The 118,250-nt window shown below is 38.8% G+C and overlaps 3 protein-coding genes and 2 long non-coding RNA genes across 8 annotated transcripts; 3 read left to right on the top strand and 2 right to left on the bottom strand.

Moving 5' to 3' along the window:
* The first annotated feature begins 3,094 nt into the window (after positions 1 to 3,094).
* On the top strand, positions 3,095 to 18,749 carry LOC131526624 (adhesion G protein-coupled receptor E1-like). Its single transcript, XM_058754970.1, has 8 exons — positions 3,095 to 3,346; positions 6,234 to 6,340; positions 6,731 to 6,840; positions 7,113 to 7,161; positions 7,663 to 7,809; positions 9,284 to 9,430; positions 18,301 to 18,447; positions 18,733 to 18,749. The coding sequence occupies exons 2-8, from the start codon at positions 6,319 to 6,321 to the stop codon at positions 18,747 to 18,749; spliced, it is 639 nt and encodes a 212-aa protein (XP_058610953.1). The 5' UTR covers positions 3,095 to 3,346; positions 6,234 to 6,318.
* Positions 18,750 to 37,186: 18,437 nt separating this feature from the next.
* On the top strand, positions 37,187 to 73,640 carry LOC131527358 (adhesion G-protein coupled receptor F1-like). 3 transcript variants are annotated; one of them, XM_058756397.1, is made up of 20 exons: positions 37,187 to 37,289; positions 38,125 to 38,271; positions 39,933 to 40,007; positions 40,276 to 40,341; positions 50,561 to 50,707; positions 52,367 to 52,438; positions 52,696 to 52,767; positions 67,830 to 67,930; positions 68,319 to 68,386; positions 68,477 to 68,613; positions 68,737 to 68,931; positions 69,272 to 69,472; positions 69,592 to 69,735; positions 70,043 to 70,218; positions 70,305 to 70,475; positions 70,749 to 72,098; positions 72,269 to 72,310; positions 72,746 to 72,805; positions 72,913 to 72,976; positions 73,137 to 73,640. In XM_058756397.1, exons 1-20 carry the CDS (start codon positions 37,205 to 37,207, stop codon positions 73,214 to 73,216), a joined length of 3,453 nt encoding a protein of 1,150 aa, XP_058612380.1. In that variant the 5' UTR covers positions 37,187 to 37,204; the 3' UTR covers positions 73,217 to 73,640. The 3 variants fall into 3 exon arrangements, with proteins under 3 accessions (XP_058612380.1, XP_058612379.1, XP_058612381.1); XM_058756396.1 differs by having other exon boundaries at positions 52,364 to 52,438; XM_058756398.1 differs by lacking the exons at positions 70,305 to 70,475; positions 70,749 to 72,098 and having other exon boundaries at positions 52,364 to 52,438.
* Positions 73,641 to 91,217: 17,577 nt separating this feature from the next.
* On the bottom strand, positions 91,218 to 93,433 carry LOC131527284 (uncharacterized). The gene is made up of 4 exons (XR_009267625.1): positions 92,994 to 93,433; positions 92,412 to 92,529; positions 92,169 to 92,237; positions 91,218 to 91,914 (listed from the first exon to the last, which is right to left on the bottom strand). It is a non-coding gene; the product is annotated as an uncharacterized LOC131527284 (long non-coding RNA).
* Positions 93,434 to 94,078: 645 nt separating this feature from the next.
* On the top strand, positions 94,079 to 96,155 carry LOC131527249 (uncharacterized). 2 transcript variants are annotated; one of them, XR_009267618.1, is made up of 4 exons: positions 94,079 to 94,360; positions 95,173 to 95,211; positions 95,308 to 95,402; positions 95,615 to 96,155. It is a non-coding gene; the product is annotated as an uncharacterized LOC131527249 (long non-coding RNA). The 2 variants fall into 2 exon arrangements; XR_009267617.1 differs by having other exon boundaries at positions 94,079 to 94,930.
* Positions 96,156 to 97,807: 1,652 nt separating this feature from the next.
* On the bottom strand, positions 97,808 to 100,175 carry LOC131527641 (uncharacterized). Its single transcript, XM_058756878.1, has 2 exons — positions 100,042 to 100,175; positions 97,808 to 98,921 (listed from the first exon to the last, which is right to left on the bottom strand). Exons 1-2 carry the CDS (start codon positions 100,172 to 100,174, stop codon positions 98,188 to 98,190), a joined length of 867 nt encoding a protein of 288 aa, XP_058612861.1. The 5' UTR covers position 100,175; the 3' UTR covers positions 97,808 to 98,187.
* Between the last annotated feature and the right edge of the window lie 18,075 nt (positions 100,176 to 118,250).

Raw genomic sequence — 118,250 nt, 5'->3', positions numbered from 1 at the left:
CATTTATATACCACATTACAGTATTGTTTAAATTCGTTGATAAAATTAAAAAAAAATTGGTTTACCACCCGACCACTTCATTTTGTGTAGGCTATATGAAACTTCCCCATTACAACCAATAATTGAATAATATACGCTTTATCCTTTTCTATCCCATAATCATCAACATATATCATTATATCAGACCCACCCAGTTTAACAGCTGTATTAAGTTTTCTTGATGAAAATGAAATTCTCAACATCAACCCAAAATATCTTTGTATAGATGCAATGAAAAAATAAATGAAAAATTGTTTATTTTTCATTACTACAAAATTCACAGGAGTAGTCAATATTCAATTTAAAACGTTCCAATACATGTTTCACTGGATAAATTCTACGCAATATTTTATACGAAACTTCCTTTACTTGGTTATTAACAAAGAATTTATCAACCATTCTCCAAGCCTTACACCAATTTAAGTCTCCAAATATTGATGACCAGAAAAATCTAGCTGGAGGATATGTAACATAATTTACTAAATTTCTTATGTATTTATTTGCTATGTTGTTTTTGTAAAATATTAATATTTCCAATAAAAATTGAATTAGTTATATAATCCAGATTAGGTTTTTCATTACATTCATTTTTAAGAAGACATAATACCTTACTGGGTATTGTCAGAGAGTCACTGTCTCCGTCATCACCAGGAATCACGAGATCGCAATCACCTGCGTTCTAATCACCAGCACCTGCGCACCCTCATCAGCACTCCCATAAAGCACTCACACTCTCTGGCATTCATCGTCCGGTCTACGGTTCACACCCTGAACACTGACCAGGCTCCTCTTTTCCCTAAATGCTCTTGTGCTTACTCCTCAGATCTCCCCTGTGTTACTCCACCGTTACTCCAGCGAATTCCTACGACTCCTTCCATTGCTCCCCGGATACTCACTCCCAAGGACATTATTCTTTACCCCATCCCTAGACCCTCATCGACTCCCTTACTTCCTCTGTTTATTCATTCATTTAAATAAAGTCACATTGCACCTCTCACCCTTGGTTATCGGCTCAGTTTGTGACAGGTATAGCGTCCATTACTTCATTCAGCACGACCCTCAAGAAGACCCTTTTCACAATGACGTCAGCTAACTTCCGCTTTCCCGCAAAGCAGTGTATCTGTACTTCCGGTATACCTTTACATCAAAGACTAATCGGGAAAATGTGGAAAAAACTTGAAATATGAAAGGCATATGAAAGGAGTTAAAACTAATAATATTAATGCACTTACAGTCGGGTTCTTTTGCGAACGTTTCTCTGCATCTGCCTTAGATGGGAGGCTTGCTTGCTTTCAGATTTGTATGACGATTATGTGCACACAAAATACATACTTGAAACCTTTTCACTTGTTATTTCGGTTTATGTCATTCCTTGGATAATTTATTTGTGATTACACTTTGTAAATTAAATTCTCTGTATAGTTCGGCAATAAAAGACAAACAACGTGATTTTGTTTTTATTTACTAAGGGAATTTTTTTTTTAATATTAAATCTTTTTACTACATGGAAAGTTTCACATCCATAAATGCAAGTGGTCTGAAAAGAAACCCATTATCCAGTTCAAGAATAAAATGGCTTGAAACAATGCAAAAAGGACCGCCGTGTAGTGCTACAGAACTTTGGACTTCTGACATCTCCATTCAGATGTAGTATTTTAGTGTTCAAATTGCAGGTGATAATATGTGGTACAGAGAGAATGTCTCTGTTAAATTAAGCCACTATGGTGCTAGATTTGCAACTATGGGGTAAATTGCAATAATATTGGTAAATTTTATCCCAGTAACAGGGTGCTTATGGGTATTTGACTGCTGAAACTAAAAGAAATGTGGGTTAAGATGAGATATTATATTGACTCTCCAGAAACTTGGGAAGAGTGTCAGGTCAGCTATGTGGAAACAATGACAGAATCATGGAGTGGAAAACTAATATATATTTTAATGGCTGTTTTAAAGTGTAACACATGTAATCAAGACATTTATTATTACTGTTAATTACCATGCTATTATTAATATTATAATTTTAGTTCATAATTTGCAGTTTTCACATGGTGTTCTTACTGTACAAATAATTCATTCATGTCTTAATTTTTGCTATGTCCATGAGCTGCACTCATTTTGGAGTCACATGAAAATAGGAACATATCAGTTAATGTAGTGGCTAATTTTCAACATTCATAGTACACTCTTAAAAGTAAAGGTGCTTCACGATGCTACAGAAGAACCTTTTATATAAATGATTCCATAAAGAACCTTTAACATCTGAAGAACCTTTCTGTTTCACAAACTGTTCTTTGTGGTGAAAGAAGGTTCTTATAAAAAGGTAAGAAAGAAATAGTTCTTTAAAGAATGTTTGACTGAATGGTCCTTTGCGGAACCAAAAATGGTTCTTCTATGGCATCGCTGTGTAAGTCATTTTATCCACTAATCTCATAACAAGTTTTTCTGGTAATTTTAGGCACATTTCTCCCTTATCACAAGGAGAGGAGATAGTGTTAGGATTGTCATGATAATGGCTGTCTGATATGTGCAAGCCTTGTTGCTGATATGTTGCATGTCCTTTTAATTCTTATTTTAATTTAATCTGAAAAAGACATTTTAAAAAAAAAATTATTTCCCACTTGTTTTTTTTTTTCTTCAAAAAAAAAAAAAAGTGTATGCTCAAGCTCACAGCAGTGCAAAAAATAAAAAAATAAAAAAATAATTAAAATAAACAATTTTTTCCAAGATATTTTATTACTCCTAATTACGATGGTTATACGCTACATATTATTACACATACTGTAGCTGATATGATATTGTGTGTAACAGGTATAAAGTAGCTATCCTAAATATATTCATGTAAAAACCAGGAAAATTTTGAGCTTAAAAAAACAAAAAAAACCTGTCTGGAGTATCAGATTCTTGAACTTGAACTTGTAACCTTAACAACCCTGGAAACACACACACGCACGCACACACGCACACACGCACACACGCACACACGCACACACGCACGCACACACACAGGAATGCAATCAGTCAAGAACTGAATCAATTGTCAGTTTTCTTCACTTGGCACTTGTCTTTCTCATGTTACATTTGCAGTCATCTTCTTATCAAAACACACTGTACTTTTTAATTAGGTATTAAGCAGTATGAAATCTTAGCAGAAAGAATACTTGCAATTGTATTATTCCAATCAGGCATGTGTTCTGTAGGAGGATCATTTCTGTAGGAGGATCAAGGAAACAAACACTCTTCTTCAGACAGATTGCTTGATAGTTCAGGGCATCATATCAGCATTTTTTTTCTCTCTCCCAGAAGCAAGGTAAGAATACTAAATTTGTTTAGAATGTCACATGTGTGTTTATATACACACTATTGCTCAAAAGTAAGAAATCAGTAAGATGTTTTTTAAAGAAGTCTCTTATTGCTTATCAAAGCTGCATGTGTGTGTGTAGGGATATACAGGTGCATCTCAATATATTAGAATGTCGTGGAAAAGTTCATTTATTTCAGTAATTCAACTCAAATTGTGAAACTCGTATTAAATAAATTCAATGCACACAGACTGAAGTAGTTTAAGTCTTTGGTTCTTTTAATTGTGATGATTTTGGCTCACATTTAACAAAAACCCACCAATTCACTATCTCAACAAATTAGAATGCTTCATAAGACCAATAAAAAAAACATTTTTAGTGAATTGTTGGCCCTCTGGAAAGTATATTCATTTACTGTATATGTACTCAATACTTGGTAGGGGCTCCTTTTGCTTTAATTACTGCCTCAATTCAGCATGGCATGGAGGTGATCAGTTAAAAGAACCAATTAAAAGAACCAAAGACTTAAACTACTTCAGTCTGTGTGCATTGAATTTATTTAATACACGAGTTTCACAACTTGAGTTGAATTACTGAAATAAATGAACTTTTTCACGACATTCTAATTTATTGAAATGCACCTGTATATATATATATATATATATATACTGTATATATATCACTATTTAGGCCATATGTATGTGTGTATACTGTATATATAGAAGATAACATATGTACAAAACAGTTTTCTTCAAACTATATTCTTTTATTTTCCTCAAAAGAAAGATTACAGGTTTTAAACACCATAAGGGTGAGCAAATAATGACAGAATTTTTATTGTCCCTTTAATGCTTTTTTTTTTTTTTTTTAATAATATGGAATATTCTTTCTTTTTTTTTTTTTTTTTAGATGCAACATATAACTTTGTAAGGTTAAAAATGAACAAAAATGAGACATCAGTGTAACGTCACGTCTATAAACAGCTACTATGGGCTGTGTGGGTGTAACGCTTGTAGCTTGTTCTTACAATGCTTGAATTTAAACTTGTCATCAAGATGGCTGTGTTCATCAGTAAAGTTCTAAACGGCAATCATTGTTAACATTTGAGGAATCGCCTGCTGTCAAAACCAGATAACCTATAGTTGCAGAGAGCCCGCAGTCAAAAAGGGACAGTGACAGAACCCGTGCTAGTAAATATCGCATGGCTTTTAAAGTGGCGAAATAAGTTTAAGTGATAATAATTACTACAAGATCCGATGGAATAAAGACTTCTTGTTGTTTTTTCCCCATTTTTATTTTCTATATCTGATCTTACTGAGCAATCTTTAAAAATAAACATTAGTAGCGTGATTTATTTTAAAACATTTAAGTTTTATTTGGCCAGAACAAATGCGACAGTTATGTTACTCAGATATAGGACGTAGCCTATGTGAATGTAAAATGACAGATCCGCTCTGTGGTGATCCCACGTAGGCCTATTAAAAATAAAATAAAATAAAATAACCTCACAAGTAACTTGCATTTTTATGTTTCAACTGAAAACGCGATAGAGATGCAAAAGGTACGTAGGATCTGCTGCAGCATACCTCTGCGCACTTTTTGTGCGACACCGTTTTACGTACCTTGCTGCACATTTCGCCGCAGTTTCAAATAGAAATGTCCACTGAGTGGCGCTAAAACACAGGTTCAATATGTGAACCCTGGCACGTTTTTATTACGTAGATATTGGTACGTATTGCTGGTTTTTTATTACGTTGCTTCAGATATGTATTGCGGCGGTTCAGAATTCAAATATCTGGGGACTGTCGCTAAAGGTTAATGCTCTATCATGTTGGAAATATGCCCTACACCAAATCCAGCCCTAAACCTACCCGATAGTGTTAACAAATGCAAAACTGATATAAAAACGTATTAGCTGATGAAACTGTGCCATTTGAACTTCCTTTTACACAGATTTGCTTTGTTACACGGTATTCGAACCGGTGCTTCTCGTCTCCTAAGTCCGTCTCCGTACTCCGTGAGCTACCGAACAAACTTGTCATCTATGAAAACCCATAGATATGAAGCTGGATGTGTGTGATGCTAACGTTCAAAAGCATCAGTTTTCAAATCTCCCAGCATATTAATATTGTTTTGAAGTCATAGCATGATATTCTTCATGTAATTGTGCGAAAATTACGCTTTATTAATCGCAACTCTATAAATTTGTGTGAAAGTGTTCATTTATTTTGGAAACTGCTGTGATATGTACTTATTGGTACGTATTTCATGTCACGCTAAAAAGTGCACCCAGGTACGTAAATGCCATGAGACCAGGTAGGAAATGACACTCTAAATAAGAAACTAAAACTGCCAGTAGGTGGCGGCAAATGTCTTAACGAGTCATTAATTCCTTCAAATCATTCAATACAATTCTACTGTTGCTTTAGGCTATAGGTAATATTTTTTGTTGGCAAATTGAGCAAAAATATACAATTTTGTGTCTAAAATATAAGATAATATTAACTTCTTATTTATTGAACTGTTGTATAAAATCAATATAATATTTGCACTTGTGCTATTCGGGACAAGCACTTGTGTGATACTGCACTCTTTGCTCATGTGAAAATACTTAACTATATCATATATTATATAAATATGAGACAAAAACTCATACCAGGGGCATTTTTGCACCGATACCTTGATTTTTAGGTGCATATATAATTACGCAGCGAGTTGTACAACCTGCGCGGGTGCTTTAAATGCATTAATAATTTTAACCCAATATTTTTTTCCCCATAACGAATTAAATTAACTCGTTAATACTTATATATGTATATGTGTAACAGTATCATGCCTGTGTATGACCTTTGGTTATATATTGGTTATTATATGACATAATTTTATGTTTTACAGAGAAATCCAGGATGTCTGGATAAATAAAAGAAAATCCACGTTCTGAACAAATAAGCTAAAGTGAATTTGAAGAAATTTACCTTGAATGCGAAACATGGCCAGTGAAGGTACAAAAAATACACATACTTTTGTTAGAAATCCTGCAGTATAAGCATAATCAATACAATATATTTGATATGATATTTTACTGCGTTTTTTGTTGGCAGTTGATAAGCATCAAAAGATTGCTTTACCTGTTTAATGAATTATTAGCTAATGATTTGCAAAAATTTCATTTTGTTACAATTTTGTTGAGGCACACAACTAAGTATTTTTAAGTAGTATGTCATTATAGTTATGGTTTTTGACATCCATACTAACATTTGAGGTCTGTGAGACAGTGGCACAGTGAATGTAATCTCAGAAAATGTGTTTGATGGTTGGGTAAATTAGGCTGATGAGACAGATTTGGTTTGTCTAACAATGAGTACAATTTAGGAAAATTTATTATTTCTCAGTTTCAGGGAAAATGTTAAAATACCTATTAGGAATTGCCATGGCTATCCTACTGACCCATGTATGTGTTGTGGAAATTATCGATTTTTCAGGAATAAGTATGGATTCGCAGGTAAGGAAAGGATGTTTTATCAATTTTATCATACAGCAATGAAAATCGTAAAATAATTGAATGATGAACATTTTCTACGACTTTTTCAAAAGACTTTTGTTACATATAAGATATACAGTACGCAACATTGATCCCATAACCATATGTCATGGCATACATATTTTTATGTAAATAAATACTTTTGGAATTGGTGACGTTCTTTAAGTGTGAGAAGACATGAGAAACTTTGCTAAGTCTGAAATTAATTTTTTTTTCTTTTTATATTAATCCAGTTTAGCTTCACAGATGGGTCAGCACATCATATAAGACGAAGAAGTGCAGGTCTGATTCACAGTTTTGTCCTCTAAATAAAATGTCCTAATAAAAGATTTATGTTATCTGTATAAAAATAAAGGATCAGTTATTTTACATAATAGGCCATTTGTTTGGAGAGAGTGGCTTGTTATTGTTTATTTAAAGAGTAAAGGCCTATACTCTTGCATAGATGATTATTAAAGTCATATTATGTCTTCACAGATCCAGAGAAATACATCATGTTGTTGAAGTGAATGTATCCAAAACTGTAGCGATCAGCAAAATCAGATCTTGTGCAAAAACAATGCTCCTATTACATATGCATACGCTGACCTTCAATAATATATACTGTGTATATATATATATATATATATATATATATATATAGTCTTTTTGTTATAATCTGAATATCTGAACAGTCAGTTTGTATTTGTCCTACATGATTTAAAGCTGACATGGTTTATGGATACTGTCAGCCTGGACATTTTAATTTTGTCAGCAGCCATGTTATCATTTGTTTTATTTCAGATGCTAATGCATGTGGCAACTCCTCGTTGGAGTGTGGGCTGAATGCTAACTGTTCCATTTACAACGGAAACTACTCATGCTCTTGTTGGGAAGGATATAACATTACAAACACAAATGAAACTGTTAATAGCAGCAAATCATGCACAGGTGTGATTCATTTATTTGCATTATGCTTTTCATTTAATTTGTTAAAAACTTAAAAACATCTTTTTTTTTTTCAAATGACATTTTTCTTCAAACTAGAACATCATTTAAATATTGAGATATTGTTCCAAAATGTGTTATTGTAACGGAGCTGACGAGATGTGAGGCGTACGGATCCATGTGCAAGTTTTTATTTAGAAACAGTCAAACACAGGCAGGGTCAAACATCAGCAAACAGGTATGGCACAGGCAAGACAAAAGAGCAATCCCAAACAGGCTTGAGTCAGACGACAGCAAACGTAATCCAGAGGGCTTGACAAAAGGGGTAATCCATAAATTTGAGCATAAATCCAGGTGAGGAGCAAACACAGTCCGAAACAGCAAGCAAAGCGTTAATCCAAGATACGTGGCAAGAATCAGGAACCAAGAACCAGGAACCATGAAAACAGGCAAGGCCAGACTATGGCTGTATCCGAAATCGCCCCCTATACCCTCAAATAGTGCACTATTTGAGTGGACAGCCATTTTAAGTGGTGTTCGAAACCATAGTGGATGTTCTCGAGTGCACTCATTCAATCCCACAATGCACCGCAAAAACGAGTGTATAACCGATGTACACTCAACGGCTAGAGAATCCCCATAATGCACTGTGAGAGTCGCGCGCTGAATGAATTCTCGCGTCTCGCCAGAAGATGGCGCCCGCAGCTGAATCATCCATTCATTAATTTTAGAAGCGCTCGTCCACGGCGTAATACAACAAATGTACAAATTAATTGTAAATTGACTATTAGGGTTTATACATAATTTCCATGACAGAGTTCAAGATAAATCCTTCAATCTTATTACTGGAGCTGCCTGTTTCAAATGATTATTAAACAGCAAACAAACTATGCAAAAGCAGCAGTCCTTCCGGTGCACCGAGTGTCCGAATTCACTCACTCGTTTTCATTCACTCCTTCAAGTGAACTGTATGAGTGGACTAATGTAGGGAATAGTGAATGAGGGTATAGGGGGCGATTTCGGATACAGCCTATGAAAACTAGAGCAGGCGCCATAAAGTAGCTATCAGCTATCACAGTGATAAACACTAAACAATAATCGGCCAAGAGGAAGAGGAAAGTCCATGGCTTAAGTAAGGCGTGTGATGGGAATCAGTTGTGTGATTAGTGCAATCAGCTGTGTATTTGTCATCAGTGCAATGGATGATGGGAATTGTAGTCCAGGTTGATATGTTGTGAAAGTCAATGTAACTAAATGTAACTATTCATGTTCTTGTTGGGAAGGATGAATGAAACATGAATGAAACTATTAATAGCAGCAACCTATGCATAGGTGTGATTAATTTATTTGCATAATTATGTTTTTCATTTAATTTGTTAATTTTAAAAACATCTTTTTTTGAATAACATTTTTCTTATAATTAGAAAATTATTTAAATATTGAGATATTGTTCTAAAATGTGTTATTTCCTTTCCAGATATAAATGAATGTCTGTTCAGTCCATCTGTATGTGGTCCAAATTCCAACTGCACAAATGAAATGGGAAGTTACAATTGCTCATGTCTGGATGGATTCACTGCAACAAACTCAAGTCTCTCCATCAGCATCAATAACACATGTACAGGTATATTTTATTTAGACATTTGTATATCATGAAATGTTGCTTTACTGTACTCTCTCTCCCTCTCAATTCAATTAAATTCAGTTCAGCTTTATTAGCATGACTGTGTAACACAATGTGGCCAAAGCATTAACATATACAGTATATAACAACAACAACATAAATAACAACCTAAATAATAATAAATAAAATCCATCTAAATAAATGAAAAGATAAAGTAAGTCAGTTTAGAGTTAATCATTTTTAACCTCTAACATTGTGAATGGTTAATACATATTTAGCAGCTAGTGCAGCTGTGTTATCACCTTCTCCAAGTAAGAAGGGCATTTTCTCAGTATCACTAAGTTCAGTAAATGATGCGATCAGGGCTTCAAATCTGGGGAGAAATGTTTCCCTCACATTGTGATATTTAGGACAAATCAGCAGGAAGTGTTTCTCGTTCTCTATTTGCTGTAGATCACAGTGTCTACAGATCCTCTGCTCTTGCTCTGTCCATGTTTGTCTATGTCTTCCTCTCTCTATTTCTAAATCATGGTTGCTTAATCTGTATTTGGAGAGGATTTGTCTTTCTTTAAATGATCTAATCAATAAATAATTGGCAAATTTAGTGGTTCTGTTTAGGGTTGAGTAGCATTGGAGTTTATTTGGAAGGTCAAAGTGTATTTTTAGAGATTCATCATCGTCTTTCAGATTTTTGTCAATTTCTTTAATAATGGCTTTGGGGTTGTAGCTGTAGTCAGTGAGGAGCTGGGTTTTATGGACTAGCTGAAGAGCGAGCGTGTTTAGAGCATGAGCTTCTGCTGAGGTTTCATTGGCGAGGAGGGCTTTATATTGGACTGAATCAGGATCAGATTGATGGAGGTGATGCCAGAACTGAACACATCTCTTCTGGATCTCAGTCTTCAGTGGGTATAAGCCTAATTCAGCTCTGCAGGCATCATTGGACGTACCTCTATGGACCCCTAAAATGTTTTTGATAATTTCTAGTTAAAATGTATTATTGGTCCCCAAATTTCACTCCCGTACAGTAGCATTTGTTTAATGATTGCGTGATATAATTTGATCCATGTTTTAATTGATCATTTTAATTGGCCAAACCGTGATTTGATGGCATAAAATGCCCTCCGGGCCTTCTCATTCAAGGCCTTCACAGCCAGACTGAAGCCCCCTGTTGCAGAGATCTCGATGCCCAGGTAAGTGTAGCTGGTGCTGTGCTCGAGGACTTCTCCTCTGTAACTGAACTGGTATCTGCTTACCTGAGACCTGGCCTTCTTCTGGAACACCATGACTCTGGTTTTGTCCAGGTTGAACGTCAGACCCCATTCCTCACAGTGTTCCAGCAGGGCCAGGCTGTGCTGGAGACCCTCGGCTGTGGGGGACAGCAGAACCAGATCGTCCGCATACAGCAGACATTTGACTTCAGAGTCGTGCAGAGCGAGCGGTCCAGAGCTTCTGCCAGCTCGTTGATGTCGATGTTAAACAGGGTTGGGCTCAGACTGCATCCCTGCCTCACTCCATGACCCTGCTGGAAGAACGCACTTCTGAGATTCCCAATTTTGACCGCACATTTACTGTTTTTATACATGGATTGTATAACATCAAATGTTTTTCCACCAATGCCAATTTGTAATAATTTGTATAGTAAACCATCATGCCAAATAGAGTCGAAAGCTTTTTTAAAATCAACAAAACATGTAAATATTTTTCTTTGTTTGCCCTTTAGATTTTTGTTAATTAGAGTGTGGAGAGAATAGATGTGGTCGGATGTACGTTGTTTTGGTAAAAAGCCAATTTATTGTGATTTATTTAGGATATTGCGTCTTGTAAGGAATGTCACTATGCGGTTGTTTATTATATTGCAGAAAAACTTTGCTAGGTTACTGCCCACACAAATACCACGGTAATTACTGGGATCGAATTTATCTCCTTTTTTATATACAGGTGCTGGTCATATAATTAGAATATCATCAAAAAGTTGATTTATTTCACTAATTCCATTGAAAAAGTGAAACTTGTATATTATATTCATTCATTACACACAGACTGATATATTTCAAATGTTTATTTCTTTTAATTTTGATGATTAGAGCTTACAGCTCATGAAAGTCAAAAATCAGTATCTCAAAATATTAGAATATTACTTAAGACCAATACAAAGAAAGGATTTTTAGAAATCTCGGCCAACTGAAAAGTATGAAAATGAAAAGTATGAGCATGTACAGCACTCAATACTTAGTTGGGGCTCATTTTGCCTGCATTACTGCAGCAATGTGGCATGGCATGGAGTCGATCAGTCTGTGGCACTGCTCAGGTGTTATGAGAGCCCAGGTTGCTCTGATAGTGGCCTTCAGCTCTTCTGCATTGTTGGGTCTGGTGTCTCTCATCTTCCTCTTGACAATAAACCACAGATTCTCTATGAGGTTCAGGTCTGGTGAGTTTGCTGGCCAATCAAGCACACTATGGTCATTGAACCAGCTTTTGGTACCTTTGGCAGTGTGGGCAGGTGCCAAGTCCTGCTGGAAAATGAAATCAGCATCTCCATAAAGCTTGTCAACAGAAGGAAGCATGAAGTGCTCTAAAATTTCCTGGTAGATGGCTGCGTTGACTGTGGTGTTGCAACCTGATCTCACGGAATTTTCGGCGATTCCGTGATGCCACCACAGATTCGGAGGTTAATTAAATCCGTGAACATTACACGGAATTCTGTGAGATCATGTTGGGACATCAGAAAACACAGTGGACCAACACCAACAGATGACATGGCAGCCCAAATCATCACAGACTGTGGAAACTTCACACTGGACTTCAAGCAACATGGATTCTGTGCCTCTCCACTCTTCCTTCAGACTCTGGGACCTTGATTTCCAAATTAAATGTAAAATTTACTTTCATCTGAAAAGAGGACTTTGGACCACTGAGCAACATTCCAGTTCTTTTTCTCCACAGCCCAGGTAAGATGCTTCTGACGTTGTCTCTGGTTCAGAAGTGGCTTGGTAGCCCTTTTCCTGAAGACGTCTGAGCGTGGTGACTCTTGATGCACTGACTCCAGCTTCAGTTCTCTCCTTGTGAAACTCTCCCAAGTGTTTGAATCGGCTTTGCTTGACTGTATTCTCAAGCTTGCGGTCATCCCTGTTGCTTGTGCACCTTTTCCTACCCAAATTCTTCCTTCCAGTCAACTTTGCATTTAATATGCTTTGATACAGCACTCTGTAAACAGCCACACCTTTCAGTAATGACCTTCTGTGACTTACCCTCTTTGTGGAGGGTGTCAATGTTCGTCTTCTGGATCATTGCCAAGTCAGCAGTCTTCCCCATTATTGTGGTTTCAAAGAACAAGAGATACCCAGAATTTATACTGTAGGGATGGTCATTTATTCAAACTCAAATGTAAATATTCTAATATTTTGAGATACAGATTTTTGACTTTCATGAGCTGTAAGCTCTAATCATCAAAATTAAAAGAAATAAACATTTGAAATATATCAGTCTGTGTGTAATGAATGAATATAATATACAAGTTTCACTTTTTCAATGGAATTAGTGAAATAAATCAACTTTTTGATGATATTCTAATTATATGACCAGCACCTGTATAGGAGTGATCAATCCTTCAGATCAGGTCTTAGGGAAGTTAACTCGTGACGTATTGTCAAGTATGGTGACCCATACTCAAAATGGTGCTCTGCATTTAACCCATCCAAGTGCACACACACAGCAGTGAGTAGTGAACAAGTGCACTAAAAATGCTGGACGGCCTTATTTCCACAGATTTCACTCCAGATACTAATGGAATAAACTCAGCAAAATCCAATCTTAATTATATATTTCAAACTTTGGCCACTATATCTAGCAAGTTGCTCAATGGCACCTTAGTCATGGTATCGAAGTTGGAGAGAGTGCTGTTCATTCACAATTCCCACCGGTGCGAGAATCGAACCAGCAACCTTCAGGTTACAAGCCCGACTCCCTAACCATTAGGCCACGACTACCCCTAGGCACCAGAGGATAAGATCTGATTGAATAATTTTGCCAGAGCTTGAATTATGTAAGGGCTGCTGAGTTTGAGCATTTCATTACTGATGTTGTCTTGTCCACATGCTTTCTTTAATTTGAGATTTTTAATGTGCTCTGTTATTTCTGATGTTATAATCATGTTCAATGGGTTTTGGTCATTTTTAATTTTTTTTCTTTAAATCTTCTAGTTTTCTCTTGTTTTTGTTTGGGGCTGGTTGAGGTCTGGTTCAAGTTTTTGGTAAAGAGTTTTAAAGTAAGACCTCCAGACTGTGCTGCACTGGAGTAATATGTTTGATTTGGGGCTTTCAAATTTTTTAAAGAGATTCCAGAAATAGTTTTGGTCTATTGATTCATCGATTTAATCAATTTTAGCTTCATAATATTGATCTCTTTTGTTGCAAATTAGCTTTTTATAATTTTTCAAGCAGTTGGAGTAGGTGAGCCGTAGCGTCTGATTGGCCGGTTCTTTATGCTTTTTGTTAGCAAGTCGTCGAAGGTCTTTTCTGAGACAGTTGCATTCATTATTAAACCACATATTCTTTTTTATTTTTTGTTTGTTTATTCTGTTTGTTTGGTTGTTTAGTGTTAGATATAGTGGCCAAAGTTTGAAATATATAATTAAGATTGGATTTTGCTGAGTTTATTCCATTAGTATCTGGAGTGAAATCTGTGGACATAAGGCCGTCCAGCATTTTTAGTATAACAGTGCTGCTCATGTTTTCTTTGAATTTTTCAGCTTTGAGTTTGAGTTTTGGTTTTAAAGGGAACAGTTTTTCATGTCTGAGGTGAGGAGTACTGACCCGGTCACATGACTATTTCAGGTAAAGGACTGTTTGGCAGTGGTCAGAAATGGGAAGTTGAGGTCTAACTATAAAGTTTATATTAATAAAATTTGGGTCAATGTCTGTAATTGAATAATCAACTGCACTGGCTCCTAATCTGGAGCAATAGGTGAATCTGCCTAAACGATCTCCTCTGGTTCTGCCATTAATGATGTACAGCCCTAAACCTTTACAAAGTTTTAGCACTTGTTTTCCATTGGTGTTGACTAAACTATCATAGCTGTTTCTTGGTGTGATAATTAATGAAGAATGAAACGTGGTGTCGTTGGATATGTGATTATTATCTACAATATTCACATAATCAATTTCTCTTCCGGTCCTGGCATTTAAGTCTCCACATATGAGAATATGTCCTCTTGACTGAAAGTGCAAGATGTCAGTCTGTAGCTTTAGAAAGCTTTGCTCGTTGTAATAGGGAGAGTCGTGAGGTGGAATATAGAGCGCACAGAGGTAAAGATTATGCTGTGATATGACTGATTTCACTTCAAGCCAAATAGATGTATTTTCAATTTTAACAATTTTTATCAAGTGCTTCAAATTGTCTTTGTGCCAAATAAGTATTCCACCTGAGTCACGGCCATATTTAATTTTAGAATTTTTAAATTATTAAATTATTGGACAATGTAAAGCCTCATTACTGCGACACCACGTTTCATGAAAGATACAAATGTCCATATCTGTTACACTGCTGAGTAAGTCTTGGTCTGCAGACTTGTTACCGAAAGTAGAAGAGTGCAGACCCTGTATATTCGAACAACTGATTTTAAGAGACTTCATGAATAGGTTTGTCTGTAAAGTGTGTGCGTGTATATGTAAATATGTGTGAGTTATATCATGAGTCTGGAGCAGACGGTGTTCAGCAGACGTCTTATCTGGTTGAGTTCAGCAGCTGCAGGGTTTTGTGGTCATTGAACTGCTGCTGCGTAGCTCTTGTGTTGTGATGGCGGTCCGGCGGCTGCTCTGGGCTCTGTTGGAGGATGAGGGGTTCTTGTTGGCTGACAGCTTCTCTTGTTGTTGGAGTTTGTGCTGTTTTCTGGTGCGTTTCCAAGGGCTGTGCTTTTCATCACTCTGGCGAAGACTTTCACTCCTTGCTTGTTGAGATGCACATGGTCATACATATGATGTGGTTGTATATCAATGTGATGGGCGAGATGAACATTAGGAATAAGCGCACAGCTTCTGGAGAGTTCCACATTATTTCCATGAATCACGTGGAATGGTACATCAGTGCGTGGTAGTAATGCGGACAGAGTTATTTTTGCGTCTGGGAAACGTTGAGTGGCTCTGATTGCCAGCTCTCTGATCACAGGAGCCACATGGCCCTTCATGGCCCTTAAATCATTTGTCCCTGTGTGAATTATGATGTGTTTATAGTTTTCATTCAGGTTTCTATCAGACAGGACCTGAAAAGCACTTTTTGTGTTTGGGCACCAGATTTTCTTGGCCTTGGAGTCGATCAGGATAAGAGCCTGTGTTTCTCTCGGGTCCTCTGCAGCGGAGATATCAATCTGATTTGCTGGATCAGTCGAGCTGTGAGACTCTCTCTTCATTGCTAGTTGTTCAGCTTGAGGATTTTTCATGAGGATCTCTGGGCACATTGATGGTTCAGTAGAAGTCTCTTTAAGTGCTGGAACAGAATTGAGTTTTTCTTACAAACTGTTAATGAGTTTATCCTTGCTGTGGAGTATCGACTTCAAGGCAGAGAGCTCCTCTTGCATTTCTGCTCTGACTTCTGTTAGCTGCTCACTTCATCTTTAGTTTGTTGAAGCTCCTTTGACATTTCTTCTCTGTCTCTTTGCAGATATTTAATCTCTTGTCTCAAATTCAATATGTCATTTGTAAGTTGTTCCATATTGTTGTTGCTTAGGTGGGAGAATTCTTTTAGCTCTACTACCTCTACCTCCAGGAGTGAAAAACTGTCTTTCATTCTTGACATTGAAGTTATAGTTGTTGGAGTCATTGCGATGTTTTGGTCTGATTTTCCAGGGGAGGTATCAGTGTTTGGATCCTTGTTGTTAACTTGTGGGGGATGATCATCATCATCATCAGACAGTGCAAGTGTTTTTATTTCTTCAAGTTCTTCAATGAAGACTTTGAGAGCAGACTCTGATCCTTGTATCATGACAGTGCCATTTTGATACAAGTTTAAGGTCAAATATCTTATTTAGTTGTTGTTTTTAGTATCTTCAAATACTAGGATTTGTCTGCCTTTTCAGATGCCTCTTTTCTTGGTGAAGGGAAAATGCTGACAGAAAGCAGTGTGCCATAAAAGGCTGTGTTCAGTGTAGAAGAGCAGGTTAGTCAGGGCACTCTGGTCTTGGTCAGCAAACAGTCAGTACGTTTACATGGACATCAATACTCCGATTTTAAGACGAGTAAATAGACACAGTGAGTACGTTTACATGGACAACAATATTCCGATTAAGAGTCTACCATGTAAACAGAGATTTTTGATCACCTTAATCCGGCTAAAATCATAACCTAAGTAAACACAAATCGAATTAAGACATGTGGAGTATTCCTATTTTAGTCGCATTATTGAAGGGCAGTACAGACATGTAAACACTTTAATCAAACTATTACCGTCGTGTAGGATTTTTCGCCGCATTTTGCGACAGGATACACACACGGCAGCGATCAACCGTTTGACAGCAAATAAAAGAGCTTCAACACCTGCCTGTACGCACGTACAAATAATTAACTGCACTTGAAGCGTTCATAAAATTAAAAATGAAATACCCAAAACTGTATATGGCATCATAACGAAGACGAAACTATATGTTTATACTATATGAAATTCTGGAGGGGACGTCAGATGTCGTCGTGTGGTGATGTAATGACGCATTCCATTAATCGATCTATGTACTATAACATGTAAAACGGGAACATGAAAGGATTATTCTAAAAGCAACTCATGTAAACACCTTAATCATAATATTGTCTTATTCAGAATAAGGTAAATAATTAGATTACTGATGTCCATGTAAACGTAATCACTGTTTCCGGTGTTTCCTTCAACTGCTTCTGTCTGACGAGTTGCTTGGATTTCTCGGAACTCTTCTGAGGGTAGATGAAGGGGCGGGGCCAATATGCTGCACTGGCCATGGTTGATTTAGAATGTAAACAATCATCTGAATTAACTGTCAGTGGTTTGTTTATTTTCTCTTGGTCAGGATACAAAGTTGTTAAAAATGAAAAATAAGTCAAAACGTCTCTCTCTCTCTCGCTCTCTCTCTCTCTCACTCTCTTTAACACACCTGCTCCCCATTCACACCTGATACCTTGTAGCACTAACGAGTCACATGACACCGGGGAGAGAAAATGGCTAATTGGGCACAATTTGGACATTTTCAATTAGGGGTGTACTCACTTTTGTGGCCAGCAGTTTAGACATTAATGGCTGTGTTGAGTTATTTTAAGGGGACAGCAAATTTACACTATTATACAAGCTGTACACTCACTACTTTACATTGTAGCAAAGTGACATTTCTTCAGTTTTGTCACATGAAAAGATATAATAAAATATTTACAAAAATGTGAGGGGTGTACTCACTTCTGTGAAATACTGTACTTGGCGTGCTGTCCGAGGGATGGGCTCCGAGCTCGGAATATAGCCCGAACCCAGAGAACTCACACACTGTGTGTGTGTGTGTGTGTGTGTGTGTGTGTGTGTGTAATTCTTATTAAGTAACCTGTGCTGAATTAGTTGATTATATGAACGTGCTCCTCCCGAACTTTGTTAATAAAACATTTATTAAATATATACATGAAACAAACACTGAAAACTATTCGGAAACTATTCACGCTCTTGTCGGGAAGGATATAACGTTACAAAAATGAATGTAACTGTTAATAGCATTAACCCATGCAAAGGTGCGATTCATTTATTTGCATTATCATGATTTTCAGATTTATTTGCATTTTAAACATTTTTTCCTAATTATATATTTTTCTGTAATTAAAAAATGATTATAAATATTCAAGATATTGTTCATAAATGTGTTATTCCCTTTCCAGATATAAATAAATGTCTGTTCAGTCCATCTGTATGTGGTCCAAATTCCAACTGCACAACTGAAATGGGAAGTTACAATTGCTCATGTCTGGATGGATTCACTGCAACAAACTCAAGTCTCCCCATCAGCATCAATAACACATGTAGAGGTAAATTTTATTGAGACATTTGTATATCATGAAATTTTGCTCACATGCCAGTTACTGTACTCTCTCTCTCTCTCTCTCTCTCTCTCTGACTCTCTTTAACACACCTGCTCCCCATTCACACCTGAGACCTTGTAACACTAACGAGTCACATGACACCAGGGAGAGAAAATGGCTAATTGGGCCCAATTTGGACATTTTCACTTAGGGGTGTACTCACTTTTGTGGCCAGCGGTTTAGACATTAATGGCTGTGTTGAGTTATTTTGTTTAATTTACACTGTTATAGACCTTTTTCCTGAATAACCGATGAGCGGCGCCATGATGGATTCTAACTTCCGTTTGGGTGCTCTCGTGTTCCATAGAAATCCATTAAAACGGGGTAAAAAAAAGATAGATTGAATTGAAACTTTTTCAATATAAATATATATAAAAATGTGCGGAGGGTTGCTGTGCTGTTGTTGGCTGCCACAGTAAGGGCAGTATAAGCTAAGGAATTCCTTTAAAGTACTTGTTTTGCGTATCAGAAAATCTGTCTTGTCAGGCACTGTATATGGCTTGAAGCGCTTAAGTTAAAATACTGAGTGTGAAATAATAATATATGTTAAAATAATGTTTGTTCTTATCATTCTGTGTACAAAATCCCATGAACTTCACCCCGATTGGGAGCTGTATGTGCACTCATTTGTTTTCAATGCAATAACCTCTCGTCGCTTCATGTCATCTTCCCACTGATTGAACTATGACTGGTCCTTTACTGCAAAAACACGGTCATTGCGACACTGTAAAGCAGGGGTTCCCAAACTCATTCCTGGAGCCTCCCCAACACTGCACATTTTGCATGTCTCCTTTATCAATCACACCTGATTCAACTCATCAGCTCATTAGTAGCAACTCCAAGACCAGAAATGGGTGTTTCAGACAAAGGAGACATGCAAAATGTGCAGTGTTGGGGAGGCTCCAGGAACGTGTTTGGGAACCCCTGCTGTAAAGTGATGAAACAATGGCTCCACATAATTTTTTTAAATGACTTTAATAGGTTTCACATTATATTATCGGCTCTGAAAATATAAATGTGACTAGAAACCGGAAATGTAAAGCACCGTTCTAATCGGGGGAGACTTCCGCGTTCAGAAAAAGGTCTATACAAGCTGTACACTCACTACTTTACATTGTAGCAAAGTGACATTTCTTCAGTGTTGTCACATGAAAAGATATAATGAAATATTTACAAAAATGTGAGGGGTGTACTCACTTCTGTGAGATACTGTATTTGGCGTGCTGTCCGAGGGAAGGGCTCCGAGCTCGGAATATAGCCCGAACTCAGAGAACTCACACACTGTGTGTGTGTGTGTGTGTGTGTGTGTGTGTAATTCTACTTAAGTAACCTGTGCTGAATTAGTTGATTATATGAGCGTGCTCCTCCGAACTTTGTTAATAAAACATTTATTAAATATATACTTGAAACAAACACTGAAAACTATTCGGAAACTATTCACGCTCTTGTCGGGAAGGATATAACGTTACAAAAATGAATGAAACTGTTAATAGCATTAACCCATGCAAAGGTGCGATTCATTTATTTGCATTATCATGATTTTCAGATTTATTTGCATTTTAAATTTTTTTTCCTAATTATATATTTTTCTGTAATTAAAAAATTATTATAAATATTCGAGATATTGTTCATAAATGTGTTATTCCCTTTCCAGATATAAATGAATGTCTGTTCAGTCCATCTGTTTGTGGTCCAAATTCCAACTGCACAACTGAAATGGGAAGTTACAATTGCTCATGTCTGGATGGATTCACTGCAACAAACTCAAGTCTCTCCATCAGCATCAATAACACATGTAGAGGTAAATTTTATTGAGACATTTGTATATCATGAAATTTTGCTCACATGCCAGTTACTGTACTCTCTCTCTCTCTCTCGCTCTCTCTCTCTTTAACACACCTGCTCCCCATTCACACCTGAGACCTTGTAACACTAACGAGTCACATGACACCAGGAGAGAAAATGGCTAATTGGGCCCAATTTGGACATTTTCACTTAGGGGTGTACTCACTTTGTGGCCAGTGGTTTAGACATTAATGGCTGTGTTGAGTTATTTTGAGGGGACAGCAAATTTACACTGTTATACAAGCTGTACACTCACTACTTTACATTGTAGCAAAGTGTCATTTCTTCAGTGTTGTCACATGAAAAGATATAATAAAATATTTACAAAAATGTGAGGGGTGTACTCACTTCTGTGAGATACTGTATTTGGCTTGCTGTCCGAGGGAAGGGCTCCGAGCTCGGAATATAGCCCGAACCCAGAGAACTCACACACTGTGTGTGTGTGTGTGTGTGTGTGTGTGTGTAATTCTACTTAAGTAACCTGTGCTGAATTAGTTGATTATATGAACGTGCTCCTCCCGCACTTTGTTAATAAAACATTTATTAAATATATACATGAAACAAACACCGAAAACTATTCGGAAACTATTCACGCTCTTGTCGGGAAGGATATAACGTTACAAAAATGAATGAAACTGTTAATAGCAGTAACCCATGCAAAGGTGCGATTCATTTATTTGCATTATCATGATTTTCAGATTTATTTGCATTTTAAACATTTTTTCCTAATTATATATTTTTCTGTAATTAAAAAATTATTATAAATATTCGAGATATTGTTCATAAATGTGTTATTCCCTTTCCAGATATAAATGAATGTCTGTTCAGTCCATCTGTATGTGGTCCAAATTCCAACTGCACAAATGAAATGGGAAGTTACAGCTGCTCATGTCTGGATGGATTCATTGCAACAAACTCAAGTCTCTCCATCAGCATCAATAACACATGTAGAGGTAAATTTTATTGAGACATTTGTATATCATGAAATTTTGCTCACATGCCAGTTACTGTACTCTCTCTCTCTCTCTCTCTCTCTCACTCACTCTCTTTAACACACCTGCTCCCCATTCACACCTGAGACCTTGTAACACTAACGAGTCACATGACACCAGGGAGAGAAAATGGCTAATTGGGCCCAATTTGGACATTTTCACTTAGGGGTGTACTCACTTTTGTGGCCAGCGGTTTAGACATTAATGGTTGTGTTGAGTTATTTTGTTTAATTTACACTGTTATAGACCTTTTTCCTGAATAACCGATGAGCGGCGCCATGATGGATTCTAACTTCCGTTTGGTTGCTCTCGTGTTCTGGTCTCCATAGAAATCCATTAAAACGGGGTAAAAAAAAGATAGATTGAATTGAAACTTTTTCAATATAAATATATATAAAAATGTGCGGAGGGTTGCTGTGCTGTTGTTGGCTGCCACAGTAAGGGCAGTATAAGCTAAGGAATTCCTTTAAAGTACTTGTTTTGCGTATCAGAAAATCTGTCTTGTCAGGCACTGTATATGGCTTGAAGCGCTTAAGTTAAAATACTGAGTGTGAAATAATAATATATGTTAAAATAATGTTTGTTCTTATCATTCTGTGTACAAAATCCCATGAACTTCACCCCGATTGGGAGCTGTATGTGCACTCATTTGTTTTCAATGCAATAACCTCTGGTCGCTTCATGTCATCTTCCCACTGATTGAACTATGACTGGTCCTTTACTGCAAAAACACGGTCATTGCGACACTGTAAAGTGATGAAACAATGGCTCCACATAATTTTTTTAAATGACTTTAATAGGTTTCACATTATATTATCGGCTCTGAAAATATAAATGTGACTAGAAACCGGAAATGTAAAGCACCGTTCTAATCGGGGGAGACTTCCGCGTTCAGAAAAAGGTCTATACAAGCTGTACACTCACTACTTTACATTGTAGCAAAGTGACATTTCTTCAGTATTGTCACATGAAAAGATATAATAAAATATTTACAAAAATGTGAGGGGTGTACTCACTTCTGTGAGATACTGTATTTGGCGTGCTGTCCGAGGGAAGGGCTCCGAGCTCGGAATATAGCCCGAACCCAGAGAACTCACACACTAGGTGCGTTTACATGGAGCATTGTAATCGGTTTAAAAGTCCAATCCGAATGAAAATGCTCCATATAAACACCTCAATCGGAATAAAAATGCCCAAACCGAATGAAATTGTAATCGGTTTGAGAGGGGTGGGATAAACCTTTCTATAAACCGAACAAAATTAAAATCCTGCCATGTAAACACTTTAAACCGATTACTTTGCGTCTACGTCATCACGTCCAGAGGTCGGGTCGTCAGAACGTGAACGTGAAGTCGGCAACGGTACATTCTGTGATTTGGGGACACCGACACTACAGTAGAGACTGGTTAATAGTGGAGGTATAAAGTTAAAATTTCCATTATACAGTTAAAAACACATTAGAAAGGAGAACGCTTGCTGTGTGACGGACTATCTGCTCTCATGTCCGGAGTGAAAAACAGATCTGAAATGAAGCGCAATTTTCTGCTTTTCAGCTTAGAAACAACACAGTGATGATAGTGAAAGTAGCTCAATGAAAATAAACAACTTGACCAAAAGTTGCCTTTGTCATTTGTATTTGTATAGATGACAGATTCATAATTTCCGATCTGCTTGAATTTATACGTGCTCACGCCATGAATGTTGTACGAAACACGATTGTGATAAAGCAATGCTCCTTTGATTAATTGTTCAGCAACTCTTGGTAAGAAATCGTGTATTTGTTCCATTTAAGTACAGTACAACTTTGTAGTATCAGAGTACAATTAATCTCAGCTGTATTACAGAGGGGCATATGATTTCTATGATCGCGTTCTGGTCATATGACTGAGCGCTCGAATGAACGCAAGGGATTCAAATATTAACCGTTTATTCTAAGCAAGTGCAAACAGATATTAAAAATATTAACGTAAATATGGGCGTTTTTTCCTCTGGTGACTTGTTTTTGTTGTCACTGTAGGCTATTAGCATATCCTAAAATCGAAAGCACAGGCACATGTAAACACCATATCGGATTAGATAACGTCTCATGTAAACAGTTCATCGAATCTTTCAATCGGAATGATTTTAATCGGAATGACAAAAAAGTGTACATGTAAACGCACCTACTGTGTGTGTGTGTGTGTGTGTGTGTGTGTGTGTAATTCTACTTAAGTAACCTGTGCTGAATTAGTTGATTATATGAACGTGCTCCTCCCGCACTTTGTTAATAAAACATTTATTAAATATATACTTGAAACAAACACTGAAAACTATTCGGAAACTATTCATGCTCTTGTCGGGAAGGATATAACGTTACAAAAATGAATGAAACTGTTAATAGCATTAACCCATGCAAAGGTGCGATTCATTTATTTGCATTATCATGGTTTTCAGATTTATTTGAATTTTAAACATTTTTTCCTAATTATATATTTTTCTGTAATTTAAAAATTATTATAAATATCCGAGATATTGTTCATAAATGTGTTATTCCCTTTCCAGATATAAATGAATGTCTGTTCAGTCCATCTGTATGTGGTCCAAATTCCAACTGCACAACTGAAATGGGAAGTTACAATTGCTCATGTCTGGATGGATTCACTGCAACAAACTCAAGTCTCCCCATCAGCGTCAATAACACATGTAGAGGTAAATTTTATTGTCTCAATAAAATTATTGTCTCATTTGTATATCATGAAATTTTGCTCACATGCCAGTTACTGCACTCTCTCTCTCGCTCTCTCTCTCTCTCACTCTCTTTAACACACCTGCTCCCCATTCACACCTGAGACCGTGTAACACTAACGAGTCACATGACACCGGGGAGAGAAAATGGCTAATTGGGCCCAATTTGGACATTTTCACTTAGTGTACTCACTTTTGTGGCCAGTGGTTTAGACATTAATGGCTGTGTTGAGTTATTTTAAGGGGACAGCAAATTTACACTGTTATACAAGCTGTACACTCACTACTTTACATTGTAGCAAAGTGTCATTTCTTCAGTGTTGTCACATGAAAAGATATAATAAAATATTTACAAAAATGTGAGGGGTGTACTCACTTCTGTGAAATACTGTACTTGGCGTGCTGTCCGAGGGAAGGGCTCCGAGCTCGGAATATAGCCCGAACCCAGAGAACTCACACATTGTGTGTGTGTGTGTGTGTGTAATTCTACTTAAGTAACCTGTGCTGAATTAGTTGATTATATGAACGTGCTCCTCCCGCACTTTGTTAATAAAACATTTATTAAATATATACTTGAAACAAACACTGAAAACTATTCGGAAACTATTCATGCTCTTGTCGGGAAGGATATAACATTACAAAAATTAATGAAACTGTTAATAGCAGTAACCCATGCAAAGGTGCGATTCATTTATTTGCATTATCATGGTTTTCAGATTTATTTGCATTTTAAACATTTTTTCCTAATTATATATTTTTCTGTATTTAAAAAATGATTATAAATATTCGAGATATTGTTCATAAATGTGTTATTCCCTTTCCAGATATAAATGAATGTCTGTTCAGTTTATCTGTTTGTGGTCCAAATTCCAACTGCACAACTGAAATGGGAAGTTACAATTGCTCATGTCTGGATGGATTCACTGCAACAAACTCAAGTCTCTCCATCAGCATCAATAACACATGTAGAGGTAAATTTTATTGAGACATTTGTATATCATGAAATTTTGCTCACATGCCAGTTACTGCACTCTCTCTCTCGCTCTCTCTCTCTCTCACTCTCTTTAACACACCTGCTCCCCATTCACACCTGAGACCGTGTAACACTAACGAGTCACATGACACCGGGGAGAGAAAATGGCTAATTGGGCCCAATTTGGACATTTTCACTTAGGGGTGTACTCACTTTTGTGGCCAGTGGTTTAGACATTAATGGCTGTGTTGAGTTATTTTAAGGGGACAGCAAATTTACACTGTTATACAAGCTGTACACTCACTACTTTACATTGTAGCAAAGTGTCATTTCTTCAGTGTTGTCACATGAAAAGATATAATAAAATATTTACAAAAATGTGAGGGGTGTACTCACTTCTGTGAAATACTGTACTTGGCGTGCTGTCCGAGGGAAGGGCTCCGAGCTCGGAATATAGCCCGAACCCAGAGAACTCACACATTGTGTGTGTGTGTGTGTGTAATTCTACTTAAGTAACCTGTGCTGAATTAGTTGATTATATGAACGTGTGCTCCTCCCGCACTTTGTTAATAAAACATTTATTAAATATATACTTGAAACAAACACTGAAAACTATTCGGAAACTATTCATGCTCTTGTCGGGAAGGATATAACATTACAAAAATGAATGAAACTGTTAATAGCAGTAACCCATGCAAAGGTGCGATTCATTTATTTGCATTATCATGGTTTTCAGATTTATTTGCATTTTAAACATTTTTTCCTAATTATATATTTTTCTGTATTTAAAAAATGATTATAAATATTCGAGATATTGTTCATAAATGTGTTATTCCCTTTCCAGATATAAATGAATGTCTGTTCAGTTTATCTGTTTGTGGTCCAAATTCCAACTGCACAACTGAAATGGGAAGTTACAATTGCTCATGTCTGGATGGATTCACTGCAACAAACTCAAGTCTCTCCATCAGCATCAATAACACATGTAGAGGTAAATTTTATTGAGAAATTTGTATATCATGAAATTTTGCTTACATGCCAGTTACTGTACTCTCTCTCTCTCTCTCTCTCTCTCTCTCTTTAACACACCTGCTCCCCATTCACACCTGAGACCTTGTAACACTAACGAGTCACATGACACCAGGGAGAGAAAATGGCTAATTGGGCCCAATTTGGACATTTTCACTTAGGGGCAGTGTTGGGCACATTACTTTAAAAAAGTAATTAGTTATAGTTACTAGTTACTTCTCACAAATAGTAACTGAGTTAGTAACTGAGTAACATCATTATAAAAGTAACTAATTACCAGGGAAAGTAACTATTTCGTTACTTTTAAAAAAAAATGTTCAAATGTCAAATAACTTTGGATGCCCCCAATATTAAATATGTTAAATTAATTCAATGGACACTAAAAGAATAAATTATTATTATAAAACATTGTACATTAATCTACACTATTTATCTACTGACACTTAGTATCAGTCAGTCAAGCATTATAATATAATATTATGATAATTGAATATTATATGATGATAGAACTTTAGTAATTAGAATAACCAAGTATAAATGCATATTTGTTATCAATATAAAACGCCCTAAGGATTAATGAGCTGCTGGGTTCATGAATATTAATCACGTTGTCTGCATTCGCTCAAATTGATTTGCTGAAATCAAAACAGGGACGATAATAGGTGGCGCCAGCCAATGAGATTGTGGTTTGCGCATTAGTTCCGCCCACTACCAGAGAAACCGGCAGTTCTTAAAAGCTGAAGAATTCCAAAGGAACTCCGTTATTTTGACAGGAAAATACAACAAAGAATAGCGTTTACATGTAGCGCGTCAATTCTGCATGTTATGAAAGACTCTCTTGCTCTGTCTCTTTCTTTGCCTGCGTGTATGTGAGAGAAAGCGAAGGCGAGTCGTGCGCTTCACACTAGAGTTTATGGTACGTCAAATACAGCTACACTGCGCATCCATTCAGATGAACTGAAAAAAATAATTCTAATAATATAATATTGTAACGCCACATTTTATTGTCAGTAACGGTAACGGCGTTGTAACGGGGGAAACAGTAATTCGTTTGATTACTCCTTACTGAAAAAAAATAACGCCGTTAGTAACGCCGTTTATTTATAACGCCGCTATTCCCATCACTGCTTAGGGGTGTACTCACTTTTGTGGCCAGCGGTTTAGACATTAATGGCTGTGTTGAGTTATTTTGAGGGGACAGCAAATTTACACTGTTATACAAGCTGTACACTCACTACTTTACATTGTAGCAAAGTGTCATTTCTTCAGTGTTGTCACATGAAAAGATATAATAAAATATTTACAAAAATGTGAGGGGTGTACTCACTTCTGTGAGATACTGTATTTGGCGTGCTGTCCGAGGGAAGGGCTCCGAGCTCGGAATATAGCCCGAACCCAGAGAACTCACACACTGTGTGTGTGTGTGTGTAATTCTACTTAAGTAACCTGTGCTGAATTAGTTGATTATATGAACGTGCTCCTCCCGAACTTTGTTAATAAAACATTTATTAAATATATACATGAAACAAACACTGAAAACTATTCGGAAACTATTCACGCTCTTGTCGGGAAGGATATAATGTTACAAAAATGAATGAAACTGTTAATAGCATTAACCCATGCAAAGGTGCAATTCATTTATTTGCATTATCATGATTTTCAGATTTATTTGCATTTTAAACATTTTTCCTAATTATATATTTTTCTGTAGTTAAAAATAATTATAAATATTCGAGATATTGTTCATAAATGTGTTATTCCTTTCCAGATATAAATGAATGTCTGTTCAGTCCATCTGTATGTGGTCCAAATTCCAACTGCACAAATGAAATGGGAAGTTACAGCTGCTCATGTCTGGATGGATTCACTGCAACAAACTCAAGTCTCTCCATCAGCATCAATAACACATGTAGAGGTAAATTTTATTGAGACATTTGTATATCATGAAATTTTGCTCACATGCCAGTTACTGTACTCTCTCTCTCTCTCTCTCTCTCTCTCTCTCTGACTCTCTTTAACACACCTGCTCCCCATTCACACCTGAGACCTTGTAACACTAACGAGTCACATGACACCAGGGAGAGAAAATGGCTAATTGGGCCCAATTTGGACATTTTCACTTAGTGTACTCACTTTTGTGGCCAGTGGTTTAGACATTAATGGCTGTGTTGAGTTATTTTGTTTAATTTACACTGTTATAGACCTTTTTCCTGAATAACCGATGAGCGGCGCCATGATGGATTCTAACTTCCGTTTGGTTGCTCTCGTGTTCTGGTCTCCATAGAAATCCATTAAAACGGGGTAAAAAAAAGATAGATTGAATTGAAACTTTTTCAATATAAATATATATAAAAATGTGCGGAGGGTTGCTGTGCTGTTGTTGGCTGCCACAGTAAGGGCAGTATAAGCTAAGGAATTCCTTTAAAGTACTTGTTTTGCGTATCAGAAAATCTGTCTTGTCAGGCACTGTATATGGCTTGAAGCGCTTAAGTTAAAATACTGAGTGTGAAATAATAATATATGTTAAAATAATGTTTGTTCTTATCATTCTGTGTACAAAATCCCATGAACTTCACCCCGATTGGGAGCTGTATGTGCACTCATTTGTTTTCAATGCAATAACCTCTGGTCGCTTCATGTCATCTTCCCACTGATTGAACTATGACTGGTCCTTTACTGCAAAAACACGGTCATTGCGACACTGTAAAGTGATGAAACAATGGCTCCACATAATTTTTTTAAATGACTTTAATAGGTTTCACATTATATTATCGGCTCTGAAAATATAAATGTGACGAGAAACCGGAAATGTAAAGCACCGTTCTAATCGGGGGAGACTTCCGCGTTCAGAAAAAGGTCTATACAAGCTGTACACTCACTACTTTACATTGTAGCAAAGTGACATTTCTTCAGTATTGTCACATGAAAAGATATAATAAAATATTTACAAAAATGTGAGGGGTGTACTCACTTCTGTGAGATACTGTATTTGGCGTGCTGTCCGAGGGATGGGCTCGAGCTCGAATATAGCCCGAACTCAGAGAACTCACACACTGTGTGTGTGTGTGTGTGTGTGTGTGTGTGTGTGTAATTCTACTTAAGTAACCTGTGCTGAATTAGTTGATTATATGAACGTGCTCCTCCCGAACTTTGTTAATAAAACATTTATTAAATATATACTAGAAACAAACACTGAAAACTATTCGGAAACTATTCATGCTCTTGTCGGGAAGGATATAACGTTACAAAAATGAATGAAACTGTTAATAGCATTAACCCATGCAAAGGTGCGATTCATTTATTTGCATTATCATGGTTTTCAGATTTATTTGCATTTTAAAATTTTTTTCCTAATTATATATTTTTCTGTAATTAAAAAATTATTATAAATATCCGAGATATTGTTCATAAATGTGTTATTCCCTTTCCAGATATAAATGAATGTCTGTTCAGTCCATCTGTATGTGGTCCAAATTCCAACTGCACAACTGAAATGGGAAGTTACAATTGCTCATGTCTGGATGGATTCACTGCAACAAACTCAAGTCTCCCCATCAGCGTCAATAACACATGTAGAGGTAAATTTTATTGTCTCAATAAAATTATTGTCTCATTTGTATATCATGAAATTTTGCTCACATGCCAGTTACTGCACTCTCTCTCTCGCTCTCTCTCTCTCTCACTCTCTTTAACACACCTGCTCCCCATTCACACCTGAGACCGTGTAACACTAACGAGTCACATGACACCGGGGAGAGAAAATGGCTAATTGGGCCCAATTTGGACATTTTCACTTAGGGGTGTACTCACTTTTGTGGCCAGTGGTTTAGACATTAATGGCTGTGTTGAGTTATTTTAAGGGGACAGCAAATTTACACTGTTATACAAGCTGTACACTCACTACTTTACATTGTAGCAAAGTGTCATTTCTTCAGTGTTGTCACATGAAAAGATATAATAAAATATTTACAAAAATGTGAGGGGTGTACTCACTTCTGTGAAATACTGTACTTGGCGTGCTGTCCGAGGGAAGGGCTCCGAGCTCGGAATATAGCCCGAACCCAGAGAACTCACACATTGTGTGTGTGTGTGTGTGTAATTCTACTTAAGTAACCTGTGCTGAATTAGTTGATTATATGAACGTGCTCCTCCGCACTTTGTTAATAAAACATTTATTAAATATATACTTGAAACAAACACTGAAAACTATTCGAAACTATTCATGCTCTTGTCGGAAGGATATAACATTACAAAAATGAATGAAACTGTTAATAGCAGTAACCCATGCAAAGGTGCGATTCATTTATTTGCATTATCATGGTTTTCAGATTTATTTGCATTTTAAACATTTTTTCCTAATTATATATTTTTCTGTATTTAAAAAATGATTATAAATATTCGAGATATTGTTCATAAATGTGTTATTCCCTTTCCAGATATAAATGAATGTCTGTTCAGTTTATCTGTTTGTGGTCCAAATTCCAACTGCACAACTGAAATGGGAAGTTACAATTGCTCATGTCTGGATGGATTCACTGCAACAAACTCAAGTCTCTCCATCAGCATCAATAACACATGTAGAGGTAAATTTTATTGAGAAATTTGTATATCATGAAATTTTGCTTACATGCCAGTTACTGTACTCTCTCTCTCTCTCTCTCGCTCTCTCTCTCTTTAACACACCTGCTCCCCATTCACACCTGAGACCTTGTAACACTAACGAGTCACATGACACCAGGGAGAGAAAATGGCTAATTGGGCCCAATTTGGACATTTTCACTTAGGGGCAGTGTTGGGCACATTACTTTAAAAAAGTAATTAGTTATAGTTACTAGTTACTTCTCACAAATAGTAACTGAGTTAGTAACTGAGTAACATCATTATAAAAGTAACTAATTACCAGGGAAAGTAACTATTTCGTTACTTTTAAAAAAAAATGTTCAAATGTCAAATAACTTTGGATGCCCCCAATATTAAATATGTTAAATTAATTCAATGGACACTAAAAAGAATAAATTATTATTATAAAACATTGTACATTAATCTACACTATTTATCTACTGACACTTAGTATCAGTCAGTCAAGCATTATAATATAATATTATGATAATTGAATATTATATGATGATAGAACTTTAGTAATTAGAATAACCAAGTATAAATGCATATTTGTTATCAATATAAAACGCCCTAAGGATTAATGAGCTGCTGGGTTCATGAATATTAATCACGTTGTCTGCATTCGCTCAAATTGATTTGCTGAAATCAAAACAGGGACGATAATAGGTGAGCGCCAGCCAATGAGATTGTGGTTTGCGCATTAGTTCCGCCCACTACCAGAGAAACCGGCAGTTCTTAAAAGCTGAAGAATTCCAAAGGAACTCCGTTATTTTGACAGGAAAATACAACAAAGAATAGCGTTTACATGTAGCGCGTCAATTCTGCATGTTATGAAAGACTCTCTTGCTCTGTCTCTTTCTTTGCCTGCGTGTATGTGAGAGAAAGCGAAGGCGAGTCGTGCGCTTCACACTAGAGTTTATGGTACGTCAAATACAGCTACACTGCGCATCCATTCAGATGAACTGAAAAAAATAATTCTAATAATATAATATTGTAACGCCACATTTTATTGTCAGTAACGGTAACGGCGTTGTAACGGGGGAAACAGTAATTCGTTTGATTACTCCTTACTGAAAAAAAATAACGCCGTTAGTAACGCCGTTTATTTATAACGCCGCTATTCCCATCACTGCTTAGGGGTGTACTCACTTTTGTGGCCAGTGGTTTAGACATTAATGGCTGTGTTGAGTTATTTTGAGGGGACAGCAAATTTACACTGTTATACAAGCTGTACACTCACTACTTTACATTGTAGCAAAGTGTCATTTCTTCAGTGTTGTCACATGAAAAGATATAATAAAATATTTACAAAAATGTGAGGGGTGTACTCACTTCTGTGAGATACTGTATTTGGCGTGCTGTCCGAGGGAAGGGCTCCGAGCTCGGAATATAGCCCGAACCCAGAGAACTCACACACTGTGTGTGTGTGTGTGTGTGTGTAATTCTACTTAAGTAACCTGTGCTGAATTAGTTGATTATATGAACGTGCTCCTCCCGAACTTTGTTAATAAAACATTTATTAAATATATACATGAAACAAACACTGAAAACTATTCGGAAACTATTCACGCTCTTGTCGGGAAGGATATAATGTTACAAAAATGAATGAAACTGTTAATAGCAGTAACCCATGCAAAGGTGCAATTCATTTATTTGCATTATCATGATTTTCAGATTTATTTGCATTTTAAACATTTTTTCCTAATTATATATTTTTCTGTAGTTAAAAAATAATTATAAATATTCGAGATATTGTTCATAAATGTGTTATTCCCTTTCCAGATATAAATGAATGTCTGTTCAGTCCATCTGTATGTGGTCCAAATTCCAACTGCACAAATGAAATGGGAAGTTACAGCTGCTCATGTCTGGATGGATTCACTGCAACAAACTCAAGTCTCTCCATCAGCATCAATAACACATGTAGAGGTAAATTTTATTGAGACATTTGTATATCATGAAATTTTGCTCACATGCCAGTTACTGTACTCTCTCTCTCTCTCTCTCTCTCTCTGACTCTCTTTAACACACCTGCTCCCCATTCACACCTGAGACCTTGTAACACTAACGAGTCACATGACACCAGGGAGAGAAAATGGCTAATTGGGCCCAATTTGGACATTTTCACTTAGGGGTGTACTCACTTTTGTGGCCAGCGGTTTAGACATTAATGGCTGTGTTGAGTTATTTTGTTTAATTTACACTGTTATAGACCTTTTTCCTGAATAACCGATGAGCGGCGCCATGATGGATTCTAACTTCCGTTTGGTTGCTCTCGTGTTCTGGTCTCCATAGAAATCCATTAAAACGGGTTAAAAAAAAGATAGATTGAATTGAAACTTTTTCAATATAAATATATATAAAAATGTGCGGAGGGTTGCTGTGCTGTTGTTGGCTGCCACAGTAAGGGCAGTATAAGCTAAGGAATTCCTTTAAAGTACTTGTTTTGCGTATCAGAAAATCTGTCTTGTCAGGCACTGTATATGGCTTGAAGCGCTTAAGTTAAAATACTGAGTGTGAAATAATAATATATGTTAAAATAATGTTTGTTCTTATCATTCTGTGTACAAAATCCCATGAACTTCACCCCGATTGGGAGCTGTATGTGCACTCATTTGTTTTCAATGCAATAACCTCTGGTCGCTTCATGTCATCTTCCCACTGATTGAACTATGACTGGTCCTTTACTGCAAAAACACGGTCATTGCGACACTGTAAAGTGATGAAACAATGGCTCCACATAATTTTTTTAAATGACTTTAATAGGTTTCACATTATATTATCGGCTCTGAAAATATAAATGTGACGAGAAACCGGAAATGTAAAGCACCGTTCTAATCGGGGGAGACTTCCGCGTTCAGAAAAAGGTCTATACAAGCTGTACACTCACTACTTTACATTGTAGCAAAGTGACATTTCTTCAGTATTGTCACATGAAAAGATATAATAAAATATTTACAAAAATGTGAGGGGTGTACTCACTTCTGTGAGATACTGTATTTGGCGTGCTGTCCGAGGGATGGGCTCCGAGCTCGGAATATAGCCCGAACCCAGAGAACTCACACATTGTGTGTGTGTGTGTGTGTGTGTGTGTGTGTGTGTAATTCTACTTAAGTAACCTGTGCTGAATTAGTTGATTATATGAACGTGCTCCTCCCGAACTTTGTTAATAAAACATTTATTAAATATATACTAGAAACAAACACTGAAAACTATTCGGAAACTATTCATGCTCTTGTCGGGAAGGATATAACGTTACAAAAATGAATGAAACTGTTAATAGCATTAACCCATGCAAAGGTGCGATTCATTTATTTGCATTATCATGGTTTTCAGATTTATTTGCATTTTAAAATTTTTTCCTAATTATATATTTTTCTGTAATTAAAAATTATTATAAATATTCGAGATATTGTTCATAAATGTGTTATTCCCTTTCCAGATATAAATGAATGTCTGTTCAGTCCATCTGTATGTGGTCCAAATTCCAACTGCACAACTGAAATGGGAAGTTACAATTGTTCATGTCTGGATGGATTCACTGCAACAAACTCAAGTCTCTCCATCAGCATCAATAACACATGTAGAGGTAAATTTTATTGTCTCAATAAAATTATTGTCTCATTTGTATATCATGAAATTTTGCTCACATGCCAGTTACTGTACTCTCTCTCTCTCTCTCTCTCTCTCACTCTCTTTAACACACCTGCTCCCCATTCACACCTGAGACCTTGTAACACTAACGAGTCACATGACACCGGGGAGAGAAAATGGCTAATTGGGCCCAATTTGGACATTTTCACTTAGGGGTGTACTCACTTTTGTGGCCAGTGGTTTAGACATTAATGGCTGTGTTGAGTTATTTTGAGGGGACAGCAAATTTACACTGTTATACAAGCTGTACACTCACTACTTTACATTGTAGCAAAGTGTCATTTCTTCAGTGTTGTCACATGAAAAGATATAATAAAATATTTACAAAAATGTGAGGGGTGTACTCACTTCTGTGAGATACTGTATTTGGCGTGCTGTCCGAGGGAAGGGCTCCGAGCTCGGAATATAGCCCGAACCCAGAGAACTCACACATTGTGTGTGTGTGTGTGTGTGTGTGTGTGTGTAATTCTACTTAAGTAACCTGTGCTGAATTAGTTGATTATATGAACGTGCTCCTCCGAACTTTGTTAATAAAACATTTATTAAATATATACTTGAAACAAACACTGAAAACTATTCGAAACTATTCATGCTCTTGTCGGGAAGGATATAACGTTACAAAAATGAATGAAACTGTTAATAGCATTAACCCATGCAAAGGTGCAATTCATTTATTTGCATTATCATGGTTTTCAGATTTATTTGCATTTTAAACATTTTTTCCTAATTATATATTTTTCTGTATTTAAAAAATGATTATAAATATTCAAGATATTGTTCATAAATGTGTTATTCCCTTTCCAGATATAAATGAATGTCTGTTCAGTTTATCTGTTTGTGGTCCAAATTCCAACTGCACAACTGAAATGGGAAGTTACAATTGCTCATGTCTGGATGGATTCACTGCAACAAACTCAAGTCTCTCCATCAGCATCAATAACACATGTAGAGGTAAATTTTATTGTCTCAATAAAATTATTGTCTCATTTGTATATCATGAAATTTTGCTCACATGCCAGTTACTGTACTCTCTCTCTCTCTGTCTCTCTCACTCTCTTTAACACACCTGCTCCCCATTCACACCTGAGACCTTGTAACACTAACGAGTCACATGACACCAGGGAGAGAAAATGGCTAATTGAGCCTAATTTGGACATTTTCACTTAGGGGTGTACTCACTTTTGTGGCCAGTGGTTTAGACATTAATGGCTGTGTGTTGAGTTATTTTGAGGGGACAGCAAATTTACACTGTTATACAAGCTGTACACTCACTACTTTACATTGTAGCAAAGTGTCATTTCTTCAGTGTTGTCTCATGAAAAGATATAATAAAATATTTACAAAAACGTGAGGGGTGTACTCACTTCTGTGAGATACTGTATTTGGCATGCTGTCCGAGGGAAGGGCTCCGAGCTCGGAATATAGCCCGAACCCAGAGAACTCACACACTGTGTGTGTGTGTGTGTAATTCTACTTAAGTAACCTGTGCTGAATTAGTTGATTATATGAACGTGCTCCTCCCGAACTTTGTTAATAAAACATTTATTAAATATATACATGAAACAAACACTGAAAACTATTCGGAAACTATTCATGCTCTTGTCGGGAAGGATATAATGTTACAAAAATGAATCAAACTGTTAATAGCAGTAACCCATGCAAAGGTGCGATTCATTTATTTGCATTATCATGGTTTTCAGATTTATTTGCATTTTAAACATTTTTTCCTAATTATATATTTTTCTGTAATTAAAAAATGATTATAAATATTCGAGATATTGTTCATAAATGTGTTATTCCCTTTCCAGATATAAATGAATGTCTGTTCAGTCCATCTGTATGTGGTCCAAATTCCAACTGCAGAAATGAAATGGGAAGTTACAGTTGCTCATGTCTGGATGGATTCACTGCAACAAACTCAAGTCTCTCCATCAGCATCAATAACACATGTAGAGGTAAATTTTATTGTCTCAATAAAATTATTGTCTCATTTGTATATCATGAAATTTTGCTCACATGCCAGTTACTGTACTCTCTCTCTCGCTCTCTCTCTCTCACTCTCTTTAACACACCTGCTCCCCATTCACACCTGAGACCGTGTAACACTAACGAGTCACATGACACCGGGGAGAGAAAATGGCTAATTGGGCCCAATTTGGACATTTTCACTTAGGGGTGTACTCACTTTTGTGGCCAGCGGTTTAGACATTAATGGCTGTGTTGAGTTATTTTGAGGGGACAGCAAATTTACACTGTTATACAAGCTGTACACTCACTACTTTACATTGTAGCAAAGTGTCATTTCTTCAGTGTTGTCACATGAAAAGATATAATAAAATATTTACAAAAATGTGAGGGGTGTACTCACTTCTGTGAGATACTGTATTTGGCGTGCTGTCCGAGGGAAGGGCTCCGAGCTCGGAATATAGCCCGAACCCAGAGAACTCACACACTGTGTGTGTAATTCTAATTAAGTAACCTATGCTGAATTAGTTGATTATATGAACGTGCTCCTCCCGAACTTTGTTAGTAAAACATTTATTAAATGTATACATGAAACAAACACTGAAAACTATTCGGAAACTATTCATGCTCTTGTCGGGAAGGATATAACATTACAAAAATGAATGAAACTGTTAATAGCAGTAACCCATGCAAAGGTGCGATTCATTTATTTGCATTTTCATGATTTTCAGATTTATTTGCATTTTAAACATTTTTTCCTAATTATATATTTTTCTGTAATTAAAAAATGATTATAAATATTCGAGATATTGTTCATAAATGTGTTATTCCCTTTCCAGATATAAATGAATGTCTGTTCAGTCCATCTGTATGTGGTCCAAATTCCAACTGCAGAAATAAAATGGGAAGTTACAATTGCTCATGTCTGGATGGATTCACTGCAACAAACTCAAGTCTCTCCATCAGCATCAATAACACATGTAGAGGTAAATTTTATTGAGACATTTGTATATCATGAAATTTTGCTCACATGCCAGTTACTGTACTCTTTCTCTCTCTCTCTCTCTCTCTCTCTCTCACTCACTCTCTTTAACACACCTGCTCCCCATTCACACCTGAGACCTTGTAACACTAACGAGTCACATGACACCAGGGAGAGAAAATGGCTAATTGGGCCCAATTTGGACATTTTCACTTAGGGGTGTACTCACTTTTGTGGCCAGCGGTTTAGACATTAATGGCTGTGTTGAGTTATTTTGAGGGGACAGCAAATTTACACTGTTATACAAGCTGTACACTCACTACTTTACATTGTAGCAAAGTGTCATTTCTTCAGTGTTGTCTCATGAAAAGATATAATAAAATATTTACAAAAATGTGAGGGGTGTACTCACTTCTGTGAGATACTGTATTTGGCGTGCTGTCCGAGGGAAGTGCTCCGAGCTCGGAATATAGCCCGAACCCAGAGAACTCACACACTGTGTGTGTGTGTGTGTGTGTGTGTGTAATTCTAATTAAGTAACCTATGCTGAATTAGTTGATTATATGAACGTGCTCCTCCCGAACTTTGTTAATAAAACATTTATTAAATATATACATGAAACAAACACTGAAAACTATTCGGAAACTATTCATGCTCTTGTCGGGAAGGATATAATGTTACAAAAATGAATGAAACTGTTAATAGCAGTAACCCATGCAAAGGTGCAATTCATTTATTTGAATTTTAATTTTTTTTTCCTAATTATATATTTTTCTGTAATTAAAAAATGATTATAAATATTCAAGATATTGTTCATAAATGTGTTATTCCCTTTCCAGATATAAAGGAATGTCTGTTCAGCTCATCTGTATGTGGTCCAAATTCCAACTGCACAAATGAAATGGGAAGTTACAATTGCTCATGTCTGGATGGATTCACTGCAACAAACTCAAGTCTCCCCATCAGCATCAATAACACATGTAGAGGTATATTTTATTTAGACATTTGTATATCATGAAATTTTGCTCACATGCCAGTTACTGTACTCTCTTTCTCTCTCTCTCTCTCTCTCTCTCTCTCTCACTCACTCTCTCTCTCTCAAATTTTTCATCAATTACACAATGTGTCAGTTAATTACCGTAATCTAATTAACTGCTCATCAGATTTGGCTGAGCATGAAATACATATTAGATAGATCGTTGCTCGTGTGATATTGCTTAACTATATCATATGATATAAATTAGACAAAAACTCATACAGAGGCATTCTCCCCAATATCTTGAATTTAAGGGCCCTGCATCATGTTCGGCACCAATCAACTGTATAGTGTATACAGGGCCGTGCACAGACATTTTGAGGGGCACTTAGGGGGTGGGTGCTTGTTAATACACATTATCCGGTTGTTACAAATACTACTAGTCAAAAGTTTTTGAAGATTTTTATGATTTTTAAAGAAGCCTTTTCTGCTCACCAAGGCTGCATTTTTTAGATCCAAAGTACAGCAAAAACAGTTAAATACTCATAATGGGGTATATAATATTTTTACTATTTCAAATAACTGATTTTTATTTGAATATATTTTAAAATGTAATTTATTTTGGTGATCAAAGCTACATTTTCAGCATCATTACTCTTCAGCGTCACATTCTGATTTGCTGCTCAAGAAACATTTATTATTATTATTATTATCATCAATATTTAAAACAGTTGAGTAGATTTTTTTCAGGATTCTTTGATGAATAGAAATATCCAAAGAGCAGCATTTATACACTATAACCATTCAAAAGCTTGGAGTCAGTATATTGGAAAGAAATGATAGAAATTAATACTATTATTTAGCAAGGATGCTTTAAATTGATGATAAAGACTTTATAATGAATGTAGAATTTATAGTAACTAGTAACTAAGACAAGTGATTATAATGGGAAATATACTTAATAGCAAGAATTAAAGTGTGACAAACTGCTAAATATTCTATATGATGATTTGCCTGCTGGCTTGCTGGAGCTTTGAATTCATGTTTGCGATGTTGAACTGCCTTAAGCAGCCTCCCTTTGCTCTTTCTCTCTCTTTCTCTTTCTCCTTTTTTGTGAAGGCATTTTTTTTTCTACAAAATGTGCCAACAACAGCAAATTTGGTGTTATTTATATTAGATCTGATCGGGTAGGCCTACAATAATTTGATTAGACATTCTAAGAATGTGGATATTCTATACAAGTTGTTATGACTTTTAGAAGACCCAGAGCAAATCATTACCGATAGAAATACAAAAACAAGCTACCAAATGACTAATTCAGCAGATCAACCACTGACTGTAATGTGGATTGCAATGCATCTAGCTGTTAATGCATCGACTTTCCGGAAGAACTGCCATCTCCACCGAGCGGGCACACAGATTGTGAGTGATGCCGCTGAGTGGCGGAAAAACACGGAGCCAATTCACGGAATCAGTGGATCTATAGCGGAGCGGTAACAGAATGCTTTGAGCTGGGGTGATAGCGGGGGTGGGTTTGGTGAGAGAGGGGCACCTCAGCTGATGAGGGCAGAGGGCAGTGGCACTAGCCACCGGGCCACCCCCCTGTGCACGGCCCTGAGTGTATAACTGTAAAGTCCATTTCAAAGTCATGTCAATTTTCTTCAATTCCAGCAGTACCATCATCAACACCACCACCAATAACAATACCATCAACACCTCCAACGACAAGAAGAAACACAACAACAGGTATGGCCAGTAAAACACAAGTTGGGAAGTAGGGTTAGTTGTAGGGAGGGTGTTCTTGTCTCAATAAAGCGCCATCCACATAATAATTTCATTGTTGGTGTGTGGACCGCATATTAACTGTGGACCGAATATTAACTGTTCCAATTAAAACAGAAACTATTCATGTGCTTGTTGGGAAGGATATAACGTCACAAAAATGAATACAAATATTATCCATGCATAGGATACAGTCAATTTTCATGTCAAAGTTAAAGTCAGTTTTCTTCAGTTCCAACAGTACCATCATCATCACCACCACCAATAACACCAACATCAACACCTCCAACAACAACAGGTATGCCCAGTAAAACAAAATCTGAGATACAGCACAACAACTGTATGTGAAGATGCTGAAGATTATTAGTATTGAGAACCCATCTATTCAATGCACACTTAAGTCTCTGTTATTGCCACAAAGAGAGCGTTGAGATGAGGATCTAAACGCAGCTGTCCTTTTATTAAAAATATATACATGAAACAAACACTGGAATAAAAAAAAAAGTAAAGGCATTACGTCGCATACAGCGGTGTCTCTGTCATTAGCAATTCCCCTGGGCGCTTCAACTAAAAGAGCAGTTTCTCTAAAGGAGCAAATCACGGACGGCTCGTGTCTTTTTAAAGATGCCGCTCCATCCGTGTCCTCTTGGTTGCGATCGTTACCTATCTTCTGTCAGCGGCCACGATCGTTGTCTTCAGTGTCTGGGCATCCAGCGCACTGAAGCTACATTCGTAGATGGTTCATGCGCTCACTGTGAGCGTATGGCAGCGCTGCGATCTTGCCTCTCTCTCCTCACGGGGATGAGAGCTGCATCCTCTGTCATAAGCAGAGGATTGCTGGCTAGTGCTCTGGGAGATCTGAGGATTACAGTGAGAGCTTCTCCCTCTCACTCCCCTTGCAGCGGCTGTCTCGTGCGTCTCGTGTTTCACTGGCCCGGCTCGTGTCGGTCCCAGCATTGTGGGTCGTGTCGGTCCCGACCCGAGGTTGATGCAGGAGCTGTGCTTGGCGACTGACCTCGCCCCCTGGGTGATGAAAGTCACGACGTAGTCCCTCGGGGAGGCGATGTCCACATTAGTGGTCCAAGAGCGCCGTCTTTGGCTCAACCTGGTCAAGATGAGAGACGTCAACAAAGTACACTTTCTTGACTCTCCCGTCTCCCATGCTGGCCTGCTCAGCGACGCTGTCGAGGACTGTGCCCAGCAGTCCTCAGCAGCACAGAAGCAGACCGAGGCCATCCAGCATATCCTGCCCCGACATGATTCTCTACCTGCCACCATTCCGTTCCATTCCATGCCCAAGTCTGCTCATCACCATGTGCGCCCTCCTGCGTCCTCCTAAGTGAGCCTCCCGCAGGAGTGCGGCGCCTCCCGTGTTTCAGCCGGCCCCTAAGTCCTCTAAAAACACGACGTGGCGGCCCTGACAAGGGCAACCCCCGGGACATGGTAAGCTGCTCTTTCAGAGGACATGGTGAGTATAGCACCATTCCTTCCCCTGGAGGAGGGCCGGGCAGAGAATCCTGGATCTGTTCAGCCATAGTTTCAAGGTAGAGCAGTTTCCTCCGGGTAACCAGGCTCGTGGGTTGACAGTGGGCGATGTGCGTCCTCCTCACTCTCGCCCACAACGCCCCTTATCGCCAGCGGCCAAGAGATTGCAGCTCGGGGACGCAATGCCTCTCCAAGCATCTCTGGCCAGTCCCTCCGGGGACACGGGGAGTCCTGCTGTGATGAGCCAGGACGCGATGCCTTCTGTGCCATCCAGCATGACTTCCCTCCACTGCACCACCGCAGGTGCATCGATCGAGCCTGCCCCTCCAGCCGTGATGAGGCAGGGGATTACATCCCTTGCTTCATCGTACCCAAGAAAGACGGTGGCCTTCGGCCAGTCCTAGATCTGCAAGTCTTGAATCGGGCCCTTTACAAGCTTCCATTCAAGATGTTGACACAGATGTATCTAGCCCCAGGATTGGTTTGCAGTGGTCGACTTGAAGGAAGCTTACTTTCATGTCTTGATTTTTCCTCAGTGCAGCCGTTCTTTCGGTTTGCGTTTGAGGGTCGGGCATGGCAGTACAGGGTCCTCCCCTTCAGGCTGTCCCTGTCCCCTCGTGTCTTTATGAAGATCGCAGAGGGTGCCCTTACCCCATTATGAGAAGTGGGCATAAGGATCCTCAACTATCTCGAGCATGGCTCGTTCTCAAGAACAGTTGTGTGATCACAGGGACCTGGTGCTCCGGCACCTCAGCCAGTTGGGGCTTCTGGTCAACTGGGAAAAGAGCAAGCTTTCCCCCGTGCAAAGAATCTTTATTCTTGTTATGGAGTTAGACTTGGTGAGACGCCGCTCATTCAGCCCCTGGGCAGACCTTGTCTTTCTAAAGGCTGGCGTGCCCTCAGAACAAGTGTCTCGGCATGTCGTTGTCACGACAGATGCCCCCATTGTGGGCTGGGGCGCTACATGCAATGGGCAGGCAGCCTCGGGGTTCTGGACAGGGCCTCGACTGCTTTAGCAAATCAACTGCCTTAAGTTGCTGGCAGTGCTACTAGCCTTGCGGCGGTTTTGGCCACTGCTGCATGGCAAGCACGTGTTCATCCACACGGATAACAATGTGACTGTTTTGTACATCAGCTGGCAGGGTTGTCTACGATCACGTCACATCTCATAACTCACCCGCCATCTTCTCCTCTGGAGTCAGACGCAGAGCAAGTCGCTGCGTGCCATCCACATCTCAGGGGAGCTTGATCGTGCAGCCAATACGCTCTCATGACAGCTCACGTTCCCCAGAGAATGACGACTCCATCCCGTTTTCGGAACTCATGCCCCTCCCTGGCACATCCCACTGAGGAAGGACCTCCTTTCTCAGGGGCTCGGCACCATACGGCACCCATGTCCAGATCTCTGGGACCTCCACGTGTGGCTCCTCGACGGGACGTGGCAGACTTAAGTGACTGCACTGTGACTGCACTGAAGTAAAGTCTATTAGTGAACTGGTGTTCTTCTTGCCGAGAAGACCCCCGAAGATGCACGATTCGAGTAGTGCTTTCCTTCCTGCAAGAGAGGTTGGAGCGTAGACTGTCACCCTCCACCTTGAAAGTGTATGTGGCTGCTATCACAGCCCATCACGATGCAGTGGATGGCCGATCAGTGGGAAAACACAGAGTGCAGCGAGAATCTCATCGTCAGGTTCCTGAGTGGTGCCAAAATGTTACATCCTCCTAGGTCACCCCTGGTGCCACCCTGGGATCTCTCCAATGGTGGGCCATCAGGGACAGCAGGGCTTTCTCTGCTGGCCCTATAAAAAATACAATTGTGTGAAAAATGTTTTTATTGATTATTTAGGTATCATTTTCATTTGTGTCATGTCCATGAAATTGCCTATGATTAGTTTAGTTGAGGTTGAACTGGAATATCCTACATAAAAAAAGTCTGAGGCCAGCACTACAGATAGTGCTACCCTTTTGTTGAAAGACGTCACATCTGATTTGTTACGAGGATTAGTGACAGAATCATCAGCCAATCAAATTTTGACGTTCAATGACATGAAATTCAATGAAAAGAAAATGACAGCCGCAGTCATCGGCGCCTACTCTTGTTGCTGATCTACTAAAAAAGCCTTTTCAAGGCGCTCTTTTGCAGACAAAAGAGAATAACTGAGAAAGGAAGACCTAAAATGAATTCGCTAACAAAGGCCAGCAAAGTTTTTATGCGCCATTTCAAAGACTGCAACTATGAGTGCTATGAGTGGCTAACAGCTAACACCAAGCACAAGTTATTTTGTTGGCCGTGTTTACTTTTTAAACCGAGTAAAGGGACATGGAATGACAGACCCATGGACTTTATTTAAAAGTGACAGGTGAGTGCTTTATTATTTGATGAGTATTGTAGCATGCACATTGTTATGGAGGTGTATGTGGTGTGTTGTTAATACTGTGGTGTGGTGTGTGGATGTCCAGCGTTTGTACAGTTTTGCTGCTTTTGTCGCATCGTCATTTTAGAGTGACGTGAATGTGCATAGTGAACCGTGTATTGGTGGATTACTTTTACTGACCATGTAGGGAAATTTACTCTGCATTTACCCCACCCTAATCTAGCCTACTGTTGAAATTGTTGATCAGCGTCATTGTTGTTGAGAGCCTGTGTGCGGCATAATATGTGTATTATATGCATATGGCTGCGTTAGCTGTAACAAAGATGTGTAAGATGTGTACATGTAGTTTACAGTTGCTTACTGAAGACCCTGACTGAAACCCCACGGTACGCTAATGGATCTCTCTATCGTTCTGGCTGGACTTCAGAGCGGTCCCTTTGAGCCGCTGGATTCAGTAGAGCTTAAATTCCAGTCTGCTAAGACAACACTCCTTCCATCAAGAGGGCCGGGGATCACCAAGCATTTTCGGTTAGCGAAGAGTACCTTGTGTTCGGGTCGGCCTACTCTCATGTTGTCCTGAGACCCCGGCCTGGATACGTGCCCAAGGTTCCCACCATGCCTTTTCGCGATCAGGTGGTGAACTTGTGGTGTCATGCTTGCTGCACCATTCCCTCTCACCCGGGTATGCGAGCGCCTTTTTTCCTCCTCCAGTAAGTTCCCCGAACGGCGAACCCTGGTAGAGTATTCTCCAGCATCCCCGGCAGTCAGACTGGGCAGAGCAGTCTGACGCCAGGCCCAGTATCGGTGTTAGCTTGCCCAGGTCTCCGGTCAGCCCCTGTACTGGGCTAGGTGTCCATATGGCTTGATTCCCTTCGGGTGATCCCATATGTGTATTCTTCCACGGTCTTCCCTTGACAGATCATTCTGTCAGTCTCTGCTGGCAGTCGCTCCATCCCTACTCACAGGTAGGACCTGCCTCAGAGACCCATTCCATATGTAGTACTGCCCCAGGCCTGGGTCAGTCCATATCTGTCTCCACATGTTACCTCCCTACGAGTGGGATGTGGTCTCTATAGTGCCCTTCTCCAGAAGGCTTGCTTCCCCATTGTTACTGCCAAGCTGTAACAACTAACAGGAAAAACTTGAAGCAATCTTTCATTTGGGTTGAAGGTTGAAATTCCTTCTATTAAGAAATTTCTGTGGTGAAAGGAACAGCGGCTTGGCTGTCACCAGCAGTGATATGCTCACCTTTGGTCCCTGCGGGTACCAAGGTCAGCGAATTTGCGCTGGGGCGGTGGGAAGGTTATGACCTTTTCATAGCATTTGTCTGACACGCGGCTGCTTGTCAGCATTTGCAATGCCACAGGGTTGTGACGGGGTTCAGGTTGTGGCGCTTTCCATGGACCCCTAATGTCGTCATCAACATAACTTCTCCGTTCCCTCCATCAGGGAACGAGGGTTACGTACGCAACCGAGACGTTTCTTTTCAACAGTCCAAAAGTAGTAAAATAAAGTGCGCACATCCATAATAAAACATGCCTCGCTCGATTCCGGGGGGTGAATAAAGACCTCCTGTAGCGAATTGATGCGTTTTTTTTTAGAAAAATATCCATATTTAAAATGTTATAAATCCGTTCTGGCGGATGATGTAAGATGTACGCGTCAAACACGCGTCTCTGAGATATGGTAGTCACGCGAGTTTGTTTACAGGAGCAAAGAAAGCAAAGTGTGCTTACTTTACCAAAGGATATATATTTACTAGGACTAGATGTTAAAAATCCCTCGATATTCAGCAAGCACTGTTGTTGGAGATGTCCTCTTGGGTGGGGTTGGCTTGGGAGATGACCGCCTGGTGCCTCCAATATGACACATCATCAGTTGTGCACCTCGGCCTCATTGGGTGTTTCGGCCTTTTAATCACAATACACCCTCACCCGAGGCTGGCCCACCACAGGCTGATCAGACCTGGGTGTGTGTCGCACCAGAGGCTCCATGAGGTCACTTGGGCGCCCATACAGTCTCCTTCCACTTCAGCCACAGCCAGTGACTGCTTCTTTCGGTAGCAGTTGCAAGGTCTTTGATGGTCTTCCGCTGAGCCTGTCCTCTGATTCCCACCTCCTTTAGCAGCCTTATGGTCTCCAGTCTCCTCTTGGCTTATATCAAAATCATCACACATTTTTATTTACAAATCCCCATTTTGTGCTTCAAATTCGTGACTTTTTGTTTTGCTGTCTCTCCTCCGTGCTTCTGCATTCGTCACGAATCACCGGCGCATGCACGACGCGTACGTCCTATGCATGGATTGCGGAACGAACCAAAAGAAAGAAGCGGGTGGGGGTTGATATTTACATAGTTCATGAACATACATAGTAACATGTAATAGGCTATAAACAGTACTAAAGATGTCGGATATGTTAGCCTATGTATTTATGCTATGATTCTCCCACGATTCTGAAAACAAACATTAGACAACCAAACAAAAAATGTAATTTGAGTTTCTGACAAATGTTTTATTTAATGTTGTGAATGAGTCTATTTATAAATGTCTAAAATGTTTTAAATGAGTCTATTTGTTAATTTAAATGAATTCATTATGTAGGGGGCCTCACTAAAAAAAATTATAAATAAAAACTGAGGATTTGTTTAGTCCAGAGTTTTTGAATGAATCTCTTGAATGATTCAGAAATCAAATACATTTAACAGTCACTGTTTGCCACTGTGACGGTTCCCGTTGTTGGAAATTGGGCGCTTTGTGATTGGTGGCTCCGCCTATGACTCACTCCAATCTGCAATTCATTGAGTATACCTGCCACTGTGGTAGGCAAAGGAGGCTGGGGCTTGGACTTGGAACACTGGGTTGTGTTTGGTTTGATTTGTATTGTTTTGAGCACTTTGCTACTACAGCACATTACACCAGCAGCCAGGCACCCCGCTTTACACACTGATGATGCTGACGTTTTCGAAAATATGGTTATCTTTTCTGTTGTGTTTTTGTTTCATTATATTGATTTACTTTTGAGCTTAATAAAGCCTTTTCTTATTGAGCCTTATGTTTGCGTGTGTCCCTCCTTGTGTTGCTTGCCTTTGAGCCAAGGGTTGTAACAGCCACCTACTGGCATAATGTAACATACAGTATCTCACAGAAGTGAGTACACCCAGGGCCGTTTCTAGCCAATTTGACGCCCTAGGCGAAATCCCTATTGGCGCCCCCCCAAATTATATATATATATATATATATATATATATATATATATATAGATACATATATATTCTTTTCAGACACCAGTTTCTTGTTACATTTAAATTGGTTGTCATAGTAACGATACTAATTTGTGGAGATTGAGTTCCACAAATCTGAATGCATTATTTGTAAATTGACTTAAAATAAACATTTTGCACAATTTATTATCTGTAATATCATTGTATTGCCACTAGATGCCTGTATAGCCCTATTTAACAATCCCTAGTAGCTAAAACATAGCACATAATTTACACATAAATCACACATAAATTAATTTTATTACATTTGGATTTGGATACATGTTTATATACTATCAATAGCTACTTTTTGTCTTTATCTGTTTTTTGTTCAATTGTTTTGTTGTTGTTGCTTGAAACATTGATTTAAAGTGTCAGTTATTGCATTATTATTTCAGTCAAACCTATAAAACCCTTTGTTGCCCCAAACTACATATAAAAGCCTGATCAGTGGCATAAAAGTAATCAATACAGCAACTTAATCCTTTGCTACTCATTAAAGCATGAACTTCCCCTTTAAATAACGTGACGCTCTGCCCTCTATGTGTATGACGCTTCTCCCATTAAGTGCTGTTAGAAGTGAATGAATTGATCAGGATTTCGACACCTCCATAAGGATGTATTAAACTCGACAAAGCAGTTTGATAAAGGATGCATTGATCTCGTGAATTAGCGAATTTTACTATACTTTACTATTTTTTTAATTGGCTGTTGAAGTTTATATGGGAATATTACATGACACGCAGAGCCTTTAACAATGCATTGGCGCAAAAACGCACACCTTTTGGACAAATCTCGCAACACGATTTATCCACTGCCACAAATACTGCCTAAACAAAATACTGATTTTGTGCACTTTATTTACTGTACCAATATTTTAAATTGGCCTTTGAACTTAGCTTTATTGCATGGCAAAAAAAAACAAAAAAAGCGTTACCTTGCCAAAACACTGACAGAGCCCATTCATCTAATGGCGTTGATGAGCGCTCCAAATGCAAGCATGCAACGATCAGGCACCAATTGAGAGCACTCTGATCCAATGGCATACAGGCATCGTCAGATTGACAGTACTCTAGCCCAATGATGTTGGAAATCCAGTGGGGGCGGCAGTCATATTTCAGGGTGACTGTGCCACTCTTTATCACAGCCCTGTTAAAATGTAGCGGCAGTACGTGCACTCATTGGCGCCCCTTCAGCTGGTGGCGCCCTAGGCGACCGCCTAGCTCGCCTATGCCTAGAAACGGTACTGAGTACACCCCTCGCATTTTTGTAAATATTTTATTATATCTTTTCATGTGACAACACTGAAGAAATGACACTTTGCTACAATGTAAAGTAGTGAGTGTACGGCTTGTATAACAGTGTAAATTTGCTGTTCCCTCAAAATAACTCAACACAAAAGTAAGTACACCCCTAAGTGAAAATGTCCAAATTGGGCCCAATTAGCCATTTTCTCTCCCCGGTGTCATGTGACTCGTTAGTGTTTCACTAACAACTTTCTGAGGATCTGAAAACAATAATTGTTGCTCTACATAAAGATGGCGTAGGCTATAAGAAGATTGCCAAGACCATACAGCGGTTTAACAGGACAGGTTTCACTCAGAACAGGCCTCGCCATGGTTGAGCAAAGAAGTTGAGTGCACGTGCTCAGCGTCATATCCAGAGGTTGTGTTTCGGAAATAGACATATGAGTGCTGCCAGCATTGCTGCAGAGGTTGAAGGGGTGGGGGGGTCAGCCTGTCAGTGCTCAGACCATACGCCGCACACTGCATCAAATTGGTCTGCATGGCTGTCGTCCCAGAAGGAAGCCTCTTCTAAAGATGATGCACAAGAAAGCCCTCAAACGGTTTGCTGAAGACAAGCAGACTAAGGTCATGGATTACTGGAACCATGTCCTGTGGTCTGATGAGACCAAGATAAACTTATTTGGTTCAGATGGTGTCAAGCGTGTGTGGCGGCAACCAGGTGAGGAGTACAAAGACAAGTGTGTCTTGCCTACAGTCAAGCGTGGTGGTGGGAGTGTCATGGTCTGGGGCTGCATGAGTGCTGCCGGCACTGGGGAGCTACAGTTCATTGAGGGAACCATGAATGCCAACATGTACTGTGACATACTGAAGCAGAGCATGATACCCTCCCTTCTATTCCAACATGAAGACGACCCCAAACACACTTCCAAGACGACCACTGCCTTGCTAAAGAAGCTGAGGGTAAAGGTGATGGACTGGCCAAGCATATCTCCAGACCTAAACCCTATTGAGCATCAGTGGGGCATTCTCAAACGGAAGGTGGAGAAGCGCAAGGTATCTAACATCCACCAGCTCCGTGATGTCGTCATGGAGGAGTGGAAGAGGACTCCAATGGCAACCTGTGAAGCTCTGGTGAACTCCTTGCCAAAGAGGGTTAAGGCAGTGCTGGAGAATAATGGTGGCCACACAAAATATTGACACTTTGGGCCCAATTTGGACATTTTCACTTTGGGGTGTACTCACTTTTGTGGCCAGCGGTTTAGACATTAATGGCTGTGTTTTGAGGGGAATTTAGACAGTTATACAAGCTGTACACTCACTACTTTACATTGTAGCAAAGTGTCATTTCATGTCACATGAAAAGATATAATAAAATATTTACAAAAATGTGAGGGGTGTACTGTGAGATACTGTATTTGGCGTGCTGTCTGAGGGAAGGGCTCCGAGCTCGGAATATAGCCCGAACCCAGAGAACTCACACACTGTGTGTGTGTGTGTGTGTGTGTGTGTGTGTGTGTGTGTGATTCTTATTAAGTAACCTGTGCTGAATTAGTTGATTATATGAACGTGCTCCTCCCGAACTTTGTTAGTAAAACATTTATTAAATATATACATGAAACAAACACTGAAAACTATTCGTAAACTATTCACGCTCTTGTCGGGAAGGATATAACGTTACAAAAATGAATGAAACTGTTAATAGCAGTAACCCATGCAAAGGTGCGATTCATTTATTTGCATTATCATGATTTTCAGATTTATTTGCATTTTAAACATTTTTTTCTAATTATATATTTTTTCTGTAATTAAGTCAAGTCAAGTTCAAGTTGAGCTTTATTGTCATTCCGCTACATGCAGGGGCATACAGTGGAACGAAATGTCATGCCCCACAGGACCACGGTGCTACATAAATACAGGCATACAACAATGGAGTAAAACAATATAAACCTGTACACAATTATCCTACTGATAGATTTTGACTATAAATATACTATATATAATTTTTTTTTTCTTTACCTATACATAAACTAGAAAATACAAACTATACGTATACTTCAGATAAATACTGTACTTCAGATAAATACTGTAGATTGTAGAAAAATGATTATAAATATTGAAGATATTGTTCATAAATGTGTTATTCTCTTTCCAGATATAAATGAATGTCTGTTCAGTCCATTTGTATGTGGTCCAAATTCCAACTGCACAAATGAAATGGGAAGTTACAATTGCTCATGTCTGGATGGATTCACTGCAACAAACTCAAGTCTCTCCATCAGCATCAATAACACATGTAGAGGTATATTTTATTTAGACATTTGTATATCATGAAATTTTGCTCACATGCCAGTCACTGTACTCTTTCTCTTTCTCAAATTTTTAATCAATTACACAATGTGTCAGGTAATTAATCTAATTAACTGCTCATCAGATTTGGCTGAGCATGAAATACATATTAGATAGATCGTTGCTCGTGTGATATTGCTTAACTATATCATATGATATAAATGAGACAAAAACTCATACAGAGGCATTCTCCCCAATATCTTGAATTTAAGGGCCCTGCATCATGTTCGGCACCAATCAACTGTATAGTGTATACAGGGCCGTGCACAGACATTTTGAGGGGCACTTAGGGGGTGGGTGCTTGTCAATACACATTATCCGGTTGTTACAAATACTACCAGTCAAAAGTTTTTTATGATTTTTTATGATTTTTAAAGAAGCTTTTTCTGCTCACCAAGGCTGCATTTTTTTTTATCCAAAGTACAGCAAAAACAGTTAAATGTTTTAATATTTTTACTATTTCAAATAACTGATTTTTATTTGAATATATTTTAAAATGTAATTTATTTCGGTGATCAAAGCTACATTTTCAGCATCATTACTCTTCAGTGTCACATGATCCTTCAGAAATCATTCTAATATTCTGATTTGCTGCTCAAGAAACATTTATTATTATTATTATTATTATTAATAATATTATCATCAATATTTAAAAGAGTTGAGTAGATTTTTTTCAGGATTCTTTGATGAATAGAAATATCCAAAGATCAGCATTTATACACTATAACCATTCAAAAGCTTGGAGTCAGTATATTGGAAAGAAATGATAGAAATTAATACTATTATTTAGCAAGGATGCTTTAAATGGATCAAAAGTGATGATAAAGACTTTATAATGAATGTAGAATTTATAGTAACTAGTAACTAAGACAAGTGATTATAATGGGAAATATACTTAATAGCAAGAATTAAAGTGTGACAAACTGCTAAATATTCTATATGATGATTTACCTGCTGGCTTGCTGTAGCTTTGAATTCATGTTTGCGATGTTGAACTGCCTTAAGCAGCCTCCCTTTGCTCTTTCTCACTCTTTCTCTTTCTCCTTTTTTGTGAAGGCATTTTTTTTTCTACAAAATGTGCCAACAACAGCAAATTTGGTGTTATTTATATTAGATCTAATCGGGTAGGCCTACAATAATTTGATTAGACATTCTAAGAATGTGGATATTCTATACAAGTTGTTACGAATTTTAGAAGACCCAGAGCAAATCATTACCGATAGAAATACAAAAACAAGCTACCAAATGACTAATTCAACAGATCAACCACTGACTGTAATGTGGATTGCAATGCATCTAGCTGTTAATGCATCGACTTTCGGGAAGAACTGCCATCTCCAGCGAGCGGGCACACAGATTGTGAGTGATGCCGCAGAGTGGCGGAAAAACACGGAGCCAATTCACGGAATCAGTGGATCTATAGCGGAGCGGTAACAGAATGCTTTGAGCTGGGGTGATAGCGGGGGTGGGTTTGGTGAGAGAGGGGCACCTCAGCTGATGAGGGCAGAGGGGCAGTGGCACTAGCCACCGGGCCACCCCCCTGTGCACGGCCCTGAGTGTATAACTGTAAAGTCCATTTCAAAGTCATGTCAATTTTCTTCAATTCCAGCAGTACCATCATCAACACCACCACCAATAACAATACCATCAACACCTCCAACAACAAGAAGAAACACAACAACAGGTATGGCCAGTAAAACACAAGTTGGGAAGTAGGGTTAGTTGTAGGGAGGGTGTTCTTGTCCCAATAAAGCACCACCCGCATAATAATTTCATTGTTGATGTGTGGACCGAATATTAACTGTGGACCGAATATTAACTGTTCCAATTAAAACAGAAACTATTCATGTGCTTGTTGGGAAGGATATAACAAAAATGAATACAAATATTATCCATGCATAGGATACAGTCAATTTTCATGTCAAAGTCAGTTTTCTTCAGTTCCAACAGTACCATCATCATCACCATCACCACCACCAATAACACCAACATCAACACTTCCAACAACAACAGGTATGCCCAGTAAAACAAAATCTGAGATACAGCACAACAACTGTATGTGAAGATGCTGAAGATTATTAGTATTGAGAACCCATCTATTCAGTGCACACTTAAGTCTATGTTATTGCCACAAAGAGAGCGTTGAGATGAGGATCTAAACGCAGCTGTCCTTTTATTAAAAATATATACTTGAAACAAACACTGGAATAACAAAAGAAAAAAAAAAAAACAAGCAAACCATGGGTCTGTTTTTCATACCTTGCTTAAGACATCGGAGATGATTTGACAAATGCTAGATGTTTTAATCATGATAACAGATCTCTTGCTAATTTGGTTCTTCAAACAAGTTAGCAAATTTGATTAAAATATATAGATTACATTATCTGAGATTACTGCGTGTTGACATGTTCATTGGAAAGGGCAGATACATCGATACTCGAAACCATGATGAGCAGTGCAGTGACTGGCTGAAGGCAAGACAGCAATGTAATGACATCATATAATTAAGATCAAGGAAAGCCTAGAGAGTAAAATGGCATTAAAGATCTAATAGGTAAATAAAATGTGTAACCGTTTCTTTAAATGATTCCCAATTATTCTTCACTTTTTCTAGTGTTTGTAGACAATTGTTCATTGTCAAAAGTATTGTAATTAATTTAATTTTGATGCAAATTTGTTATACATGACAACATTAATGAAAGTTTCTTAATCCATAAAATCCATCTTAAAGGGATAGTTCACTCAAAAATGAAAATTAGCCCATGTTTTTCTTACCCTCAAAGCATCCTATAGGTGTATATAACTTTATTCTTTCAGATGAATCCAATCAGAGTTATATTAACGTTTTTCCTTGCTCTTCCAAGCGTTTCAATGGGAGTAAACAGGTGTTCCCTATCTGTCGGTCACTTCGAGTTACATATGACGATGACCCAATCATCTCAAACGCTAGTGAAACTTGGCTAGTGGACTTTGCATACCTGAGCCACTCCCCATGCATACGGGTATAAAGAGGCAACAGGTGCATCCACTCATCAGATTTTTGCTTCGGAGCCGAGTGAGTGAATGAATTTCAACTCCACAAAGCCAATCGTTTCTGAGAGCTGGAAAGAGAAGAGGCTGTTTTGGTGGGCATTACGTCGCATACATTACGTCCCTGTCATTAGCGATTCCCCTGGGCGCTTCAACTAAAAGAGCAGTTTCTCTAAAAGAGCAAATCACGGACGGCTCGGGTCTTTTTAAAGATGCCGCTCCATCCATGTCCTCTTGGTTGCGATCGTTACCTGTCTTCTGTCAACGGCCATGATCGTTGTCTTCAGTGTCTGGGCATCCAGCGTGCTGAAGCTACATTCGTAGATGGTTCATGCGCTCGCCGTCTAGTGCTCTGGGAGATCTGAGGATTACAGTGAGAGCTTCTCCCTCTCACTCCTCTTGCAGCGGCTGTCTCGTGTGGCTCCCGAGTTGTTTCACTGGCCCGGCTCGTGTCGGTCCCAGCATTGTGGGTCGTGTCGGTCCCGACCCGAGGTTGATGCAGGAGCTGTGCTTGGCGACTGACCTCGACCCCTAGGCGATGAAAGTCACGACGTAGTCCCTCGGGGAGGCAATGTCCACGTTAGTGGTCCAAGAGCGCCATCTTTGGCTCAATCTGGTCAAGATGAGAGACGTCAACAAAGTACACTTTCTTGACTCTCCCGTCTCCCAGGCTGGCCTGCTCAGCGACGCTGTCGAGGACTGTGCCCAACAGTCCTCAGCAGCACAGAAGCAGACCGAGGCCATCCAGCATATCCTGCCCCAACATGATTCTCTACCTGCCACCATTCCGTTCCATTCCATGCCCAAGTCTGCTCATCGCCATGGGCACCCTTCTACGTCCTCCGAAGTGAGCCTCCCGCAGGAGTGCGGCGCCTCCTGTGTTTCAGCCGGCCCCTAAGTCCTCTAAAAAGACGACGTGGCGGCCCTGACAAGGGTAACCCCGGGACATGGTAAGCTGCTCTTTCAGAGGACATGGTGAGTATAGCACCACTCCTTCCCCTGGAGAAGGGCCGGGCAGAGAATCCTGGATCTGTTCCGCCATAGTTTCAAGGTAGAGCAGTTTCCTCCGGGTAACCAGGCTCGTGGGTTGACAGTGGGCGATGTGCGTCCTCCTCACTCTCGCCCACAACGCCCCCTATTGCCAGCAGCCAAGAGATTGCAGCTCGGGGACCTCTCCATGCATCTCTGGCCAGTCCCTCCGGGGACACGGGGAGTCCTGCTGTGATGAGCCAGGACGTGATGCCTTCTGTGCCATCCAGCATGACTTCCCACCGCTGCACCACCGCAGGTGCATTGATCGAGCCTGCTCCTCCAGCCGAGATGAGGCAGGGGTAGAGTACATCCCTTGCTTCATCGTACCCAAGAAAGACGGTGGCCTTCGGCCAGTCCTGGATCTGCAAGTCTTGAATCGGGCCCTTTACAACCTTCCATTCAAGATGTTGATGCAGATGTATCTAGCCCCAGGATTGGTTTGCAGCATTCGACTTGAAGGACGCTTACTTTCATGTCTTGATTTTTCCTCAGCGCAGCCCGTTCTTTCGGTTTGAGGGTCGGGCATGGCAGTACAGGGTCCTCCCCTTCGGGCTGTCCCTGTCCCCTCGTGTCTTTACGAAGATCGCAGAGGGTGCCCTTACCCCATTATGAGAAGTGGGCATAAGGATCCTCAACTATCTCAAGCATGGCCCGTTCTCAAGAACAGTTGTGTGATCACAGGGACCTGGTGCTCCGGCACCTCAGCCAGTTGGGGCTTCTGGTCAACTGGGAAAAGAGCAAGCTCTCCCCTGTGCAAAGAATCTCTTTTCTTGGTATGGAGTTAGACTTGGTGAGTATGACGGCGCGTCTCAACAACGAGTTCTTTCAGAGGCAGGACAGTGGTACCACTGAAACACTTTCAGAGGCTCCTAGGGCATATGGCATCCGCAGCCGCATTTGCGCCACATGGATTGCTTCATATGAGACAACTTCAGCACTGGTTACACTCCCGAGTCCCGAGATGGGCATGGCACTGCGGTACAGTTTGCGTGACCATCACGCCGACGTGATGCCGCTCATTCAGTCCCTGGGCAGACCTTGTCTTTCTAAAGGCTGGCATGCCCTTAGAACAAGTGTCTCGGCATGTCGTTGTCACGACAGATGCCCCCATTGTGGGCTGGGGCGCTACATGCAATGGGCAGGCAGCCTCTGGGTTCTGGACAGGGCCTCGACTGCTTTGGCAAATCAACTGCCTTAAGTTGCTGGCAGTGCTACTAGCCTTGCAGCGGTTTCGGCCACTGCTGTATGGCAAGCACGTGTTCGTCCACATGGATAACAATGTGACTGTTTTGTACATCAGCTGGCAGGGTTGTCTACGATCACGTCACATCTCATAACTCAACCGCCATCTCCTCCTCTGGACTCAGACACGGCGCAAGTCGCTGCGTGCCATCCACATCCCAGGGGAGCTTGATCATGCAGCCAATGCGCTCTCATGACAGCTCACGTTCCCCGGAGAATGACGACTCCATCCCGAGACGATACGGCTGATCTGGAGTCGATTCGGGGAAGCCCAGGTAGACCTGTGTGCTTCCCACGAGTCCTCCCACTGCCAGCTGTATTAATCCCTGACCGAGGCCCCCTCGGCACAGACGCACTGGCACACAGCTGGCCTCAGGCTCTACGCAAGTATGCGTTTCCCCCAGTGAGCTTTCTCGCACAGACACTGAGCAAGGTCAGTGAGGACGAGGAACAGGTCCTGCTGGTTGCACTTTACTGGCCCACCCGGACCTGGTTTTCGGAACTCATGCCCCTCCCTTGCACATCCCTCTGAGGAAGGACCTCCTTTCTCAGGGGCTCGGCACCATACGGCACCCACGTCCAGATCTCTGGGACCTCCACGTGTGGCTCCTGGACGGGACGTGGCAGACTTAAGTGACCTGCCACCGGCGGTGGTAGACAACACCTCCCAGGCAAGAGCCTCTTCTACAAGGCAAGCCTATGCACTGAAGTGGAGTCTATTCGTGAACTGGTGTTCTTCTTGCCGAGAAGACCCCCGAAGATGCACGATTCGAGTAGTGCTTTCCTTCCTGCAAGAGAGGTTGGAGTGTAGGCTGTCACCCTCCACCTTGAAAGTGTATGTGACTGCTATCACAGCCCATCACGATGCAGTGGATGGCCGGTCAGTGGGAAAGCACAGAGTGCAGCGAGAATCTCATCGTCAGGTTCCTGAGTGGTGCCAAAATATTACATCCTCCTAGGTCACCCCTGGTGCCACCCTGGGATCTCTCCAGTGGTGGGCCGTCAGGGAAAGAGTTGCGGTGTGTAGAAATTAAGTACAAACTACAGGAATTCTTGCCTTCATATCCTCGTTTATTCTGGATAACACAAACGAATATATATGAGGACTCGTGCAGCATAACAACCAGCCTGCGGCAGCAATGCACGACGCGCTGTGACGTCTCATGCAGACTGTGCAATATATTTTCACAAAAACTCATTTTGAAAACATAACAATAAAGCATGTACCTGGATAACACAAACGAATATATATGAGGACTCGTGCAGCATAACAACCAGCGTGCGGCAGCAATGCACGACGCTGAGAAAGAGAAAATTACAGATTAAATAAAAAAAATAAAAGTAAAATCAAGGAAACATCTGAGTGTGCATCACCGAGGGCTTTATATCACAATCATACAAATATATCATGTGAATTCATCGATTACATGAAATACAGCCCTAATTGAATCACTGCAAAAACTTGTGCGACCTACCACTGTGACGTCTCATGCAGAGTGGGAAGCAGCAAAGTGCGCCAACCCCTCACGTCAGCATGGCGGCAGGAAACTCCAAATATGGTCATGGCAAGTGGAATCCCAAACTCATTTCCTAAATACACACCTGCTACAAAAGCAGGGCCTTCTCTGCTGGCCCTATAAAAAATAAAATTGTGTGAAAAATGTTTTTATTGATTATTTAGGTATCATTTTCATTTGTGTCATGTCCACAAAATTGCCTATGATTAGTTTAGTTGAGGTTGAACTGGAATATCCTACATAAAAAAAGTCTTGAGGCCAGCACTACAGATAGTGCTACCCTTTTGTTGAAAGACGTCACATCTGATTTGTTACGAGGATTAGTGACAGAATCATCAGCCAATCAAATTTTGACGTTCAATGACAGCCCGCCCTCTGGGTCTAGCGACGTGCCCAGTGCTACCCCCAGCGTTAGACCGCCCCTTCAGGGATTTCCAAGGAACGAAAGTGAAATTCAATGAAAAGAAAATGACAGCCACAGTCATCGGCGCCTACACCAGATCTCGTTGCTGATCTACTAAAAAAGCCTTTTTCAAGGCGCTCTTTTGCAGACAAAAGAGAATAACTGAGAAAGGAAGACCTAAACTGAATTCGCTAAGAAAGGCCAGCAAAGTTTTTATGCGCCATTTCAAAGACTGCAACTATGATTGCTACAAGTGGCTAACAGCTAACACCGAGCTCAAGTTATTTTGTTGGCCGTGTTTACTTTTTAAACCGAGTAAAGGGACATGGAATGACAGACCCATGGACTTTATTTACAAGTGACAGGTGAGTGCTTTATTATTTGATGAGTATTGTAGCATGCACATTATTATGGAGGTGTACGTGGTGTGTTGTTAATACTGTGGTGTGGTGTGTGGATGTCCAGCGTTTGTACAGTTTTGCTGCTTTGGTCGCATCGTCATTTTAGAGTGACGTGAATGTGCATAGTGACCCGTGTATTGGTGGATTACTTTTACTGACCATGTAGGGAAATTTACTCTGCATTTACCCCACCCTAATCTAGCCTACTGTTGAAATTGTTGATCAGCGTCATTGTTGTTGAGAGCCTGTGTGCTGCATAATATGTGTATTATATGCATTTGGCTGCGTTAGCTGTAACAGAGATGTGTAAGATGTGTACATGTAGTTTACACTTGCTTACTGAAGGCCCTGACTGAAACCCCACGGTACGCCACTGGATCTCTCTATCGTTCTGGCTGGACTTCAGAGGGGTCCCTTTGAGCCGCTGGATTCAGTAGAGCTTAAATTCCAGTCTGCTAAGACAGCACTCCTTCCATCAAGAGGGCCGAGGACCACCAAGCATTTTCGGTAAGCGAAGAGTACTTTGTGTTCGGGTCGGCCTACTCTCACGTTGTCCTGAGACCCCGGCCAGGATATATGCTAAAGGTTAACACCATGCCTTTTCGCGATCAGGTGGGGAACCTGTGGTGTCACGCTTCCTGCACCATTCCCCTTCACCCGGGTATGCGAGCGCCTTTTTTCCTCCTCCAGTAAGTTCCCCGAACGGCGAACCCTGGTTGAGTATCCTCCAGCATCCCCGGCAGTCAGACTGGGCGGAGCAGTCTGACGCCAGGCCCAGTATCGGTGTTAGCTTGCCCAGGTCTCCGGTCAGCCCCTGTACTGGGCTAGGTGTCCATATGGCTTGATTCCCTTCGGGTGATCCCATATGTGTATTCTTCCATGGTCTTCCCTTGACAGATCATTCTGTCAGTCTCTGCTGGCAGTCACTCCATCCCTACTCACAGGTAGGACCTGCCTCAGAGACCCATTCCATATGTAGTACTGCCCCAGGCCTGGGTCAGTCCATATCTGTCTCCACATGTTACCTCCCTACGAGTGGGATGTGGTCTCTATAGTGCCCTTCTCCAGAAGGCTCGCTTCCCCATCGTTACTGCCAAGCTGTAACAACTAACAGGAAAGACTTGAAGCAATCTTTCATTTGGGTTGAAGGTTGAAATCCCTTCTATTAAGAAATTTCTGTGGTGAAAGGAACAGCGGCTTGGCTATCACCAGCAGTGATATGCTCACCTTTGGTCCCTGCGGGAACCAAGGTCAGCGAATTTGCGCTAGGGCAGTGGGAAGGTTATGACCTTTGCGTAGCATTTGTCTGACACGCGGCTGCTTGTCAACATTTGCAATGCCATTGGGTTGTGACTGGGTTCAGGTTGTGGCGCTTTCCATGGACCCCTAATGTCGTCATCGACATGTAATAAATTTAGCTCTAATTTATATGTAATAAATTTGATTAGCTCCTCATTTAAGCTTTTATTTTGAATTTTAGCTTTAGGAAATCGAATCATAGATATTCGCTGGATCTGATTAATTGGTATTAATCAAAATGTATAATTTATACTTTCTTAACGACTCGAGCCAGCGAGCATTAAACCAGTATATTTTAGCAATCCTGTTTATCTCGTGGCCACGATAATAATACAGAATTGGTTGGGAAATTTTGAGCAACAGGTAACCCGATCTTTGGCAAATAATTTAAGATTTGAAAATCATGGCACTAGACCATTCATTAAAAATGAATCGAGAGTTTATTTACTATTCTAGGATACAATACTAACAAAACACATACACACACATACAAACGTTCTGGCAAGATGAAAGCAGTTTGAAGAAAGTTTAAGGCTATTCTCTGTCCTGAGAATAACGACGACCTGAAGACGTCACAAACAGAAGACTCGACTATCGTTATCTTTTTAAGATTCATTCAAGTCAGCTCAGCAAATAGAGATTGTTTGTTGGTTTACTTGCTTTGAGTTGAGTTGAAGGCTGTTATTTTTGAGGGAATCCCAGAGCTCCTTTTGCGGCTGCTGTGTCGTTGTCGCGTGACGTCACTCTGGGAATCCTATCTACGATTGAATGGCTTCCTGGCAGCGCGCAAATGTCAAGGCTTTGAAGTTCTTACACTGCAGACTTTGCAAGTTTCTTTGGTCAGACGTGGACAGTGTTGAAGTCCTTTGAGATGATCAGCTAGATGTTAAGTCTTTAGGCGGGTGTGGCGAGACCAAAGTTTCTAAGCAGTCAAGTTTTCCCAGCTCAGTTTTTCTTCCGCAGCTTTTCCAAAGCTGGGTGTCTGTTTTATCGGACTGATGTGAGTCCATCCCATTCACTGTTTGGTCCAATCACATTGTCTCTGTAGGGCGGAGCCCCGCCCATCACGGCTTCTTTTCGTGCATACATTGTCTGCTAATAAATATGTCACATGGAGGAAACATCCTAGCAGATTTCTATAAAGTGTTACAATCATGCCTTATGATGCTAAAAGTCAACATTCATCCTTATCACACTATTGCAATAAAAATAAGGTTTAATTCAATACCAAGCATGAGGTATTTGTCATATCAAATACCTATAATTTTACCTACTAAACGGGTTAAGTCATAGATTAAAAGATCCTAAGTTCTAATAACCACAGCAAGATAAAAAGCATAAAATACCACATTCATGTATATTGTCACGAATCTGGTCTGCACTTCCGTTCATTCACCACCAGAGGTCACTCGCTCACCACATGGACTTTCACACCACACATCACAATGGACTCCAATCACCAATCACTCATTGCACTAATCACATGCACACCTGATCCTACACACACACTATCACACACTCTATTTAAACCCTGGACTTTGTTTCCCTCACTGCCGAGTATTGTATGCGTTTACCGCTCCCCTAGCCGTAGCAACTCTACAGAGCCCTTGTCAGTATCCTAGTCTTGCATTGCCTGTTTTCCTGTGTTCGTTTTCTAGCCCGTGTTTCCTGAATTAACCCTTTCCGTGCCATTCCGTGTTTCTATTCAGTTCCTGTATTGTCCTGCATTTTTCACTCCCCTAGTGTCAGCTGCTTTACGGAACGTTTGTTATTTTCTAGTCTGTGTTCCCTGTATTTACCCCTGTCTATCTGTTCGGACTCTGTTTGTTCCCTTGCCTGGATTATAGCCTGTGTACCTGGATTATCTCTCTGCCTTGCCCTTTTGGATACTGTTCGCCCATCGTCGACCTTCGCTTGCCTTAGGATTACTCTTTGTCTTGTCCCTGCCATACCTTTTTACCATTGCTCGACCCTGCCTGTATCTATGACCATGCCTGTAAATAAAAGCTTGCACTTGGATCCGCACGTCTCACGTCTCGTCAGCCACGTTACATATATATATATTGTCTCTTGAGTATATTGCTTTAATAGCAGCAGTTTTTTTTTCTTAATTGTCCTTTTGGCAAATTCCACAAAACTTTTGGATGCTCTTTTGCAGAAGAAGAGAAAAAGAGCGCATTCCTTTGGAAGGCGGGAGACCAAAGCGGAGGTCCTGAGGTCATTAGGAGTATCACGTTGTGTGGCTCTGGTGATCTTCTTAGCTCAGACGAAGCTGTAAGTCAGTTGCTTTTTTGTTTATCAGAGGCATAGTTTATGGTAAGCGGGGTCGCAGTATCGCGAACGCTCTGGTTCTGGAACCTCTTCAAAGAAGTAGTTCTTTGTTGTTAACTCCGTGCAGATGTAGCGCGGTCATTTCATCCTCAAACTTATCATGGTTTACGAGTCTCTCAAGGTGATAAGGAGTGTATGGCCGGACGCTAGTCAGAGACTTGTGGCGTTGTGTTGGTCATTTGTTAATTTTTACGACACAGCGTGGAGGGAGGGATGTTCTGAGTTAAGATTATGTGTGTGCGTTCTTTTCGACCAGGTTCTACAGACATTACGTACGTAATCGAGACGTTTCTTTTCAACAGTCCAAAAGTTGTAAAATAAAATGCGCACATCCATAATAAAACATGCCTCACTTGGTTCCGGGGGGTGAATAAAGGCCTCCTGTAGCGAAGTGATGCGTTTTTTTTAGAAAAACATCCATATTTAATATGTTATGAATCCATTCTGGCGGATGATGTAAGATGTACGCATCAAGCACGCGTCTCTGAGATATGGTAGTTATGTGAGTTTGTTTACAGGAGCAAAGAAAGCAAAGTTTGCTTTCGTTACAAATCCTCATTTTGTGCTTCAAATTCGTGACTTTTTGTTTTGCTGTCTCTCCTCTGTGCTTCTGCATTCGTCACAAATCACCGGCGCATGCATGTACGTCCTATGCATGGATCGCGGAACGAACCAAAAGAAAGAAGGTGGGGGGGGGGGGTTGATATTTACATAGTTCATGAACATACAAAGTAACATGTAACATAATAGGCTATAAACAGTACTAAAGATGTCAGATATGTTAGCCTATGTATTTATGCTATGATTCTCCCATGATTTTGAAAACAAACATTAGACAACCAAACAAAAAATGTAATATGAGTTTCTGACAAAATGTTTTATTTAATGTTATAAATGAGTCTATTTATTAATTTAAATGAATTCATTATGTAGGGGCCTAACTAAAAAAAAATATATATATATAAAAAAACTGAGGACTTGTTTAGTCCAGACTTTTTGAATGAATCTCTTGAATGATTCAGAAATCAAATACATTTAACAGTCACTGTTTGCCACTGTGACGGTTCCCGTTGTTGGAAATTGGGCGCTTTGTGATTGGCGGCTCCGCCTATGACTCATTGATTCCAATCTGCAATTCATTGAGTACACCTGCCGCTGTGGTAGGCAAAGGAGGCTGGGGCTTGGACTTGGAACACTGGGTTGTGTTTGGTTTGATTTGTATTGTTTTGAGCACTTTGCTACTACAGCACATTACACCAGCAGCCAGGCACCCCGCTTTACACACTGATGATGCTGACGTTTTCGGAAATATGGTTATCTTTTCTGTTGTGTTTTTGTTTCATTATATTGATTTACTTTTGAGCTTAATAAAGCCTTTTCTTATTGAGCCTTATGTTTGTGTGTGTCCCTCCTTGTATTGCTTGCCTTTGAGCCAAGGGTTGTAACAGCCACCTACTGGCATAATGTAACATACAGTATCTCACAGAAGTGAGTACACCCCTCGCATTTTTGTAAATATTTTATTATATCTTTTCATGTGACAACACTGAAGAAATTACACTTTGCTACAATGTAAAGTAGTGAGTGTACAGCTTGTATAACAGTGTAAATTTGCTGTCCCCTCAAAATAACTCAACACAGAGCCATTAATGTCTAAACTGCTGGCCACAAAAGTAAGTACACCCCTAAGTGAAAATGTCCAAATTGGGCCCAATTAGCCATTTTCTCTCCCCGGTGTCATGTGACTCGTTAGTGTTTCAAGGTCTCAGGTGTGAATGGGGAGCAGGTGTGTTAAATTTGGTATTATCGCTCTCACTCTCTCATACTGGTACTGGAAGTTCAACATGGCAAAGAACTCTCTGAGGATCTGAAAAAAATAATTGTTGCTCTACATAAAGATGGCGTAGGCTATAAGAAGATTTCCAAGACCCTGAAACTGAGCTGCAGCACGGTGGCCAAGACCATACAGCGGTTTAACAGGACAGGTTCCACTTAGAACAGGCCTCGCCATGGTTGAGCAAAGAAGTTGAGTGCACGTGCTCAGCATCATATCCAGAGGTTGTGTTTGGGAAATAGACATATGAGTGCTGCCAGCATTGCTGCAGAGGTTGAAGGGGTGGGGGGTCAGCCTGTCACTGCTCAGACCATACGCCGCACACTGCATCAAATTGGTCTGCATGGCTGTCGTCCCAGAAGGAAGCCTCTTCTAAAGATGATGCACAAGAAAGCCCACAAACAGTTTGCTGAAGACAAGCAGACTAAAGTCATGGATTACTGGAACCATGTCCTGTGGTCTGATGAGACCAAGATAAACTTATTTGGTTCAGATGGTGTCAAGCGTGTGTGGCGGCAACCAGGTGAGGAGTACAAAGACAAGTGTGTCTTGCCTACAGTCAAGCGTGGTGGTGGGAGTGTCATGGTCTGGGGCTGCATGAGTGCTGCCGGCACTGGGGAGCTACAGTTCATTGAGGGAACCATGAATGCCAACATGTACTGTGACATACTGAAGCAGAGCATGATTTCTATTCCAACATGAAGACGACCCCAAACGCACTTCCAAGACGACCACTGCCTTGCTAAAGAAGCTGAGGGTAAAGGTGATGGACTGGCCAAGCATGTCTCCAGACCTAAACCCTATTGAGCATCTGTGGGGCATCCTCAAACGGAAGGTGGAGGAGCGCAAGGTATCTAACCTCCACCAGCTCCGTGATGTCGTCATGGAGGAGTGGAAGAGGACTCCAGTGGAAACCTGTGAAGCTCTGGTGAACTCCTTGCCCAAGAGGGTTAAGGCAGTGCTGGAAAATAATGGTGGCAACACAAAATATTGACACTTTGGGGTGTACTCACTTTTGTGGCCAGTGGTTTAGACATTAATGGCTGTGTTTTGAGGGGAATTTAGACAGTTATACAAGCTGTACACTCACTACTTTACATTGTAGCAAAGTGTTATTTCTTCAGTGTTGTCACATGAAAAGATATAATAAATAATTTACAAAAATGTGAGGGGTGTACTCACTTCTGTGAGATACTGTATACAATCTATAGCAGGGTTCGGCAACCTTTTTGGCATGACGTTAGGGTGACCATACGTGCCATTTTTACCAGACTCATCCTGGCCAGGATTTCTATATTGCCTAAAATATCTAGGATTTGGCTTTGTTTGCGTGTGCAGACAGATCGGTGTATAACCCGGTACACACCAAGCTGACGGTCGGCCGTTGGGCAGTTTTTGTTCATCGGCCGACTAAGTTTTCTCAGTGTTTTCTGCGCCGTCGGCTAAAGTTGGTCCTCGTTGGCCTTTTTTGGCCGATTCGACATGTTGAATCGGCGTCGGAACTCGTCGGTCAGTCAGGCCATCTGATCATTCTGATTGGCTGTTCAGCTGGCGAACAAGTGCACTAGAAAAGGCACAGAACGGACGTGCTTGGTGTGTCAGGGCAACTTTGGACCCAGACGCTGCCGACGTGAGCCGACCCCGCACTCTGCTTTCGTCGCCACTAGTTTGTCGGCGTCGGCTTGGTGTGTACTGGGCTTATGACATTGGTTCCTTATGTTTTTGAAACGCTCTCGAGGTACTTTGAATCAAAGCAATATAGAAACCCTGGCCAAGACACGTCCGGGGAAAATGGCACGTCATGTAGGGTGACCATATTTAAATTTTTCTGGTTAACTGTGCCAGATATACAGTGTGACCGTACTGAACACCACTGTATGTATGTGTGTGTGTGTGACAAGGCCAATGCATTACAACTGTTCAGTTTAATCACGTTCTATATTAATGCGCTGTTTTAATTGATGCGGGCGCACACACACACACCACTTGCACACAGAGATCGGAGATCACTCTGTGCAAAAAGTAACATTCAGAAGCTCATAAACTTCTTGTCAGTGCTACCACGTGACTTTTATTAATCGCTATATTATATTTCTCAGCAACGAGGAGGTAAACTGGCTGTTTTTAAAGTAATTATACTCCGCTTCATTGTTTGTAGAGAGAGACACAGACGTAGACAATTCTCACATCTCTCTCTCTCTCTCTCTTTCTCAAAATGTACGTCAGTATACAGTTTTCCCTATTTCTCGCATGTCAGCGATTATCCCTCTGCATGCCACTGTTGGCACGTGTGCCGTAGGTTGCCGACCCCTGATCTGTAACCTATTTAAAGCGTATCATTAGTTCCAAATGTTAATTATTCGCTTTGATCGAGCCCATGTCATATTTGTATCAGACCTCAAAAGTAACCCGGGCCCATGCCCGGGTGGCTCCCCCGCTTCCACGACCCTTAGTCCTACGTCATCCGCCCGAAACGGCTTGCACGTATGACAGTCAGCGGAAGTGAGAAAAAAGTGTTTATAACATTTTAAACATGGAAATTTTTCTTACAAAAACGCATTGATTCGCTGCAGGATATCTTTATTCACCCCCTGGAGCCACGTGAGGCTCATTTTATTATGGATGCGCGCGCTTTATTTTACTAATTTTGGACTGTTGAACAGAAACACCCGCTTACTCCCATTGAAATGCTTGGAGGAGGAAGGAAAAATTTTAATATAACTCCGATTGGATTTGTCTGAAAGAAGAAAGTCATATACACCTAGGATGCTTTGAGGGTAAGTAAAACATGGGCTACTTTTCATTTTTGGATGAACTATCCCTTTAAGACATAACCGACTGTGTTTAAATTGATTGTGCATCATAAAACCATTTTGAGATTTGAGAAGTGGCCTGCATCTCCTGCGACGCATCAAAGCCACCCACATAAAAGCTCAGAGTTCAAATTAATGCACAGCTTAGACAAACTGTATGTAATGTGTTTCACTGCAATAAAATTTTTGCAAACAAGCTAACTTAACAAGACACAGGTGAACTAAATGGGAGATAATAGAAACCGTAGCAACAAACACAAAAACAGGAACTAAACCAGAAATGTGCACACACAAAAAACATGAGAAGTGTCAAAATAAGAGTCTGTCTGGAAAAAAACATCATATTATATCAGTGGCAATACATTCATATTCATATACATTTTTAGCTTCTGGAAGTTAGTAGATTTAAGATATAATACATCAAATTAATGTATTGCTTTGCATGTTTGAGAAACAAATTTATAGATCTATAAACCCTTAGTTTGATTTCATGAAGGAAAAATATATTCATATTCTTGTTGTACTGAATTTTTTTTTTTATTCAACAGTGTCAACAACAACACTGACAGATACTGTGAATTTAAATGCACAAAAATATGACTGAATTTAAATGATTTTTTGTGTTAGCAGGGGTACAAAAATTATATGCAATGTGAAAATAATGTCATAAAATAACCCTCTCCAACTGGGTCCTATTAGTATATTGGTATTTGCATTAATATGGTTTTAAAGGAACACTCCACTATTTTTGAAAATAGGCTCATTTTCCAACTCCCCAAGAGTTAAACAGTTGGGTTTTACCGTTTTAGAATCCATTCAGCCGATCTCCGGGTCTGGTGGTAGCACTTTTAGCTCCATATCGGCCTAGAAAATGGCAACTTTTCATTTTCTGTCAGTCTTAGTACACGATGTAACTATAGAAGAGTCAAGTTTTAAATAGAAAAAATACCAAAACTCTTGCTAACAGTCTAATCAGATTCAATGCTAAAAGTGCTACCGCCAGACCCGGAGATCGGCTGAATGGATTCGAAAACGGTAAAACTCAACTATTTAACTCTTGGGGAGTTGGAAAATGAGCCTGTTTTCAAAAATAGTGGAGTGTTCCTTTAAGGTCTGAGGATTGTTGCTTAAATCTGTTTATACAATGCGCATAAATGGCCACTTCTTTTACAGTTATTGGAATGCTAATGAAAATAGTTAGGACTTATGACACCAGTCTTGCTGACCCTAGTAACAACAATTACAAAGATTTATCTGGACGAATTGCGTCAACAGTGAGTATTCGGTTTCAAATTTAATGAAATGTATTTATTTATTTATTTTAATTTTTTTTTTTTTTTTGATGATATGTTAATACTATAAATACAATTTTGAATACAGCTTGAACATAACTTTGAAGAAGTTGAAAAATTGTTGGTGTTTTTAAATTATTATTATTTTTTAATTTTTATATAAATATATGTATTTATTTTTTTGTAACATCCATTTAACAGTGAGAAGCAGTTAAAGTAACCTTCAATATCAACCTCTTTGCAAAGCCATGTAGAAAAGAGGCTTGATCCACATACAGATAACATAGTGATGTCATATCACAATAACTTCATTTAAGTTTTATTATTGTAACATTTTCAAGCATGCATTGGGTACTTTTGCTTTTTACAGATTGACACAAGTTATTCTAATAAGCTAACTGGCTACATTATTGGTTCCACAAGCATCTTGAGATTCAGGTATGATTAACATTTAAATTTTAACTTTTTTTCAAACATACACGTTAATACATGTCTCCACACTGATGTGGTTTGTGTTTTGCTGCATAGGCCTGGTAGTGTTTTAGCAGACTACACAATAAGGGCAACATCCAACAGCCTTGATTTTGGAGCAGCAAACACACAGATTTCTGACTCTCTAAGGGCACAAGGAATAGTTTTAGCTGAATATGCTTTTGCTCAAAGTGGTAAGGGTAGCCAGTGCCTAATCTAAAACCATTCACATTTCTTAGTTCCATAATATTTATTATTGTTTTGTTTGGGGTTTGTTTGTTGTTGGGTGATTTGAGCTGTATGGTTTTTACTTACAGATCAAACAAACTTCATAAGTGATCAGTTATATCCTCTGCAAAAGGTGGACCTGAACTGTAAACAGCCAGACTTTGCAAAGGGACAAATAAAATGGACAGTGGATAATGAAGATCCTGCACTAGACAACACAAAATACTTACTTTCAAACAGCAACAGAACTCTCACTGTGAAAAGTGCTAGTGAAAGTGACAGTGGTTAGTGACATGGATTTATTTAGTCTTTTTGTCTATTAGAATCTGGTTTTAAAAGGCAAACTGCTGTAAAACTGTGTCATAGTTTGATTTAAGTATATTAGCACTGCACTGATAAAGCATATGATTATACTAAATATTGTAAGTATACTAGGACACAGTATATGGCATAGATGATGCTGCCATATCAACATTAAGTTTAATTATGAAACCAATCAACCAAGCAAAATCAAAGCTACATTTATAGGACATTAATGTCATGAACATCCTCTCATTCACAAACTATTATATAAATAATTATATTAATAACACATTTGTTTATTGTTTTTTCCCCAACACGCAGGTCGATATTCATGCATCATACAAAGGAATACAATACCATACATTCAGTGGCAAAACATTGTTATTAAACAACGTCCCAGTATCATTGTGGGTGAAAAATACCGTGTTTTTCCATGTGATGGCAGCAGTTTCCAACTGAAATGTTCTGTTGATGTTGGCTACAATATTGAATGGGTCGTGGGTGGAAAAGTACTAATTTCAGGTTGTAGATACAAATCGCTGATACAGTTTTATAAGTTATTGAGTTGTAATTTAATTCTTCAATTAAATTCTCCATGTAATTAATATGTTTTTGAGTAAATTCTCTTTATACACAATCAGGGTCTGACAGTATCACATTAAACTATGCTACTCAGAAGGGAAATTGTACAGAGGAAGCCTTTACATGTCGTCTCAAGGATCTGCCACAACTACAGGATTACAGTTACAGCTATGGCAGCGTCACAGTTAGGACAAGCACGGAAAGTGAGTCTTCAGTTTCTCATTGTTTTCAGCTTAAAAGTGCTTTTTACTGTTTTACAGTTGCATTGAATGACTTTTATAATCTAGCAGCCGTTTCTTTGGATTGCAACACATAAGATTATCTGGTGTTGACTATTCCGTTCCTATTGTTTTGTCATTTGATCCTAGTCATTTATGATGATTCTCCGTAGTGTGCAAGTAGCTTGCAAGGGTACTTTCAAGTACCAAAATGTATAAAGTGTAATGTGATGTTCTGTTCTGAGAGAAATTGTTGAACTTCCTTCTGATTTGCAATCAAATACTTCTCCAGATTATGACTGTCGAAATGAAGAACTTGGAGTTGGTAAAACAAATGATGTGATGACAGGAGTCTGTGGAACAGGCTTGAAAGGCACCATAACTTACAAATGTGAATCAAATGTTTGGAAACCAGTAGAGGACAACTGTGTACTTGAAGATATCGACAACCTTCAAAAACAACTTGAGGTAATCTATTGATCATGTATCCATCTACAATAATCTGGCCATTTTAAAGGTTTCTATCATTTATATATTTGTGCTTTGCAATTTAGTCCTTGACTGTGGAGGGGATTCCAGGGTTTATGGCTAACCTCAGTATTGCCACATCAGAGAATAATATTAATATAACCCAGTCTGTTGCTACTGTCAAAGCAATTGTTGGTATACTCTTTAAAATTGCTGACTTGTCACAAACTACTACCATCAATAATCCTGTTATGGGGGTATGTATATGCGCATTTAAGATTTTGTGTGATATTTAATGTGTACATAATTGTTGCAATAACCATTCTATTCATTATTATGGTTCATTATTATATTATATTATAATCAGGATTGTTTTATTAAAATATGGCAGATCATGTTTTTATATTAGGATATAATATATTATTATGTTGTGTCTTATTATATTATCCAAATATCTTGTATATCAATTATTTTCACATTATCACGTTAAACTTCATAATATAAAGCATAATTTTATATTAAATTTCCAGAATTTCCTAAAAACAGTGGACATTATCGTATCCGGTAATGTCAGTGATACATGGAACAAACTGAACAAAGGCAACAACACAGAAAACACCAGCAATACACTTCTGAGCGCTATTGAGAATATAAGTGACCGTCTCACAGATGAGTTTGCGATTAAAGAAACATCCATTCAGCTGAATAGAACTACAATTAAAAACTCATTCAATATAACATCAGTGCTGCCAAACTCAGCTACAGAGATTGTGATACCACAGGTTCCTCAGGCGACTATCATAACCATCATAATCTTCACAACTCTTGACAATGTCCTGCCTTCTCAAGGTACTAATGACAGCAGGAAATCAGATGTCCGCATCAATGGAGATGTGGTTGTTGTTAAGGTTAATGAAACGCTTAACAACATTTCTTTTACATTTGACATTACTAATCAGTCTTTGGGAAATCCTCAGTGTGTCTTTTGGAACTTTAGTCTCAACACATGGGATTCCACTGGATGTGAAGTAAAGCGGAACAACACTGGCAAGATTACATGTGAATGCAACCACACAACCTCTTTTTCAATCCTAATGTCACCGTTTTCCATTGATTCCAATTCCAATTATCGCATGGCCTTAGCCTATATAACTTACATTGGTGTAGCTATTTCGATGGCCAGCTTGATTATATGCCTGATTATTGAGATTATTGTGTGGAAGTCAGTAAGAAGAAATGACACATCCTACATGCGACATGTCTCTATAGTCAACATCGCTGTGTCCCTGCTGATCGCAAACATCTGTTTTATCATTGGAGCTGCAATCGCAGAACAAGAGCAGCCAACCTCAGTGGGTCGTTGCAGTCCAGCTGTTTTCTTCATGCATTTTTTTTACCTGGCTCTTTTCTTCTGGATGTTAATGTCAGCGCTGTTGCTCTTTTACCGTACAGTCATGGTCTTGTCTCAAATGTCAAGGGCTAAAATGATGGTCATTGCCTTCACAGTCGGTTATGGTGCACCTTTGCTCATAGCGGTCATTACTGTTGCATCAACAGCTGGACCTCAAAATTATATTTCCAAAAGAAATGCATGCTGGCTGAACTGGAATGAGTCAAAGGCCCTGCTGGCATTTGTGATTCCAGCTCTCACTATTGTAGCCATAAACCTTGTGGTTTTGACTGTGGTTCTATACAAGATGTTGAGGAGAGGAGTTGCTGCTGCAACTCAACCAGATGAGAAACATGCTCTGGTGGTCATTGCCAGATGTGTGGCCTTTTTGACTCCTATCTTTGGTCTAACATGGGGATTTGGAATTGGAACCATGGTGTCACAGGAATTAGGCATTCATGTAGTGTTTGCACTCCTCAATTCACTGCAGGTATCACTTTCTTACTCATTAATATCAATTTTGTAATAAGGTTCAATTTTGTGTATAACCATTTTTTGCATGTCACTAATGATGCACATTGATTTATTATAAATGTCCATGTTCATAATTAAACTTGAATCACTTTGAATCATACCTTATTTATAACACTTCCTTTATAGGGATTCTTTATCTTGGTGTTTGGAACGCTTTTAGACAGCAAGGTATGAGTTTACTTCTGTTGCTTTCCAAAGAGCTTAAGTAAAGCCACTTAACTTCCTAATTTTGGATTTAATCTTTAAATTAATTGACCTAGCAATAATATGAGCACTGCAAAAAATATTACAGAAATATAAATAGGCTATTGAAGTCATTTTTATTAGAGTCGATAACTGAGATAGTGCCAATTGTGTTTGTGTGCGTTTGTATGAAGATAGACTGAGTTCTTGGGTTGTTACAAGAGATATAAATCTAGCATTGGTTTCCAGATAGGTGGTATAATACAAAGTTGCCATGAACAACAGTGAATATTATGAAATATGTGATTGCTGTATGGTGTGACTGACAAATCAGAATCACGTATTTCACAGAGCCGTATAATAAGCAGACATTTAAGATTTTCAAATTTCTTGATATTAAGTAGAGATCTTTGATTGCAGGTTCGTGAGTCACTACAAGGAAAACAGTTTCTACAGAAACTCACTTCCAGCCATACCAATGTAAATGCCTTTCTATAACAGCACACACTTATATGACGTTCAGCTTCTAAGCATTGCTAAATATTTTTACATTGACTCTGTGATTTATTTTGACTGATATCTTACAGAGCACCAGTGCTGGAACATCATCCACACCTGGACTGACTGTCTTTCAAAGGATGCGACAGAGGAGTAAGTAGATGAGATCAAATCTAAAATTAAGTATTTATTAACCTATTTTCCTTAAGAAGAATTCCTAATATTGCTGTATTTCTCATTTGGATAAATTTGCTAAATTAATGAATGTAAAGACAATGAGTTACTTGAGTAACATACATCTAACTATTTGCAGATGTGTACAATGTGTCTGAAGCCAACAATACAGCAGTTACAGACCGCTCCAACAGCTCATATTCTGTTACGAACAGTTAAAAGACACTCCAAAGGCAGTACTTTCTGTTACTATTTTAAGGGAGGAAATGTTCTGAGATGATTTGTCTAAAAAATAAGGTATCAAAATGACTTTTTACTTGATTGTGTAATATACTGTGAATGCAGTAAGGACTTTTATTTAAACTTGAAAAATTGGGGTAATTTTCACAACTCGAGTACTCTTTCTTTGTTTGTGACATTGACTTTTTTTTATATCAGACATTCTAAATGTGTAAGGTGCTGTTTGTCAGTAGGTTTAATTACATCCTGTTTTTCTGCTCAGTTATGATAAATTCCAAATGTTTCTAAACAATAATTACCAATATAATAACCAATAATCACCAATAATTAATTACTTCATATTGTATTTAAGTAGTTATCTTGAGCAACTCATTTTATACTAATAAACACAAATTAAAATGTTTCTCCTTGTCTTAATTGAACAGAACGGTTTAAGTGGTAGTAAGGGTAGATGTGTTATTTAAATGGTTGTAAGAGAGGCTGCTCCAACCTTAGTAGAAATGGAATCCAGCAATGGCAGTCTGGGATGCAAAATCAGCCCTTCGACATCGGGACATTATAGGCCAGGTACAAGCATGAGGAGGTTTTAGGCTAGGTGCAAGCAGGCCTATCTGGCAAAAAGCAACATCAGCTGAATGTTAACAGCTAGTGGTTGAGGAGGTGCGTCATCCAGAAGAAGCTACCAGGGTTACTAAAGCTGTATCTCAACCCAAGCAAGGTAAATGGACAAGATGGGAGGGCACTGACAAGAGGAGACTAACCTGAAAAGAGTTGTTGAATAAGGAGGCAAATGGGGCGAGTTTTCTCATCTGTGCCACATCTGTGATGTGCTTCCTAAACCTGAAGCTCTGGCTAGAAGAGGGTGCTACCAGCCCCTGCTAACCTCAAGCACATATAGTTGGTTGTATCATCAGCCTGACACAAGGCAGATACATTTGGCGTCATAAAGTACTAAAGTGTCAGGCAGCTTTACTTAAGCTGCCTCTGAGCATCCAGTCAACCCTCCCACGACTAACATCTTTCCTCCGAGAGGAAGAGAAACGCAAGCTCCTTGCAACCTAAAGCCCTAAACACACTGCACAATTTTAGCAATTATAAGATCATTGCATGTCACACTGTGCGACATGGATCTAATAAACTTGGCTACGATGTGTGTGTACGATGACTGTACGATGATGACATCTATTGACTCGTAGGCTACGATGCACGTTTCTATAGAAGAATGAAACGATTCCGTATTTTAAGGGATGGGTGGCAACCCTAAAAATGCACCCCGATCTACCTAAATGCAATATGTTCACGTGAATAATTTGTGATTTAGCTTCACCTATACAGAAGAAGTGAGTAGAAGTTTTTTTTTTTTAATGAATCTCTGGAAATCGCTTTTCTATGGAAGTTCGAAGCGGCCATGCATTATTATATATTTTTTCTTTCTTGTTTTGTCGTGATCATGACATAACAAAAGTTGTTTTCTCGTGATCACAACAAAAGTTAAGTTGTGATCTCAACATAACAAAAGTTGTTTTCCCGTTATCACTACTTATTTTTCTCGTGATCTTGACATAACAAAGGTTGTTCTCTAAGTTACACAACTGCGCCAACAGGTGGCAGTATAGAACTATTGATGGGGAGTTGTATATTATGGTGGCCGAGAGAGCTCAACACGCTGCAAATAGAAAAAACACCTGCAAATTAAGAAAACAACTTCATCAATTTGACAACACGCGCTACAAATGCTCACAACACAACCAAATAAAGAAACGCACTGGAAATATTCACAACACAACCAAACAAAGAAACTACAAATAAAATTATTTATTTGGTTGTGTTGTGAGCATTTGCAATACGTTTCTTTATTTGTTTGTGTTGTGTTGTATGTTACCGTATCCCAGAATCACTTGCGTGCAGACGACGATGGAAAGAACTCGGCGGATGAGAGTTCTGTGGGGGAATTCACATTGAAATGTAAGTATTGTGTTTTTTTTTTTTTTTACTCAAATACCTAGCGAAAGTGTTAAAAGCCAGATTTCTATTTTTTTTTTTTTTTAACACAAAGCCCACAAACAATAAGACAACCAGTATATAAGGCAATCTTCCCCTTTGTTGTGTTTTTGTAGTGCTGTCATGCAAGATATGTCCACACGTTTTAACCAAACTTGAGCACTTCAGTATTTTGTATGCATGTGCTGCTGTGTCATATTTTCTAATGTTGCACCAATTTTTGCATATGTTTAAATATGTTGTACATATTTTCAAAGACTGCACCACTGTCTAAATATTTTTCATAAGTGTTTCCATTTTCTCTTGTTTTAGGACTATTCTGGAGAAGATGAGCCTGCTGGGGAAGGACCTAAAAATACAAAGTAATCAAGTTAACAGACACATTTTTGCTGAAATCCATTGTGCTGTTGTTGTTAACAGGCATGGTTTATTTGCTCTGCCTTAGGATTGCAAGTGTCCTGGGACAGGTGAGGGAGTCAGTGGAAGCTGGTGGAGCTACTCAGGGAGGACATCCACATCCAATTCCAGAGAGAGACAGAGGAGAGAAGAGCACAGGAGAGCAGGGAGAGAATAGAGAGACAATAAATTATTTATTAGCCATTCTCTCAAGAAGAAAAAACAGTGGAAAAAATGTGATTTTTTTTTTTTTTTATGTCACATTGTCAATGAAACAACCTAATTTCTGCCGTTTATTGTTATGATGCAAGTTAAAAATGAAATGGTACGTTGTATACGTTATTCATTTTTGTAATGTGATTTATTTGTAAATGAGCCTGAGTACTTTCTGTACATTTTGTATTTTTGTTATGCATATTCACATGTGTAAATAAAAGGGAAGTAATTATGTACATTGTTCATTTTTTTAATGCAGCTTACAAAAGCTTCTTCTATACGTTTATTTTTTTGTCCAGTAAATACATTTACCCATTAAAACAAATTGTTCTATACATTACTGAAAGTTCTTTTTACAACTATTCACAACATTGCTTAGGTTTAACATCAGAAAAATAACATCAATTTTAAGCCCAGCCCTGCCTCCATGTGTTCTGGGGTCTTCAGGAGGTGAATCTCTTGGTGAATGGCCAGCACCTCCTCAGCGACTCAGAGGACAATGCATTGGACAGTGGAACGAGGCATGTCAAACACTCTGGAGACCACTCTGTATGATGCACACTAGCCAGACAGAAGAGCAACACCAGGGTCTGGATTGTGGCACCCCATGCGTGTCATTGTTCACTTCTCTGAAGATCCAGCAGCACTGTCAGGGCCTCCCTGCTCAGCCCAAAACCTTTAAAAACCTGTCCAGCACTGGCACATTCAGCTTTATCCTGCAGTACAGGGGTCTGGTCTGATTTAGTGAAAGAAGGAAAAGAGAAATTGTTTAGAGCCATTACAAAGTAATTAGTAGAAAAAATATTGAGTTACTTTAGTAAACTACTTGTAGCAATACCACATTGGGGAAAAACTAGTCATATTTAAAACCTTAGTTTCAAAAATGAAAATTCCAAACCTGGAACAACTTGAGGGTGAGTAAATTATTACAGAATTTTCATTTTTGGGTATCTATCCTCTAATTAAAAGTATTATCTTACATACTCCATATACTTAAGGTATTGAGAGTAAAAGTAAAGGTATTCACAGTATTGTTCTGAAAAAGAATTCGTCAGGATGGTTTTGCATTAATATTACTGCTGCACTACTGTGTATGTTGCATTTTACTTCTGAATATGTTCAAGATTATTTTAAAGTTGCCTACTGTTGGGTCCTGTGAGAAAAAAAAAAAAAGACAAAGAAAGTATTTTAGTATTTCACATTTGTACGAGAATACTTATTGAATGCACTTCCTTACAGTCCACCACTGATTATTCTGAAAATGACAGTAAAAACATTTTCAACAACATTTCTAGTACGAATTATAACTGAAATTAATTATTGCTGTTGTCATGTAGTAAATCTAGGGATAGTCCTAGATTTATGATCCTATCTAGGATCAACCCACGCAAGGCTACTGGTCCCGACAACATACCTGGCCGTGTACTGAAAGACTGTGCTGTACAGCGGACAGATGTCCTAACAGATATCTTCAACACCTCGCTGAGCCAGGCAGTCATCCCCACATGTCTCAAATCCACAACAATCATACCGGTACCAAAGAAATCACCTGTGTCCTGTCTAAATGACTACAGTCCCATAGCACTGACTCCAATCATAATGAAGTGCTTTGAGAGGTTAGTCATGCACAACATCAAAACCAGCCTCCCCAACACACTCGATCCGCTTCAGTTTGCATACCTTCCAAACCGCTCTACAGACGATGCAATTTCCTCCACCCTCCACCTGGCTCTTACCCACCTACAAAACAAAGACTCTTATGTTAGAATGCTGTTCATTGACTTCAGCTCAGCATTCAACACAATAATCCCACAACAGCTCATCAACAAACTAAACCTGCTGGGCCTTAACAATTCCCTCTGTAATTGGATTCTGGACTTTCTAACCGGAAGACCTCAGTTAGTCCGTGTCGGCCACAACACCTCGAGCACTACCACACTGAGCACAGGTGCTCCACAAGGCTGTGTGCTCAGCCCGCTGCTCTTCACGCTGCTGACCCACGACTGCACTGCCAAGTCCAGCTCCAATCACATCATCAAGTTCGCTGATGACACAACAGTGGTAGGTCTCATCAGCAACAATGATGAAACACACTACAGAGAGGAAGTGGCACAGCTGGCGAAATGGTGTGGCACTAACAACCTGTCCCTCAATGTGAGTAAGACAAAGGAGGTTGTGATGGACTTCAGAAGAAACTCCGGTGATCACCCCCCACTGACCATCGACAGCTCGCCTGTGGAGAGAGTCAGCAGCACTAAATTCCTGGGGGTGCACATCACAGAGAATCTCACCTGGACCACCAACACCATGTCACTCTCCAAGAAGGCACAACAGCGCCTACACTTCCTCCGCCGGCTGAAAAGAGCAAGTCTCCCTCCACCCATCCTCACCACTTTCTACAGGGGCACCATTGAGAGTGTGCTGACCAGCTGCATCACTGTCTGGTACGGGAACTGTACTGCAGCAGACCGCAAGACCCTCCAGCAGACAGTGAACACAGCTGCAAAGATCATCGGTCCCCCTCTCCCCTCCATCCTGGACATTTTCCTTACACGATGCTCCAGCAAAGCAAACAGTATCGTGAAGGACTCCACACACCCCTCCCACAGTGTCTTCCAGCTCCTACCATCAGGAAGACGGTACCGGAGCATCAGAGCCCACTCTGCCAGACTGCTCAACAGCTTTTTCCCCCAGGCTGTGAGAGCCCTGAACTCAAATCACCCCACCCCTCTCTGAAACCCCATACAAACCCCCTACCTCCTGAAACATGGACTATCTGAAACTTATGGAACTTTTTTTGTGCAATCGAAGTGTGCTACACACAGGTGAGTGGGCCTGTACAAACCACCTGTAGTAGCACACTCTCCTCCTCTATGCACACTAGTCACTTTTCACACACACTGCTGTGTGTATACAAATCCCACAAAAAGACTCAGTAATATATGTATGTTTACATGCTCATGCACTACAAATCATCCTGCACTGTTCCCCAGCCAGCTGCTGAGTCACAATGTTTCTCTTCGCACATGTACAGTATTTATCTGAAGCACTCATATAGTTTGTATAGCTTGTATAGTTTGTATTTTTTAGTTTATGTATAGGTAAACATTTTTTTAATATATAGTATATTTATAGTCAAAATCTATCAGTAGGATAGTTGTGTATAGGTTTATATTGTTTTACTTCATTGCTGTATGCCTGTATTTATGTAGCACCGTGGTCCTGTGAGGCACGACATTTCGTTCCACTGTATGCCCCGCATGTAGCGGAATGACAATAAAGCTCAACTTGACTTGACTTGACTAAAGCGATGCCATTTGTTAATAATATTTAACATTAGCTCAAGACAGCTTTGCACAAAGTATCAACTTGTTTGATTAAACATTGTTTAAGTGACTAATTAAGCTGTTAATTTTTTTTTTTTTACTTATTCAACTACAATTGCCAATCAGAACTGAGCAATTATAATGGTTTATATGTTTTGTGGCCGAGTGTGAAATATTAATTTCAGGAAAACTGTTGCTTATAGAATTTAGCCTCCTTTCTGATGTTGGACTATGACTTACAATTGATTTAACATTTAATTATTAACATTAGAGACAGGTACTGACAGATAAATTAATTACAGTTAGTCTTTTATTTCTATTATTATTTGTTTACAGCATGTCGTAATATAAAATTGCTTAATTTGTGTACTTGTGTGCACTATGTAATAATCACTATGTAATTAATGAATGATTATGTATCATAATATACATATCATATAACAGTCACTGTTACCGTAGTCTCAGCCTCAGATGTCACGCCCATCAGTCTGAAGGTCTGGCTACGCGAGACTACTGTTACCGTAGCACTAGGCGGACAGCAGGGGGCAGTTATCCTCCTGACATGCCTTTCTGAAATATTTTCCTTTAGAGTTGGTTTTATGTGTTACTGTAGCAGGCTCAGACAGAGGGTGTTCAGATCATGGCTGACGTGTTAGATGGGAGAAGAAATTCAGATTCAGTTACAGAAGTCCTAGCCAAAAATATATGCAGCGACAGGCAGTGTAAAACAGGGAAAAACATTTGTGTGGCTTTTACCAAATGGACAAAATTCTGTGTTTTCCATTTTATTTATTTATTTATGATTCTGTGTTGTTGTTTTTTGTTTGTTTTTTTAATACAAATGTATCATCAAAATGGTGTCTAATGAAGTCAGTTAATACAAGCTTACCAATTCAATAAATCTTTTAAAATGTAGTGAGATGAAAGTATAAAGTTTGCATTTTTCTTTCTTTCTTTGTCAAAAAAGATGCTGCACAACATAACTGGATAAATTAAAACATTGATGAACATTTATCTTGGTTGTATGATATTCCTTAAAATAAAAGACATCCAGTGTGGATTACTGTGATGTTTTTATCAGCTGTTTGGACTCTCATTCTGACGACACTCAGTCATTGAGGATCCACTGGTGAGCAAGTGATGTAATGCTCAATTTCTCCAAATCTGTTCTGATCAAGAAACAACCTTCAATGGCTTGAGGGTGAATACATTTTCAGCAAATGTTCATTTTTGCGTGAGCTTTAAGGTGGAGTTTGTGGTTGCTCTCATAAATGAGCTGCACTCATTTTTGAGTGACACAAAAGGATTTTTAATTTTTTTTTGATAAGATCTTTAGGTTTGTAGAGATGTACACAATTTAATGAACAAATTCACCCTCGGAGCAAGTCTTATTTTATTGAAGTCAGAAGGAGCTTTATTTCTGAATATGTTTACACACACAATGAAACATGCAAACATATACTTGATAGTGCAGACGTGCAATTATACAGTAGAGATGAAATATAACACTAATATAGCTCTGATTCTTGAGAAGTGGGACAAACCAGGGTACAATATTGAAAAAATAAAGCCTTGTATTCAGAGAAATGAAACTACATTATGGTATCTTACATGTACTAAGCTCCTGAGCTATGCTTTGATTCAACCTCCCAACTTTTCTATTTTTTAATCAAATTGTGCTTTTTACCTTGCCATCACTTATTTTGCAATGAAGCAATCAAAATGTTTTTAACATTTCAAAACACATTCTCATGCTAGCAGACAGATTACATTTTTACATGTGACCAACAATTCCTCAGCAAATATAAAATATCATAATCAAATATTATCAAAATATTAATCTGGTGTAGGTGACATAGACCTAAAAGAGTTGACACATGTGATGGTGGTGATGAAAACCTTAATTATTTTAATGATCAAATACTGAATCAATCAATTACTGAATTAAAAAAAATACAACAAACAGTGAGTATGTTGTTGTTTATCAAGCTTTTATTTAAGATTCACATTTAATCGAATGAGAAAGAGCTTTATTCTCAGTCAACACGTGAGATCATGCGATGATCACAGTGACATCACAATCCTCATTCCCTCACCATGTGAGTAGTAGGCTATGTGAGCTCATTGTGAGTGCAAACGATCCTCTTACTGTGATCCTCACAGTGTGAATAATGCGTGAGCTCATTATGAATTCAATTTTGAGCAGGTTGTAAGGATTTAAATATCGTTCACTGGGGATAAGATCATCTACATCTTGGATAAGATTCCTAAAAGTTTCGCACCTACAGCACACATTACATACATCGACGCAGAAACGCTGATATGTCCCAGCCGGCATTTCAACGTTGATTCACCGTTGAAACAACGTCAGGTACCAGGGTTGAAACAACGGTGAATTACCATTCGATTTTGCAAAACGGATCAACGTTGATATTGTGACGTCGTTTCACCGCTCAAGTAACAACGTTGATTCACCGTTGAAATAGCGACGTTGTTTCACTCTTACCTTTCGGGTTATGGTCTTCTGTCGACGTTGAATTACCTTTCGATTTTGCAAAACGGATCAACGTTGATATTGTGACCGTTTCACCGGCGTACCTTTCAACGGTCGATCGTCGTTAAATGTCCAAGCAAGCATTCACTTTGGAAATGGTTAATATTGCAATTTGGCTTAAACGTCAACACTGAGATGTAAACTATGATTTTCGGTGCATATTTCGTGTTTTCAGTAACTAATAAAACTTGCTGTACATGATTTGCAATCGGACGGCATAAAAATAAATAAATAAGAAAATGGAAAAAAAAAAAAAAACATTCCAACAACACTGAAATAAATTTTTTAAGGTAAGTGGTCGCAAACAATTTATTTTAGCTACATTTAATAAAAAAAATATATGTTGAAAGTTAGTAAACTAAATTTGTTTATTTAAATGTAGCAAAAATAAATTGATTGCAACCACTTACCTTAAAAAATTGAGTAAATTCAATTAATCATTTTTTTTCAGTGAATTAGATGTCCATAAGTCTGCAGTGCACGGATGAGATGCTTCATTTTCTAAAGAAAAACTTTTGAACAATTATGCCAAATGGAAAAATAATTTTCTTAGAATTTAAATATACAGTATATCTATATTGAACTTACACTTTCACAGAATTTCTTGAGAAAATTCTCACTCAACAACAAAGCACTTTATTAAGGGTTTAATGATATATCAGAATACAGAGGGGAAAAGCTTTTCATTCAAATTTCATACACACTGCAAAGATTCACACAATATATATAAATAAATAATTATAAATATAGTTTGGAAACTAAACTATATATAGTTTGGAAAGTCTGTTTTACCAAAAATACATAAACTATCCCATACAGAAGTCACATAGATCTAAATATATTTTAATAAATATATTTTGATATATTTAAATATCTTAAATTCAAATAGAAGAAAATATATTTTATACAATATATGTAAATATATTTTGAAATATATATTAAAATATATTTAAATATTTGATTTTGGCCGCTTTTTAATATTTTTCACATATATTAAATACATGTAAAATAGTTTTTATCGGAAATATTTACATATATTTATTTCCTTTATATGTAAATACATTTGGATATCAGACTATGTAAATATATTAATTTGCAATACATGTCCATATATTGATTTCTAATATTTGTTAACATATTACATTTCTGAACATGTAAATATATTAGATTTCTATAAATGCAAATACATTTTAAAGCATTAAAATATTCAATTAAATAAACTTAAACATGTTTCATAGAATATATTCCCATTTACTCAAACTTTATGTAAATAAATTAAATCTCCACACATGTAAATGTTTTCATTATCGAGATTATAATTTGCCCCTTCATAATAAATAGAATACAAACAATATTTGGACACTGAAAAACTGGAAAACTCTCCAGACAATGTAACTTAAAAACAGCGACAATATAAACTGACTTATTAATATAAAGAGTACATTTATCAACACCAGTTCAGCATGAACCAACAAAATTATGAATGCTTATATGATGTTTCTGGCACATAAATGAAAGATTATCCTTCTGCAAGCATCCAGGGTCAAAATATTATGCACAAATATGCAAGTCTTAGTAGGCATACAACACACTATTTTAAATATTTAAGATCCATCTTTAACCATGTACAATTTCTCAACTAATCACATTCTCCTGTATTCAACCAATCAAATTGGTGTTTGGTAAAGAGTTTTTGGCTCAAAGTCTGCATTTAAAGTCACACCAGAGGTGTTCAGCTTGGATTAGGACTTGGCTTTCTGCAGACCGGTCAAGTTCTTCCACACTGACTAAATCAATCATTTATTTTTAAAAACCTTGCCTTATACACAGAGGCATCGTCATGTTAGAATAGAAAAGGGTCCTGTCCAAACTGTTGCTTTAAAATTAGAAGCACACAATTCCCTAGAATATCATTATATGCTTAAACATTAAGATTTGTACTCATGGAAATTACTAAAGTAGTCAAAAGCGGTTCAGTCAGAAGGGGGTGACCCAATACTTTTGGCAATATAGTGTATATATATATATATATATATATATATATATATATATATATGAAGAGTTCAGATGCAAAAGCCTCTAAGTGCCATCTAAAATGAGCATTTTTATCAGGCTGCTATGTTTAGGTTCAGTTATTTTACTCTAATGGCAATATATAGGTCTTTTTCTTAAATTAAAATTAAAGTGAAATAACTGAACATAAATATAGGATCTTGAGAAAAATGCTCATTTTAGAAGAAAATTTCAGATGGCATTTAGAGGCTTTTGCATCTGAACTCTTCATATATACAGTGAGGAAAATAAGTATTTGAACACCCTGCTATTTTGCAAGTTCTCTCACTTAGAAATCATGGAGGGGTCTGAAATTGTCATCGTAGGTGCATGTCCACTGTGAGAGACATAATCTAAAAAAAAAAATCCAGAAATCACAATGTATGATTTTTTAACTATTTATTTGTATGATACAGCTGCAAATAAGTATTTGAACACCTCTCTATCAGCTAGAATTCTGATCCTCAAAGACCTGTTAGTCTGCCTTTAAAATGTCCACCTCCACTCCATTTATTATCCTAAATTAGATGCACCTGTTTGAGGTCGTTAGCTGCATAAAGACACCTGTCCACCCCATACAATCAGTAAGAATCCAACTACTAACATGGCCAAGACCAAAGAGCTGTCCAAAGACACTATAGACAAAATTGTACACCTCCACAAGGCTGGAAAGGGCTACGGGGAAATTGCCAAGCAGCTTGGTGAAAAAAGGTCCACTGTTGGAGCAATCATTAGAAAATGGAAGAAGCTAAACATGACTGTCAATCTCCCTCGGACTGGGGCTCCATGCAAGATATCAACTCGTGGGGTCTCAATGATCCTAAGAAAGGTGAGAAATCAGCCCAGAACTACACGGGAGGAGCTGGTCAATGACCTGAAAAGAGCTGGGACCACCGTTTCCAAGGTTACTGTTGGTAATACACTAAGACGTCATGGTTTGAAATCATGCATGGCACGGAAGGTTCCCCTGCTTAAACCAGCACATGTCCAGCCCGACTTAAGTTTGCCAATGACCATTTGGATGATCCAGAGGAGTCATGGGAGAAAGTCATGTGGTCAGATGAGACCAAAATAGAACTTTTTGGTCATAATTCCACTAAATGTGTTTGGAGGAAGAAGAATGATGAGTACCATCCCAAGAACACCATCCCTACTGTGAAGCATGGGGTGGTAGCATCATGCTTTGGGGTGTTTTTCTGCACATGGGACAGGGCGACTGCACTGTATTAAGGAGAGGATGACCGGGGCCATGTATTGCGAGATTTTGGGAACAACCTCCTTCCCTCAGTTAGAGCATTGAAGATGGGTCGAGGCTGGGTCTTCCAACATGACAATGACCCGAAGCACACAGCCAGGATAACCAAGGAGTGGCTCTGTAAGAAGCATATCAAGGTTCTGGCGTGGCCTAGCCAGTCTCCAGACCTAAACCCAATAGAGAATCTTTGGAGGGAGCTCAAACTCCGTGTTTCTCAGCGACAGGCCAGAAACCTGACTGATCTAGAGAAGATCTGTGTGGAGGAGTGGGCCAAAATCCCTCCTGCAGTGTGTGCAAACCTGGTGAAAAACTACAGGAAACGTTTGACCTCTGTAATTGCAAACAAAGGCTACTGTACCAAATATTAACATTGATTTTCTCAGGTGTTCAAATACTTATTTGCAGCTGTATCATACAAATAAATAGTTAAAAAATCATACATTGTAATTTCTGGATTTTTTTTTTTTAGATTATGTCTCTCACAGTGGACATGCACCTACGATGACAATTTCAGACCCCTCCATGATTTCTAAGTGGGAGAACTTGCAAAATAGCAGGGTGTTCAAATACTTATTTTCCTCACTGTATATATGATATAGTTTTCATTATATCTAAAAATCAGGTAATATCTCAATGCACCTAACTCTGAAGAGAACACATAATATGCTAGTAGACAGCAGTCCTTGTGAGTGAGAAGTCTGGTGTGGAGGGTGGATCTGGAGCTGAATTCTGTCCAGGTTGTCACAACATCTCTTGATTTTCTGTCTTCACAAACAGCCCTGAAATACAATTCAAACATTAACAATGATTGTTATAAATGTAATGTGAAGCTTTTACATTCACAACGCTCATTTTGATCTTGGTGGTGAAGTGTGCAGAAAATTCTGCTGGACTGAAATTTAGTCTTTGGTGAACAATTTTCAAGAGTGCAAATAAGATTTTAAGTTTTAACACTAGAACCGCCACAGGGTAAATTTGACCTGTGGCTGTTTTTCAAATGTACATAACATTTTTACTAAAATTATGTAATTTACAATCCAATGTTGTTAAAAATTATTTAGATAAAACCAGATAAAAAAAACAGAGCTTTTAGACATATAAGCGCCGCACGGATCAAATTTACCCGCTATATAATGCATGTATTTTCACGCTGTCATTTTCTTGACGCTTGTGTTTTAACATCGTACATTTCTAGGCAATGCCTTTCACTCACCGATTTAGCGGTCATCAGTTTCAAAAATAATGTAAAAATGACTAAAAGAAGACGATTTATGGAAGGTCGGTATTAGAAACACTAAATGCCATGAGTGATGGAGAGTCTGATGGTTAAGTTATGCGTCCTGGGTCGGCTCAGCATCTGACGGCTCATCTGACAGTGATCCAGACATCATATTTAGATGTTTTAGCCTAACGTTACTCATAATTGGTCAAACTTTGGTTTTATTATTTCATTTTTGTCTTGCCATATCGTTTATTGTTCGCTACTTTGTTGCTATAATTCTAGTCTGGCTGTTTCCTGAAGAAAAAAAAAAAATCGAAAAAAATGTATTACATCTATGATGTAATGTATAACAAATTTTTTTGATTACCCAAAGTTTATTGGCGGTGTTCTATTATTCAAATTATAAATGATATAACTAAACAAATTAATAATTGGGTCTAGGTGAAGCTGTGCGCTTGAATTTGTCATAGCATCTTCCTATGCATTGTGGTGAATTATAATTGCTCATTATTGTGTATTGGCTATTTTAGTAATTTAAATAAAGTGGGTTATCCTAATATATTGATTAATGACATTGTATTATAATATTACACCACCCAAATATTTACTACCTTCTAATTTTCGTTGTCAGTGCAGGCTTTTTTTTTTTTTTTTTTAGCTTACTGATCATTATGGATTAGTGTAGGCTGCATTAAAAAGTCTTGAACATAAAACAACAGGGTAAAAATATAGCTGACGAATAGACATAATCATTTCATAACTCTAGACACTTCTTTGTGAAGACAGTGGCATAATATGTTCTTGAGCCATATAAAAACGGTTGCCATGTGTGTGGGTAAAATTTACCCGCTGGCGCTTTTAGGTATACAGCGACCTCTGGCGGTTCTAGAGTTAAGTACCTTTCAGGCTTGTGTGAGGTTTCCACAAGCAACAAAGTCTACTTGAACAAACACTTTAGTACATTTAAAGTCTAGAAAATCAAACTGGCAGATGACCATTACAGACTGTTTCACTTTGAAGTGAGGCACAGTCACGGTACTTGGTTCTGTCTTACATGCTAAAGCTCTATTACTCCAGCTTTCAGTGTCACATCCTTCAGAATGTGTGATCCTTCAGAAATCATGCTGATTGTTTTTCAAGAAATATTTATTATTTTTATTATTATAGTTGGCACACCACAACAACAAAAAAGCAAGATTTGAAATTGAATTGATAATAACAAAAATATAAATTTAATTATTTAATTGATATAAGAAAGATATAAATCTAGGGAGCGCTATTCGAGGCTTAGTGTATCCCATGATTGGTCACTTCCGGGTCGGGAACGCTGTGCGCGTTTGGCTGCCGCTCTGTACCTGGACTGCTTTTTTTGTATGTTTTCACCCCTCTGCTGGACTATTTTTGTTTTGTTTTTTTGTTTCGTCTACTCCACCTCTTATTGTTGGCACTTTTGGACCTGTCTTTGGACTTGGCAAGTGATACTAATGAACCTTGGTACTTTTAAGTTCTGCCACCCGGCCGCTGCGAGCTCTCTGCCCGGTTACGTTTTCCACGGTGTCTGGTTCATCGGCTGGGTGAGTTGCCGCTCGCTCTGTCTGTTGTGCTGCATAAGTTACTACTGCACGCTATTTGGGTGTGCTGCTTCCCATTTAGTTTGCAGTTTCTGTGATGTGACGTTCGGGCTTGGCTAACGTGGCTTTCACTCTGGTTGGCAATACCTGTTAGTACCATAATGCCTCGGGCAATAGCTTTCCTTTTTTGCTTTGTCTCTTTCCTTTTGCCTGTAATGGAGTTTGAATATACATCGTCTCAGTTAAGAACTCTGAACTGTCGCTCACACCTTGACCCGGCGATGAATGACTACTGTCGGCGGCTAGGGATTCTCCGATGTCCTCGATATTTACATCGCTCCCCACGTATCTTCATGCATAGCTCTCGCTCTAAGCCTGATGCTCTTCCATGCATCTGGTCTGACCGTCGGAAATCATCCAAACCAAGTGCATCCCCTACTAACAGCTCATCACATCGCTCTCCAATTCATCTCACTGGTAACAACTGTCAACTAACATCGTCGTCAAATTCATCTGCCTCGTACTGTCACGCTGCTCTTTTGAACTGTCGGTCCATCTCGGATAAAGCCCCTTACCTCAACGAACTCATAACTGACAATAAGCTTGACTTTTTGTTTCTCACGGAAACTTGGCAAGTTCCTGATGACTTCCTGCAGTTAAACATACTCACGCCATATGGATATAAGCAGTTGTCCAGGCCACGACTGCATGGTAAAGGGGGTGGTCTCGCTGTCATCTACCGTGATAATCTCCGTATCACACAACTCGACTTCCACGACACCGATACATTTGAATATATGGTTCTGAAGGCTGTCTCTCTTACTATCATTCTACTCTATCGTCCTCCCAAAGCATTTTCAAACTTTTTTTCCCAACTTAGTGAACTGTTAACCCTTGCCTGCTACATGTCTTCTCCTGTTCTCCTGCTTGGTGACTTTAATATACATGTTGATGTTGTTTGCTCTAACACCACTCAACTACTGTCTGTTTTTGATTGTTTTAGTTTGTCTCAGCATGTTAATTTTCCTACTCATTCTCATGGTCATGTCCTTGATTTGATCTGTACCTCAGGTGTTGGTATTTGTTCCATCTCTTCCTCTGATACTGGTATCTCTGATCATAAACTCATAGACTTTCACTTTAGTTTGCCTATACATGATAAATCTGCAAAGACTGTTATATCCTACCGTAATTGTAATAATGTTGACGTCACATCATTTTGTTCCTCTATTGCTTCCTCTAATCTTTCTGATGTTTTTGATTTATCTTCTCCTTCACTGATTCTTTCAAATTTTAACTCCATATTATCTGATATTTTGTCTGTACATGCTCCTGTTAAGACTAGAACTGTTCCTTCTACTCATACTTCTCCTGGTTTACCCCGACCTTCACATCCTCAAGAGCTCCGGTCGACGGCTTGAACGTCTCTATAGGAAAACTGGCCTCACTGTTCATCACCAAGCCTTTCTTGAACATCTCAAAAATTACAAATCTGCCTTACACTTAGCACGCTCTAGTTTTCTTTCTGCCATGATTAATAAAGCTAGTAACAGGCCAAAAGCACTATTCGACACAGTAAATAAACTTACCAAACCCCCACCTAATGATACTGCAGGTTCAGCTGAATTCTGCTACTCCTTTCTAAATCATCTTCTAGACAAGACGGCTGCCGTCCACCAGGGCTTTTCGAACAGCACTATCAATTTTAACTTTGAGCCTAATCCCTCTGGTCATTCCCTATCCTACTTCTCTCTTACTAATCCTTCCTGTCTCTGAGCTTATTTCGAAATCCAACTCCTCTACCTGTCGACTAGACCCAGCTCCTACTTCTCTCTTAAAACAGTGTCATTCGGTAATTTCTGCACCTATCTCTCATTTCATAAATGCTTCGCTTGTCACTACTACTTTTCCTCAGTCACTTAAAATCGCTGCAGTTACCCCGGTTCTCAAAAAACCCAATCTCGATCCTTCAGTTTTATCCAATTATCGTCCCATTTCAAACTTGCCATTTGTTGCTAAATTACTGGAAAGTACTGTAGCAGCCCAGCTTCGGTCCTTCCTAGTGGCAAATAATTTCTTTGATCCATTTCAGTCAGGCTTCCGTCCAAAACATAGTACAGAAACTGCCCTTGTAAAGGTAGTTAATGATTTATTACTCTCTTGCGATACCGGCTCTCTATCGTTACTTCTGTTACTAGACCTCAGTTCTGCCTTTGACACTATCTCTCATGATTTACTCATCTCTCAACTTTCGGCTGTGGGTATATCTGGTACTGCTCTTTCCTGGTTCTCTTCATATCTATATGACAGACACTTTTACATTTCTGCTCGGGATTTCAGATCCCCTACTGCCCAAACAAGGCGTCCCCAGGGTTCCGTTCTGGGGCCTTTGCTGTTTATTATTTACATTTTACCACTGGGTCAGATACTACAGCGTCACGGCTTTAGCTATCATTTTTATGCTGATGACATCCAAATCTACACGTCATGCAGGCCTTCCCTATCCACCCAAATTGACAAAATTTCTGTTTGCGTGCAGGATATTAAAACTTGGCTTAACTCTAATTTTCTGAAACTAAATATGGAAAAAACCGAGATCATCATCATTGGTACTCCAGCACTTACCACCAAAGTTCCCGCTGACTTTACTTGTGATATTACTGGCACTCTAATCACTCCATCTAGTATCGTTAGGAATCTCGGTGTTATGTTTGACCCATCTCTTTCATTTCAGTATCATATTAACTCTCTCTCTAAATTGGAATTTTTTCACTTACGACGAATTGTCCAGCTCCGTCCTTTCATAAGTACCAAAGATGCAGAAACTCTCATTCACGCTTTTGTCTCATCTCGTCTCGATTACTGTAATGCCCTCTTCATTGGCTTGCCAGCTACCACTATTGCTAGATTACAGTATATTCAAAACTCAGCCGCTCATATTCTCACTCGCACCAAGCGTTCAGCCCACATCACCCCTATTCTAGCTGATCTGCACTGGCTACCAGTGGCCTATCGCATCAAGTTTAAAATTATCCTGCTTACTTTTAAAGCCTTGAATGGTCTGGCCCCTTACTATCTCTGCAATCTGCTCCACCCCTATTCTCCACCAAGTTCATTGCGGTCCTCTGATTCTCGCCTTCTCACCATCCCTCGATATCGCCTCTCTTCCATGGGGGGCAGATCGTTCAGTGTTGTTGCCCCTAAATTATGGAACTCTCTACCCAGATCACTCTGTCTTGCCAATAGCCTGTCTGAATTCAAATCGCTGCTCAAAACTCACTTGTTTTCAGAATGTTATCTTTCTTAGTTAACTTATGTTTACTTTGTTTTATGTTGTATATTACTCTTTGGATTTCTGATGTTGTTTTCTTTCTGTTTATTGTTCGATGTTTTCCTCCCATTTCTGGTGTTTATTGTAAAGTGTCCTTGAGCTCTGGAAAGGCGCTATATAAATAAAACTTATTATTATTATTATTATAAATCAGGACTGCACTAAAATAATAACTATTTTGAAAATGAGAAGCATATGTTTCCCATCTTTCTATAACCCCAATTCCAGAAAAGTTGTACAATACAATGTGTTATTGTGCCATACAATCAAGAAAATGTTATGTGTTCATTCTCTTTAACCTATATTTAATTGACTGAAGTACAAAGAAAAATATCCAATGTTTATACTGGCCAAATTTTATTTTGTAAATATAAACTAATTTTGATTTTGATGGCTGCAACACACTCCAAAAGAGTTGGGACAGAGGCATGTTTAACACCGTGTCACATCAACTTTCCCTTTTAATTACAATGTTTAATTGTTTGGCAATTGAGGATACTAATTCTTAAAAGTTTTGTGAGCAAACTTTTGCCCAATCTCACTAGATACAAGACTTCAGATGGCCATCAGTCTGTGGTCATCGTTGTCATCGTCTGACAAGTCTTCAATACTGTCCATCACAAAATCTCCTTCAATGATGATCTTCAATGAGGCTGGATTGAGACGGAGAGAGGATGAGAGCACATCACCTTCATACTCAGTGAGAATGATTCCAATGTCCAGGTGGTGGAATGAGTAATCGTCATCAGAGTCCTAACAACGAAAGAGCACAATCATGACATTTCTCATACAACTATAAATAATGTTAAGCAATTTGTTACAACTGCTGGAGTTAATTAAATGAATAGTCCACCAAAAAATTTAAATTCTCTCTCCTCAAAATTATTATTTACATTTTGGTGACATAGACTTTTTTAATGGAGGGACAGAAACCCATGATGTTCCATTTAAAAAAAAAAAAAAAAAAAGTTCACGGAAAAATTCAAATCTGCTGTTAATTTACACACCCTCAGGCCATCCAACATCGCTGAGTTTTTCTTCAGTAAAACATTAAAGATTTTAGCTGGCTCTTTAGTCTGTTGGGGAGTAAAATGAATCGATTAATAAAATGAAAGAAATGATCACAAGAAAGCAGAACCAGTCAGGCACAATTTTGATTGTATTATTCAACCAATATTGTAAACTTTTGATACATTTTCATTACTTAAACTGTGAAAAACAATGCAAGTCTATAATGGATATGGACTAACCTTGATTTGTTGTGAAAGCTGTCAACAGCTGCCCAACATTCCCTCTTTAGACTGAAATATCTCAGTTAGATGATTGCTTGAGATTCTTGCCCACAATCCTGTAGAACTCCATGAACACCTAAAACAGAGAAACAAAGTGTTACATTTCAAGACTAACTGTAACTTTTACCATAAATGTTTAGCATATGCACATCACTTTAAGCTCAACAACTCAGTTGCAGTTACTATAAATAATAGTTACGAAATATATCTAAGAGACAAACTAGCGTTAACAAAAAGCTAATTCATGCACACCTGCTGATATTAAACGACTGAAGCTAAGTGTAATGAAATGCTAACATTACAGCTAACCTGAACATGCAGAAACACACTTGCTGAACTTATCTTAACTGTGAACCAAAAGAAACACGGATTTTAATATTAGCATTACAGCTTCTGTGAACCGACAGGGGAAAAACCGTCGATCAGTAAATTAGGCCCATAAGACTACTTTAGCTGTAACTACAGTAACGCGGTCATCGGACCGGTCTTTTGGATAATCAATTTTCCCAGAAAGAGAAAGAAGCTAATTTACACACTCACCGTTTCATGATGTTTTCCAAATCCATCGCGTGCATCATCAACCGGTCTCAGATCTCTTCAAACATCGCGCGCTCACGCAGACGTGTTCAAATAGGGCTCCTCCCCCTCAGAGAAACTTAACACATTAAGCTATCTCTACTAAACATTATCATTGCATGCAATATTTCGTCTGATTACTTCAAATAACTAATTATATTTAGTAATGGCGACGTGTTTTACAAAAACAAGAAAGAATAATTAAAGACAGCTATAAACGTTTATTTAAAACAAAATCCGGGTTTAGAGTGTATAGTCTTCCATGCTGATGGCCGTGCAGCAGAGTTGGAGGGGACCTCTTGTCGAAGAACATCTCCAAGACACTATGAGCATCTGACTAGTAAGTAAAACCTCAAACATTCAAAAGTTTATCAGATATATAAAAAAAAAATATATATCAAATAAATATAAAATATTTTTGGAGTCCTGTATGTCTTACAAGGCCATCTCGTTTAACACTGCATGAGGACACTACAACCAGAGAGGTACAACATAATTCAAAATGAGACACAGATGATAATAAAAAAGTCCTTTGAAATTAAAATTCATAAGAGGAAAATATATTTCAAAATATATTCAAATAGAAAGCAGTTCTTTCAAATTGTAGATTTACTGTTTTTACTGTATTTTCTATCAAATAAATGCAGACTTACTGCAGAAAGGATTTGTTTCAAAACCATTAAATCTTACTAATCTTTTTTGAATGGTGGTATAGGCTAGGCTATATTTTATTTATAATATATATCTTAAAAGCATGTATTTTAACCCAACACTGAATGGCACATGGCATCCATGACATATTTGATTTGACTGAATTTGAAATATTATCATACGTTTCCGAAGAAGAAGAAAAAAAAAGCCACGTGAATTTAGAAATTTGTCAATCAGCAAACAAAAAGCATTTATATTAATTTTTCTAAACAAGAAAAAACATATCGTGCTTTATTGTGTATTTAAATGCGTGTTGTTGGTTTCACGGGAAGTTCCCCAGATAGCAAGCACACTCGGGCCGATTCTGGCTGAAATGCGGCACTGTAGGTTCAGTCACGACGTCGGTGAGAAGATAATGGGCCAGAGCCGCGCCGACTCTACAAAACACTTCTGGCTGACAGACGCTTTTTCTCTCTGGGCCGATCTCGGCTGAGAGCTGTTGTACGTGCGGCAGGTCCGCACTTGGTGTAGTTGTGTGTATCTATCTTCGGCCCGAGCTGGTTTTGTCTCCGGCGGCCGCTGCTAGAATGAAGATCAGCCGCTGAGAGAGATTTGGCGGTTAATCCTGAGGAGATTTCGGCGGGCACAGTTCTCAAGAGGAATACTTCAGCTGCAAAAAGGTAAATTAAGTTATTTAATGATCAGTCTAGTGTTGTTTGATGTTTAAATGTCACGAAGAGTATAGTTTTTAGATGGTTTCTGTTAGGTTTGCGATGATAATAGCGTCAGAAAAACCATTAGGTCCGGGATATGTTGAGTAACGTAACGTTAGCTGTTAGGCGCGGTCTCTTTAGGAAAACGATATGTAATTTTTTAATATGAAAAACCGATGAGCTGTATCCAGTGCAGTCCATGTTAGGTGATTAAATTTTAATGAGTTAAATTCTATTTTGTTTGCTAGAATTCATTCGATTCGTCTTTTTCAACGAGTGATTGCTATTGAATCAAAGGAGTCGGACTGCGCTGGTGGCGCCATAAACATCTACACGAGTGACTCTCTGATTCGATTCACTGAACCATTCAAATGAGTCATTTGTGAATCAAACTGAGCACGCTGTTGTAGCATTACACCTGCTAAGACAATTCAATATGTGCAATCTGAATTTAATAATAATGTTTATTTTGTGGTAACACTGCCGTGTGGGAAGCTCTGACAGAGAAAAACGATACGTAAGAGAGAGCCGTAAAATGTAAGTGCATCATCTTTTTTTCTTGAATGGAGACCTAATCTGTCTGCTGCACTTGAGCAGGTTCAGTTTTTAGAGTGAATGAAAACTTTTGAAGCATAGATATGCCGTATGATGTGATTAAAATCATACTTATTTTACTGTGGTGGGGATTATTATGAGCAAACAAATTTAATAGTTTAATCTGAACACTATATGTATGTAATCTGACTTCTTTTTTTTTCTTTTTCTTTTTTTTTTTACAGAAATTCTGAGCTGCTGCATGAACATTCATCAAACATAAGGTGTGAATTCTGGGATCTGGTTCTAATGATTGTAAAAAACTGTAATGCTTAAGATTAAATAATTACCTTACAATATATATTTATACATATTTCAAGGCTGCAATTTGGAAGAAAACCTTTCAAGCTAATGCTGCTGAAATGGAGGTCAAGGGGACTATGAAGAGGTGGCTCCAGCTGATCAAACACACTCTGTGAGTTTAAAAGACCCATCTCTTTAACCTTCCATACACATGACACACTATCACATTTGTATAATTCAAATCTCTTAAAGGATTTTTATGCTGCACCAACTAGGGTAAACAGCAACACTTCCTATAATATCTAACGTACTTGTTAATTTGTAAGAAGAATGACATCAATGCTTATATTAGTTGCTTATATACTGTCTCACCCTTATCCCTAGGTTACAGTAATCAGCTGATCCAGTCGGTATCCAGACCAGACGGTGGACCTGCACCCAGGAACGACCACACCACATCCCTGACTGTCAGCGGAGATCATGTCAGCTAGATCACAGATCCCTGTGAAGACCTCATTGATGGCCCCAGCACAGATCCTCAGCAAAGACTACGAGAACCAGACAAGCCCTCTGTGCAGACCCTTTTTACCAGCTTCACCTGCTGGCGTGATATTACTTCAAGCAGAAGAAGTTGGATGAAATATTCTGAATGATATCAATCCACAATCTGACTTGTGATGCAGCCTGGAATAATCACACCACGTTGATTCGTTTGGCCAGAGGAGACTGTTTCCTGACTGAGCCGGGTCTTGTTTGGGTTCCTTGTCACTGTTGCCTTTTGTCTTGCTTGGTTGAAGACACCTAATATTCAGCAATATTATTGACTTGACTGCACTGACACCATTTGATAAGAACTGAACTGAATTATGACACACAATGTTTTATATATGAAGAGTTTATTTGCAAAAACAGATAACTCCTTTTTTTTTAAATATTTTTAAAAATCATGTTTTTGTTATGTTTTCATTGTGTTAGTTAGCTAGTATTTATTAGTTATTATTTACCTAATCAAAATAACCTTGAATGCAGTTTGATTGAGATTAATTGGAATGCACAATGAAAAACATGATTTAAAAATTGTTAAAGATTAAGTTATCTGTTTCTGCAAATGAACTCTTCATTCATTCATATATATATATATCTCAGTAAATATAATTTACTTGTTACTCTGTGGTTTAAAAAGTGTGAATGTTTATACTGTAGTGCATTTGTTCATATTTATATTAAAGTATTTGGTAATTTTATAATTAAAGCCTTTTTAATGTTTTTAAATGGTTGTATTTGTGTTTCACTGCTGAATTACATTTAGCAGTTTCTGGGCCACATAGAACCAGGGGACCAAGCCGAATCTCAGCCAGATCTGGCTTAAAGTGTCTGGGCCAGACGTGGGCCACATAAAATAATAGAAGTCACTCTACAGTATGCGGGCCAGATCTGGGCCATGTCAATAAATAAGAGTCATTTTACGGGGCGTGGGCTGCATCTGGGCCAGAGGAAATTGTTTGAGTCGGTTTTCAGTGTGTGTGCCAGTTTTGGGCCGGGGACCCAGCCGGAACTGGGCCAGAAGCTAAGCAAGGTTGTGGCCCAGAGGTGGGCCAGACAAATCTTGCTATCTGGGTCATCAGCTGCGCTACAGAAAGCCGAGCGAACACTAAAGTAAAGAGTCGTTGCTATGGAAATGATACACCGTACTAGTCTAGAAGCGGGAGTATTAACACCATAGACATATAAAAATACCTAGACGCCTCATTGGCCGCTTCGGTCCGTTGCTGCGATACGTCAACGCGTCCGCCATATTGGTGCGGGCAAGAGTTCCCTGTGAACAAATGCAACGAACAGGGAGAGCTGCGGTTTTTCTGGATAAAAATGACAACGTTTGTTTTTATCAACTGATATTAGTGGTTTATGATCTACGTGGTGTACAAAAAAATCTCCAGTTGCTTAAAATCTCGATAGTTGAACTAGATAGTTAAATTTATTTAATAAGGAATTGCAAAAGCTCATACTTGTGTAAATAAAATTTTATCAAAAAGTATTTTCTGTGTTTAACCTCACCATTTTAGCTTTTCTTGTGCTTCAGGTCAGAACATACCTCGTTTCCTTTGAAATACTGGGAAAAACAAACGCCTATCTTAAGTAATAATTGAGAAATGGAATAAACAGACAAATGCAAATCACACTGGCAGGCTCCTTTCTATATTTTTATAGCACTAAAATGATGCAATTATTTACAGGTACATACTCCAAAACAGACAATAACAAAGATATTCTTTATGAAAATACACATCTGATTTGGTACAACAACACTTCAGCAAATATATTTGTAATATAGTATAAAATAAGATGTAATACTAAATAATATATGTACAGTAGTATAACTGTAAGAATAATTAAGAATAACATTCAATAAAAAAAGTAATAAGTAGTACAATAATATAATAGCATAAGATTGATAATAGGGTACAGCATATAGTAATATATATATATATATATATATATATATATATATATATATATATATATATAAATAATAGGATGTATATTTAATACTGTAATTATAGTATATAAAATACAATAATAATAACTGATGAATAACAACAAGTTGAATATGGTATATCACTTGCAGAATAGACAATAACAATAAAAATGAATGGTGTGTAATGAGTAGTACCCTAATATAACAGCCTGATAATAGACTGATAATAGCAAATTGTATAATAATAATAAAAAATACATTAGTTAGTTTTTTATTTTATTTTTCATTCGAATGTAATATCAAAATAGTATGTAATATCAATTGCAAAATTATATAGACAATAAAAAGGTAAATAGTGAGTAATGAATAGTACAATAAGTAATAATAGTAATAACAACAATAATAATAACAACATTAAAAACTATATAATATATGAATCATCTATAATTGCTAAACCTTTGTGGGGTTGCAGAGTACAAAGCTAATACCCTTTGTACAAAACAGCTTTGCAGAGCTTTTTTCTCGAGTTGCCACTCTGTAGTGCAAGTGTGTTCAGTTTGGCAATGTGGTGCATCCTTAGTTTGTGGAAGACAAACACAACTGATGACAAGAGAGAAAAATGATGGTTGTCAATTCCAAACTGTGTTTCCTCAATGTGCTCCTTGAGACAAAACACATCCTCTGAGCCAATCTCTACTCGGACAAGTTGACTGATCAAGGACACTTTGACAGCTTTCCCAGAGGATGACTGGCGAATAAACCGCTCAGCTGATCTGACCACCTTCACTGTCCCTTCAGAAGGAATCATCAGTCCTCCATTGTTTTTCAGTGTAAGCAAGTGGTAGCTCCGGTCAAATGAAGCAGATACAGCATCTGTCACCAAGCTAGCACGGCACACATCACAGGACAGCTTCCTCAAAATCTGACGAACCACGAACCCTGAAATGTACACAAGGGCATTGTCCACAAGGCTCCCAAGACGGGTTGGCAGGTAGCTGTGGTCACACACAAGTGCAGAGAGGTTTACAAAAGGGGATGGAAGGTCTTCAGATTCTTCTGCTGCTAGAGTCGACGACATCTCAACAGCCGATAGGGACACGGTCTCATTCTGTTCTACCACATTTCCTGAAATGCTTGGTGAGACACCACACCGGACCATGAGATGGCGGAAAATGCCCTGGAACTGGCCTGCAGTAGGATTGTTATTCCAGCCTCCTAAAAACAAACACACAGACACATTCACAACACTTAAGGAATAGCTCACCCAAAAATTAAAATTCGTGCCCTAATACACACCCTAAGGCCACCCAAGAGGTGTAAGACTTTTTTTTAATCAGACTAAAAAAATCAGCAGATGTAGCAAGTTGTGTGTGTGTGTGTGTATATATATATATATTTGGGGTGTAAATCAGATGGTTCGTAATAAATGTGCCTATTTACACTACAGATATCGATATTTTACACGTGGCATCAATGCATCGTATCGATGTATCGATCCATATCGTCACACCCCTTATATACACACACAGGTGCTGGTCATATAATTAGAATATCATCAAAAAGTTGATTTATTTCACTAATTCCATTCAAAAAGTGAAATTTGTATATTATATTCATTCATTACACACAGACTGATATATTTCAAATGTTTATTTCTTTTAATTTTGATGATTATAACTGACAACTAAGGAAAATCCCAAATTCAGTATCTCAGAAAATGTTATATATATATATATATATATATATATATATGTAGTACTCTCTTAATAATAAATGAGAGAGACAGAGACAAGAGTTAGTGGTTGCCCAAGCGGTCCTCTTTGTTGTCTGAGGATGCGCTGCAGTTGTCACGGTAACTCTACTCTCTCTCAACTGCCACCAGGAATTCGGAAAAATGCAGCTGGACTGTCCAGTGCAAACTCATTATAACACATTAAAGTAATTTTAATTTAACTTATATACACATGTAAATAGAAATAGACATACCTAAATACATAACAAAATATATACAAATAATTTAATATTGTTATGACACAAACTCCATGCAGCAGGGTGGTCACATATATATATATATATATATATATATATATTGGCCTCGGTGGAGTAACAGGTAGGTAAACGAGGTAAACGGTGGAGTAACAGGTAGGTAAACGAGGAGATCGGTGGAGTAACAGTATAGTAATCCAAAGAAAGGCAGTAAAGCTTGGGTGAGACAAAGACACAGGCATTTAGGAGTAAGATTGCATGGGTGTTTGAATCGGGATTTGAATTAATCATGCATTTAATACTGATATTTGCACTTTTCAGATTATTTTCAAATTTCAGAAATCCTTACCTGATGCCTGGATAGAATTGAAGAGGAGCTCCAAGTGATCCTGGCTAAATCGATAGGTGCAGACATAGCACTGAAACTGTAGCAGCTCAGGAATCAACAACATGAGGGTATCAATGTTGATGATGAACCCCATGACAGACAGGTACCTTCAAAAGAAAATGTTTTGTCAATATGTCAGTATTGTCAATATGGCAAAATCAAGATACTCCAAAGGTAGCATTGTGTAATTTTGCTCACTGAAAGCTGTAAATGGGCTTGATCTGACAACAACACAGGGTGACAGGCTAGGGCAGTGACCAATAGATAGCTATAATATTTGAACCTTTGCTCCAATGTAAAATCAGTCCACGAGATTGATAATGGGACAATGATACATTAATTGTAAAATCCAAAATGTTTGGGGCTTTTGGGAAAACATTCAGGATGGCTCCCAAGAAGCCTCCCCACTGCAATGTCCCTGGTTGGTTACTGCATTTTCAGAGTACATAAAAATATAAAATGTAAAGTGAATACTGCAAAATTACTGCATGCTCCTTAAGAGTGTAAATTAGTTTAGGGTTAGGATCCTTTAAGTAAATTATTTATCTCTAGGCCATTAAGCTGACTAAGAACAATATTAGAACAGAACTGGGAAGGTCTGAAACATATGAACATAGTGCCATACATACCATTCTGCGACCTGTATGAACTGAAAAATACTGAACAGAAGAATACCAACAAAACAAAACAGTCAATGAAAAGATCAGAACAAGGGAACAGAGCATCATATGAACTTATGATGCATTGAACATACGAACTGTTCTCACGAACATAAACTTGACTATTTTAAATGACCTCTTTGATTGGTGAAGGGGTGTCCCATCTTACATCACCAAACTGATCAAATATTCCCTGGCTCTCAACATGAACTCTACTCTATCACTCCAATTCCAAGCAGCCAGGGGACTTTTGAACCCTTTGGCACGTGGATTGCGGCTGTTCATTATGTCAAAGAGCCTGTCAATCATCTAAAAGCAAATGTTTGCATTAAATGAAAGCATTTTAATCATAACCATGTTTGCATATAGTACTACCTCAATGAATTCAGCTGTTGCTTCACAGTGTTTGAACTCTGGATAGCCGAGGTCTCGCAAAGTGCACAGAGCTACTGTCACTGAGCGACTGAGTGTCTGTGCAGCCAAGGACATTTTCATCTTCTGGGAATCGAAAAATATGTGCTTGTTTGTTAACTTGTTGGCTGCATGCAGTCCATCTTTGATTTGAATGTCATTTAATTGAATAATGTGTGTCCAGTTGATCTGGCCAGTACTGCTCTTTATAGGACTGTAAGCCTGCAACATATTCCGTGCCAGCTTCAACATGTGGCAGGCATCCATCATTACGAACACATTCTCACCAGTCACTGGATGTGAGAAAAAAGTCTTTAAGGGCTCATGCGAGTTCGCCTTTAACTGACACCCAAGCTGGGTGCACATACTAATGTTGGAGGCATGTCCATCCATCGTGATGCAGAGTACCCTTATGCCACGCTCATGCAGCTCCTCCAACGCATGCAGAATTAACACCTTCTGTGTATCTGGTGACAGAGTGTTGGTGAGGTAGTAGGCAATTGGAGCCTTCCAGTGTCCTTGTAAGCCAACCACCATGAAAACAAGAGCCTCTGTGGCAACATCTGTTTCATTCATACCATCCCCCATGTCAACAAATCCAGACATGTTCTGTGTCTGAGGATTGTACTGAATGTGTTTCTTTATAGCCATGGCATCCAGCATCAGAGTTACACATCCATATTTAGCTGGGTCTTCCTCTTGTCGTCTTTTCAGCATGTCCAACATCATCATGTTGAGGCCAGGCTTGGCATCCACAGAACTCATCCACCTTCATAAAATACATTCATTTAATGTATTAAATTAGGCAGCGGCTATTTGCACTAAGTGTAAATAGCGACTGATTCTATTTACACTAAGTGCAAAGAGGATATTTTTTTTTAGCGATGGGTGTTATTTACACTAAGTGCAAATAGCAATGGATTCTATTTACACTTTTGGACCATGTAAATGAAGAGTGAGAGCAAATTCCCTCTGTTCTTTTGTGTACTCATGGCCCTGTTTTGACAAGAGGTCTACCGGAAGATCTGAAATTCATTTAGAACAGACTAAACTTTTTAACTTAAAAAAAAAAAAAAAAAAAAAAAATTGTTTCATTTTACCAGAGTAGAAACTGAGTCTCTCTTTCAGATCTTCATTTATGAGGTTCTTTCCCTTCAGATCCTCTAGAAGATCACACACAGTCTTCTTTGCCCTCCGTTCCCGGTCCTTCACATTCCTCAACTCTTGCTCCAGACCCTCCACTCTAGCCAAGACTTCACAGAGTCTGGTCTTTAAACCAGTGGGAGATGCAGGCAATGCATAGGAGTGGTCCTATTAAAGAAAAGAATGAAAATATTTTGAGCAATGTTAATTTCACACGAAACACAGCCTCAGCTGTTTGGTGCATAACTAGCACAATGTTCTGTCAGCTGCATTCTTAAACATGCTGGTGTTGAATATGCTTCCCAGGCTGACGCTGACACACACACACACACACACACACACACACACACACACACACACACACCCCACTACCCCTCTCCTCGCACAAACAATCACCCACAAACCCACTGTGATAGTAGTGGGATCGAGGGGAGATGATCTTAAAGAACTACTCTCATCATAATTATCTCATCATTACCCAGATGTGTAAGACTTGTTGATTTGAACACAAATATTAGGATTTTAGAGTTTTTAGATGAGTAGTTTGATAGACTGGAAGGAGACAAAACATTGTGTAAAAATCTCCAGTTCATCAGGCGAACATTGAAAATCATACAGATGGGATGAAATTAGAGTAAATAAATTACAACAATTTTTCATTTTTTCACAAACAATTGTTTAATCTCAATCTTAATCTTAATCTCAATCCCACTGCCATCACAGTGTTTGTGTTTGTATGTATATCATTCAATGTGTGCAGGTGTATATGCGATTGCGAATGTGTCTGAAAACAGTGTCAGAGAGAAACAGATAGGATTGAATATGACCATAGCCATAATGCTCACAGTTGTTCTAGTCTTAACTAGTACACATACTCACAACATTAGGCAGAGGAGGTTCGATCTCTTGGAAATCCTGAGAACAGTCCACTGACCAGCTCTCCTCACCTTTCCTTGAGGCCTCTGTTTTCCTGGTTGCCACAGGCTAAAATAAATATTAAATATGTCACTAACTATTTAATGACAAGCTATCAAATCCTTATAATCCAGTGACGATAAAACCTACTCTTTGTAGATGAGGGGGAAACCTGAAGATCGATGGCTTAGCTCCATCCCTTATCCTCACAATTTGACCTGTCCTGTCAAAGTCCTCCGGCTTGAAGTGTTCACTGCATAGCACGGAGGACTCGCTTGCAGAAAAACCTTCCCTTCTTAGAGCTACTTCCCACTGCCTCCTCAACTGTATGTTTTTGGGAAACCTTCAATGTGTGAGAAGAGTTAGCTAACGTCAGATTCATGCCGCTTAGCCGAAACGAGTTACGTTAGGTTGGCATAAAAGTCAGTTTTGAGAAAAAACTGCAATATAAATGAATATCTCTATTATGGGCAATTTAGTTTATGATATATAATATACCATACGCTAAAACTATATAAGAAAGAATGCAAACTTTGTGGTCGCTAGCTATTAATAGTCTGACTCCAACGGTCAATTACTGTCAACATAATGTTTAATGTTTAATGTTTAATGACCAAATACAATCAGATCAGTGTCAGTCATCAACTTTTCAGTCTTACCTGTGAAAAGTAATTCCCGAAGACCTATTTTCAATCGTGCGGCGGTTTGTACAGCCCCAAGAAGCACACGACTGAGGCATTTTCTCTAGTCCACTTATGAGAATGATGGAAAAGTTGCCCGCACCAAGATGGCGGCGACGTTGACGTGTGGTCGAGCGGCCAATGAGGCGTCTAGGTATTTATATGTCTATGATTAACACTACTACACCGGGTGCGAACGGCGCGACACGTTGCATCAAAGTAGCATACATGGATCCCGTTATAATCAGTCGTTCAATGAGCTCAAGCGCTACAGTAAACGGATGCCGCGTTCTATTTCTGACGCACTCAACGCGCTTGAGCTACAGACAAGTTGACAAATGCATACTGAAAGTGCACTTTGATGCATCCAGTGTAGAGACGGCGTTAGGATGTGGCAGACCATTTTCTTTTGCAAGTTTCAGCTCATAAATCTTTGGTGTAAACTCGCCTAAACCAAACGCCCCCCAAGAACAGCTCAGCGCCCCCCTTTCAAAAATATTGCTTCCAGCGCCCCCCATCTCGCGCCCCCAGATGCTCTCCGAACGCCCCCGTTGAGAAACACTAGACTAAACTTACCTGAAAGTAGTAAAAACAACAGTGAGAGACGGAGTTTTTTTTTTTTTTTTTGCTACTTGTCAGCTGAGTTGCCGCCCCGTTTCCATGGAAACTCCATCCACTCCAGTTTAAAGGGTTAGTTCGCCCATTTAAGACATGAAGTTGTATGCAATCCTTACCAGCACTATAGTGCATACACACTGACCCACCCTTTAGTCACCTCCCTGGTCAGAGTTCTGGCCGCTGGAAGTTTTTCAAGATAGTACTCCCGGTTAGTTTCCGGGGCCTCAAAACTGTGCGTTTTTACGTGAAAAAAGTATTTGCGTTTCAAAGCTTGAATAATTTACATCACAAAAAAAACGCCTGACAAAATTCATACCTCAGTTTTAATCGGCACTATTTTCTTTCCATTTCTATCAATCCGCGCTGCTGTCAACGTCAACAGTGCGCACGTTCAGATCAGCTGTTGATAGCGCGACTCGCTGACAACATGTCTGACTACGAAACTTCTGATGACGAAACCAATTTTAGCACAATGTCAGACGGAACAGATGATGATGAAAGTAATTTTAGCACAACGCCAAAGGGATACCGTGTTTACCGTACAGTTTAGACATTATGATCCAAAGTTAGTAAATAGAGCTTACCCGTGGTACTGGTACAGCAAAACTCTTTAAAATCATTTTTTTTCTTTTTCCTCCTTGGTTGGGGATGTAATCGTCTTCGCTGAAGTGAGCACTGCACACGGAAATCCTTGATTCTCGATATTTTAGCTCCCGCAGAGTAGCCGATGGCAACCAGCCAAAGCTGTCTCGTAGCTATATCCGAAACTGGAAAACGATGGAATCTGAACGGTGATCCCGGCACATTCTTGTGGTCACAGCCTGGGAATTTACAAGTTCGCACCATTGTTCATTTTCTACTTTTTATGTCGTTGTCATTCGATTGTGTAAACACTATGGAGCAGCTGATCTGAACGTGCGCACTGTTGACGTTGACAGCAGCGCGGATTGATAGAAATGGAAAGAAAATAGTGCCGATTAAAACTGAGGTATGAATTTTGTCAGGCGTGTTTTTTGTGATGTAAATTAATCAAGCTTTGAAACGCAAATAATTTTTTCACGTAAAAACGCACAGTTTTGAGGCCCCGGAAACTAACCGGGAGTACTATCTTGAAAAACTTCCAGCGGCCAGAACTCTGACCAGGGAGGTGACTAAAGGGTGGGTCAGTGTGTATGCACTATAGTGCTGGTAAGGATTGCATACAACTTCATGTCTTAAATGGGCGAACTAACCCTTTAAATGCGCGCCTCGAATGTTCAACGCGCGCCCATCAAACACATGAAAGTTACTTAGCGTTTACATAAATAGTACCGGTACATAAAATTACAAACTTGATGACATATTGTTTAAGTGGATAGTAGACCTAAATTGAATGAGAATATAGGATCTATAATATAATAATAGCTTTAATAGTAAACGTTTTTTTATACAATAATTATACAATAATTCGGGACCGACCTAGCAGTTTTATTGCGCAGCAGCTCTCTCACTCACAGCGACCTCACTCAGAAAGACGGTCAGGATAACGGTCATATTTTCATACTTAAAATGGCGCGCACAGTTTCATTGGCCAGTTTCATGAATGACAGCCAAATTAACCAATCATGATCAAAGCAAATAAGGTTAAATAACCAATAGGAATTGTTTCAGCGTGGTAAGGCAGCGCAATGTGTTTAGTTTTATTGTTGTTGATAATAGTTATACCAGAAGGTTTCATGATAAAAATGTAAAATGATAATAAAATAATAATAACGATCTTAATAATAATTTAAAAGGCAGGAATTATTTATTCTGTACATACATTAAGTGATTCAACATACAGATCTTGTAAAAAAACCCCCAAAAAAAAAAAGTTGATTTATAAGTGTTTTTATTACCCTTTTTCAACCATTTAGCATTAAACATTATTTCAACGTAGTTTCAACATTGAAACAACAACTGTCATTATTTCAACCATATTTCAACGTTGAAGGTTGGTCATATACCGGCTGGGGTTCTACATGTCTAAAGTATATAGAGAGATAAACTCCTTATAAGCTCTTTGATTACTATAGCCTAATCTGCATGCACAGTAGTACAATTCATTTATATTTCTCTACATAAATGATTTTGCAGCGTAGTTTTTGCCTTTCTTATGATAAGACAGTTTAGATCTGACAAGAAGAGAAGTGGAAAGAGAGCGGGGGTCGGGATCGGGAAAGGTCCTCGAGCCGGGATTCGAACTCAAGACGCCCACACGGCTAACGGTGACGAGAAGAACTTGAAGGTTTTAATAAAATTGTATTTATCGACGGATCAACGAACGGGTCAGCAAACTTTGGCTGTGCGTCTTGCGTCATCAGCCCGGAACTAAAATTCGATTAATTTCGGTTAGCCTACTTCCTATGAATGAACAGGTTTTTTAAGAGAAACTGGGGTTTATTACTGCGGTCAAGCCAGCCGCCACTCCGAAATGCATGGTCAATCTAGCCGCCGCGCTGTTTTGCTGTGAGTGCATATACTGTGCATTACGGCGATCTTCCGCCGGTCTTTCGCGTGCATTCACTCAGCCATAGTTTATTTTTTTAGTGCTTAACTTATACAAACAAGAACAGGGAAATAAAAGTAAGGGAAATATATATTAAGATAATTAATCATACTAATTAAATTAATAAAGTAATATCAGATTAACTGTGTGTAATATTAGCCTATTATAATCTCTAATATTTTTTTATTTAAAATAGGGCTGATAAAATGCAATTGTCTAAAAGTGTTACATAACCTTATAACTAGATTAAAAAGTTTGTCGAGACAAACTTTAGCTTGGCTTGAGAAAGCCTAGCCTGAATGTTTCAAGCAGTTGTGAAAGCTTGAAGTTTAAAGGTTTTCAGTTTGAAATAGGCTAGTTAAGTATTCATTTACTGGTTTTTAAAAGGTAAAAACCAGAAAAAGGTTGATAGCATGATTAGCATGTTACTAGCATGATTAGCAAGTGACTAGCATCTTGCTAGCATGACTAGCAAGTGACTAGCATGTCGCTAGCATGTTTCTAACATGATTAGCATGTTACTAGCATGTTGCTAGCATGATTAGCAAGTGACTAGCATCTTGCTAGCATGACTAGCAAGTGACTAGCATGTCGCTAGCATGTTTCTAACATGATTAGCATGTTACTAGCATGTTGCTTGCATGATTAGCAAGTGACTAGCATCTTGCTAGCATGACTAGCAAGTGACTAGCATGTCGCTAGCATTACTAGCAAGTGACTAGCATGTCGCTAGCATGTTTCTAACATGATTAGCATGTTACTAGCATGTTTCTAACATGATTAGCATGTTACTAGCATGTTGCTAGCATGATTAGCAAGTGACTAGCATGTCGCTAGCATGACTAGCAAGTGACTAGCATGTCGCTAGCATGACTAGCAAGTGACTAGCATGTTGCTAGCATGTTTCTAACATGATTAGCATGTTACTAGCATGTTGCTAGCATGATTTGCAAGTGACTAGCATCTTGCTACCATGACTAGCAAGTGACTAGCATGTCGCTAGCATGTTTCTAACATGATTAGCATGTTACTAGCATGTTGCTAGCATGATTAGCAAGTGACTAGCATCTTGCTAGCATGTTTCTAACATGATTAGCATGTTGCTAGGATAGATAGAAAGATTAGAAATATTAGATAGATGAGTTTGAATGGATTAGAAATAATACATAGAAGGGAAGCTTGATTGAGTTTTAAAGGATTCTGGGAATTTAAAAGTTGTATTTTGACAGTTGGAGTTTGAATTGTCTTGGCTCATTTGAACATTCCGTAATGGTAAGTCAATGGGATTTTATGATTTTTAATCTTCAGTTTTATGAAAACTATAATGCATTGATGCATTCAGAAATTTAGTCTAAGAATAATAATAATAATAATAAGCTTAAGTAGCAGATCAGTAGGTTGGCTCTCTCAAGCCAACCTAATTAAGGTTAAAAAAAATAATATCAAAATAACTGATGAGGAATTACAAAATAAAAGCCCCCCAAAATATCATATACAACCTGTTTTGCTTAGCATTTCAGATAGCTCTAAAAAGGAAAGTCCCCGTTACCACAGACCATAGTTTCACTTCAGATTGATAGTAGACCTTCTCAGGTTGTCACTCACCCAAAATCAGGTGATGGGATACGGCGATGGGACCGATCAGTATAGAGAAGTCGTGAACCTGCTGGTTTGGGATAAAGTGCGGATCGGAAACAATACTCGTTTACGTGGATACTCCTCAAGACTGTCATTCTGACATGCTTTTGTGTGCATTTGCTGATGAAGGTGCGAAAGAAAGCTCAATTTGGTACTCACGTGCTATCCGAGCCGAGCTGTGGCTTTTTGTGTGTGTGTGTGGCGCCACCGACGCGAACAGAAATGATCTTTCTATCACAACGCGTGAGTACCGCATTTAATCCCTTTCAGAAAAGGTCTATCACAGCGTGTAAGTACCGCATTGAAATCTAATTTTGTGCTGTCTCATGCTTGAATGGCTTAAAACACTTTAACCCACTACTGCATAGCGTTGCCCTCAGGCAACGGAAAGTTTTTCTTATGCCCCATGTTAAGTGCATGTTTTTTTAAACGATTGCAACCAATTAAAATGTTTGAAAAGTACATTACAAATCAAGCACCATTTGAAGGCGAGACTTCCTGTTCTGACACATGGTCGCAGGAGCACATGGTGTGAGAAGATTGTTGCCTCAGGGCAACGTTGCATAATAAGGGGCAAGGAAGCAGGGGTCCACAGCTCCCGTCCCTAACCAGGATTTCCCATTATGTGTGACAAAAAGGGAAGATGCAAGGTTCCGGGGTGCGAAAGAACACCCAAAGTGATGTGCAAAAAGTGTAATGTGCACCTCTGTTTCACAGCAGAGAAGAAGTGCTTCATGGAGTAAAATCTCATTCCATGAAGTACATGATATGACATGACACACTACATCAAGGCTGGGAAACTTCGGACCTGGAGGGCAACTGTCCTGCAGAGTTAGCTCCAACCCTAATCAAACACATCAGAACAAGCTAATGAATGTACATTTTAAGATCACTAGAAAGCTAGGCAGGTGTGTTTAATTAGGGTTGGAGCTAAACTCTGCAGTTTCCCAGCCTCGCACCACGACACAAACCTACATCTGTATCAAATGCAATATATCAATGTTGTAAGTGCAGAAAATAGGCTTGTTTGAGATGCGCCTCGCCTCGCCTGAAATGTAGGCGAGAGTAGGTGGCTGCAGTGAGGGGAGGAGTGAAATAAGCGCAGTCAAGACGGACAGTTCTGAGCTCTCGAAGTGGAACAGATACCTATGAGATCAAAGGCAGATATCGCATTATTCTCACTCATGTGCTGTGCTGCTGATAAACATGATATAATTTCAGTTCTGTTGCTTATATGAATATAAATATGATGAACAAGACACTCAAAGCGCTTGCTATTTAATTCCATACCAAAGGCATATTTATCATCCATTTTTATTTTAATTCAAACATGTATTTTAGATTTTTATAGAAAATATGACAACAATCACATATCTCACACAGAGATCGCACTGTCATAGTGTTTGGGAATATTCATGCACAATTTAAATACATAATAGCATGAAATCAGATTAAATTTTTTTTTTTTACATTTTAGAAGAGAACGCAGCATCATGGTTGTCTGAACCAATGAGCATTAAGCTGTGTCGTCAGTCAGTCCTTTCCCATCATGCTTTTGATCAGCGCAGTCGGTGGAGAGCAACAGGGGTTATGCGCAACAGACTTCCGTATTCTGCTAACCAGGTCTCGTTGCTTCCGGTTCACGCGTTTTGCAAATGCCTGTTAAATATGAAGCTGTTTTACTCAAGGTGCCTTCAAAGTAGACACTAAAGATAATCATTACCAATGTCCATCACATATGTGGATTGATATATAAATTATTTTTATTTTTATTCTTTTCAATAACATTTATGTATAAAAGTCGAATAAAACGTCAACAATAAAAACAGCTAGCTAATTTAACTGATTACCTTAAAAGTCCATTGATATCGCCATTATTTAATACTGCTATTAATACATTCTCCGACAAGCGGAAGCGATGAGACCTGTTTTCCGGGTTTGGTCAGGTGACGTTCGACATATACCCTACTGCGCGCGACCAGTGTTGCCAACTTAGCAATTTTGTTTGGCAACTTTTAGCAACTTTTGATAAGTGACTCAAACAATACAAAGGCATGCATTTTCCATCTAAAATACATAAAAAGAGGAAATTAAAGATGCTTAGAAGTACACACATCTTTTAACATTAAGTTAGCTGCTGTTTGCAATTGTTAAATTTAATAATAGTTGAATAATTGAATCATTGCTCATTCATGATACACCTTGTTAGTAGCTTGTACCTACGATTACTGATCAGTTAGTACACTGTAAGAAAAATGGAAAAGGTATTATATAGTAATTTTCCAGGATATTATCCGTTATCCATTATCCGTTGTAACCCTGCACTCGAAAACACAAAATACAATACGTAAATTAAAATGCAGGTAAAAAAACCTGTGAAAAATCAATGAGGAAAGTTCCTATATATTAACATAGATTGTGGCCTATTTTACAGACTTTACTTAGAGTGGAGCACACTAAATAACTACTAATACACTGTTAAAAACTATAATTGTTCAGAATGTGTAGTTTTAGTTTACTAACTAATAAGAATATAACAATTTCATAATTGAAAGTTTATTAATTAATTGAATTATTGAACTAATTCAATTTTGTATTTAAAAATAATTATATTTTAATATTATATTAGCATTTATATTATTTTACGAACAAATCTAAATTAACATATATAAAATATATTTTTTGACTGAGATTTGATGTAGTGACAATTTTGCGCCGTGATTACGTAATGACATTACAAAGTCATTTAGCAACTTTTAGCAACAAATCAACCTTCCTTTAGCAACTTTCCCTGAAAATTAGTTGGCAACACTGCGCGCGACTGCTCAATCCGACACAGCCGCCTCGTCGTCGCCAGAGTTTTTTGGCACACGTCAGCATGACATCAGAGCAAGGCGGACATAACTCCAGGCTTGTTTGAGATGAGCAAAATCTGCGCAGAACCGATCACCGGTGATCACCGCGAGATGCATGCCGGTTAGAAAAGTGTCCGAGTTACGTCTGCCTTGCTCTGATGTCATGCTGACCTGTGCCAAAAACTCTCGCGACAGCGAGGCGGCTGTGTCAGATTGAGCAGTTGCGCACAGTTGCTCTCCACCGACTGCGCTGATCAAAAGCATGATGGGAAACGACTAACTGACGACACAGCTTAATGCTCATTGGTTCAGACAACCATGATGCTGCGTTCTCTTCTAAAATGTTTTTTTTTATTTATCTGATTTCATGCTATTATGTATTTAAATTTTGCATGAATATTCCCAAACACTATCACAGTGCGATCTCTGTGTGAGATATGTGATTGTTGTCATATTTTCTATAAAAATCTAAAATACATGTTTGAATTAAAATAAAAATGGATGATAAATACGCCTTTCGTATGGTATTAAATAGCAAGCACCGAGTGTCTTGTTCATCATATTTATATTCATATAAAAGCAACAGAACTGAAATGATATCATGTTTATCAGCAGCACAGCATATGAGTGAGAATAACTCGATATCTGCTGCCTTTGATCTCGTAGGTATCTGTTCTTCTTTAAGTGGGCAGAACTGTCCGTCTTGACTGCGCTTATTTCACTCCTCCCCTCACTGCAGCCGACTACTCTCGCCTGTAGGCGAGGTGAGGCGCATCTCAAACAAGCCTTCCGACACTTTTCTAACCGGCATGCATCTTGCAGTGATCACCGGTGATCGGTTCTGCGCAGATTTTGCTCATCTCAAACAAGCCTTTTGTCTTTTATTTTGTATTGCGATTTTGTATTTCCGGGTGTTTGGTCACATGGGTGCAGGTGGATATTTACCTGATGTTTCCTGTTTGACGTGTGTAGAGAGGGGGTGAGTAGGGGAACGCTCACTTTCTGTTGGCCGTTCTAAGTTGTTTTTAATCATGCAGTTGTTTGTTACGGCGTGTTAATAAATCTACAAAAAAAAAAAAAAAAAGATATGAAAGCATCATGGATTTGTTTCCTTCTGCTTTAGCCTCTCAGCGGCTATAGGCTGTCCCAATACATGTGTTTCAAGTGTTTTTCCCTTTTCATTTAATGAGTTCTTGACAGATTTGTGATTTTGAATTGCTCTCTGAACATATTGTCTTATGATATGTGAATGGAAAATTTCCTCTGTAATTCTATATGCAACGTTACCCTGAGGCAATGAAAAAATATTTTGGGCTGAGGGGTGGTCAAAAAAAAAAGTGCTTTATCAATAAAATGTTCCCAAATAAACCAAAAAAAAAAAAAGTGGAATAATTTTTTTTTTATCATGTACCATCAAAATGCATGCAGTAGAGGCCCAGATAGCAAGCACACTCGGGCCGATTCTGGCTGAAACGCGCCGACTCTACAAAACACTTCTGGCTGACAGAGGCCTTTTCTCTCTGGGCCGATCTCGGCTGAAAGCTGTTGTAGGTGCTGCAGGTCCGCACTAGGTGTAGTTGTGTGTACCTTCGGCCCGAGTTGGTTTAGTCTCCGGCGGGCCGCTGCTAAAATGAAGGAACTCAGCCTCCTGAGAGAACGATTTGGTGGTTAATCCTGAGGAGATTTCGGCGGCCGCAGTTCTCAAGAGGACTACTTCAGCTGCAAAAAGTAAGTTATTTAATTCATTTAATGTTCAATCTTGTGTTGTTTAATGTTTTAAATGCCACGAAGAGTATAGTCTTTAAATGGTTTTTGTTAGGAGGTTTGCAATGATAATATAACGTCAGAAAAACCATTCGGTCCTGGATATATTGAGTGAGTGTTGATGAGTAACGTTAGGCGCGGTCTCTTTAGAAAAACTATGTATTTTATATATATATATATATATATATATATATATAACTGATTAGCTATATCCAGTGGACGATAATGTTAGCTAATTAAATTTTAATGAGTTAAATTCTATGTTGTTTGCTAGAATTAATTCAATTCGTCTTTTTTAACGAGTGATTGATTGCTATTGAATCATAGGAGTAGTGGTGGGCAAAGCAAGGCTTTGTGAAACACTGAAACAGTCGAAGCAAATGTGTCGAGGCTTCGAAGCAATTCGACACCCGTCTCTACGGTGACACCTAGTGGTCATTTTCAAGTATTTCTCTGAAACGGTTTCGACAGAGAAGCAGTTAGGCGAATATACGAATTATATAACCTATGTTGTGTTCGTTGGTTCGCTAAGTGGTTCGGGGGAGTGGTTAGTGTTCATGACTGAAATGCTGTCACCCTGGTTTTGAATTTCGGGTGAAGCAGTAATTCATAAAATTATAAGCATTTAGAATTTGTGTTTTTATTGTTCTACTATTCTAATGTGTTGAAACATCGGTCTGACATCTGAATGAACTCTTTATGAATAAATGTTATTTTGGTCATGAAAAATGAACATTAATAAAAGACATCAAGCCACAATGTCTGACTTCTTTTTTTCTTTTCTTTTTTTTTTTTTTACATATAAAGATTTTTATTTTAAAATATGGATTTTCTAAACAGTTTCTCAACACTTTGTGATCTGAATTAGATTTCATACAATTTATGCCTTGATTAGATGGCCCAGCAGTGTCAATAGCAGGCCTAGGTACAGGGACAATGTTACCATCCTCTGCACCCCCCAAAAGGCCAGGATGAGTGCTCCTCAAATGGCCCATCGTGGATGTTGTATTATTACAGTATAGCTGCCTATCACAATACATACATCTCAATTTATTTTGTGTTTCCAAATGGAAATGCTCCCACACCACCGATGCATGGCATCTCTTGCATGGAGCTTCCATTATTATGTAATCTATCAGTATGAAATAATCTATGTATCAATTAGCCTATGATATCCTATCTCTAACTTGCTCTAACTTATATTAATGTATATGTATGCCTATATGAATGTATCAGTATATTTATCCTAATTAGCCTATCTGTCAATGTCTATAGCCTATATCTATCAATATCTTAATAATAACTTTTCATCTAGCCTAAATATAATTAACAAGATTACACTATAAATATCACTATATCGCAAAATCTTTCTCCTCTCACAAAAACCCACGAAGTGAAGATGCGTTAACTTCACTTTTAGACTTTGTGGGAGTTAGGTTGAGAAAGATGTGCGATTGTGTGATTTGTTCCCGACCCTGTCAATCAAACGCTGATTCGGCAGGTATGCCACGTCTCGAAACACTTGTGACACGCCCCGATGCTTCGAATCGCCTTAATCACGTGACATGGGTGTTTGAATCGCCTAGTCATGTGACATGGGTGTTTCGAATCACGCTTCGGAGCAGTGTTTCGAAACATCTGCGCTTCGGGATCTCGACACTGTGTCGAAACATCAGCTTCGCGTCAGCCATCCCTACATAGGAGTCGGACTGCGCTGGTGGCGCCATAAACATCTATACGGGTGACTGATTTGATTCACTTAGCCATTTAAATGAGTCATTTGTTTGTGAATCAAACTGAGCACGCTGTTGTTACACCTGCTAAGACAATTCAATATGTGCAATCTGAATTTAATAATAATATTTATCTTGTGGTAACACTGCCATGTGGGAAGCTCTGACACAGAAAAACATTATAGATACATAAGAAAAAGCCGTAAAATGTAAGCGCATCATCTTTTTTTCTTGAATGGAGGCCTAATCTGTCTGCTGCAGTTGAGCAGGTTCAGTTTTTAGAGTGAATGAATACTTTTGAAGCGTATATGCCTTATGATGTGATTTAAAATCATACTTATTTTACTGTGGTGGGGATTATTATGAGCAAACAAATTTGAAAGTTTAATCTGAACACTATAATCTGACTTTTTATTTTTAAAGACACCTAATATTCAGCAATATTATTGATTTGACTGCACTGACACCATTTGATAAGAACTGAACTGAATTATGACACAATGTTTTATATATGAAGAGTTTATTTGCAAAAACAGATAACTCATGTGTTATCATGTTTTTGTTTTATTGTGTTAGTTAGCTAGTATTTATTAGTTTTTTTTTTTACCTAATCAAAATAACCCGACTGCAGTTTGATTGAAATTAATTGGAATGCACAATGAAAAAACATGATTTTTAAAAATTGTTTTTGAAAATGAACTCTTCATATATATAATATACTGTAAATATAATTTACTTGTTACTTTGTGGTTTAAAAAGTGTTGTGTATACTGTTTATACAGTATAAACATTAACATATATTTATATTAAAGTATTTGGTAATTTTATAATTAAAGCCTTTTTAATGTTTTTAAATGGTTGTATGTGTTTCACTGCTGCATTACATTTAGCAGTTTCTTGGCCACATTTGGCCCGGGGACCAAGCCAAGTCTCAGCCAGATCTGGTTTATAGTATGCAGGCCAGATCTGGACCACGTCAATAAAAAAAAAGAGCCATTTTACAGGGCGTGGGCCGCATCTGGGCCAGAGGAAATTGTTTGAGTCGGTTTTCAGTGTGTGGGCCAGTTTTGGGCCAGGGACCCAGACAGAATTGGGCCAGAACTTAAACAAGGTTGTGGCCCAGAGGTGGGCCAGACACATTGTGCTATCTGGGGGGTTAATATTTAAACTGACAGTGATGAGGCTTAAAACAAGTGAGAATGATCAACTTTATTGAGGAAGCAGCACTGGCCCGATCGTTCAGATAAGTGATTAGTTAAACACTAAGGCCTGTTAACAGCAGGAAAGCTAATTGTATTCGATATTTGTGTGTTCAAAATGTAAAGAAATGCTTAAATTACTACACTGGCCATCGGCGCGAACCAACCCCGTGACGTCACACGCTGTGGTACTGCAAGATGCTTCAAAAGCTATAAAGAAACAACCTTTTTTCTTTAAAATGGTTAAATTAATCATGTTTGTTATATATTTTTTTTAATCAAAGTGGAAATCACTTTACTAAATAATGTAAACTTAAATGACTGCTTCACTTCCACTTTAAGTGTGACCCTGGCTTTAGGTTGCATATCAGTATTTATGATTTGTTATACTTCCCATATCAGATCATTAGACTACATTACTAACTGGTAGTGATGTTACATATGACACTGAAGTTTCGAAGCGTGTATCGAGTATGCAGCGCAATTTCTCACGAAGCTGTGTGCCGGAGCGCATATTGTTTTCAGAGAATCACATGATCAACGAAAAACGAAACCTCACTTTGTCCAATCAAGTGCGCGTGTCGGAATGTTCGAACCCCCAGATCTTACTTTATGAGCAATTTTTCTTTCAGACTTATTCAGTTACATTTTTAATACCCAGTCATACGATTAATATGAAGAATAAAAATTATTTCAGAAAAAAACAAAAAACAAAAACAATTTGCCATATGCAATTCATATGTGTACATAATACTTCCATTACATCATATTGATATTCGTACTGGCATTTAATGCCACAGTTTAATGGGTAAATTATTTTATCGGAGAGAGAAATTCAACAAACACACACACACTGTTAGGCTTTTATTTGTGCACGTAACATGAGTCGATCTATGGAATTTGCCATCGCTGCTTCGTCCGACGGAGCACAGGGGCGTAAATTTCATCTGACAGTAGGGGGGGACAATAAACATAAAATTTCTCAAGAGCAATTTTTGAAGGGGACACAAATAATACAGCCAAAATTGTACTTGTAAGGATAGCTATGCGTACACAGCATGTGTACATAGCATGGAGACCGTGTTTAAATATGAGTCCATGGTTCACCACTCGGTCATATTATAGTTATTATTTTGCGTCATCCATAGTATTTTAGGTTTCGTCTGTAACCTAGTACATCTCTTTCGCATTAATTCAACCGCATTAAACCCACTGATCTGCCACTTAACATCATATTGAATGAAACCCAACACGTAGGTCTACAATATTAGCCTAATATCAGTTCACACACAGGCTTATCGCCGTGTTAGTGGTGACAAGCTACGGTATTAAGCTCGTTAACCTTATAATCGCTCATAGAAAATACATTGGATGTCATAATTTTTTTGTCATGACTAATTTATTAATGATACAGCATAATCTGTATTAAAGAGAAAGAATCATTTCACCCGATGTTTAAAGAGAATAAAATAGCCTTGACAGCCTACTTACACATAACTAACTTGCTCTCTCTCACCGGACTCGTGTGTGTATCGGTAAAGAAGGAAAGCAGGCAGTGGACCAAACCACTGTGAGGAAAGGGAGGGGGAAATCAAAACATTTCTGAACTTAAAACGTTTTTTTGCGTTTATTTTGTTTTACTAATCACACAATTATTTTAAGTATATGTCCATTGTATTATTTTCAATACACAGAGTCGCTTGTAATGATATTTTTAGGGGGGACAAGCCTCAGATGGGGGGGGTCCTGTCCCCCCCGTCCCCCCCGGGATTTACGCCTATGACGGAGCATCTTTCTACGGAGCCCTTTAAAGGACATTGTGGTGGGAGAAATTCGGGGTGAGTGGAAAAAATTCAGGGCGGGAGGAAAAATTTTTCAAATGTTTTGCGTTCCCTCAAGAAACTTTGCGTTCTCTCGCAAAGATATTTGCTTTCTTTCGCAAAACTTTTGCATTCTCTAGCAATATTTGCGTTCTCTCGCAAAACTTTTGTGTTCTCTTGCAAAGATATTTGCGTTCTCTCACAAAAC

The sequence above is a fragment of the Onychostoma macrolepis genome, chromosome 20 (genome assembly GCF_012432095.1).
Source record: "Onychostoma macrolepis isolate SWU-2019 chromosome 20, ASM1243209v1, whole genome shotgun sequence".
Classification (NCBI taxonomy): domain Eukaryota; kingdom Metazoa; phylum Chordata; class Actinopteri; order Cypriniformes; family Cyprinidae; genus Onychostoma; species Onychostoma macrolepis.
This window is presented reverse-complemented; position numbering and strand designations above follow the sequence as displayed.

Coding starts and splice junctions, on each gene's coding strand:
- LOC131526624 (XM_058754970.1), top strand. CDS start 6,319: ATGCGAAACATGGCCAGTGAAG. Junction 7,810..9,283: donor TAGCAGCAAATCATGCACAG/GTGTGATTCATT, acceptor TTTCCTTTCCAG/ATATAAATGAATGTCTGTTC. Junction 9,431..18,300: donor CATCAATAACACATGTACAG/GTATATTTTATT, acceptor TTCCCTTTCCAG/ATATAAATAAATGTCTGTTC.
- LOC131527358 (XM_058756396.1), top strand. CDS start 37,205: ATGGGAAGTTACAATTGCTCATGTCTGGATGGATTCACTGCAACAAAC. Junction 38,272..39,932: donor CATCAATAACACATGTAGAG/GTATATTTTATT, acceptor CTTCAATTCCAG/CAGTACCATCATCAACACCA. Junction 72,806..72,912: donor TCACTTCCAGCCATACCAAT/GTAAATGCCTTT, acceptor GATATCTTACAG/AGCACCAGTGCTGGAACATC.
- LOC131527641 (XM_058756878.1), bottom strand. CDS start 100,174: ATGGGGTTCATCATCAACATTGATACCCTCATGTTGTTGATTCCTGAG. Junction 98,922..100,041: donor CAATTCTATCCAGGCATCAG/GTAAGGATTTCT, acceptor GTTTGTTTTTAG/GAGGCTGGAATAACAATCCT.